Source organism: Sipha flava, unplaced genomic scaffold (genome assembly GCF_003268045.1).
Source record: "Sipha flava isolate LNK unplaced genomic scaffold, YSA_version1 324_pilon_pilon, whole genome shotgun sequence".
NCBI classification, from domain to species: Eukaryota; Metazoa; Arthropoda; class Insecta; order Hemiptera; family Aphididae; genus Sipha; species Sipha flava.
Window position 1 is genome coordinate 623,823 of NW_020273009.1, and position 111,598 is coordinate 735,420.

Below are 111,598 nucleotides of genomic sequence, written 5' to 3' on the forward strand. Positions count from 1 at the left end.
GGGGGGGTCCTCTCTTGTCATAAGGTGGCGGTGGGTTAGTAATGTACGGCCTATTCTTAGGCAGTTTAAAATTGTTTCTTGTCTTCTGGAACAACCGGGAGGAGGAGACCATGAGAGTATTGATTTTTTTATTTTATTGAGTTTGGTTGATTGATTTGACCAATATCGTTGCCACTTTACGGCATTAAGATTTTTTATATATTTTTTTGCGTCGCTGTAGGTGAATCCTGGTACATTGATAGCTTTGGGTGATATGTGTGAAAGTTTTGCGACCTCGTCGACTTTTTTATTACCTGTTATATTGCAATGTCCTGGAATCCACATGAAGGATATGTGTTTTCCGGCGGAACGTGCAATGTGACAAAAGTTTTGAATATTTCTAGCTATATCGGTAGGGTTATTTATATTTTTGAGGCTTGTTATTACACTGAGTGATTCGCTTAGTATGATACAGCGTTTATCGTCGATGGATTGTATGAAATATTTGATTGCTTCTAGTATAGCCATGGCTTCAGCGGTATATATTGAACATTTGTCAGATAGTTTAAGTTGGATTTGGGTGTCGCCATATATGATTGCAGCCCCAACTCTGATCTGTTATGGATGCGTCTGTGTATATCTGTATATGAGGTTCGGCATTGGCTATGATTTCATTAAAATGGTATTTATATATTTTAGGATTAGTGTCCTTTTTGGGGAGCTGATGTAGTTCGAGATTGATATCTAGGGAGATTGTCCAAGGTGGCTGAAGGCTGATAGTTGATGGTATGATCTGATCTAGGTTCAATTTGTCTTGTAAATTTGTGAATAGATTATTGGGAGATGTGGAGATTCTTTGTGGGGATCTATGGATTCTGGCTGTCAGTAGTGATTTTTGCTCAGCCCATCTTAGTGATAGGGAGGGTATTCCTGCTATATTGGATATGCTGTCTATAGGGCTGGATCGGAAAGCTCCTATTGCCAGGCGCATTCCTGAGTTATGAAGATTTTTCATTTATTTTTGTTGTACGTCTTATTTATAAGTATCAATTTTTTTAGGTCTTAAAAAACGTTTCACATCACTTAGTGTATGATATATGTATATATATCAAATTAAATACCTAAAACTGTTGTATAATTTATTTCACTATATTCTAATGTAGTAAATTTATTTAAGTAGTTTAGGTAGGTATGTTGTGCGCCTACTCAAATACTCAATGGACTCATTTTTAAATAAATATTAAATTACTCTTAAATATTATAACATCCTTACCTGAATTTTAAAAAAAGTTTCTTTTTATTATAAGATATTAATATAATATTATTAAATAATTGTGTGTTTGTAAAGTCTAGTTTATTTTAGGCTGGAACTAGGGGGCCCCCCAAATGTATGTAAGCCTTGGGGTCCGTGTGCACGGCACACTCTGCACACTCTGTTTTTGCGGCACTGTATGCAACATAATTGTAGTATATAAATGTATTTGAACGAAATTAGCAATCCAGACGTGCCGTCAATATTATTTGAATAATATATTTCTATATTAAATTCGGATAATATTTCAATATTTCTGGATTATCCTAGCTGTGAATGGTTGTAACGATCCAAAAACTATTATTTTTTTATTTACTCGTTCTTTAAAAAATTCCCTCCATATGACGAAAAAAATACAATCAAAATATTGAATATAGTAACAAAATATAGTTGATTTGCTCTAACACTTACGTAATTCAATATGTGCGTGTTATGTTTTTATAGAACGCAATGTTGATATAATGTATAAACACACAAACTGTTTACTATGTATAGTGTAATGCTAAATCCATTTTTCAAAAGGTCAGGAAAGGATACGACTCAATGTGTTTCTAAAGCTTTGGATGTTGCAACGTATGGAATAAATCATTAGACTATTTTGTGTAAAAGCTATACACAAAACCACTCGGCAAGACATGTATTAAATCGATATTCTTTTTACACTACATTATTTTATATTGAACCACATAATACAGTAGGTACATAATACGTAATTATTGTAGAAATAGTATTATACTTAAAAAATACTTGAATTAGTGTGTCTAATCAAATACACTAATTTGTTATAAGTTCGTAAGAAAATAAGTTGATAACAAGAATTAAATAAATACTAAAAAGTAATTTCAATGAACACTCAAAAATATAAATATATTTAAATTTTAAAACCTAATGTACATTTGTATAAAATGCTCTATTATGATTTATTGATATATTTTTGGTAATCACTAAATATAAAAACTAACAAAATAGAAGTCTTTATAGACGTTTTCAAAATTGTAAACATTCGCGTACACTGGTGGATAAGCATATTTTCTTAAAGGAAATATCATCATATGAGATAGTTTTTATTTCAATTTTTTTTTGTTTTAATATTATTTCATTGAAAAACGTTACAAAAAAACATGTTATCTAATTTGTATTTTCATCTTATAAATGCTTTAAAAATATTTTTTTCATTTTTCATTTCTACTTGTATACCATTGCAAAATAGTCATTTCATAAAACATATTGTTATGCATTTTTTAAAGTATCACTTTTTTTTTTTTTTTAATCGACATCTATGACGCCAAAAACTATTGAACGAAACAATAACATTTTTAATTATATACAAACAATATTACAATTACAATTGGTATTCTTACGGTAAATCAAATTATTATAAATGATTGAACACATTAAGTGCTAACATGATGATAAGGAGTTATGTTCAATGGTAAATATTAAAAGATAATTGTGTATTGTATATAATTGAATATTGCACTGGTTTGGGTTAAGAAATTAAGATAAATAAAATGACAGGCAAGATTATCTTCTCCAACTGAAATTATTATTAAACTACATTATACGCCAATATATGCATAGAAATGCATATTTTCTGGATTTTTAATTTTTATGCATATTTCATATTCAATAATTTTTATTTAATTTTATAATACCAAAAGTTGTATGCAATAGTTACAACAAAAATCATCAACTATTTTATAATGATAAACAATTGTAAACACGACAATGATTTCTTTGAATAACTCCTTTCGGCATGCTTTTTTCATAATAATTACCATAATTGTGATTCGACAACAAGAGTCTAATTTCACCAATTATGTTTTTATTTTTGAAAAATATAATAGATTGTTCCTTTTTTCCACGAGTATGTAATTTTGTATACAACTCAGTCTTACTTTTGTACATATAAACAAAAACTATAAACAAAGAATAAACCTATTTTGTTATGGTTAATCAATATATTAAAATAAATATATATTTATTATATATATTTATTAATAAATATATTAAGCAAGTCTATAATAACTAAATGTATTAAGAGGCATAGAGTAATAATATTATTTAGACCCAAACAATTCATTATTATTTATTAGGGTAAAAATTATGTAGGTACATGTAGAGTATGAAAAGAAATGATCATCTGTTGTATCATTAGAAGAAAGTAATATTTTTGTTTAGTTTTCAGTTTTTCAAAATTAACAATAAATCATCACTCTTATGTGAAGTAGAAAAAGTTCCTTTAAGTATGAACTTAATCATTATAGGCTTTAACCACTAGTTTAACTTGGTAGATAATATGGAATAAAAATGCATAACTGTGTATGGTTGGAGGAAAAATAAGCCTTAAAATTCTTAAATAGGCAACTAAAAATACGATGACTGGTAACATATTCAATCGACAATAAAAGTACAGACGTTAAAGTCTCCAAGATACCACTTGACTGAAGAGTCAATTTCAATAACAACAATTCATTTAACAGAAAATATAAAGAAAAATACTATAATACTACATATATATTATAATACTGAAGAAAAAAAGTAGCAATCAAAAAAGAAAAGATGCAGAGATGAGAAAAAAGCAATAATAATAACTGAATACGTATTATATCTAAATTCTAAAAAACTAGATGAACCAAAAATAAAAATAAATACAATTACGATATAATGATACACGATGATAACATTTATAAACAAGTTTTTAAGTTCAAGTACCTGAGAAAATGTGTATTACTCCACAAATTGCTAATTGTAAAAAGTCCCAATGGTAAAATCACCCGAATGTAAGTACTTTAGAAATACCTGAAGGATATACGTTAACTTTCCTTGGTCTTTTTTATTACTATCTTAAGAATATATTTTAACTCTCTTGATTTTACTTAAGTACTACTTGATGGATATATGTATGTCAATTCTCCAAATTATAATAATTTCATCTGTACTTAAAAATTGTCAAGTTACAATACCTTGAGTATTCAAAAAAAATAAAATATTTAAAGTTAAGTGAAAAATTCATTGAAATTTAATGTATACAGTAAGATAAAATAAAATTAAAAAAAAAAATATGGTGTCTATTTTGGTCTGTATAATCTGTAGTATTTTAACGCGAAATTAATTTTTCTTTCCTTTTGATATTATAATATTAATTTATTTTATTTTATTATTGTAATTTTGAATTTTGATGAACATTCCAGTTTGAAAATTATTTAGCACATAAATAAATATAACCAGAAGTGAATGAGTACTTTAAAAATTTGAATTAAAATGGAAATGGAGTTATTCACAAGCATTGGTTGTTTTGGAAGTTAAAGAAGATGCTGATATTCATATTGTTGTAATATATAGTACATATTCATTCGTACGAAACAAAAGTTTCCAAATTTACATTTTGTGTTTACCATATAAAAGTTTACATAATAAATTTAAATCGATAGGGATTACCATACAATAGGAAGAATTTATTAACACCTCCACAAATAGTCGATACATTTGATAGATATACAAGGTAAGAAAATTCAGCTCAATATCTATCAACAACACTATTTATTAGTATAAAAAGTAAAATATAGAAAAATAATACACTGAAGCATTTGAAATTGGTATTAGGTACTTAAATATCCAAAATATAAATGTTATGGTTATTGCGAACTTTCTGATCAAGTTTAAAATTTACGTACTCCTTATCAAATATTGTGTATAAATTAATGATATATAATGTTCAAATAGACCTAGAAAAATTGTTTAAACTAATTTAAAATTAAGTTAAAAAATATTTAGGAGTTTGTCATCTAATGAAATTAGTAAATATTTCTAATATTTAACAAACTTGGTCTCCACATTTAGACACTCAAATAATTAAAGAAACGATTAGCGTCAGGGGCGTATTTAGATTTACTTCTAGGAGAGGCTCAAATTTTTTCTTTAATTCAGGCTTAAAAGTTACAAGTAAAATATTTGTTATATTTTAATCAGATGAATCCTTAATACTTGTGGTATTCTTTTTTTTTTTAAAACTAATTCCGGGATCCACTTAGAATCAATATTTGTGTAGTTATTTTTTAACACCTGTTTATGTTTTGAAAGTTATGCTTATGTTTTATTTGATTTTTTACTCAGTATGGACCCGACAAAAAGCCCAATTCAGTATTCACAGCCACGCGTAATTTTATTTCGTTATAAAATGATCGACATTAAAAAAATTTGAAATGTGTATATCACATATAATCCATTCCTTAAATACGGATTCAGGGGGAGATCACCCCTTCCCTTCCTCCTAAATACGCGCCTGATTAGCGTTAGTTAAGTTGGAACCTGAAAATAAATAAATATATAGTGAAGAAAATTATATGCGTTAAAACTTTTATAATTATTTAAAATATACATTTTATAAATATTATGAATAATAAAATTTTCATTTAATTTGTGTTTATAAAATTATGAAGACCAACTAAAAGCTTTGACCATACTTATAACTAGAAATCGAATATATATGAATTAAAAACCCAAAATATGTAAATATATATGTAATAAAAAAACGAAAATATGGAAGTTTACAAAAATATTTTCAAAAAAAAAACAAAATATACAATTTATACAATTAAACCTTAATCTCGATTTTAATTTCAATGGGATACCATATACACATGGGCGCCCACAGGAAATTTATCAGGGAAGGACATAATTAAATCAAACATCAAAAAGTATATTAAAAAATGTATTCTTAGCAAATAATAAAATATATCAGAATTATACACACTTTAGTCGTTATTAAATTAAAACTGAAGTCTTCGCAGTTGTTCAATTGCAAACATTGTTATTACTGTTCAATTAATTTTTTCCATGGGGGGAAAATACTTCGTCTTGCCCCTCCCCTCTGGGCGACCATGCATATACATACTCAAATTTTAAAGTTAAATGATGTTTAGTTTAATCTCAAAACAAATTTATACCGACTGAAGGAATGTTTGACTTTATTATATTTAATTGGTACAAATTTCTTATTCTCAATGTACAATGTACAGGAGTGAATTCAGTAAGCAATTGTCTTATTTATTTCGCTATACATAATGCTACCACAGAACGCGGTTCAGGACAAATGAAAAAAAATTTTTATCGTGAATATATTATTGGCAATTATTAATCTGGATCATAAAACAAGATAACCTTATTCATTTTGACCATAAATTATATTTAATTTCTGGTATTATTTTATATACGTATTTTTTAATACATTATATTGTCATAAGATTACCATAAGATAATATAGTTAACAAAATATAAAATCATATTTATCAAAATTATTAAGAAAAAAATAGAAGGAGGAGAAATATGTAAGACTATGTTTTTATGACGAAGTATTTAAAAATATATAGTATCAAGTATGGCTCATTTTATTATAAGTAATTTAAAACGAATTTATCTTGTCTTCATTAAATCATTTTATCACAAGAAGAATAAGAATATTTTCATTTCCAATATAACCCTAATTCAGTTGTACTGGCTGTCTGCGTATTGATTCAATACTGGTTTATTTCTAAGGCTGAGATATTAATACTCTAAAAAATAGTAAAAATTACTCTAAACATTTTCAAAAATATTTTAAAAATGCATACATTTTTTTATTTATTATAGTTTAAAAATGATATTATAAAAATCATGCACTCAAACATATTTAACTATATTTATTTAACATAATAATAATAATATAGTTACTTATTTGTTTAATATTTACATTTTATTTAACTTTATTTAAATTTAATTTATTTCATAACTAGCTATTATGATAGTCGTCGAACTTTTGTAAATAGAAAAATTGTTTTCAACTATACTAATTTTATTCAATATTTAATAAAATAAAAACATGGGTCGAAATGCTCGTATTTATTAGTTTATCAATTTAGTAAATTACATACTAAACGTGCAATTTTTGAGCGATCAAATTCCGAAACGCAAATATCCTAATATTTAAAAATGTATAGATAAATTCTGAAAAATTCTCTAAAAACAGCCAAAATTAGTCAAATTTGTCATTAAATGAAAAAAATGCAAAATAAAAACTATATTAAAGTAATTAGTATCAAATGAAACACATTCAGAAGTTGAATTCGTGATTCACGACCAACGCACAATATTATATGCATTAAATACCTACTACCACAGATAGCTGTAAAGTGTTAATACTAAAATTTTTAAATATTTTTATTTTTTTAGCGATTTTCATAAACCATTAATATAATTTTCTTAATATTTCGGGGGGGGGGAGGCTGCAGCCCCCCTTGACTACGCCATTGATTCAATAGTTATAATTAGTGATGGAAATAATCGAATAAAATAATCAAATAATCAAATGATTTTAATAATAAAAATAATGGTACCAGATACATTTATCAAAAGCAAATTAATTGAATTATTCTAAAAAATTGCGTGTTTTACTCATTGCTCATTAGGTTAGAAGTCGACTTAGTCCATCAGTATTGTATTATTATTTATTTTATTTGTAATCGTTGGTATGATTCCCGGTATCGGTAATTGCCACACTCAGAGACGTAATTACAATTTTGACGCCCTAGGTACAAACACTTTTGCGTCCTTAAGGGCATTTAGCCTCAAAACAGCTTTGATTCACCTTTAATTATGAATTTACTTTTTTTCATTAAAAATGATACCCCAATATACATATTTTTGCTATTACTTTTTTTTTCTACATTATATGAAAATGGAATAAAATTAATTATATATTCATACATGTATGTATATAGAAATGTAATATGTAAAGGTTAAATAAGAAAATAAAAATGAACAAGGTTTTAAATTACGATTATATATTTTTACAACAAGCTTTTTGTAGAGAAAATTCTTCAATTACTTTTATATTTGGTATCAGGAACTGGTAATTTCTGATTCAATACTCTGTATAACCAACGAATTAAGTCTGTCATTATCAATAGTTGATCTTAAATAAGATTTAATTATATTTAATGCACTAAAGGATCGTTCCACTAAACGATTTGATACCGGACTGCATAAATACCATACATACGTAATGCTATTTCAATATATTGATACAAACTAGAAATATAAGGATCTTTAAATATTTTGTACAAGTCTAAAACAGTTATTGTCAAATTATTATCTTCTAATCCAGATAAATGACTTCGAAAATGAATAAATTCATTAGAGATGATGAACCTAGGTCCTCTGGATATTCTACTTGCAATAATTGCAATTATTGCATGGCTTGTTCTTTTACCTTGGATATTAGCAATTTAGTAATATTGAATAAAAAACCAAATATTATATTAGCTGTATCATAAAATCTCTTTCTTTTGTTTAGCTCTGTAAGCGATGAATCTAATATAATCGTAAAAGTATTTATTCTAAATGAATCGCTTTGTGGAAATGTTAAATTATTTTGATTTGATTCTTCATAAGGTATTTTTCTTTTTTTTTTTTCGTTCAATTTTATAATTATTTACACCAGATTTTTCTTTACCCAATTATTCATAATATGCAAGACTACTTCGTAAGTCTTGAATATAATATATTAATGAATTGTACAAAGTCACAACTGTTGTTAAATCAATGTGAACACTCTGCAGATTTTTACTAATACAGTTGAAATTTTTCAATATATCATTCCAAAATGTTGTAAGTATACCATATTATATACATTTCTAAGCTTTTCAGATTTTTCAAAAAAACCTTTGGCTTCACATTTGGTTGTTTATTTTTCTGTTGAATTATTTATAATAATATTTAAAGCTTTTATAATTTCATTCCAGTTTTAAGACAGACTTAAACAAGCATCATGACGTGAAGACCACCAAGTGTCTTATCACTCTCTTAACGGTTAAATTAACGAATTTTGAAAGGCATTAATTTAATAGATTCCAACGATTAGTTGAAGGAAAAAATGTAAAGGTATTTTAAAATAAAAAATATGTAAATCACTCGCTAAATATAATATAATACATTATACTCATCAAAGACCAGTACCTAACAAAAACGTGGATTACAAATAATTGTGATATCGCATTTACTAATAAATAATAATTAGCATAAATCATGATTAACACACAAACAAGTAAATAGCATGTACACATAGACTAGAAAATATGAATCTGTTCGCAAAATAATATTACTCAGTATCACAATCACGTTTAAAGATCTAATTTACAGATTATCAACTATAAAAATAAATAAATATAAATAATAAATATTTATTTTTTTTTTAGGAATTTTTACGCTAGAGAAAATGTTAAAAATTATACCCTATCGTAGACCAATAATCAAATACTCTTCTCGAGAATAATTTCTAATAATTAATATACAATCAAACTCATTGAATTTTAACCTAATAACAGTATTTAACTAAGTAAAAAATATCAAAATAAAATAAAATATCGTCGACGCTCCTTTTGGAAAAAATAACGCCGTATACAGAAGCTTTCATGGGAAGGTACCAATGTGGCTTTGTAAAGGAGAAATCCACCGTTGACCACATATTCACCTTAAGACAAACGATGGAGAAATATAATGAGTTTGAGGACCAATATAAGAACCTATATATAGTATTTGTAGATTACAAACAAACTTATGACAGTGTAAATAGGAAAGAACTATGGAAAGCAATGATACTTTTTGGAATACCACAAAAATATGTGAACTTAGTAAAAATGTATAATGACAATACGTAACTTAAAGTACGTTTCTTACAGAGATTATCGCCAGTCTTTGAGGTTCATTCAGGATTGAGACAGGGAGATGCTTTATCCCCAACTTTATTTAACCTGGGACTAGAAATAGTTATCAGAAAATCCTATGAAGGACGAACAATAGAAGTTCTTGGTGAAGAAACTGTTTTAGCATATACTGATGACATAGTTCTTTTAGGGAATACGCGAGAAGAAGTTACCCATTCAGTTTCTAAACTAATAGAAGCCAGCAAAAACATGGGTTTATGTATCAATGAAGAAAAGACTAAACTTATGATACTATCTAGAAGAAACTTAGACCAGTCAAACCTGAAAGTAGGAAGTATGAACTTTGAAAGGGTGGATAATTTCAAACACTTAGGTGTTAATATAAACAGCAGTAACAACATGTATAGGGAAATAAAAGAAAGAATATCGAATGGAAATATATGTTACTTTAGCCTAAACAAACTTTTGAGATCAAAACTGCTATATAGGAAGTCAAAAACTATACTGTACACAAGCTATCTTAGGCCAATAGTAACCTATGGATGTGAGACTTGGTCCACGACAAAAGATGACAATAGAAAACTTGCTATATGGGAAAGGAAAATATTGAGAAATATATACGGACCGGTGTACAACGACAACCTGGGAATTTATGAAAAGAGGCACAATGAAGAGCTGTATGACTTGTATGAAAACCAAATATACTCACATATATAAGGTGTAAACGTCTAGAGTGGCTGGGACATGTATGGAGAGCTGATGAAGATGTATTAAAAAATGTTCTGATAAGAAAAATAAATAAAAAACACCCACTTGGAAGACCAAGAACAAGATGGAAAGACATCGTAGAAAAGGATATGAGACTAATAGATGAGCATGCAACGTTAGACTGGACTTTGGACAAAGAAAAATGGAAATGCTTACTAGTGGCAGCGCAGGTCCTTAATGGACTGTTAAGCTATATAAGAAGAAGAAAAAATATCAAATTAGCAGTCAATAAATACAAAAATTACACCCTCTAAAATTTAATGCCTAGGGATAAATCCGCGTCTATCACCCCCCTAATTCCACCCCTGTCCATTATAGCCGAGCTCTGTATAATAATTCTATGATAATAAACAATTTATTATACAGGTTACCACTAATTCGTTATCAATAATATAATTATTAATTTTTCAATAAAAATTATTTTATTCTATTATAATTTCACTAAGAAAACAATTTAACCCCTAGCGACGGCGCCCTTTTAAGGGACTTAGCATTTGGTGCCCAGGGGCAATCGCCCCCCGTCGCCCCCTCCTAAATACGCCTCTGCCAACACGTATAAATATTTGGATTGAAAATACATTTCACTTTCACGCTTATAGATAATTATTTGATTATTTATATAACCAGTTCAAGCCACGGTTTTAGATATCATGAATCATTCAATTATTCGATTTTTTTTTATTTCATTTACTAATCATTCGATTATTTTGTTTTAAGCTACTAATCATTCGATTAATCGATTGTTTTTTTTTTTAATTACTAATCAATTGATTATTAAAATCATTTGATTATTCCCATCACTAATTATAATTATAATTGTTATCGTAGTTACCAAAGTCGATAAACCGACATAATCGCTAGTACCTTTCAATAAATCTAAAAATAATTTTCAACGAAATAAGCGATCGGTGATTGCCAGAAACCTTATCACGTACAAATATAACTATTAATGTTTAACTAACATAATAATAAAACTTTGGAAAATATAATCATCTTTGATTGTAATACTATATGTATATGTAACGATATGCTATAATGTATAATTAAATGTAAAACATATTTTGGGGAGGGAGGAGAGGGCTGAAGCACCAAAGCCCCTCCCTGTGTTTGTCACTAGTTTGACGAACCTTCGAGATTAAAAACTATTTGTTGATTTGACTTTTATGTGCATGGTACAGTAGCGTGCCCAGAAATTTTAGATGGGGGGGGATGTTATCAAAATATCAATTTAGAAGAAAAAGGACTGTACATTATTAAATTACAATGTTAATAAACATGTTTTCTATGTCGTGTTAATTTGTGTATAAGATCAACAGTTTTATTTATACATCAAATTATTGTCTATAAATTTTAAATACTAACCATAATCATAATAAGTACCAAAATTAATGAAAAAAACAAGCTTTTGTTCAGCCAACTCAATTATAATGATAAAATTTTTTTTTTAGTCATCGATTCATAATTTGAAAAGATACTTTAAATCATGAACTAAGATGTACAGTATTTGTCACATGGTTGGAGCGTGTGAAGAGAATTTCGATGAAATTAAATATAATGGGCTGGATACGAGGGAGTACTTCCTTTTGACAAAAGTAACGCTACCAGGGGCGTATTTTAGGGGTGAACAAGGGAGCGGTCACCCCCCCCTGAATACATATTTAAGGAATCGATCATACGAGTATGTGAGATACATATTACAAATTTTTTTAATGTGGATCATTTTATAATGAAATCAAATTACGCGTGGCTGTGAATACTGAATTGGGCTTTTGTCGGGTCAATACTTAGTGAAAAATCAAATAAAATACAAGCGTAACTTTCAAAACATAGACAAGTGTTAAAAAAGAACTACACAAAAGTCGATTCTAAGTGGATCCAACATGAAATTAAAAAAAAATCACAAATATAAAGTATTCACCTGATTTAAATATTACCAAAATTCGACTTGTACATTTTGAGCTTGAATTAAAGAAAAAATTTGAGTCGCCCCCTCCCCCTAGAAGTAAGTCTAAATACGACCCTGAACGTTATCTGGTTTATAACAGAGCCAACTTCTTTGAAAATGTCCCACCTATCGTTGATTACAAGTTACAAACCAAGATAGTACTGATTGAGATTTGTAAATTTATTTGTTCATTTTATAATTACTAGGTACTTCATTTTTTATTAATTAATAAATTATTAAATTACATAAATTTACTTAACTATTAAACTATATAAAAATACATAAATAAATTATATATTTAAAACCATTTACAAATATTGGATAAAATATTATGTTTTGCATACTGAAAAAATAATAAATACTCTATTTTTTTTACCAAAAAATTTAGAAATAAACAATGAATTAAAATGATTACTGAAATAAATCGTAAATGCATAATTTACGCTATACATACATTTTTACCCATTTGATATATAAAGAATTTATTATTAGAGAGAATACACCACAAAACTGAATACATATACTGAATTATTAATACATGATTACCATTACTTTTTAAAATACTATTAAAATAATTTATATGTTTAGAATTTTTCACTTCAAATACTTAAACCGAAATTAAATATTAAAGCAATGCAACAATATTTGAATAATTTAATAGGTATGTCAAGTGTTAAATAAGTTAAATACTTAAAAGGCCAAAAGATACATTTGACACCACTCCATTGTTGGCTTTGTATAAATTAAATAATTGCAATAATTTTAACTACATATCAATTGAAATAGACAAATAATATAACAAATAAATTTTATCAAATTCAATTTGATTTGATTAATTTGGAAAATTAATTTAGAACTTAAATAATGTAAATGTGTCAAAAAATATACCTGTTGGTTGGAAATACTTTTATGATGGAACAGCAGATACATAATACTTCTTGAACATAAATTGAACCAACCTAGAATTAAGCAGTGGCGGTTCGTGATGTTCAAAGTGGGTGGTGTGCAAAAATAATCACAAAAGTTTAATTACAAATAAATTAAATTCAAAATGCCATTATCATGATATTTATTAGTTTTTTCCATATTTTTAAAACATGTATTATGAATTATAATATTACATATTTGTCATAATTTATTGTATCTACATATTGTTACAATAAGCAACAGTGTCATAATTAATTATAGAAAGAAGTTACACAAAAAAATTAAATATTTTTATATATAAAGTCAATTCTTCTCTCCTTGGAATTGGCAAATTGTTCTATAACTTTATTATTGAAATCAGTTATATTGTATATTGTAATAATATTGTATTATATTCATTACAAAGTTTCTTTCGATGGATAGCATTGCTAACGTCGATAATCTGTCTTGATGCATTGTATTACGTAAAAATGTTTTGATTCTTTTTAATGTAGAAAAACACCTTTCTGATTCCGCTGTAGACATTGATATTGTAATAATAATTGTTAACAGCTTCATGCTCACACCTAATGTACCAATAAGGTTTTCAGATTGTATTAATGATAATAATGTATAATTGTATAATTAATAAATAATAATAAAACAGCTCCACTCATGGATCTAAAATGCAGTTCTGCTATAAATTAATTGTAACTCGGTTTTTAGTTTTTTAGTGTCAAAATATGGATATACATTTATAATTTCATTAAAATAATTTTCCGGAAAATGCTTATGATATTTTTCAAAATTATCGGCCAAAAATAAATTTGAAGCAACCAGATGACCAGTAAAATCAAATCTTTGTTTTATTTGAGATATAATATTATCACACATTTCAATTGCTTCTCGTTTTATTTCGCCTTCTCTGTGTTTTCTTTTATCACCACTTTGTTCAAAATTACCTTCACATAACGTTCCCATTTGGTTTCTTATTTTGGAAATCTCTTTATTAAAATGTTCAATATTATTTTTCACAGTTGTTGAATCAGTTTCTCTTTTTTATAATTGACTATACAATATATCGACATGAGGCATGATATTGTGAAAAATTGTACGCCAAGAAATAAATGTATTATCAAGTAATGTTCTTTTTAGTCTCGATGCCTGTTCATTAGTAGGTATATGTGTAATGGATTCATCACTTATTATTTTTTCCATGCAATTAATTAATTCTTCCCTATACTCGAATACAGTATTTACTGTTCTAGAATGAAAATTCCATCTTGTATGAACTACTTTAGGTAAACGTCTTCGAACAACTTCATCCAAAACAGCAGTTCTTTGAGAAGACGTTGAAAAAAATGTACAAAAACTTCCAAGGCTAGCAAAAAAATCCGAACATTCCTATTTATTGAAGCAGCATTAGCCATAGCTAAATTAAGCTGGTGAGCGTAACAATATACATAATTAGCATTTGGATAATGTTGTTTAATTTTTGCCTGAACTCCGTTAATATTGCCGCTCATAACTGAAGCGCCATCATATGTCGGTGCAATCATTTACCAGTGACATCACCAATATGTTGGGTAAGTTGTTCTTTAATGCACTCAGCAAATACTTCAGAATTATGTTCTTTAGGCTTTAAAAATCCCCGAAATCTTTCAATAACTTTATCATTAACTATATACTGATAAACAATAACCATTTGAAAAATAGCACTCACATCAGTAGTCTCGTCAGCTGTTATTGCTAAATAATCAGCCTTTTTGATTTCTACTGATATTTCTTGCTGACAAATATTTAACATGCACTTTAATAATTTGTTCTGTATAGTTTTTGACGTACCTTTAAAAACGGTTGCTTTTTCTAAGTGCACTTCTAATGCACTATCCAATTCCGCACTAAAACTTATTAAACCACGAAAAATTCCTAAATTCAAAGATGTATCTTTTTCATCATCCCCTCTCAATGCTAATTCGAAAGCGCCACAAAATCTAATGAAATTAATAATTTCATTCAAAATGTATAGATTGTTTGAAACTTTCTCATTGTGTAGCTCTATACCTAAATAAAAAAATACGTTTTAAACGACCAAACAGTAATATAAATAAAGTATATAAATAAATACCTCTTTTGTAACTGCTATCCAACATTAAAAGAACATTTGTTTTACCTAACGTTGCTAAATTCAAGTTGTTGTTCATATGTTTAACAGTTAAGTAATATTTTTTCATTCGATCATTTAAATGATTTAAATCTGTCATTCCTGTTTTGGTCCATACCATTTCTCTACCAAATAATAAACACGGAAAACAAAAAACTGCATTACGTTTATCACAACCACAGAGCCAATTATTATACTTCGTATAAGTATCGATGATAAATGAACGCGTAAATTGACGTGTTTTCTTTTTAATGACTTGTATTAATTTCAAATCAGGCATAGGTCTCCCTAATGTTTTTATTTTAATATTTTCGTCAATTTTATGTAAAGAAAACTTTTTTTCTAAAAGATAATCAACCGAATTCATTATTTATATTGTAATATAAATGAAATTGTGAGTATGATGAAATAAAGCTACTACACATAACAACGAACAAAGGCGAAATGATTACTAACATATTTTACTATAATAAAGTTCTTTTGTTAAAACTAAAAATACTTTTATTGGAATAAATATTACGATAATAATGACGAAAATAGAAAATACGGTGGACTATTTCTGATAAGACACGCCGTGGCGATATTGTTTACCGTGTGTGCAGCAATTGCTGCACACCACGGACCCATTTATGCGTCAACCCCCACTCCACCGACGACGGAGAGTATTTCACTGACTGAGCTGCACACCAATTGATGTGTGTATATTACATAACTTACCAAATTTTAGGAGTAGTATTTTCGAGTTTTGGTGAATATGAAATGTTTGTAAAATTTATTTTGTATAATAAAATAAAAATAATTTAGCAGATAATTAAATTACATTTAAATTAAATTTTACTTTTATATCTATGACAGGGGTGACAAATAAGTGGCACGCGTGCCATGAGTGGCACGCATGAGATTTTCAATGGCACTCAAAAAACTTTTATTTGTCCATATATATTTATAGGTTTTTTAAGTAAAACACAATAAATTGAATTATCAATTACACATATTAATAGTACATATTTCACAACCACGTATTGTTATCTTATATTTATTATTAAAAAAAAAAAAATTTATATGTTGTAATATAGTGGGACACTAGATTACTAGAATCGTGTGTTCACTTCAACTAGAAGTTGTATTCTAACAAACAACAATAATAATTTAATATTTTTTTTACATTATTTCTATTTCTACATAACTTTCTATATTATAATCATTATTTTTTCATTTATATATTTCATTTGTATTTTTCTGTGTTAATAAAAATAATTTTGGCACGGCTAAAATTTTTTTTTTTAATTATGTCATAGATTGGCATGTTGAAAAAAATCCTATTTACCATCCCTGATCTATGATAATCTATGTGGTGTGCGCACACCAGCACACCTAGGCACGAGCCGCCACTGGAATTAAGAAGAGTAATTGAAAAACAATTATCAAAATTAAAAATACCCATTTTACACTAATAAAAATTGAATGGACAAAAAACTTCTTGCAATGTTTAATTTTTAAAAAAAAACTGTCAAAATTAATAACAACATGAATATTTATCAAAGAATCGCAGACATTTCGTTCCCATCAAAAAAACGAGTCTACGGACGTATACGCACGTTTGATATTATCGATAGATATTTATAATTTAGTTCGTGCTTTAAACTCTTTTAGAGGGATGTCATATTTCACTGACACCCGCCCCCTCCTACTTACTCTACTAATTAATATTTTTAATGAGAATTTATTATTGAAATTTGTGATGATGACGCGATATCATTGGCGGCTGCTTGTCGAAACTTGGCTGTTGGCGCCACGGCCGTATGGCTCCAAAGACGATAAAAACATCGTATTCCTTTGTTGTTATCCCGCGGTGAACAGCTGTTTAACTGTTCTTCCAAGACCTTGCCGCGCTCCCACCGCCCGCTGTACGTTATCCTACCGTAGCGCCTGATTTTGTTTTTTATTTATTTTGATGTGATATTATGATTACACATTGCTACAATATTTTTGCGTGCTATCCGCACCGATTTCAGTGAAAACCAGTCGACTCAAAACCGTTTTTCCGGTCTTCGTTGCCGGTCAACCAATTTTCGCCCGCCATCGTCTGATATCTATTCTTCACCGTTTAACCGTAAGTCCGTTGCCCACCATTTGGCGGTTACTACTCATTTGCGCACGCCAATAAATTCTCCCGCACTTAACCTTAAATGTCGTTCTTTTTAGAAAGACGGTTAATATTTGCGACAATATTATTTAAAATGTTTATTTCCAGTCCAGGTGCTGTAATCGATCGGCATTTACTATGTCTAACACGCACAGAATGCGATACAAAAATGAAGGCGTTGACTCTAAAGAATTGCGTCGCAGGCGTGAAGAAGAAGGCATTCAGTTGCGCAAGGAAAAGCGAGACATTCAGCTGTTTAAAAGGCGCAACCTGAATGAATTCATTCAGAATGACGATGTTGATGTAAGTGTACTCTTATCAATCCTAGATGAAATTGTATAGGAACTAACAATCCCATATCTCCATAATTTATGATTCTGTTCATAAATTTGTTATAATTTATAATTACAATATATTGTAATGTACTATACTATATTTCCTATTTACATCTGGGAACATTTACTTTAAAACTTATTATATAGTTGAGTTCAAAATAGTATACATAATTTATATATGATTAACGAAACCTTAATAATACTTTTAATCAGCATAATTAGGATAATAATTGTAATGATGGGTTTTATTTTATTTTTTAATAGGTGCATTTTATTTCATTTCAATGACCAAATGCATTGATAATAACTCTCATGTTACATTATTATATTATTATTTATTATTATTATAGTAATATGCCTTACTATTAATTATTTGAATACTGATATAAAATTTATCCAAATCATACTAAGGATTAATCGTTTCCCATCACATCCAAAGTTTTAATATACATTACTTGAATTTTTCTTAATTGATATTAATTATTGTATAACTAATATGAATGTCTAGACACCTGTACCAAATACTATAACTGATTGGTCAAACATAAATGATGAATTGATCAAACATTTGTACAGTCTTAATGAAGAAGATCAATTAAAAGCTACTCAAAAGTTCAGGAAATTGTTATCATCTGAACCGAATCCTCCTATTGATGCTGTTATTAGTACTGGGGTTATTCCACGATTTGTGGAATTTTTGAAAAATACAACTAATAGCCATCTACAGGTATTATATTGTCTTTACTAAATTAAGATTATTACAAAATGAAACTATTATTTAATATTTTAGTTTGAAGCAGCATGGGCTTTAACAAACATTGCTTCTGGAACATCAGACCAAACACGTAAAGTAATGGAAGCTGATGCTGTACCAGTATTTATATACTTGTTAGAATCACCTTATGAAGATGTACAAGAACAAGCCGTTTGGGCTTTAGGAAATATTGCTGGTGATTCTCCAATGTGTCGTGACTATGTTTTGAGTATGGGTATTATGAAGCCATTATTAAAGTAAATATATTATGTATATTTCATAAAACCTCAAATTTTAGTGTAAGTCAATGTATTTAATACATAAAACATACTTATTGTATGATACATAGCAATTTTAATCATATATTATTACATAAATGTGTCTTATGAATCATTAAATTTTTTTGGTATTCATGTTGTATGTGATCTGCCGCGCATCTATATATATATATATATATATATATATATATTTTAAGTCATTTCCATTGATCCGATGGTAGCATTCGACGCCTACTAAGCTGGATCTTAACGATTTATAATCTTAATGGACTTGATGTTGATTCATAGCAATATAGGTAATCAAATAGAACAATAATCGTACACGTATGAGAAAATCAGTTGCGGTTAAGTTTTTACCATTATACGTGATACATTATTCTGCAATTCTGCAATATTATATTGAAATTCCATATTAATAAATATATTGTAATTTCACATTTATGTATTCATTCATTCATTCATTCAACTCAAGGACGTATTTGAGTTGAGGCCATGCCCCCCCTGGGTGAAACTAATTTTTCTTCAATACAAACTTAAAAATAATTTACAATTCATTACCTAAAGCTCATGTTCCTGTTATAATAACATGTTATAATGATAGTCTAGTAATTTATATTCTTAATTATTTATACATTACATTTTTTAAATAAATCAGTGTATTGTATTAAAAAAAAATAATATGAGCCATGGGAGCTAATGCCCCCTTCACCCCCCCTCAAATACGCCCTTGATTCAACTATGTGGTATACGGCATGCATGGTAGACCGCATATGACGTATAGAAACGGACGATAGACCGCATACGACATGAATATCCATTTTTTTTCTTATTAAATGATATAAATATTATATTTATATATTTATTCTAAGTAAATTTAAATTCCAAACTTCAAGAAAATGGTTCATTCCCTGAATCCTAAAATGCTATAAATATTCCAGTCTAATTTGAAAAATACAATTTATATAATTAATGATTAAAAAACTGTTGTAACCAGTATTATCAATAAAATTATTATGTTTCACTTATTATTTCTGAATCTTTTATAATTCAGAGTTGTCACCCACTTTAATATTGTAATATTTAATATTGTCCCTATTTATTTTTATGTTTTATAGTTAACTCATTAATTATTGTCATTAGTAGTTGTTAATTAGCATAGAGGTCTAGTCATTGCATTTTATTCAAATTATATTTTGATTATTAAACACTAAATGTATAAATTTGTTTTATTATAGACTATTAAATAGTTGTTCACGTCTATCGATGACTCGTAATTCTGTATGGGCAGTATCCAATTTATGTCGTGGAAAAGTGCCACCACCTGATTTTACAATGGTATCGCCTGCTTTACCGGTTTTAGCTGAATTATTGAATCATTGTGATGCTGATGTTTTGGCAGATACTTGTTGGGCTTTATCTTATTTATCTGATGGTCCAAATGAAAAAATTCAAGCAGTTATTGATGCTGGAGTTTGTCCAACTCTAGTTGAATTACTAATGTAAATTATAATAAACAAACATTTTAATCAATTGATTGAAATAAATTGCCTATCATTATTATGTTTAAAGGCATACACAAAATAATGTAGTTTCTGCTGCTCTTCGAGCTGTTGGTAATATAGTGACAGGTGATGATGTTCAAACACAAGTTGTTCTAAACTGTTCAGTTTTACCATGCCTACTTAGTTTATTGGGATCATCCAAAGAAGCTATTCGTAAAGAAGCTTGTTGGACAATTTCAAATATTACTGCTGGAAATAAAAATCAAATTCAAGTAAAAATTTTATTGTTAATATATTTAATAATATTTATTATTAAATAAATTATAATTTATTTTAATTCATAGGCTGTTTTAAATGAAAATATATTCCCAGCACTCATTAATATTATGGCCACAGCTGAATTCAAGACAAGGAAAGAAGCTGCTTGGGCAATAACCAATGCCACATCTGGAGGAACACAAGAACAAATTCAACATTTGGTTGAGCAAGTAAGTTATTTTATGCTATTATTATATTCCTACAAAATATCTAGGACCTCACCAGTTTAAGATATGTCCAATATTCCTAACACCTTCTTTTTTAAAATATTTATTTTGATAAAATAACTTGTTAAAACAGTTATTTTCCAAATCCACACCACAGTAAGTTAAAGTCAGATGTTGGGCTTTGTTTATTGTCATAACAAAACAGACTTTTATTGGAAATTGAACTCTTCTAAACTTAACTGGAAAATCGTTGGGGTATAATGGTATTTTTGATAAAAATATTTTTTCTCCCTTAGCGCATCTGGTCAAAATTTCAGTTTTAATGATATTTTTTTTAAGAGAGGTTAGATGGAGCCTAGTCCCATTACATAATCTAGAAGAATTCAAATTTTTCAATAATATGATTGGAACTCCCACCTTCAGTGATAATTTATGAGGAGGCATACCAAATGGTGTTTGTGAATTTATTAACTCAGTAGGAAAATGTACTGATTCTTTATTATTAATAACTATATCGTTAGAAAGGTAATCCATTTCTAGTGCTTGAAATCCGCTAATTATTAGCGAGTTTATTGTGTCAGCTCGGTTATTTGTGGTTGTCAAAATAACGCGGTTTTCTATATAATCCTACATAAATCATAGCAACTTTAATCGGTCAACTGCTATTGTTATTATTATATGAATATAGATTTACAAATTACAAGTAAAAAATTATTTTTACCGATTTCAACCCTTTAAAATCAAAATTTTAAAAATCGGGTGACGTGATGACACTTGGTATTTGGAAGGTATTTGGAACAATTCTGTGAAAAAAAGTTAAATAACATCATCACAAAATGGGTACATAAAAAAGGCCTGTTCTTTTATATACATAAGGATATGATTAATTTTTATTAAAAATACTTATAACAGTTTTATTTTATACAGTATTGTATATAATATTTAATTGTAAAAATAAGTTATTTTTTAGTTGAATTGAAGTTTAAAAAATGTGTAGATTCCTAATTTTAATAAAATATTTAAAGTTGGAATTATTAATTAATAATAAGTCTGGAAATATATTTTATCTTTACACTACAGCTGAATTAACATTAATATTCAGAATTTTGCAATTTAAATTTGTCCTATACTTATAAATAGGGCTGAGAATTTGTAGGAAAGTGCATTTTTTTTTTTGGTGATTGTAAAACATAGCTTTGTAAGTACATAATTTGATTTATGTAACTACGAATCCATTTATGCAACTTTTATTTTGCATTTTTTCATGTTTTTAATTTTTTATGTCATTTTTATGCATTTATGCATTTATAGGTCATATTTTCCTTTTTAGTTATTTTTCTGGTATTTTTAATCAAATTCTAAAGATTAAAGACTAAATATGGTATCTGAAAATAAAAATATTAAAGTTTTTTTTATTATTTTAACAAAATAAATACTAAAATATAGGTAGTACATATAGAAAAATCAAATTCAATCAAAATTTTTTTTTTTTTTTTTTTTATTAAATAAACACTTACTTAATGTAAATACTTAAATTTAATGTACTAATGTATATCCTGTACTAATATTAATATAAATATAAAAATTAAATTAAAAACCATTTTATACTATAATTATTGGCATTCTATATTGAATTTTTTTGCATTTTTTTTGAAATTTGTAAGGCATATTTTAAGGTTCTTTAGTGCATTAAATTCACAGCCCTACTTATAAACATACTATATTCGGTTACTTAATATTACAACTATGTTATTTTGTTGTCATTAATTTTCATATGTATTTTTTTAGAAATGCATCCCTCCGTTGTGTGACCTTCTAACAGTGACAGATGCGAAAATTATCCAGGTGGCTTTGAATGGTCTAGAAAATATTCTTAAATTAGGTGAACAATTAGCTAGGCAAACTGGTGCTATTAATCAGTATGCTGTTCTACTCGAAGAATGCTACGGTTTGGACAAAATAGAGTTCCTACAGTCACATGATAACATCGAAATATATCAAAAAGCTTTTGGAATTATTGAACGTTATTTTGGTTCTGATGAAGATGATCCACGTGTTGCGCCATCCACTCAAGAAACTGAACAAGGAATTGAACAGTTTGATTTCAGAGATCAGAGTGTCCCTATGACTAGATTCGAATTCTAAGAACTGTTACAGGAAATATGATTTGATTTTATTCAATTTGTTCATGATTATTATTTGCACATACAATTTATAGAAATAAAACAGACATTCTCTAACTTTAAAAGAAGATTATGACTGTTTGCATTCAACTACTGGCATATTTCCCTAAAAAAATGAAATATAATTTGATCGACATTAATAAATTGGTTTTTTTTTTCGACTATCGTTTTTACATTTGTTGTTTTTATTTTATTCTTTTTCTAATATTATACTCTTATAATTCAAGAAATACTATATTAAAATATTTTTGCTTTAAATTAATATAATTAATTATAATTATCACAAGTTATTGAATTTATAACTTAATATGACTTCTTGAAGCTACATTAATCAGTAATACAAAAATATATTTTGTACATAAATGAGATATGTATGTAGTAATTTTTGTTATAATTGTAATTATTTAAAATAAAGTATAAAAAGTTGCTCTCAGCAAAAATAATATTAGAATTATGTATACCTTACTATGTACAATATAAAGTTTTGTGTCCATGTTGATTTATTGGATAAATGGCAACACTGAAGTTTTATGACCAGGAGTTAAATGAGTCCTTTTAGTATTCTTAAAGTTCAAAGGCGCAATCATTTAATTCAAAACTCTTGCCTGATATTGAAGTGTTCAATCAAAAGTTGTTGGAAAAAATGGTTTAGGTGATCCTCGTAAAATTAATTGACATATAGTAATTATGAAAATGAAAAGAATATGTATTCTACTGATTTGTAAGTATAACTTTTGTAATTATTAAGTAAATTTGGTTACACAAAAAAGATAATAGTAAAATGTATAAAGTTAAAACTAAAAAATATTTTTAATTATTAACTTTTTTTTTAGCATTATTTATTAATATTCGGTTAAAATCCTAAGCTGAATTGCGGAAATACCTATTATTTATTTATACTAAAATCACATCAATCACAAGACTTCAAACATCTCAATAGTACAATAATATGTAATTTTAATTAAATTGGGTTTTAATTTTTTTTTTTTTTTTTAATAGCAATTTTCATGTTGATAAACATGGTTGAACATGGAATCAATTGTTTTTTTTATCTAATTGGTTATTTCTATGACAATAATTTCACTTAGTAAGATCTGAATATACATATATATTATATTTAACGTAGTTCAAGTAAAATCATATATAATTTATATGCTATATAGAGGTGCTTTAATTATCATATCAAGAAGTGAGAAGTTTTCAGGGTGTGTTATTTTAGGTTGTATAATAAATTATGTTCGGATAAAAGAATATTATAATAGTCATGTGATAGTAAGATAGTCATTTGGTAGTAATATACGCCTGTTATTTCTTACCAAGCAAATTAACGATCGTCTAATATTAATAAGTTACACTAAGGTTAGGTAAATTTACTAAATGGTAAATATCATCATATTCAATATGTACAATATACGTGTGACTGTATGTATTAATTACACAAATTATACAATAATTACACGTAAATATACCCATTACATATTTTTGTAAATTTAATCAAAATACAGCAAATGTTGCCTTTTTCAATTTTCTATATATTATAAGCAGTTGGTCGTTTGTTTTACCGGTGTCATTAAATTGCGTATTTCATGAAGACATAGATAATATTGTACTTGAAGTGCTTTGCATGGAACGGCTAAAAATTATTAAGTCCACTATGACACCGTTAGCTCCCATTTTCCGGGACTTGGGTGTGATAAACGTATTCTTGTCAACTGAAATAATATTTGAATTTTGTCAAAGTTCATTAATATTTCGGACATCAAATATTTCGAGTCATACTTTAAACTAATGCGATTTGCTTTTTTTTTTTTTAATTGAGTACGAATATTGCTTATAAATCAAATATTATTTAAATATAATGTTGAAGAATTCGTAATAATCGATCGTGTTACGAAACTAACTGTGACAACTTGAAATCAAAATTTAACTAATGCACCGCGTTGAATGTTAATTTTAAAACAAACCGTACTACAGTTATTATTAAAATAGTAGAAAATGGGTAATACAATTTTTATATATAATGCAGTATTCGACTATATTAGTTATTAATTATAACTGGACATATCTTTTTTAAATATCACGTATTATACGTACTCCGAAACATTTTTTAAGAGCCAAAGTGGTCATAGTCAAGCTGGTCGCCGAATATATTGTGTCTGTACTTGTGAACACTGTAATTATGTGTACGATTTTAGCTTTAGGAAAGATCAAACATTCAACAATGAAGCTGCTATATTCCCGAATCCACCCGCAAATAAATGCAATGAGTACACATCACAATTTTTATGTTGTGATGTATACGTAATTTCACATTTTTTTCGAAATAAACCGTACGCGTCTAACTAGGCGCATACACAAAAATTATTTTGGGAGAGGTTTTAGATTGTACATTTTCATAATAATATAATCTGTATACCAATTTTACTATATAAAAACATTTAATCATTTTCCTGAATTACAGGAAAGGTTTGAACCCCTAAAACCTCCCTTGTGTAAGCGCCTGCGTCTAACATTTAACTGACATAACGCATAATTCTAAACGAACTCTGCGAGTATTTTGGTACAGGCACCAATGTTTTTGCAATAGACTTGTTTTCTGTTTGATATTTCTCACGTGTTCAATATTTAGTTTTCATACCCCAATTTATGTGCAATTGATTTACAATGAAAGTACATGATAATAAATACAATCGAATCGAATTAAATATTCGTTCTAAATGTTTTCGTATACAAAACGACTATGGAAATACCTCCAGTTTTAGGCAGGTATATAAATAAAATATTTTTCAGGAACAGGAGCTATCGAAAACCAATCCTGCGAGGAGACGCCGTTCATTGTCCGTCTTATAGCTTTCGCCGCAGGAGATTTTATTTGACCTAACACCGTGCGTCCACACACTTTTCCTGAGCATAATAAAACCTTTACCTCCCGTCGTCTTATCGTGATTTCACACGATTTATCATCGCGATTTGTGTCACCGCAGCGCACAAATTATACCGGTTCGTTCACAGCGCGCTATAATAATTATAATACATTTACAGACGTGGTATGTAAATACAAGTTATAGTATTGGATTATTATACTGTTCGATTCGTGAACTTTGATAACAAACGTGTATTAAGGACGTTTCTTAACTGTCGTATACAATACACATACCACCTCCGGCTCGATACATAGCACGTCACGACCGCTACATATTATATCCGCGTATACACCTATCCCGAGCAAATGAATTAACGTGCACAATCGTAAAGTCCGGAGAGAATAATGTGGCACCTGAAATAAGTTTATAAGGGTCTAACAAAAAAAAAAAAAAAAAAAAAGAGAGAGTAAATGAGTAAATAACGATCTTGTGATATAAGGGTCTATACTACACTGTACAGTCAAGACATGTATACTTAATAAGTCACCATCATATTTGGTCGGATATTGACGAACGCGTTTTAAATTCATCGTTCCGCACATTTATATAAGTGTATGTGTGTGTGTATTATAATGTTTAACACTTTTTTCTTCGTATTTTAAAACCGATGCTTACAATATACTTCTATCAATAATAACTTTGATGGGGCCACGGACAAACTTCCTTCGGTTGTTTCCGCCAATTGGGCGTTGTCCGCTGCTGCTTCTGCTGTTGTTCTATACGCATACATCTATATAGGTATACATAATATATACGTAAAACGTACGCATTAATTTAATGGCTACCGTTGAGTAGCATTGAATGATTCCGTCCGTTTGCATTAAAGTAAATTATTTATACATTTATTATTGGTGCAATAATATTCATACAGTTGCTAATAATAATAAAAAAAAGAGGGGAAAACTGTAAAATGTAAGGGTGGGCCTCACAAAACCAAATCGCAATTCTGTCGGAGACGCGTATACAATTATTTGTCTCTTGAGTTTACTATAAAAACTATACGATCGGCCGTTAAAAAAAAAAGAAAAAAGTTGTTTATCAAAATGTCAACTGACGTAACGCACAGACGTTATCCAATAAAACAATAACGATTTAACTCAACTGTCACCGGGTATAGAGAAATGTTTCAAATTTTTAAGTGTTAAAACATCCCCTTGACCACGTTAACATTTTGAATAGGTTATTCGATGTAGTATCTTGATTCTTTAGATTTGTTCGGTGATAACTGATAATACTTAGGTAAATTTCTTGTAATTTATAAACGTTTCTCGTTTTTATATTATTAATTTCGTTGATTAACAAAAAAAAAAAAAAAATACTGTACTTGAGCCTTTGGCTTAAATTTAATAAATTAATAAAAATAGATTGTTGATATAATAAAAAATATAACATTATATCTATGAATGTAAATACTTTTTGTGAAAATTGTGTGGAGGAGATCGGTTATATTTCAGATAGACCTTATTTATTTTAATAGTCTAAAGAAGACGAAAAAAAATATAATTGCTTGATTATGATATTATAAACTATTAATCTGTGACTAAGTTCAACATGTAAAAAAATATTTGCAATATGTATACTATTGTGTGAATTGCGAATGTATAGTATACACGTTATTTAAATATATATATATATATAATATTATATTTCAACCTATCTTACAATTTTTATTTTTCTCACATTTATTGATATCTTTCGATACAACTATTGCATGTTACTTGGAGTTCAGCAGTCGAAAAATGTTAACACATCTAAAACATTAGAAATCGTCATAAAAAACTACTATAATTCGTACTGAAAAGGTAGCTGTTAGCTTATTGGGGTCGTATCCAAAAAGGAAATTCATTATTTTCTTTCATTATATTGACGAGCGAAAGAGATGAGCGTGAAAAGTCGTTTCATTTAATGTATTAAAAAATACAAATATACTTTTCTAATATGTATCTATTAAAACATCGATTAATTACAATTTATTCGAATACACTATAGCTATATATTATCCATAGTCAGAAAACGACATTACAATAGATATAAGGATTTAAAGTACTTTAAACACGTGTTCCCTATATGTCAATTATACAAACCGATTTTTACATTTTAATTTGTTTTTTCTTGCTAAAACTAGTATTTAAGCTAAGTTTTAAAAAATAGGTGACTGTTAAACGGATTTTAACCTAATATTAAATTGTAATATACGAACTCGGTCACTATACCGGGTATAAAGATAATTTAATTTCCCGTAAAACCTGGCATACTTATTAATGTGTTAATACTCTCATTCTGGATGTAAAAAAAATAATAATAAAAAACGAGTTGTTTTCGTTCTATACCGTGCACCAAGTGTGGTCGTAACTACTGATTTGAAATGTCAGCATTTTTTATGGCCCCTGCAGCAACCTTTAATGGAACAATACATGATTGTCCCTCGGGGATTTATTAAATGTCATCCGAAATTGGGTCATAAAATATCTGCAACTACCACATATAGCCGCGCTAAAATGCAAAACGTATTATTGAAAAATTCACTTGGCCTAAAACTGTACAATCGATCTTCACCGTGCACATACAGACATCGTATCATCTTAGTTCGTAAAGTGCAATATTTTATAGGATCTTTGTTATCGAGTATAATGGCTGATTCATAAGAATTAATGAGTTACATGTATCGATCATGGTTCCTATATGAATCTGAAATAATTCCTATCTACTCTTAAAAATTGTTTCAAAAGACAAGCAATATTTATTATAAAATTTCCCATCTGCAATCGAAAAAATAATATACAATTTAAAATCCATCCAAGGGCCATATTTTCTTTTTTGATTATTTCATTTAGACAAGTCAGACGTTGCGTCAAATTTAAAAGAACCTGTATAATATAGTACATTATAAGGATGTATGCTATTATTTTTACAATTATAGTACACTTGATAAGATTTTTTCACGGTGTGCTCAATTTTTCACCTACCATAATATGCACTGAGTTTCCCGAGGGAGAAACGTCGTGTATATTCCTGGCCGTAGTATAAATAGAGATCCTCCCATATCCCATTAAAGGCATTTAACAAAGTTATTTCAACCGTTGAGACTACAAGAGCTGATTTTTTCCGAGGGGATTTTAGTGTACCTAATAATATACACATTTTGGGATACATATCAGTGAAGTATACGATTTATTGATTGCTGCAGTTGTGGTTTCGGTACAGACTACATAGATATTAACCCTGAACAGTAAAATCCGAACCATAGTTCAGTATGAAAGTTTATATATTTCAGTATTAAGTGGAAAGAAAGTTCGGTATCGAATGGATAAAAAATTGTTAATATAATATTCTGAAGATTGTGCATTTCAACTGAACAGTGTTCATTTTACGATGTATAAATAATATATTATGAAATCCTGATAGTCATATATATATATAATAAGTACATGCAATTTAAATAGTATACTTGTATCGCGCTGTTTGTATTATGTATTATGATTTGTAACAATTCAGCTGTGTATACATATAATATATAAATATAACTCCGCTGGATTTATTACTCATTTGTGATTTGTACTTCAATCAAGTTCTCCTAAACAATTAATAATCGTTATTAAGAAATGTTTCACATATTTTAATTAGGTATTCGAGAAATAAAATATAATTAATTTAATGGATTTATCATTTATTACAATGTTTTTAAAATATTAGTATATTACCTAATAGTGTTTTTTTTTTCTCGTAGTATTGTGAATTTGTAAATTATTAAGAAACGGTTTACTTTAGATTTAAATGTTTATTTTAGACTTTTGGACGTCCATGGTGCACAGTCAAAATGGAGATTCAAACGAAAAACCGATGGGCAGAAAATTATGTCCTCCGATGGAAAACGTTCCTCAGCCTATCAACCGGGTCAACACATCTGCTATCATTCGCGAGTAAAAACACAAAATACATTTGAAATCTTAAGCTATGCGTTCACACATGAGCAGCGCCCCTCATCAATATCGGCATGCCACTGCGGCTGTTCATTCGCTGGATCGGTTAACCGTTTGATGAATCTTAGAATTCTAAGAATATTATAATTTTATATGAAGGCGGGAAAGTTACAATCGCTTATGAATAGAAATCATAAGTTTTACCAATCTGTAATAATTATTTCAAATTTGGCAATTATCACGATTCGTAGCAACTGTAATAATTAGAGTAACCATAAAAATTATTTTAAGGGACATCTCTAAAAAAAATAATAATAACTCGAATTCACCATTTTAAAATTCTAGATATGCCACTAATGCTGTCCTGCAGTTCTCATCCTACAGTAATAGTATACATGCTCTAGGTGAACGTGACTCACAGCTTAAGAATGTATTGTAAAGAACGAATTGTAATACATAAACTGATACATTGAGTAAAATAATTGTATAATTGTATAGACAGTTTAAACAGAAAGTACTGACAACAATCTTAATTTAAAAACTAATAGTTATTATAATTATTTTAACGTAATCTGTGTACATTGATATGTTTTATTTAATATGTACGTACAACCCTCATACTCTTCAGATATAATTATTTAATATTTATTCTGTTATTATGAAACATATTATAACTATACCTATTGTTACTATGTATCATATAATTTTGTAGTATAACATAAACTTTGAACTATACCAAAAAAAAAAAACTATCAAATTAACAAAACTAAACATGTTTAAGGTTGAGATTGGAAATGAAAAAAAATGCATTCCACGGACCTCCAATCGATGCGTACATCGTACCTGATACAGATGAACATCAAGTAATTATTTATTGAAAACCATTATATTTTTAAATTCGGTTCTAAATTATTTGGAAACTTATATAATATGCGTATAAGGATGTTACGAATATTACATTTTTTATGATAGAGAATAATTTTACTTAGTATCTATATTATAAATTATAAATGTATATGCAATAAAATAATTTTTTGAACACAATTATTATTTTTATTTTATGTATTTATTTATTAATTCAAACGGCCAAGCCCAGTAACAGTTTTAATTCAAAAATTATAGCAAATATTAACAATTAGAAAGAAAAAGAGAAACAGAGTGAGATTAAGAGATATTAAATATACAAAATAGCGAATAGTTAAGATTAATAATAAACAGTAATTAATTATACTTTGCCTACGCATTAATTATATTTTACAGGTAACTAATAATAAAACGCAATTATATTCTTCTTTTATTTACTATAATTCATTTCATTACGGCGAATATTTCAAAGTATATATATTTTGAAAATTTAACACCCAGGAATAATAAAAATCCAGCACACTTAACATAGGCCGAAGTATAGGGTATATTCATAAATGTTTTCATTTTTCATAATCTTAGGATCGCTTTTATACCAACGGCGCCTGGGGTAAGCATACCCACTTGCCCACCCTCCTTTGATCCGGCAGTGTCGACATAATTCTTTCTTGTTTTCCCAATCATAGTTCATATAATATATGAATATACCTAGGTATTGTAAACATTTATAAATTCATATTTTTCTTGTTGTCATATTGTGCGTCAAGTGTATCTTTTTTCTTTTGGTTAAGATGAAAACAAGATGATTCTACCAGCTTATTTCAATTCTTACAAGCTAAACAATATATTTTGAAAATATTTCTCCTCTTTTTTTTTTTTACTAAGCTATTTTTTTATTACTTTTAAACTCGTAAGTTTCGTACGAGATTAGTAGATCCAAATAAAATATAGCCGAGAAAAAGAGACATCATTTGGTGTGTAAGAAAAAGGATCACCCGTATTTGTAGGTTATCACATTGTTAAAAATACATACATATTATACATAATATAGTATTATACGTATATCTCAGTTGATTGTATAACCAATGAACCAATTAAATTAATGTTTTTGATTATTCTATGTTTCCGTAAATTTAACTATCATTTGAATACCACTATACTGTCTATAAAACTTATTCTGATTACGAAATTGAGTCAATTTTTCGATAAAATGTATGCGCGAAATAACTTATGCGCATAATATTTTAATTTTCACTACAGCAAAAAACTACATTGTATTCACCTATAGAATGAAGATGTTGCGGACCACGACAAGAGGCTTAAATACTTGTCGGGATTCAGTGGCACCGGTGGGGTGGCAGTGGTGACACAAACCAAAGCTGTTTTCTGGACCGTTTGGATGTACTACAAACAGGCGGACGAAGAGTTGTCCTGCGACTGGCAGCTGTTTGTCTACGGGGATTCGGTACGTATGAACCAATGATAGAACCGATTGTAAGCCGACCAACCATAAAATTAACCAAAATAGTAAAATTGGTACGAGTTGTATATTACATATGATAATTGTGATTGCTATTACGTAATCACACTTAGGGCACTTGATTCTTGTATATTTTACCGACAATTATGTTATGTTTCGGTGTAAGCAGAAAAGGCTAGATGAATGGTTGCTCGACGAGTTTAAACCGAATTCACGAGTGGGCGCCGACCTGAAACTCATTTCGAACGGTGACTGGGAGTTCCTGTACAGGGCGCTGGCGAACGGGTCCATAATTTTGGTACCCATCAACAACAACTTAATAGACTTGATATGGGTGGACAATCGACCTAGTTATCCGACACGTGAAGCATATGTCTGGCCCCTGGAGTACGCTGGTTGGTATAAGTGTTACATTGTGTTTACACATTTAAAATTAGCATGTTTTTTTTCGTATTCTATTTTTGATTGCATCGAGTTGAGAAAACTAATGTCTCGCAGACATAAAAAATATAATCCGTTAAACAATACAGCCTAGTTTACTAAATATGCACTGGAAAAATTTATTAGAAAATATTACAAGATGTTAGAACATTTTTTTTTGTATTTCATTGCTCATCAGTTGTACTGGCGAGAAGATAAACATAAATTTTTGATTTTCAAACATAAGTAACTAATATTTTTGTTCGATTTTCGTCGTCCTACTTTTTAATAATCGACGAATGACCGGCCTCCAATTCATGAATTGTGTTTGCGTAGGCGATTTTAAATTCTAAATTTATAGAAACTTTTTACTTTTCGTGTTCAACTTATTTTTACCTAAAACAATAATAATCTTAGTCAAGACAAATTATCTCGCACACGAAATACGTCAGTGCATTTTTTAACTAATTAACTAGGCGACACAAATGTCATCCAGTGATTATACTCTGTCGACAATACTTTGAAAGATTGGGCGAAATAATGCGAAACAAACATATAATACTATAATCGTACCAGTGGCGTATTTAGAGTGGTGATATGGGTGTTGGAACACCCTCCATCGACCGTATTTTATGGTATTTCACCAAATTGCAAACTTACAGTAAGTATATATTTTAAATAAACGTAAGTATATGTAAAATCATTTAATAATTAATAATAATTTATATAAATACATGGTATTTATAAATGTAATACGTAGGGGGCAGAACCCCCACTTACTATAAGTCTATTCAATTTTAAAACACCCCCATTTAATGAATCCTGGATACGCCACTGAATCGTACTATGGTATTACATTGACTATTTTGAGAAAAACATTTTTTGTCACCCAATGAAAATTCTTTATAAAATGCACTGAAATACGTGGGCATATTACGCCGATTTAAACGTGCTTTGTGTACGCACGTATATTGAACAGGTAAAAAATGGCAAGACAAGTTGGACGCGACCCGTGAGAAATTCCAAGTGATGGGGTTCGATGCGATGGTCGTCACGGCTCTGGACGAGATCGCGTGGCTCTTGAACATTCGCGGTCACGACATACCTTACGGCCCGTTCCTCAAGTCGTACGTCATCATCAGCAAGGATCAGTTGCATTTATACACCAATCCCGCGAAACTCAGCCCGGACGTTCACAAACATCTGCACACGGCGAATTGTTTTTCAGCCCACTGCGCCAGGTAAGATCACGATCAAATTTGTAGCCTTATTGTTATTATGTTATTACGCCGCTTGGATTTTGTTAAAATATTCTTTAAATGTGCGCTTCTGCTGAACTATAATAATTTTATTTGATTACAATGGTTTATACGTACTGTTCGATGACAATTCGCTAGATTATTGGTATATATGTACTTTTGCGCAAACCACTAAAACTAAATAATATTTATTTTATCAAAAGTATTAAAAACGGTTACGGAACGAAATTTGACATTATGTTAAATGTATTGTCCTAATTCATACTTAAATTAACTATGGATAAATTCAAAAGATTACCTCTATGGGCTGATCTAGGGGGATCCATGAAGTCAGCTGACCGAAAGTTAATATTTAATGCCAAAACTAGCCTCTTGAATATATCCTATATTTTTTAATTGTACCGATTATTAGGTGAAGTTAATACTAGATTGAGGCATATGCCCCAGATGTACCCTCCCCTAAATGAAGTCACTGGTTTAATTGTATAGTACAATAAAACATTTCTATGCCGGACCCCATGTAAAATGAAATCCTCCATAAAATAAAATAAATGTTAATGTTTACAATGATAATTATGAATAAACATAAAAACACATATTATATAATCATATTGTATTTTTTGTTACAAAGTATACATTTGTAATTCAGTTTTAGTCCTAACAAGTGGCTTCTTAAAATATCCCGACCTAGTGTTCTCTAACTGTGGATCCGCCCTAAGCTGCACTGAAAAATTGATCAATATATTTAACGAAAAAAAGTTTTGATTTTTACAAGCACGCTAATAATTATATGTTTTGGTACGTTTTATTAAAATTTCATCAAAACATTTTTCATTCTTATTAAAAAATATAGATAATCTTTCTTTTTGATTTAATCAAGAGATAAGGTGTCGCGGCGACATTGGGTGCCGCAGTCTGGTGGTTTATGAGAGATAAAGGCGCGGTCAGTAACAGACGTTTTTAATGATTAGCAATACATGTTAGCTAATGTGTAATTTTTCATTTAGAAATTAGAAATATCAACTCTATCCAGATAATATTAAAAAAAATTAAATAAAAGTTTTTGTTAGTATTCTGTATACTATAGTATCGCAATAATAAAGCGTCGAACGGCCAGAGTATAATAACTTATAATAATTTAAGTTTAATTAGTAATTTTAATATTAATGTCTACCTAATATGTGTATTTTAGATAATTATATGTATATATCAGCCACCAAGTATTGGATAGTGATATTAAAACAAAACAGGTGCAAAGATAATACATATTTATAACTAAGGAAAAAAAGCGAAGTTTAGGAAAATTATTGAAGTACCTCGTAAATTAAAAGTTTGGATAATGTTGATATCAGTGCATTTTTTGGACAGATTTTTTTTCGTTGCTGAATATAACAATTCTAATTTTAAGCATGTCGTTTTTTTAATTTTTGAAAGTTTCTTTAAGGAATATAATATTTCTTGAGGTTCTCACACTGTTTCCAAAGTTGACTAAAGGTAACTTATGAATAGATCTACATTTTTCAAACTTAAATTATCTAATCTACATTTTTTTTTAAATTATCCTGATGGAGTTTATATTTCTTATTTATAAACGAAAAATCACATATTAAACAAATATGCATGGCTAATGTCAAGAGTATCCAAATATTAACATTACCTGTAACATATATACAAAAATATGTATATTTAAAATATTGTATAAACCAGGGACTGAAACTTATAGGTTTTTTCAGTTTCGGTTTCGGTTTTGATTGTTCAATTAATTTTTTAAGGGTTAGGTTTTAGGGTTTTAGGTTTCGATTTTTTAAAAGAGTAATGGTTCTAGAACCGGTTAATTTTGGTTAATTCTGATTATTAGAGATTTATTAAAAAATAATATGAAATTATTTATTTATTATTTATTCTTGTTTAAATTTTTTTTGTTTCATTTCATGAAAATAGAAGATATTATGAATAGTTAAAAAAATAATTATAAATTTATTAAATATGTAAATTATATCAGCCTATTATATTTCTTTGAGATAGGTTATTTTATTCCAACTCATAGTAAGAATTTGTAAAATATTTTGTAATATTGTGAAATATTATGATTTGATGAAATAAATATCTTTAATTTTAATTAGGAATCAAAGTTAATACTGGCTACTGTTGTAATTACAAATTTTTTATAAACATTAATTTTATTTAATGCTTAATTGATAAGATGCATAATATACTCATAATATACTCATTGTAAATTGTAATATACTATAATATATTATATGTATGTTTATTATAATAAACATACAAAAATGATAATAATAATAATAATAATACAAATTTACTTATTATATGCATTACACTATTACAGTTTATAACACAAAATAATAAAAATATAAAAAGATTTGATTTTTATTTTTCTGAACCGACAAATGGACAAACAAAATAGTCATTATCATAGTTTTACTAGGTAGTATAAATAACTGACCTAAATTAACCCTTTTATAATTAAGGTTATGTTTACGGTTTTTCATTTTTGGAAATAAAGGTTCCGGTTTCAGTTACGGTTCCTAAATTTTAAAGGTTAACCGGTTCCAGTACCGGTTTTTTTCGGTTACGCTTCTGGTCCCTCGTATAAACGCGTTCTACACCTCGCTCAGAATCTACAATTTTTTCTTATTTTATACAAGTAACAAGTAATGATAAGAAATAGTTAACCTTATCTAATCACGTCAATATGCTGAGTTTATATTTGAAAATTATATTTAAATATTTATAAATTTACTATAGACCCTCTCCTCGTAAAATAATGTCAAATATGCCATATAGTTATTTGATTTATGAATCATATTCAGTACATGTATTGAAGTTATTCTAATATATCTACATTAATTATTTATAAATCGAAAATAAACGTATGTACTATATATGATAGGGTTCATGATTATGAAGCTATATGGACCGACTTGAGGACATTTTCGCAAGTGTGGAGAAAAGTGCTCGTACCGTCCGCCACAGAGTACAACAACGGTGCGAGTAGATGTATTTATATTTTGGTGAGTTTTGTATTTTTCTATCTAGTGTATGGTGTATTTATTATGACTACATAATTTAAATGAATGTATTTGTATAATGTATTGTCAGTGGTGTTTTCAGGGTTGTGTTAAAGGGGGGTAAAGGAGGGTAATTTCCCCCGGATGCCGTAGTTTTATAAAATTAAAGGGGCGCCCTTATCTGCACTTAATATGCTACTTGTACTCAGTGGCACTGAAGAAAAAATTTTGCCCCGAGGCGTTGAGACGTTTGACACGGCTCTAGGTGTTTTAGAGAAGGTAGAAGGGTGTACGCTGTGTACTCATTTTTTAAGTTTATTATACGTATACTCACTAAAAATACAATGATAAATGGGAGTAAGACCATATAGTCCCATATATCTATAATATTAAACTATTCAGATGAAGAAAACATAATATAGGTCTTTCAATTTTCAATTCTCATTTCTTATCACAGATTTATAATTTATAAATGTTTACACACTCGTGATTCTCATCACCAAAAATATTTCGAGGACAATAAAACAAAGAAGAAATATTAGCTTTAAACATAAAATTAAATATGAAGTTCACCATCTACAATATTCGATATTTGAATATTTATTTTTAATCCAAAATTCTTGTTCCTAAATTGTACGTATGTGCAGTGAACTTTTTAAGTGATAAATGATGTACTAATTTATACATTTTAAATTTAATTATCAAATTAATTTTTTTATATACAAACTAGATACTTAAAATATTTAAAATTAAGATGTGAATTAAAGTAATAATAGTTATTCCGAACCAGGGCTGGCGTAAGGCTAAATGACGCTCCAGGCCAAAATGCCAACTGACCTTTTTTCATACAACATGTAATATTATATAACTTAGAAAAAAATGTTGTTCGTGGACAGAAATTCGGAAAAATTATATAATATACACAACTTGTATATATTTCGCTATCGTCTATTTTTTAATCACGAGTCATAATTGCTTGACGCGATCCCGATTAAAAGATAACAAATATTCGGAAATTTTTATATTTATAGAGCAACATATATGATAAAAACTTCTATGCTAAACCATAGTAAATATATTTAAAATATACTTATATTATTTTAATACATGGTTAAACGAAATGACCATTATAATTATCAATATTTCAATACAAAGTTATAGACATTTTATATAAAAAAAAATAATAAAATAATATTATCGACATATGTGCAAGATTGTAAAAATCAATTTCGGCACCCCTCTAAAAATGGCGCCCTAGGCGACCACTTGAGTTGCCTTACCCTCACGCCAGCTCTGTTCCGAACGAACTAAAAAAAGTATTTTTACCTCATTATGAGGTATATTTTCACTTACCTACCCACCTTAAAAAGGCCCACAATTTTTTTTTTAGCAATACATCACTGTATATTAATATGGATAATTGAGTGATTTTTCAAACTTAAAATTATTATACCACAATATTCCTTTTTTCGGATTAACATATATATATACTGATTACTTTATTTGCTTTTTTGTGTATATTTACCACCCTTGTTCCACCCTTGTTATCTTTTAGCAATGATATTGGTATATCCAGTGACATAGCTAAGGGGGTTTGTAGGTTCAATCTCCCGGGCGAGTACGTTTTCGACCAAAACCGTACCCTTCCCTTTTCGGCCGATTAACTTTTCGACCAAATTTAAAATAGGCCGATTCCCTTCTCGACCAAAACAAAAATATATTTAATAAATTTAAGATAATAAAATAATAATATTCAATGTTTGATTATGATGAAAACTACTATAATAAATTAATGACGATTCAGGGTTTTACTCACGTAGCGAGGTTTTAGGTTCACATACAGAGCATAATCCCATTTGCAACAGTATCAAGGTTTATATAAAAACTAGGTTAGGCTTAGACTATAATTCTCCTTGGGGCGAAGCTCCATCCCCTGAAAAGTGGCACGCACTGGCACTCGAGTTGGTGAGTGGATCTGGCAGGCGTAACGAGCGAAGACCTAAATATTTAAAATTAAAATTCCGATTTTTTGAGAAAAAAATTCAAACAATTTTCATTACGATAAGAGATCAAAGTTAGATACAAAATATCGTTCTCTTTTATATTAATATTTTAATAACTATTGACAAAAATTGTACATAACTATTTTATTATTTTAAATTTATTACATAAATTTTTGTTTTGGTCGAAAAGTGAATCGGCCGAAAAGAGAAGGGTACGTTTTTGGTCGAAAACGGCCATGCTCAATCTCCCCATTTCCAAAATCTCAGTCAATAAATATATAGATAATAATAAATGTATAATTACCTAAACATATCAACCTTCCCCCCATAAATAATCTTTACCTACACTCTTGGGTGTATCATTATATTTGTTCACCCAAAAACACAATCAAAAATAAAATGTATTCCATTAATACGTTTAATAGTTAAGACCTAATCGAAAGTATATCGATTACATTAATTGTCAAATAAACAATGTGTCATGAATCATGAATTAAAGACCGGATATAATTGCATTAAAAATATCTTAAAATTGCACTAAAAAGATGCCAAAATTGCAATGAAAATGTATCAAAATTGCAGTATAAATATGTTAAAATTGCAATGAAATACATTAAAATTACATGGTAAAATCATATCAAATATATAATCATTAATTACTTACTTAAATAATATTATGGACATCAGTATAATATTTACAAAATATATAATTTTTCTGAATTAAAATTTATAATTATATACATCTCTAAATTGTGTTCTTAAAAATTGTATCGTCTGTGACTTAAAATATGTTTATATAATGAAAAAGTACGTTCAACGTCAACACTTGTTATCGATGCATATTTAAAATAGTTTAAAAAATTGGGTGATGTATCTAAATAAACATTTTGATTTCCTGTCATCATCTCAGAGTTATTTTTAATTGTTTTATATCCTTCATTTTATTCTAAGACATTTTAATTTATCTTTAACTATTTTTCCATTGGGACCGGGAATATTTTTATAAATATTTATACTAAATATATTTAAACTATTAAGTAATTGACTATTTGATTCTTCTAAACTTGTGAATTTTTTGGATAACTCAGATAAATATAATTTTAAAAAATTTTAAAAACTACATTTAACTACTTGTAAAAGTTTACGTCTTGGTTATATTTTTTATGTAAAATCACTTTAGAAATAATAATTTATATATTTTATCACGTGAAGTATATAAAAATTTCAAAATCATTTAAAATTGCAAAAAATTACATTATTAAATTAAATAGGAAGACTGTAACTAATCTGTTTTGTATATATATTTGATCAAATTTGATTTACAGAGTATCAATAAAAAGTTGCAATATCAATTAAATCCACTCTTTAATCATGATATACGCCTGTAAAAATAATCTTCTTCCGTTATCAAAATATATTTATAGCTTCATGCTCATCAATCATAACTTTTGTATTGATATTGTGGTATATAGTATAATTTCTTTGCACTTCAAACGTGTTTCAATACCGCGGTATTCGTTAGGCAATGGAAGTATATAAATAAACCTACTTACTTACATATATTATTAATTTCCGTTTATTCATTCGACTGTTATAATATAGATCAATGCCGAAAAGAGAAAGCAAGCTCCTTCGCCTATCATGTACATGATGGCAGAAAAAAATTCCGTGGAAAAGGAAGGAATGCGACTTTCGCATATAAGAGATTCCGCGGCAATGTGTAATATTTTGGCCAAACTTAACGAACAAGTACCTACCGATTTTCTGATAACAAAATAAAATGCTAATTAATTTTTATAATTATACGATATTTAAGCGTTTGATTTCGACAATGTATTATATTATTGTTAAACATTGTATTGTAATCAAATAAAATAGTTTTCCATAAATTGTATGTTTTTACAACAGTTTAAAAACGGGCAGCAATTAACCGAGCTTGCCGTAGCCAACATGGTGGATAAGTATAGGGACGAACAAAATTTCAGCCGAGGTGCAAGTTTCAAATCCATCGTGGGGTACGGTCCTAACGGGGCTATACCTCATTACACACCATCTTCTGCAAGCAGCTTGAAACTCGACCACATCAGCACATTGGTAATCGACAGTGGTGCTCATTATTGGGGTGAGCTTGACATTATACAATTTTTTGGTTCCGAACATCCGACTTTTTGATCCGTCGCTATTAAAACGCGACCTACTTACACTACTCGCCGGCTCCTGCACGCTATCACCATTTTGATTTTAATAATAGTATATTATAGGTGGTACGTACTCTACGCACGTTGAGTTACTATCGGGTTTAGACAACGGGCTCACCCAATAGAAAGTAAAAAGTTTCATCTATTTGCGTATGCGAAATTTATAAACTGTCGTCTAATATACATATATTTACTGACGTCATTGGTAATCGAAAGTGTTTTCTATTTGTATTGCCTTCAGATGACTGTAAGTGACACTACATGCCGTAACCATAACAGTTGGTTTTCTAAATATACTATTTATGTAAATTTTAGATAAGGTATATCTTCTACGTTAATATTTTAATAAGTAGGTAGTGGCATGTCCATCGACCCAGTAATGGGACTCACTTACGCTATCACCAGTCACCGAATTTCGTAAATTATATATTTCTATAAAATTGTATTGAATGCTGATATTATGAATACATTATAATCTTGTTGTTTGGGCTCGTTCCGTATACATACATTTAAATAAATAAATATTAGTAATATATATTATATTACATATTTTATACGTTGTGTATAAAGACATTCTGTAGTATTTAGTATTAGAATTGCACCCATGCGGAGCCGGGGTGAATCGCTAGTACATGATAAAATAAATCCGGAAGCATCTTCAATGGACATGGGACGCTCGTTTTAACATTTTTGTTAATATTTGTTAGTCATGTTCAGTTTTTCTCCGCTTACTTCCTAAATATATGGAGCCCATTACCTAATCTAACTGCCGGCTCATAAAAAAACTGTGTATAAGCTATAACGAATGTTTAAAAAAACTAAAGTACATTTACAGACGGTACTACGGACGTAACGAGGACTGTGCACTTCGGACAGCCGTCTGCCGAACAAATCGAAGCGTACACGCGGGTGTTGATGGCGTCAATTGATCTGGCATCATTTACGTTTCCACAAAGTTTGAAACTTAATCAGATCGACGTCATTGCTAGAGCACCGCTCTGGGACTTCGGTTACGACTACAGACATGGTACCAGCCACGGAATCGGAGTGTTCCTTAAAGTCCATGAACGTAAGTATCATGAAGGCTAATGCGACGTCGCATTATAAAACGAATGTACAACGAATGTGCACATACGAATCATGAATTGTTCTTGGAAAATAATATATCCAAACCAGTAATACATAATTACTATTATCCATTAATAACCGGTTAACTATGGTAATTATATCTATACAAATTAAAAATAACACTGACAAAGTTATACACAAGACAATATAATGCATGGGTACATGTCATTAAAAATTCATCTCCCTTCAATTATCTGCTAGCCTATATCAGTCCCATTATTATTTTAAATTTACAATGATAAATTATTGAGGTAGTCAGTAAATTATTCGTGCTAAGTTCGCGGTTTACAACACATAATGAAATTTCATATATTAAAGTTTTTAAACTCTCGACCTAGAAATGGTCTACCTTTTTTTTTCAATATAATGCATTTCTGCATAAAATGTAATATTTCGTGTTTTTAGAAGTTTAAACAAACTAATAAACAAAATATATTTAATTTACAAACGACTGCAGTTAATAATTTATATAAGTTATATAGTGTTCAACAATTTCCTGTAATATAAGACCAAAGATTTCCAAAAATACCACATGACACATATATTCTATACTTATATTATAATACCCTTTCGTGTTTAATTTCCAAACTTTTGAGACGTTTTATAAAATTTTGGAGTAGAGTGCACTTTTTCTATAACCAAAATAATGGGTAAAAAACACAAATGCAAAATTAATTTACAAATTATAAGAATAGACATTTAAAAGTCAAATAGATATTATTAAAAATCTTATAATTTGCAAATGCACAAGTGTAGTGAGGGTGGATTTTGAATGTTACGCAAAAATACTCACTACCAAATAAAATCTAATACTGGTCTAAAAGTAGAAAGTGCATTGAAATATCTGTATATCGTGTTCGTTATATACGTATGATATACTAGTATAGTATTGTCAGAAAAATATTATATATTTTTTTTTTAAATGGGAATGTACGTTGAATGATGTACATTTCTCAAAATAATAAATTGTTATAGACTATGAAGTTATTTATTTTTTTAAAAAATTTCAAAACAAAAATTAAAATAGTGAAAATAATAAGTGGTACTACCAGAAATGCATAGACAGTGACGTGTTTTCGTGAGAGTTCTCTGATCTCAACCCTCATTAGTAGAAAAATAGGTTCAAAATTCATAAATTATTTGCTACAAAAGTACAAAGATAAAATTTAATTCATATCATGTGGTTATAATGTTTGTATAAAAATATTCTTATAGTAATATAATTATTTGTACATATTTGATATATATATTTTATGTTTTAAAATAATTTATTTTTTAGAAGAATGTTGACCCCCTCCCCACAAAAATTTTTAAAATACACCACTGCGTATAGATATAATTTTTTAATAAATTTAATTATAATATACTAATTTATCCTATACAGGCCACTTCAAAATGGTTCGTCCTTATACAAACAAATGTATAAAATTCTAATGAATTATATTAATATACGTTATCAAGATCAAGTCCACGCAGAAAATTAAAATAACCAAAATTACAAGAACAACGCTTATTTCCCAAAATAATGAAAAAAAAATGAATTTCCTTGATCAATTCAATGATTATTTCAGTCCGTGCAATATAATATAAGCTATAAATTTAAATATAAAAGTATCTTATTAATTTTAAATTTCATTCCAAAGTCTTAAACATTTGTTTTTAACCTAATGAATAAAATTAATAAATAATTTAAATTTGTAATTTTTCATTACAATTAAGCACCTGTGAACATGTACTATGGGCAAAAAGCAAATGACGTGGTACTCAAAGAAGGATATTTTATATCTGACGGTAAGTAAATAAAAAAATAGAATAACAATACAGTTATTATTATTCGGAAATTGTGAATTTGAACAAGAACAATCTTCATAGTTTGAGGAATAAATAAAAATAATTACCTTTACGTATTTATATTGGTCTATAACCTCTAATTAATTTTTATCCGCATAATTAAACGATTTATTATGTTTAACTTCAATGTATTAGTTTTGTAGATACATTTAATTTTTTTTTTCCATGAATCGAAAACTAAAATATAAATTGTTTTTAATGCAGAACCTGGTTATTATAAAGAGAATCATTTTGGTGTACGTCTGGAAACAATATTAGAAGTTATAACAAAGGTAATAACAATTATTTTATGATAGTAAATATTGTAATTGGTAACCTAACTATAAATATATTTGAATGAATTGTGTTAATCTCTTGTATAACGTGAAAACATTCATCATCTTCAATAATTAATTTTTTTACGTGCAGAATGAAACGATGGGCAAATATTTGACATTTTCACCGATTACACTAGTACCATTCGAACCAAAGCTCATCGACTACTATATGCTCAGTCCAAAACAAGTACGTTTTTGCACCATTGTTAAAAATGTAACATTTTTATCACTAAATAAGATATTTTTTCAAATTAAAGGAAACCACGGAACCAATTAGAATAATTTTATCTAGTTTTCTTTTTTTCTCATTGTGGTAACAATTTGATTTTAACTGATGTTTCTATTATTTTTATTTTCTGAATAGTTTGATGCCCATAAGCGTTAGATTAATTCATAACTTATAATATATAAAATCTTTCATCGGTAATAACTAATAGACCTTAGAGAAAATAAAATATCTCTGATAAATGATAATAATTAAATAAAGTAGCATTTGTTTATTAGTCACTCGTCATAAATTAAGGGCTACGTGCAAAAACGATGATAGTCAATATTTCTAGACTTTTTAGTATTGCAGTTTTAAAGTTTCTGAACTTAAAATACTAAGAGATAAAATACGAAATTATTCAAAAAAATGTATTGTTGTAATACAACTAATTTGTGATAAAATGAATAAAAATATTAAATTTACTTTTTATAACAAATTAAAAGATGATATAATGTTCGATTTTTTTTTTTTGGCTGTTATCGTTTTTCTTCATAGCCTTTCAATTTTAATTATTTATTAATCTACATATTAATAAATTTAAGAAAATCCATTTATTTTTAGAGGAAATGGTAATTGAGATAATATAGAATACTGATTTTTGTTTATTCTTAGTATATTAGTACCGATGTAATAAGAAAAAAACTTCATTTAAATCATTTATCATTCAGTAATTAATGTGCATCCATAAAAACGAAATAACCCGTACACTACTGATATCTAATTATCATAAATACATCTTAAATACTATAGCTATTTATAGCACTTGGTCTTTACTGTGTGATACATTGATTCTTAAATTATACATTAAAACTTTTTATGAACCGACTGATATGAATGTTTTTATGTAACATCCCTAGGTGCAGTGGCTAAACGCTTACAACGATAAGATCCGGAAGGAAGTGGGTGCCGAACTCCTCAAGAACAATAATAGCCGACTGGGCTACGAATGGATGTTGGAGCGAACAATGCCGTTGTTATCGGACGGACGCCGGAATGAAGGCTGTACCATGACCGCTATTGCTTTAATCGTTGTCACTGTTACCGTCAACTTTCTATCCGTTTAGACACAAAAATCCCCCACTAAGCTTGTAATATTATCATTATCATTATTATTTTAAAACCTATTAGGAAAACCGTTGCGAATAAATGTATATAATAAGCCTTTAAACATATAAAAAAAAAAAAAAAAACCATAAAAAACAGATCTAGCACACTCGGTCATACGTATTTTAATAAATATAATCATACATAATAAATAGACAAGATACGTAAAATAACTTATATATGTACTTAATATGTAAGCATACATCACGCGCCATTAAATGTTCAGGAATAAAAAATAAAAAGCTCGCCAACAAATAAAAATGTATATGAATATACTTTTACTATATTATTCGCTGCGCATACATTGAAATAACGTTTTACGATAATAACTTTTAATAGTTTCGATGTCGTTTGGTGCGTTTCAGATTTTTTTTTTAAAAAATAATTTTTTTAAGTAGAATAAATTATTCATTTACAATATTTAGTTTAATGCTCTTACGTCATAGGTACATATAATTTACGAGTGTACAGTCCCTGTGATAAGTGGCGACAGTGGCACGGCCGTTTTCTGCTGCCGGCTGCCGTCTTTTAACGCTTTGTGTATCCTGGTTAGCGCCTTGTCCGTCGCATTTTCTTCGTGTTTGCACACGTATCTGTGCCGGTTACTGCATTCCGCGCCCGAGTACACGTACACCTTGGTCGCCGCGTTCAGAGTAAGCCGCAAACACCGACCGGACCCAGTGATCTGATCTTCTGGCCTCGCAGAGTCCTTGGGCACCACGGGCCGCGCGCTGTTGGCCCATATCCACAGAAGACCTGGGTTCAGACCTCCCGTCCAATAATCGTAACCTGTCCATGATTCACATTTATTCATATGTAATATACTTACGAGGAACGAGTAATAAAAATCGTGTCCACAGGAAGAAAAAATGCCTCCGATAAAACACGCATGTAATAGTGGAGTTCTTATAATTATTTTACGTCACGTAGAGAAACTATTATTATCCAACCGCCCATAGAAGTATAATATTTAATTTGAAGTATATAAGTAATTTAGTCTTCGAGCGTACACGACCGTGTTGGACTAAGTTTTGTCAGTCCTTCTAAAGCTTTTCTTAAAACACGTTTAATACTGAACTTTATAAGTTTGGTGTAATTAAATGTTATCCCAGGAAATATATAAATATCGCCTAAAATGTACTATGAGTTGCGCCACTGATGGTAGGAATCGGCAGCAGTGCTTACAAATTATATAGTAACCGGATGTGGGTTCAGTTGTTAATAGCGGTATAATGATTAATATAACAACGCGTTACAAAATAATGTATACAATATGATGGCTCAAAGACTCGCTCACCTCTTAGATACTTATCACCGATGAGGTACGTCAGTACGTCGATCTGTTCATCTCTATTGTCGAATTCCAACAGATTTCCTGCCAAACTCTTGCACATCGACATAGCCGACTTCCAGTTATACTGTCTCTCGCTAAAGTGATAACAGGCGTGTGCTATACGTGTGAAATTACTCGGACAAGGATCTATACCAAAATAAATGATATAGTATACAAATTAAATAATTTTAATTTTAAATGATTAATCGCGTATATAATATACACGTTTTTATATTATATTTATCGACATAATTCTTTGTTATTAATTATTATATTATATATTATTATATATTATTATCATAATTATTACGATTAATACTATTTATGTCAATGTACATTTATAATTATACAACATTCTTAACGTCAACTCAGGCCCGGATTAACACTAAACAATACAGAAGAAGATATTTTAACAGTTAGAATCATTCGCTATTCACTAGTAACATTTTAGATGCATTTGACAATAATCTATTTGTACTGCAATATATTACCTATTGCAAATAAATAATTACATATCTATTTCCATTGTTATTATTAAATGTATCTATTGTGAATGATACATTTAATATTGAAAATTTTTTTTTTTAAATTTTTTTTACAATCTATTGCGAATGATTGTAACTAGACTGTGAAAAAAAAGTGACGAAATTGGCGGTAGTGTTATGAATCGTTTTCGGGTGCTTGAAAGTTCTTGTTCCGACTTCGGTGACGTTAATTTTTAAATATAATAGAAATTAGTTTAGTATATAAGTAAATTTCCCTAACATAGCTAAATATATCAATAATTTTGTTAGGATATAGAAAGTCAATTAACTGTCAATAATGCATATTTTAAATAAGAAAAATATCTAAAAATTTCATAATCCGAGCCCGAAATGTTGTCGTTCTAATATTTTTGGGTTGTTTATTGCACTTGGAGAATTATTCGTTATATTTGTATACATATACTATTTATCGTAATGGGAATTATATTATGATTTATGATATAATATATTACATTTACTGCTTTGTTTTAAGAATACGGTTTATGGTAAACATTTAATATATTATTAAACTTTTAGATAGATTAATAAATAATACCTAATTTTAGATACTTACAATTACATGCATAAGAGAAATGTAATTTAAATATTCAGTAATAATTTGACATTAAAATGTAATTTTTTAATTATAATTTAAGACCCGCGTTTTAAATATTATATAACACATATTCAATAATAATTAATATTTAACGTGTAGAATATGCCTATGAACATTTCTTTGTAAAAATATACGAAACATTTCTCTAAAAATTCAAAACATTTATTACAGCTATAATTGAATGTTATTATAATTTATAGTTTTATTAATATTGATAAGAAATTGTGTTCTTAGTATGATATTTTATTGAATCATAATCAAGAATTACATATTCCGTAATCAAAATAGTTGATCTGATTAATGAACAATACATGAATAAATAATTGTATTCTTATCTGTATGAATTGTTTATACTATAAAAATATTACATAATATATAAGAAATATATTACCTAATGACGTGAATCATATAAATATTAGGTTTTTACACCATATCACTTCCCAAGAATAGGATTAATGAATAATATTTTGATTGTGAATAGAAACTTAACTACCATGTCTGTAGACACTTTTTTTTTGTACGCATCACTATAGAATCTACACCCGGTAAATAAAAAAAAACTATATTAACAAATATAAAATACGTATAAATATAAATATAAAATCACTATATCAATACATTATAACACATATATCGTTAAAGTTGAGCTTAACTATTCAAAGTATGTAAAGTCAAATAAAATCGTATATATATACGATTTAGTTTCAAATTAAGTATTTACATAAAATAAATCAATATATGTATTTATACTATGGCGGTTTTTTTAATTGAAATTGTAAGCAAAGTAGTTATAAAGGTATATCTGTTGCACGTGCAGATTTAGCATACATAATGGCAACTATGCATGTTTTTATGAATTTCTATTGAAATTCGGTTTAATTTCTTACGTTAGTCCTTATTACAAATTAAAGAATAAAAACGATTTCACTTTAACTTCATAAAACATATTATTAAATATAGGCAATAAATTTAATTTTTGAAGTAAATCAATATATTCCTTAAATACTCACGAATATATATTAAAATAATAATCAATAATTAATAATATGAACCTAATTAAATAATTATTATAATTATATAGTAATCCCTCGTTATCCGCGGTTTTGATCATCCGCAGTTGGGTCCACGATAACATATTATTAATGTGATTGCGATTGCGATAACGTTTTACCGTTATTACACGAACACTGTAGAAATTTATTTTTGACAATAATTGTAGATGATAATTGTTGTTATATCGCTATAGGTATAACACATATACATTATACATACTTATACTTATTGCAGATAAACCACAAAAAGTTACCTACACATACACGATAATCGTCAATTGCTCATTTGTAAGATGATATTTATGTGTGACGCATGTCCAGCAGTATTTAATAAATTTATTAGTGAAAATATGTTTAAATGGCTTCTCAATGTAAAATGTAAATAAAAAGGAGAAGAAATGTTTTTTTATTAATCGTTCAAAAAATTGAAATTTTGGAAAAATTAAAAAATGATGATAGTGAGCGTCACTTGCTAGAACGTACAAAATAAATGAGTCTAGTGTTCGAGAAATACGTAAAAATGAAGAAACAATACGATAGATAATAAATAAATTAGTTGTAGGAATTAAAAAAAATTAAACCTAACCTCTCTTTTTACATTGATTGATGGTCTCGTTATCCGCGGATTCGTTATCCGCGCAGGTTAGCTGAAACGTAACCTTCGCGAATAAGGAATAATAACTGTACAAATAAACAGAAAAGCCGAGTTTAAAATTCATTATATTAAATTATTAAGCAAACCAGAAAAGAAAGGAATAAAATGATGTTAACTATAAATAGTAATCTATTGTTTAAATCTCGATTTCTAATTACTGTCAATGTACTGCGAGTGATCAATATTGTCAACAATAACATTTTTAACAGTGTTTAATAATTTACCACCAAAAAACTTGTGGACTAATTATTTTCGTGTACAATGTATTGAGTGTTATAATATTATAGCTAGTGAATAATTTTACTACACAAATTAAGTAACTAAATATGTATCTCATAAACTTAACTCAAAATAATTGTTGTTAAAAGTTAATTACCAATTTAAATTTTAAAACCTATGTAGATAACGGCTTAACATAACTATAATATAACTATTTAGTATTTTTTATGTAGTCTAAGCTCTAAACTACTAATTATTATTATTTATTGTTAAATTCAAGGTCAATGTAATGGATATTTCCGTCATTCAAGAAAATTTATATTTTAATAATGTAAAATGTATTTATATTATTATAGACTAAAAATTAACGATACTGAATACTATAAATTTATATTAAATGCTTTATTTAGTCAGTGATAACATTTGTAAAGTGTAATTGACTACATACGGGTACTTATTAGATAACATATTTTATTTTATTGAAACCTAATTATACAAAAGAACCAAAGCTCAAATTCCTATAAAGGTATTTTTAAACTAGTTTAAAAAATGTATTTGCAGTACAAGTAAAAATACATATACATATAATACGAAAAAAGTTAACAGTATGTATTAAGAATCTTGAGAAATTGAGAATATAATTGAAATATAATTGGAAATTTGATATACTGGTATATATTTATTATGTAAAAAACATTTTTTATTTGTCATTAATTTATTAAGTGATGTTAGTATTTTAATAAATTTTAGATATCGATAATTGAGTATTCTGATCAAGTTTTATGATTAGTAACACCTGTAAATGTGTGACTAAACTTCCCAAGTAATCTTACTTGGAAAAAGTTATAGAGATGATAAATGCAACAGTTTACAAATGCAACCATTATACGCCAATTAAATAACATACTCAGTTATTTGAAAATATTATATTCCATACAAGTTAATAATGACTTAAAGTAAACTTTTTCAAATGTACTCATCAATTATATTCAATTTAAATTATATTAAATTAAATAATTTCTAATACATTAGAATGTATGTAACAATATTTGACAAAAAAAAAATTCGAAATAAACTAATATTAAACAATTATATTCATTGGTAATTATTATTTTAGCAGAAACTTTTTTTTTATTAAAATTATCAAATCCAAATGTTTCAAATAAGTTGAGACTAACCTTCTCTGTTTGCTGCACTTCCTTCAACAATGTGCTGTATGAGCTCTTCTGAACGTTTCAAGCGTTTTTCTATTAAATCCATTCTGTGAACTAATTTTTCTATAGCACCAAGCAGATACATATCTGTTTCTGAAACCTTAAATAAATTGTCTTTACAAACTCATAGTTTATATAGATGTAGGTATAAATATATTATTATTATTATTATTATTATTATTATTATACAATTATAATATGCGGAACACAGAAGAATTAAGTAAAAATATTTAAACTCCATGTCTATCAAAAATTAAAATTAAATTAAAACAATTTAAAATTAAACACTCATAGGTACTTCTTTATTTGGTCCATCTTTGTTTGTGTCCACTCGATCTCCAATATTTTGACTAGGCCTGTTGACTACGTAGCCAGTGGGTAAAGCAACCGGCACGTTTATGACATTATTGTCTCGCGTCGCCAAATCTTCAATGGTCAAACGGTGAATGAAATCTAGAAAACATAAAATTAATTTACCGCAACGCAATTCAAGCTCTAATACACAAAAAGATGTTGTTAAAGTGTTTGAATTTTAAACTTTTGGAAAATTTTAAACTTTATTATCGTTCTTAATTTAATATTCAGAGTTATTATTTAAATATAAAACGATATTTCAGGATTGTTTTGGTACGAAAAAAAAATAAATTTTAAATTGGGTTATATCGCTTAAGTACTTATGACTAATACCTATAAAATTATAAGAGCACAATGTAGGTAACTATTACTTGATCCTTCAATAATAATTAGTATAAAATACAACAAATAATTACCTCTACTCGATTGAACAGCACGTGACAGTGAAAGTATAACCGTGCAAAGGACGTACGTTGTTTTTAACATAATCATAATAGTTAAATATAATTCACAAAAAATAAAATACCGACAACTATTATGGGCACGTGTTTCGGTGCAACGCAAGTGTTGAAATGAAAAATACGCAGTGGATGTGCACCATGTGAACGATCGCGTGAATCTACCAGTGATCCCAGTGTCTCACACTGAACACAGAAAAAATCAAGAATCTCAATACACCAATGTGTTACTAATTACTGACCTAAAACCATTGGACCTTAACTATGTTCACGTTTATTCAACTGGACGGAAACGTAGATAAATCAATGTCGCACCTAATGGAATTTTCCACAGGAATCTAGTACAAATTATGATCTGCAGAGCAAATTGTTCCGAAATTTATTTACGAAAAGAAACGTGATTTTTTTTTTAATTCAATGGAAAACATTGATTCATATGGGAACCACTGGCTTAGTGAAAGTTTTCCTCGCGTCAAAACAAATGGACTGTGAAATAAGTAATACTCACAGCATGAGGGCATCCTATCAGTATCAATTATTGACATAATTTGCATATTCCAGTCACAAATGGGTTTTACCAGCAAAATTAGAGAGCAATTTAGAAAAAACGTATGTTTATATATAAAAAAAAAAGTATATTTTGTAAATAAAAAAATTTTACATGTTAACTTATACCTAATAAACAAACAACTATCATGTTATTATTTATGTTGATTAATTTATTTTGGACAGTAAATATGATAAATAATTAGTAAACTGGACGGAATACTTTTTCGTTACAATCACAATACATTAAGTAAAGTCTATATGATTAAATAATTTATAAATATGTATAAAACAAAAAAAAAAACAATACCTTGTAAATTTCCCTTAACCTAGAATAGTGCCTGTATATCCATGAAAAAAAAATATTAAGGACTTTTGAATACAGTCATAGGCAGTGTAGTGCATAAAATTTGTCTACAATATTCCTTAAAAATAATAACTAGTAAATTAAACACTATTAATACTTCAAATATTCAATCATACATAAATACTGGGTGAGTGGTCTCTAGGATGAGAGATCAAATAAGCAATATAAATAAAGATAATAATATTAATTTAAAATTAGGTACATAGGAATGTAGGATACAATTGCATCACATTGAGGTTTCTAGCGGTTGGCTATGTGATCTAGGAGGAGGTGAAGGAGCTTGATCCAAATTTGTTTCAAGTATCTCTGCACTACTATATACTCCTCGACTACTTAAATCTGTCCACATACCCACTGTAGATGCAAATGTAGAATTGTCACGGAACCCTAAACGTATATGGTATAATATATGTTGTATTAACTCTTTTTTAATTTATTTAATCAACATTTTTTAGAAATCACCTTTGTTTTTATAAGCTAAATCATAATCATTTTCGATGTGTATAGGATCATTAACATTGTGCACTTCATATAAATCACTTGGTTCATAGTCATCAACTGATGAATTAAATTGTGATTTTACAATAGAATCTGCACTTCCATTAGCTTTGGTTGATATTGTATTAAAACCACTGCTATTATCAATCATCTATCCATAAAAATTAATGAGATTAACAACATTATCTTAATAAGATATAAATATGAAAATATAATATTATAATAATTGTATGAAAAAATATTTTTTACTAACTGGTTTTCGTCGATAATTTAATTCAGAAAATGCAGGTTGTGACAGGGACAATGATCGTAACGATGTTAATGATTGACGAATTGAATTTCGTCTGTTTAGCCTTTGGACTTGTCTTCGTTTTGATTTAGTCCACCAGCAACATAACACAGATATCACACAAATAAAGCAACCAAATATTAAACCAGTTACAGCTATATTGACAACATCATCACGCCATATCAATGGATTTATAACCACTTGAGGATCTGAAATTATTAATAAAAAATTATTGAATATTTTTTTTTCAATTTTTAAAAAACATAAATTTTACCCATTTCACAAATGAATGCATTGCGAGAAGTACATTCTAAATTCGTATGTATCTTGTTAAAACCAAGAGCTGTACACTGACTAATGTAGTCAATGTGTTGAACCCATATTAATCCATAGTCATAGATTTGTAATTGCAGTGTTCTTCTGATACTCAAGTAATCACCCGTAATGAATGGCATAGAAGCATTCATTGTCTAAAAATAATATATAGATAACATTTATTTCAGATTGCAAAATCTATTACAAACCGTGCAAAATGTTTTAGCTTCATGAAACATCATTGGTACTGCAATGTATGCGTAGCAAGTATTAGATGTTGGCATTAAAATCCATGGTGGAGGACACTTTTCTGACTCTAAAAGAGTTTTATTTGATGAATAATATGGTATTACATCAACAGGCATCAACTCTATTTCATCTTTATAATCTTTGATACGTCCATATACAGCAATTGAATCATTGAATCCCCAATAATTGTGACGAGCATCAATAGAGCCATCAATAGCATAAATATAATCACTGCAAGTATAAGTACAAATATAAAATAAAAACATATGTAATTAATAACAAAAATTAATTGCACCAACACACCTACACCTGCATGTATTGTCTCAGTCTTACAAACATACAATATAGTAAATCTACATTCAGTAGTAGTGATGGACATATCCAGATTTGACGAATCCGAATTATTCGGGTTTGCCAAATCCATATTTCATGGACTATCTGAACTATCCGGATTATTCAATTCAATTTTTCTATTCAATTATAAATACTATTCCTACATTATGGTATACCTCCACATAATGTTTTTTAATACTTAAAAATAATCATAGAGGTATAAAGTAAACCCAACAAATTAATAAATTGTAATTTTGATAACTAATAATATATTATAAAAAATGTTGAAATCATGATAAGTAAATTGAAATTCATAAAATATAATATTGATTTGTTGTTACAATAAAATAAAATAATTTATTTTACTAGAAATTAAAAATATTTATACGTAATATTAAAAAGCAAATTCATAAATCCAGATAATCCGGATAATTCAGATATTCAGATTTCATGCCCATCCCTATTCATTAGAATACATTTTGTACTGTTAGCTTTAATATAAAAGTAAACTGATACATTATAAGACTTAAAGCAAAAACATTATCTGTATAAGAAAATAAATTTTTTACAATATTTAAATTATTAAGCAAATTAATATTTTTAAATTATAGTATTTTACATAATCAATACTAGCTTACAAATTAAAATAGTATAAAAAACCTATGTTATTGCACAGATAATGTTTTTCCATTAAGTTTGATAATATGTCAATTTGCTATTACAATAATATTAAAACTAATAACACAAAATTGGTTTTACTGAATGCAGATTTGCTATGTTATATGTTTATAAGACAACACATGGGCGTTTTCTTAAAAAGAAAATATTATTACTTTGATCGATTATTACTAGTTGCAGCAATTATTTCATAGTTATTTTCTGGATTATAAAATATATTATGTACATAATATTGACCATTAGATAATGCAAATATTGTCCCTTTATTCTGTATGTTGGTTGCTTCATTCCTGTAACATACACCAATGACATCCAAATTAAATAATTAAATAATATTATTAACTTTATTTTTTATTTTTACCAATAAAATCCATTATGTGATGTTGATGATTGTAATGGCAATCGAATTCCATGAAAACCAGACATCTGTAGTATATGAAAACCAATATTGCTATAAATGTAATTGAATGTAAAATTTGAAATAACCTAAAATTATAAAAGATCAAAAATTAAAAATTATAATAGTTATAATTATTAAATAATAAATATTTACCTGCACAAGTTGAATAATATTTTCATATGGGGCAATATTGTCAGAAAAAAAGTTACGGTATATAGTTATATGTTGTTGAGGTGCTATGCGTAAACCAGTAATATTTAATGCTGGCAAATTTGCATTTTCCGTAAATAAATTATTATGGATAACTGCCTGCAAGGTAGTTGCAAATCCACTTGAATCTGCTGTCACTTTAAGACCACCTTGATTTTTCATTACAAGATTATTCTAAAATGTAGAAAAATATTAATATAGATACTATTAATGACTAAAAAAATAAAAATAAGACAAATAAATATTTTTACATGAAAGTGTAAGCTTTGAGTATTTTGTAACTGAAATTGAATAGGCATGTCACATGTACTTATGTTAGTATTGGGAATGTGGCGACAATTGTTGATTATTTTATTCCAAGCTACACTAATATGTGGATTCACCTCACCAGCACACGCATAATTTATAGCACCCATAAAGTTATTGTTGATAATCGAATAGGAAATATTATGTTCAGTATTGCGATCTAGAAAAAATTTATTAAAAATCTAATATACAGATTATTAAAATGCACTTACTAAAACCAATTGCAGCTATAGGAAGAGTTACAATTTCTGCAATGAATCCATAGTTTCGAGAAGAAGCTGCTCGAGCTGTAGTTTTTAAGCTAATGCTACCAACTGTGGATTTAATAAATCTTCTCCTTTGAGATTTTGGAGATTTTACAAAACGAATGATTTCGGAAGTTTTATTATAGAGTATTCCATCATATAAGCTCACATAATCACTTTCGTGAGCTAAATTTAACTGCAGTAATCTATAATATTAAAATCACATTAAAATAAATTTAGTTGAATAACTCTTAATTTCCATACCTTAAGCCTAACGATTTTGATCCCAAATGACTACGGAAAATTTTGATACAAGATAATGGTTGGTCACTATATTTGAAGTGTACAATCATTCGTTCATAAACTACAATATCTTTCACTGAATCACACATATCTAATAAGCCAAATGTATCTTTAGGTAAATTTACTTGTTTTAATACATCAAAAGAACTTTCATCATTTTCTTGTCCTTCTCCAGTTAATGATATAATGTTTATACCTATTCCAGTATTATTTTCAACCCTAAAATACCAACAAAAAAATATAATCCAAATCAAATTTATTTCAGAGAATATTATTACAAACCAATTAGAAAAGAGATGTATGTTTTGATGTTTGAATGTCACAACAGATATTCCATGAGATGCTGAATTAGTAACATTAATTGAGTTTATGAAAGGAGATTTTCCAATCATCATAACAGCTGGAGATAATTCATTATGTAAAATTCCAGCACCATCAATACGGGCATATTGTAGTTGAGATTGAACATTTAGCTTCAATCCATGATCTTTATCATCATGTAAGTATTCAGTATAATCATTTACTTCAAAATCGTTATTAGCAAATCTATATAAAATATTATTATAAAATTATCAATAAAATAATACATTCAAATTGAGGTGGTAAGAGGAGTAATATGAATTTTACACACATTATTTCAAATACAAAGAATATAGTACTGGTTAGATTAATTAAGATTAGAAATAAAAGTAAGCAAAAATTTCATTAAAAGCTGGTATTTGATTCAAATATAATAAATTTGTATTACAAAGAAATCCATAAATACTTCACAATATTACCAAAATAATACTCTTATTAGAAAATTATAGTCTAAAAATAGGAAATTGTCAAGAATACATTTTAGTTTAAAAATGGTTTTTAGATCAATTTTATCTTTTTTTAACTTTCATTTTGTAAAGAATTATGAGTATTTTAAATTTTTTCTTCTAAATAATATGTCATTTTAACTTAAAAAATCTAAAAATGTTAAGATATTAAATTTTTTTTAAAAAATTACTATTTTAAAATTATGTAAGTTTGTTTGAAATAATGATTAAACTATACTTTTAATGTATTTTATTACCTTATGCCTCCCCAATGTTGTTGATTTGTTGAAAGAATGCTTTCCGTGCAATACACAAATACAAAAGATTCGTCATTCCAATCACATGTTAAATATTCATCAGTGAAATTTAAAATTGGACAATCCATGAAATTATTCTCATTTCCTATAATGAAATATTTATAAATTTACAAAATATTGTTTATAGTTATACAATTTTATTACCTAAACATCTATAATGTTGAGGCCAACTTTGAGCTGCAACAACCATTTGACTTTCATTATAATAATGTTTTTTCCAAGTAAACCAATTGTTCAAGGTACTACTATTAGAACCAATTTCTTTACACACAACTTTAGCATTAGCTTCAGTAAATGAGCGATCGCAAGTTGGTAACCATTGCAATAAAGTACTATTCCATACTTCCAAAAATCCAAAAATATTTGTACTTGAATCATCAACATTTTTCACATGATTTAACCGTATAGTAGGCCTAAATGAACAGTACAATTAGCTTTTTAAATTCAAGAATAATTATTGAAAAATATACCTGGCTTTTAAATGGTTTGCATGTGATATCTTCGCTTTATTAATGGGTTTAAACGTTATTTCACCACCAGTATATCCTTGAGCAATCAAAGACCCAAGAACGAGGATACCAACATTAGGTGCAAACTCTAACGTAGTTCCTGGCAATATAGTCAAAGTTGCACCAGGCATTACAGTTATGTCTGATAAAACTATAAAAGCATTTTCTTGTGGTGCAATAGTCAATGATTCTGAAATTTTACCGCCCAATATCCCATTAGAAATGTATTTAAGATCATCCCAAGTCATCTGAAATTTAAAAAATTAATATCAAATTTTATAACCTCAGTTTAAATTATACAAAATGTATTTACAGATAATGATGCATCAAATGAATCATCTATTAAAAATGGAGTGTAAACAGTGACCGCATTGTTATTCCAATCATCAAAATCAAATATTAGATCTTTTATATGATTTATATCAACTGATCCCCACCAATTACTAGCCATGTTTATTGCATTACTTGTTCTTGATGTATGCAGACCAGCAATAACATAATAATTCATATTATTACTAGATGACATTAAATTTCGATCAATTTTAACATTTTGAATGCCATCAAATATTATCAATGAAGATATAGACTAAAACATACAATTAATGACAAACAATTACAATTAATTCAAATGCTTGATGCTAACTATACTTACTCTTGTAGTAAGTAAACGTATATTACTATTAAAAATGTTTTCCCGAAACAGTGCAAATACTGAACTCATAATTTCACATTGACTGTTAATTCTAAACATAATCATAAATTCTCCAGTATTGAAATTAAATGTATTCTTCCATATGAGCATATACTTTTCCATACCATTAATCATTATTAGACCATCTATATAATTTTAAAATATATGTAAAACAAAATATTATCAAGAAACTATATAATAAATTACCTTTACAGATGTTATTTTGTAAAGTATTACGAGTGATATTTAATTTTGCAAAATGTCCTCCAATATTTAAATTCAAATTAGTATTGTGAACAAATGTATTGTTATCGATAATAACAATATGCGTGATATTTTCATCATATGAATTTAAATATGGTAATGTCAACTGAATACCATTTTTTAAATTACGCTCAAAAGAATTTCCAGTTAACTCCCATTTGTACACATTTAGTGAATTTTGGGTATCTCTATAAATAAAATAATACAAGAATTTATTTATTTTAATTTTTATTAAAATTAATTTAAATATTTTTATTTATTTTTTTTTAATAAATGTAAGTATGTAAAATTACTAAATAATATAAAATTAAAAAAAATTAAATTAAATTAAATTAAATAATAGCATTATTGTTATGTGACCAACAAAGGCAAAACAAAAATAAATAAATAAAAAATATACGTAAAATAATGTATACATATATATATATATATATATATATATATATATATATATAATATAATTTATGTATATAAAATAATTATTATTTCTATATATAAATTATAAACAATTATGAGAATAAAATAATTTTATTAATTTAATTATTCATAAATAGAACAAGACAAAGTTACATGTTCAAACTAAAGCTATTTAAATGCTTATTTGTCATTGATACATAAAGATATTAAATTTTTATATAAAGTTTTGATAATGATAGAACTGCATAAACAAGATTATGATAGGATTGTAACTATTCCAAATTAAATATCTAAAATGTATTATTATTGAGAACAATACTTCAAATACAAATATATTATTTAATTAAACATCGATATTTCATATACATACTTTGAATCATGAATAATAATTTTTCCATTATCTGCTATTATTGAATTATTAACAATAATATGAATACAGGATTTATTAAACAGTTCAAAAGGCATTGAAAATGGCTCAATTTCACGGACTAGCAAACCTTCATTTTTATTATAAGATACATCACAGTTGTATAAATTTAATGTTTCATTTAATGCTCGTAAGTAATATTGACCTTTTCTTGGTTTATTATTATACTTGTGACTTTCTGCTCTCATAAATCTAAATATTGAATAAAAATATATAAATTCATAAATTTATTTAAATAATGAAAAAACTTACTCGCTGTAATAAGAAACAAATACTCCAATATCATTACTTTTAATAGCAGTATTTATTACAAACAATGTTGGTTCTGGTTGAATTAGTAATCCTTGGTGTATTGTAGCTAAATAATTGTTTAAATTATAATAAAATAAATTGTTTTAAAATATTAATAAATACCTGGTATGCATGATATAAGAAGGACAATATTTCCACGTGGATTTAATCCACTACTGTATTTTAATATTATACCATTGGAACTACTTTGAGTAGGGAAAAATCCAATATCACGATTACATGTCCATAAAATATTATCATTAATCTTGTTACTATGAATATTACGAATTTCAATTTTTTCACTAGTATTATTATGAGGAACATTTAACATCTGGATTCCAATGACATTATTAATTTTTGTACACTAAAATAACAGTATAATTTTAGAAAATACTTCTACTATAAAATTCTATAATATTGTTAAAATTTACTTGAAACACAATTTTTGACTGTATTGGATCAGTTAATTGTGATGATACTCGTTTAGTTATAATATATCTAAATTCATTAGGTTTTAAGTCTATCTGCAAATTAGACATTTCATTAGGCAATAAAACGGGTTTATATTGATATGAACTTGATGCAAAAGGTTTAAACCATCCTGCTAGTTCTCTTTGTTTGTCTATGCTAATTGCAACGTCATGTTGAATACCATATTTATTTCTTTCAATTGTACTATCTGATGTCAAAAATCAAAAATATCAAAACATTTGTTTTATATTAAATGCAAATAAAATTTACCTTGAATAGTCAAACCAAACTGTCTGAAAAATATCCCAGCTCCCTTATTATCACTAAATTCTGAATTGCGAATATAACTTAAACTGTTATGTAAATCAGAATAAAGTACTTCTAAGCCATTTCCAGCATTGTTCATGATACGAACACCCTCGATTGTATGTCTATTCAAATCAACTTGTAGAGCTGCAAAAAAATAGATTAATGACTATTAAAATGAGTTAATTTTAGTCAAATATTATTCTGTGCAATATTTTTCCACTGCTTTTTACTCAGTTTTTCTTTATCTGGACAGTTGCCCACTTAAAAAAAAATATATAACATTATAGTTAAATAATAAATAACATATTGAAAACATACCTGGCCCAAATTGATTAGTAATATAGTCAAAAAGTCCAGCTTTTTCAATTGTAATGTACTGTAAGTTACATGTATCTGCTAATACACCCAACCTTAAACCTGCCCAACTAGGTTTTTCACATCGAAATGCAACATATTTTGAATGATCACATAATTGTTCAGAGTCTAATACTTTCTCTAATGTACAATGCACCAAATCTAAATCTTCATCAGAACAAGTGATATTACTGTAAATAAATGTTAAATTTTAAACATAATTTTCATAATAAAAACGAAATTTGATTTAGTGTCATAATATTACTTTCGATATTTTATTTCAATGTTAAAACATCTTATTACATGCATTACATTCTTGGTAATACTATATTTATATGATAATTTTATTATACAAAAACATTATAAGTTAAATTACTTACGTATATAGTACAAGTTCTGATGGATCAGCAATGGGTGCATCAATTTTCCAATTTTCAGGATTTAAAACTAAACCCATTTGACGACATACTAATGCAGCATTTTTAATAGTCCAACCATAATCACAAATTGATCCCCATGTAGCTAATTCTTCAGAATATACCTGTTTTAAATTAAAATGTAATAATTATTTAAGATGATAAAATAAATAAAATACCAAAATACCTGAAGTCTTCCTTCTGTAAACGTTCTTCCAGCAGTAAACCGTACATGGGAATTTACATTAATATTGTCAATAGTTTCATTAGTCTCAGAACTTAAATTATCTTGTAAAGTAAATTTTATATTATTAAAACCTCTTCCACGAGCTTCTAATTTTCCAGCAACCATAATTCCAACACCAGGACTAAATCTAAATTATTTATTAATTATAAAAAAAAAAATTAAAAAAATATTTAAAAATAAATCTAATTACTTCAAAACAACATCGGGATGAATAATTAATTTTCCGCTAGACGCAACATTAATATCTCTTGTGACAATATATTCACCGCTATTCACAGTTTCAACACCATCAACTTCCCCACCAAAATCACTGGGTTCTTTATATAATTGTGTAACAACTGTAGAAACAGTCATTATTGATGTAGTACCAGGGTTTGTAGGATGTAACAAGAAAGGTACAAATTCAATTTTTGCCAAATTATACCGGTCACGCCTGTTAAGAATATTATAAAATAAAAAATTTTTAAGTATTAAAAAAAATTAACTTACCTATGAAATAGTCTATTTATTATAAAATGATCATCAGTACTTCCTAACCAATTATAAGTAGTATTTACAATAAGACTTTGATCTTCAAGCTGTACTCCTATTTCATAATTGGAAAGTGGATTTTCAATAATATTTCTGATGATAAGTGCATTAGAAGAAGTAACTACAACTACTGCAGCCACTCTATTTCTCGAAACCAATTTAAAAGGTTGAATTATTTTATTATTTTTTAAATAATTCCATGTAAATAATAAATTGTGTAGTTGACTATAAGTACTTAATCCCAAATTGACAACAAAACTTCCACTATTATCATAAAATTCATTGTATCTCAATAAAGCAGTTACAGAAGATTCATCAAAATCCTCATCAAAATGTTCATTTCTAATTAATATACAGCCATGTTCTTGTTTTTTGAATTTATTAAATTCCAATATTGCATCCATGTTAAGCATAGGTCTTATAAGTATTGCTAACTTTTTATTATTAGAAAATTCGTTATAAGATATAATTACATAAGTAGTTTTAGCTTGCCGTTCAATACATGATTTTATTTCTAATGCATAAATGCTAAAATTAAAAACATTTCCTGTGACATTGATTTGTGATTTTCCATGACACCAGCCATCAATTTCTACTGTATTATTAGTGATTTGAGAGTAGGTTAAAATTGTCTTTTGAGGTACATCGCTGATACTTTTGTCTAGTAGTCTAACAGCTATTCCTGGTCCTGAGTTGGATTTAATTAATGAATATGTAACATTACGTACACCGCCATTATTATTGGTTAAAATTCCAAATCCATTGTTATGTACTATTTCAGAACCTAATATAGTAATATCAGCAGAACCATTAAAAACATTTATTCCAGCACTTCCACTATTGTTATGAACAGATGAGTTGAAAATTGAAATAGCACTATATAAATTTTCAACAAATAATCCAGAGCCAATATTATCAGACAGAATGCTTTCAGATATATTAACACTATGCCATTTTACTAAAAAAAAAGTAAAAGATTAACTAACAATTTATTTTATTAGTAAATATTAATATATTATTAAACAGTTATCTTACCAAATCCAGATGTTATTCTGAGCAGACCAAACACATTTGCTCTAGAAGGTGCAGAAAATTGAATTAAAATATTGTTACGACTTGATGTCACTGATTGTGGTACTGTATTATTGTGTACAGAAATTGTAGCTAAGAGCCTAAAAATACATTTTTAATTTTTATTATAATATTATACATATTAATTTGATGTATAAATACCTATCAGGAGTTGATACCTCTCCATCATAAATATATATAAATGAGTTATTGTCAAGTTGATGAGAAATTGTATGTTCAATGTTTATAGTTAATACTTGTCCAATTTTAGTAAATAAACTCTAATTAAATAATACACTGATTAATAAACTATATAATACTTAATAAAACTGTACATTAATACCTTAAAACAATTAATTTGTTTAGCATTATAACCATTTTGTTGAACAGTAGCAAGAACAGGAAATATTTGACTAGTTGTTGTTGGAAGAGAACAAAGTTCGTTTACATTACTCATGAGATCATGATCAAAATTGCCTTGAACTATATGTATGCCATCACCTTTATTGTTGGATATTAGGGTTTTCATTAAACTCAATTGACCAAACGAAGAATTCATAAAAATACCATATCCTGAGAATAAAAACAAATAGAAATTAGTTGATATTCTTAAAAAAATATATTCCTAATATACTTTTAAAAATTAAAAGTCAAATATAAAGTTATATTTTGATGTAATTCTTTTTTTTTAATACCTCTATTATTTTTTATAATACAATCTTGTAAATCTAATATAGAATCCGATGTTGTTATATTGATTCCATTATAAGCAGAATACAAAATTGACACATTTTTCAATAATGGGGGGACCCCATCAACTTCTATAACAGAAGTGGTCTTAAATTCTGCACCAACACCAGCATACCTAAAAAACATAGTTAAAATGTTAAATACAAAGCACAGTAAATAATTTTAAAGATAATTATTAAAATAAAGTAAGTACATTTAAACTAACTGAATTAGTACAAAAATTAAATATAAACATACGTTAATATAACATGGTTCAGTTCAGATAATGATACAGGTTGATAAAGCGTATTGTGATTTATTAATGCTTTTTTGAATTGTGCTTTTTCAAATTTAAGACCTTTCCAATAACTTTTAACAGCATAGCTATTTTCATAATACGGTTGACACTCAATAGCAATATCTTGTTTAAGGTCTGAAAATAAAATATTAAAATTAAGAATATTTTATTATGATGTCATAATACTAACATTAATATTAAATAAATATGAAATTAATCTAAGTAAATATTAAATAGTATTTATATAAATACTTATAGATGATTAAAAGGTGATTAATTTTAAGTTATGAGTCATACACAATATAATATTACCTTAAATAGATAATACAAACACTTCAACTTACCACAGCTACCAAATCCTAATTTTTTATTTTCCCATCCACTACAACTAATTAAATCATTTTCAGTCCCTTGGCATTGTAAATTGGACAACATAAGACGTGTATGAAGCTTATCTCTTTTGGGTTCCATCCAACGTAAAAATTTACCTCCACGGTAACCCAAGTATCGACATGTTGTTTGAAGATCAGCATTATTCCATCTGTAGAGTATAAATTATGTAATATAATAATTTGGACAGACTATTAAAAACTATTTTTATTAAATACTTACTGTGTTGATGTACAAACTGATCTCCAAGCACCTTTATAAAATAATTGTAAACGTCCAGCTAGTACACTAGGACCATCTATAAGTCTTATATTTGATAAAGACTGACTTAAACCATCGTCAGTATCTTCTACATTAGCAATAGATGTCATAACAATTTTGTTATGTGCATCACCCTATAACATTTTAATAAGTTATACAAATGTATCGCAATGAATGGTTTTGAAAATATATTACATTAGCAATAATAGATCCTTTCACAGTGATTCCGGTTTTTGGTGAAAACTTAAGCGTTACACCAGGATCAATGATAAGCTGACCCGTATCTTCAACAATAACATTATTCAATATAAAGTAAGGACTATGGTCAGCTTTGAGCCGATGTTGGTTTGCAATGATTCCTCCTGACCATTCTGTGTAGCCTTTGGTAGATTTGAGTTCATTTGGCCAATGATAATCATTGGCGTGCGTATGGTAAACGAATATCTGTATAAGTTGAACCAAGCCCAGTAGCTTGAGCTTCAATAAAACCATTTTTTTATAATATCAAATCATTTTTACTATCAAGTGATTGAAAAAATTTTAAATTTTAAACAAATTAACTAATGAAAAAGAGAAAGAAAATTAAAGCAAACTGAATTTTACTACTAGACAATGAAAAACTAAACTAAGAATTTTGAAATCCAACACCCAATTTATTGCTTTGTATTTTCAAACGGTACTATCAATACAGTCGAGCTAATAATCTTGTTATGAATCATGAAGCGGGACCGTGCGTGAAGAGGGGGAATGAAATGTTGCAACAGGTGTACGGAACAAAGATACTGTATACAAGACGTATTTAATCATGATGGTATTAGCATATTACTCCCCTTGAGTATTATCTTCGACCGTTAAAATTAGAAAGGAGACCGATATCGAAATTGAATATCCAACAACTAGGTACCTATCAGAAATCAAATGTTACCTAACGTGTGTGCCGAACTGCATTGATAATAATATTTATAAAACAATAATATGTTATATCATTGGTTGTAAATACTATTATTTATTGTAGTATTTATAATCAATGGTAATATTTATTATATTATTTATTAAAAAAAACTTATGTAATAACCAAGATCATATTTAAGGGGTGGATCGGGGGGACAATAGCCCCCTGATATATTTAAAGTGGTGGCTACATTTTTACGGTATTCCTAAATAAAAACAAATCGATTTTTTCGCATTCTCCGTGAAAAATTATTTATGAATGATGAATAAAATTACATGAAAAATAAATGCAATATTGAAAAATGATTTATATTATTCATATATTTTATATATGTTCAATATTTAAAAAACAAAATTCAACTGGGTTGTAACAATTTAAGATAAGATCAAATGAACGATGTCACATGAAAAGAATTTTAAAATTTTGAAAACATGATAGAAACATCAATGTAAAAAAAATTAAAAAATTTATAAGTACAACTTTAATTGTAAATAAATAAATTTTAATTTCAAATTCATAGTGTATATATTTATGTAATTTTCATTACCATCAATATTGAGTTATATTATTTCAGAAATATGAATGACAAAAAATAGAGTAAATTACGATAAAAAAATAAGAGTTTTTTTACATCTTATCTATCTACAAACAGATGTTTAATAATATCTAAGATTTTATTTTGATTCTCAAGTATTAAGTTAATCATAATTAAAATGTCGTCAAAACCAGATTATTCATAAATATTAAAATTAAAATACTACAACTTTGCCAATTTTATAATTAGAAAAAAAGTTTTATACAAAAATTGTTTAAAAAAAATACTCTACTCGAATTTGAAGAGTACAAAATGGTATTGCTATTTAAAAATAAAGAAATATGTATTGCGCATGCGCGTATCGTCCTGTTCAAAAATTTGAAATTTGGTAATATTGTGTATTTTGGAACTCCCTTTCATTCCCTGAAACTCCATTTCAATACAAGTTCATCAAACTGAAGTATTTAATGGTATCTCTTAGCGTTAACACATTGTATAAATAGCTATAGGTATTGGTTTAATCTTAATTTGAATAGACAGGGTCATCCCAAGGTTTTTCGTGACCAGGGGTAAATTAATTTGGGGGCCCTTCGACCATAATAATAAGATATGATAAACAAAATACTCACTGAGATCGCTATCGCTGAGAATAACAAAATTCTCACAAACATATTTTTCCAAACCTTAACCAATCAAGCTTGTTTAAATGCATGTACTGTATTACATACTTACATAATAGAATTGAATATAATTTCTATTATTTATAATTTAATCACTTAATGTATCTAATTGGACAAGTCGTTAGACGCTCACACGCGCGCGACTTCAATCGCCAACAGGAAACGTGTAAAATTGCTTAGTGTAATTGAGTCCTTATTATTAATTATTATTCATCAAGACTTTATGGAGGCCTGAAAAATATTCCAACAATGGGGCTTGGGGCAAAATGGTCCTGTTGCCCTCTCCCCTCTAAACGGCCCTGTGAATAAGGATAAGGCATTGTGCAATAGTGTACTGAAATGAGATGATTAATTGTGAGAGTAGTGAATTGCTTTTTAATAAATAGTTAAAGACACTTATTTTTAGTTTTGCACTTCAGGGAAAAGGCGCGGCAAAATCTAAAATACAGTCATGTATATTAACATAATCATTTTTAGATTATCAGAATGTTATTAATAATTGTTCGTTTGTCGAACCGTTCATAATTATGATTTATCAAAATCCCTCTAAATCTTAATTTTGATAATTTATTTCACTTCGCTACGCTGTTAGTGGCGTACCTAAATTGAGAGGGAATAGAGTTACTTAAATCTTGAAAAAATATAAGTATTCGTGGGACGACAGTAAAGCTAACCTGGATCTTGATATTATTATAATAAACATACATTGTTCAATCAATTTCATTAAAATTCATCAATCAACAATTTTGTTTTCAATCACGCAGTTAACAATTTACATTCTTTAACATATTCCTCTAATAACTACAAAATTCAGGATTTTATTATAGATGCCTTTTACTTTTAGTGACGAGTTATTAACTCATACTTAACATGCTACTGCATACAACTTAATATATTAAAATATGACTGATATGTTGTCATATTTGTGTCAGTGTGAGCAATGACCGCATAACTTAACTTAAATTACAAATCTCCGCGGGTTTCTCGGAAAGTCGTAATAAAAATAAAAATATTTCATCATAATAGCATAAAACTGTTATAAAACACGATGTTCATATTTGTCGTCAGGAAAATAAAAATTCATGGGAAATTCCTTATTATATAGAATGTCAGGGTCAGATTAACTCGGTTTACATAGTGCATTAGTCTCATAGCACCCACGCCAAACTATTTAAGCATGTAATACGTCATTCACTAGGTTATTAACAAAGCGATCTTGCGTTACGTTGTACGTTAATCAACTATGTATGCATGTTGACAGTTTTACATAATTATTTTTTGATTCCAGTAGCAAAACCAGAACATTTTTTTATGGGATTTACATTTCAAATTTTCTCTACTAATTAAGTATCAACTTATTAATTTCAAGAAGTCTATTAAACATAAATTAAAATATAAAATGTGTTATTATTTAGTTTGTTGTAACCGTGAAAATAGTAACATTATACCTATGTCTTAAAATTGTTTTATATAAAATAAGAGAGACATTTGGGGGAGGGACTACGCCGCTGGCTGATTCTAATATAATTGTAGATCGTTAGATTTTAAGCAAATTCAATCAGTACGGGGAATACAGGCACCTACCAAATTAAAATCGGTTTCCTTATATGTTTTTGAGATAAAATTTTTGACTTTAAATCAGCGTCAGAAACATTATTTCAATCGAAAAGTTAACATAGACATTACTTAGAAAATGTATATTTTTTTATATTTTTCCTAAAATATAATTTACATCATACATATATTAGATACAGATTTAAATTATAAAAATATTTTTTTGTTTCACAATATGTAACTAAAATACTTATATAGAATTATTAGGAAAAATTATTTTTCTTAGATTTTTGACAGAGTATAAAAAAATATAGATATCAATAAGTGTATCAAAATTCATTGACTTAATAGAGGTGAATCATAGAGACATTTTTGATTTATTAAGCTTCTTAAATAATTTTTAATAATTTTCAAATTAAAAAAAAAAATAATTCAGAAATCGCTGTTGCAACAGATAATGTTAAAAAGAATTATAAGATCAGTATATGCATCTGGAAAAGTTGTTACTGAATTTACAAATAAATAATGTTGTAATTTGTTTAATTTTGTTCAATGTTAATTTTGTCCCTGCTCTCCCCTACCAATATTGCAAAATAATAGCTACTCATAATACAAAACGCAATTATGATTTAATTCTTATAGTACTTTTTATTTTTTTTGACACAATATTTTGCTGGTCATCTGCGTCCATTTTCAAATGCACCCTACAAAAATATGGTGTTCAGGAGCAATGGCCCGTGGGGTAACTATGCTACTCTTTCTGAGCTATATTTCCACAAGTGCTCCTAACATATATTGATATGTTACCTCAAATTTATAAGATACAAATCTCAAATAATAGTCTATCTAAACATAAAGCAATACATGGATACAAACAATTTGTCACTTGACAATGACTATAACAAAATTATTATTATATATTTTAATCATTCACAAATCATACTTGAATTATTTTTCAAATTTTATAAATTTTGAAGACAATTAGTTTTTAATTAAATAACGAAAAAAGAACAACAGTAATAAAAAAATAATTGCAAATATTTTGTTTTTAAAAATATAATTAATCAATCAGTCTAAAAATGTGTCCCCTTCTACAACTTCTTTTAAACTGAGTACTTCCATTTGAGTAGTACCTTTTGGATCTGTTCTAACAAGCTCATCAATTTGTCTATAATTTCCAGGATCAATAAGTAGAATCTAAAAAAGTTTAACGTAAGGTAATTACTTACATATTTGATAAGAATATAAATATTATTTATTATTATTTGTACCAGAGTAATTTGTCCAGAATCCCAATTTTCAGACTCCACAGATGAAGCTAAAGCAATAAATTTTTCTTTTAACTTTTTTGCATCTTTGCTCGATGACTCTACTTTTAACCTCATCATAGCTCTTTCAAGTGGAAGTACTGTCTTTATTAAACGAATAACTTCCAGAGCCTGTTAATATATTTTAAGATTTAATTAAATAAGAATACCAATGGACTAAAAGCAATATTTACTTGTTGCTTAGAATTTCGATTTGGTTTTACAGAATAGTGAACATCTTTCATGGCTTTTTCAATCATTGTTACAGAATAAGGTCTTTTAGTCTCAGGGTTTACACATTTATCTAAAATTTAAATATTATTAACTGATAAATATTAAAATAAAATATTTTAATAATTATTTAATTTAATACCTGCAACAATGGTAGCAATATCTTTAAAAGATGCATCCAATTGAGCAGATCTTTCTTTATCAGAAATCTGTAATTCCCCTTTTTCTAATATTCGTTTGCAAATATCAGTTAAGTTATCAGTGTCAAAAACTGTTTGTAAGTCTTCTTTTTTGGCTACCTGACCTTTGGATACGTTAGTGAATACTGAATGTGTTTGTAATACTTCGTCAATATCTTTTTCGCTAGAAAAAATTAACTTCCATAAAGAAATCGAACACTGTCTCCAAAACTAATTCACAGGTATCGAACCCGTTAAATCATACATGCCATTTCTCCACGAGATCACTTTATTCTTGTAACACGCTATTTCAAATCGTTTACCACCTTTTTTCATTCGCACGACTGCTACATTCGTAAGTCGAATTTGATTAGTAGGTGTGAATATCTTCGACATTTCAGAAACTTTAACTAAAACTAGATTTTACTTTAACAACTCGAAAAACAAGCAACGATCTAAAAATTAAATTTTAAATATTTTCTTGTAAAGAACACATTAATTCTGTGATAAAATAATGTTTTCTATTTTGATATCAGATATTATTTATGATAAAGGAATAAGCATGGCTATTCATATCAGAATGCATGATATCCCAAATATAACCTAATGCCAGAAAACAATCGTTAAATGGTTTTTATTGTTTTGGATTTTATCAATTATGTCGTCAAAAATTGAAACGTCGAAAAAACCTTTCGACAAGAAGAAATGGCGTACCAAAAAATATAGTAAAAAACACAAATGTAAGTTTATTTTTGTAACAAAAATTAAATCAATATATTTATAAAATAATATTGATCAATGAAAATTTTCTTTATGCTTGTGAAATGACTTATATTATTCTTAGATAATAAATCTTAGAAACAAATACATTTTTTTATATTATTATTAGTATTATCTGTTACAGTTATATGTTTCATGAATTATATATTAATTAATGTTAATTTCAGTTCAAGAATGGGACGAGCGTCGCAAAAAAGCAATTATTCGTGACTACTACAAAGATTTAAACAAATCTGGCGTAGAAAGACCTTTAGATACATCAATCAATGATGATACCATTCCTATTCGACAATTAAAAAGGTAATTTAGTTATTAAGTATAAAAATGTTAAAATTGAAAAAACTAATTTTATTTTTTGAAAGGATAAGTAAAATCTAGGTTAGAATGGTTATAATTAGGGCTAGGGACTTCATGCCCTTAAAAACCTTAAAATATGTATGCATTTATGCCCTAAAGAATCAATAAATATGCTATTAAAATATGTATTTAAAAAAATTATATTTGTAATAATTAATTAAATAAAAAAGTTTTATTAGTAATAAATTTAATAATATTTTTATATATGATAGATATGATGATCTGAGATAATTTTTTCTTTTTTTCGAATTTTTTTTCATCTTACATTGAATTTTTATCTAAAACAAAATACTTAAAATAGTTTTAAAAATAAATTAAATTGAAAACATTTTTTTTATTTTTAATATAGTTATAATTCTTCTAACCTTGAGCATTGCATTGGACTATAAGATATTTTCTTAAGTTGGAAGATTAAATGACTGCCTTTTATCAGCTAAAATAATTTTATATTTAGAAAAGGAACGTTACACGTCTACGGAACTTATTGGTGCAAACTTAAAAAATCGTAGGTCACTACTATCTGCAGGCAATCTATCCATAGATTCATTTTTCCATTTAAAATGTTCGAAATTTTTTGTAGTTAGCCTTAGCTTGTGCAGATTCTTCAATTTTTGCAGAATGTATACGTTTTTTATAGTTTTAATTATTTTAATTATTTTATTTTAATTTATTTCAATTAGTGCACCAATAAGACACTTTGATGTCCAAGTCACGTGATATATGAAGAAATAAATCATAATTTTTTTTTATAAAATTTAAAAACTTACTCCTTCATATGAATAATTGTCAAATATGCATTTATAAAATGAAAAATGGTCAAATATGCAAAATATGCAACTATAAATTTTAAATATAAACTTGTATTGCTTTGAAACAAATTTATATATTACTTAGCTATATTTTTGATAATTATTTAAAAACATGCAAGTTCCTAGAAGTCCCGAGCCCTAGTTATAATACTTATATAATATCAAAAATGTATTATTTTTATTAATTTTATATAAGTAATAAATAATTTGAATAATCATAGGAATTATTACTTGAAAAATTATTCTTGTTTTTTTTTTCTGATATTTTAAAACATAATTTTTTTCATTTTTTGGATAAAGCTACATTGATTCCTTTTTATAAAATTAATTTTGTTTCATGAACTAATAAGTATAATTGTATCCTTATGGTACCTACAATTGTATGTTTAATATAAAACATTACATTTACTGAAACACAATTTATTGTTTTAGATTAAACCCACATAAAGAAGCACAAGAGCGTTACAAACAAATCCTAGAGGAAAAGAAAGCTAGACGTTTTGAAGCATCAAAAAAAAAGGAAGAAATTCGTCAGGCATTAGAAGAATATAAAAAAAAGAAGATTTACAGAAATAAAAAACTTGGTAAAAAAACAAAAAAAGGTCAACCAGTTATGAAAGAAAGATTAGAATTATTGTTAGAAAAAATACAAGCAAGTGTTAGCAATAATGTCTAAATTTTTTTTTTAATATTTATTTGTTCTTTAATTATTTGAAATAAAATTCTTGTAATTGATATAGTTATTTATTTATTTTAGCACTAGCTCCTTAATAATATGTCAATTTTTTAGTATATGTAGTTTATTTGATACATTATTATAAATATTTTAAATTTTTGTTTTTCTGCTATTGAAAAAACAAATGTGTTCTTGGATTAATACATAATCTCTTTTGAACATTATTCACACTATTTTTAAACTTCTATCTGATATTTTCCAATATTTTATAAATATTCTAATAATTTTTTGATATTTGTTTAAAACAACAATTAATTTAACATTACACAACTCTTCGGGAAATAAGGCAAAAAAAAAAAAAAATTGAAAATTGATCGATTAAAACAGAAAATCTTTAAATTTATAAAAACATAGCTGAACGAAAATAAATAAATAATTTTTAAGCTTAATAATTAATATTACTTAGAGCAATATTTTGATAGTTTTACTTTTAACATAAAATTAAATATTCACATAAATTATTTATATTTTAACTGACAAATGTTTATAAATAATAATTGTTTAATGAGATCTTAAAATTAAACAACAATTTGTCATGTTTTAAAAATTTGTATGTACATATATATTTATATAATATTAGCATTGTGTAATCATATTATATTTAGAAAATATTATTTTGAACACAATTGTTAATTTAATTTTTTAACTTAATACAATTGAACTTCTGATAAACATAGAGGTAATTGTTATAGTCATAGGCAAATATATGGTACATAATTTATTTTTACTATAATAAAAGTTGTATCTAACAAGGATAAAACTATTGAATTTTATTATTTTATAAGAAAATTCATTGAAAATGTCAATTTTAAAATAAACCTAAACTCAAAAACTTGTAGATCTAAATTAAAATCCTAGTAATTTATTAATATATTCTTATGTAAATAATATTTAACTTCAAAAAATAAATAAAATAAATTTCTTATTATTAATAACTAATTAAAAAAAACTGAATTAAACCAAATTGTGTTCATAAATTGACACTTTTATTATATTATCTGATCAATATAAACAATAGCCTTCAACACATTTTATAGACATTTATACAGAGTGTTTACATGTAAATATACTGTTGTCAAAAATTAACTCAAGCATGAAAAATATAAATTAAAGTTATTGTTTAACACAATACACATAAAACCTGTGTAAGGAAAGTTATCTCTAAACAATATAATGAAATAAGATTTTTAAACATCAAGTAAATACAAAAATAACAGTATGTAATTTATTTTATACAGTCTTTATTTAGATAAATAAAATACTTTATCGCAAAGACGAATTATAATCAAATTATCATAAAAACAGCTTGGATTGTGATATCCCTAAAAAAAAAAAAACAGTTTATGAAAAAATTAGCCTACAATAATTATGCAGTTTTTACTATGTGTTAATGAGTTACCCTCTGGTATCTGGTGACAAATCTCGGAGGTACCAATTGATATAAAATGTAGGTATTTTCTTTTAATATATAAAATACTTTCTATATACAATTGCTAACGCCTTCTAGGATAAATATTGTTGTTATCTCTTCTTCTACGATCAGTTTTTTGAGACCGTTCCATTTCTGCTAAATGTTTACGTCGTTGGTCTTCTTTTTCTGTTATCTGTTCAAGAGAAAGTGGAGACCAATATAATGTTGGGGAAGTTTTAGTTTTTCGAAACAGTTCATCTAAACTTTTAGTAGGAATACGTTCAGGAGTTTTAGATTTTTTTTGTTTGTCCTGTAGATCTTTTTTTACTTTTTTATCCTTTGAAAAATGATCATCAGATATTTTTCTTTTAGTAGGTTTATCTTCTTTTTCACCATTCATATCTTCCAATTTGCCTCTGTCCCATTCACGTAAAATAATATTATTTTCCACCCGAGTTCTAAGTTTTTCTACTTTTGACTCATTTTGCTTCTCCAAACGGTCTGGTTGAGTTCCATTTAAAGCTTTATTTAATTCTTCTTTATCAGTAAAAACAACTCTTAAAAATTTAGGATTGGTTGATGGCCACTGGGATTCATTTAATGCGTATACAGTTTCAATAGCCTGATCTTCATTTTCATACTCAACAATACATTGCGATTTAATTGAATCAATCCAAAATCCATTGGAAACAATTTTTCCTGTCCTTTGTAACAAATCTCTTAGTTGACCAACAGTAAATGGCCGGACAAGATTAGTAATCCGGATGACATTTGAAGTTAAATGTTTTACAGCGGATAAATTCTTTTTTGGCTCTACTTTATTAACTTCTTCTGTTAAGGATTTTTCAGATTTGCATTCATCATCATCAATGTCTGATGGTTTTTCTTCTTCATCAGGAGCTTCATAATCAACTGCTTCATGATCAATTAACATGGTATCATTCATTTCCATAGCTTCTTCAACATCTTGTTCTTCCTCAGAATCTGTTCTTTGTATTTCTCCTTCTTCTGAACGATACTCACTATTATCTCCAATAAAATCACTGTTTGATTCTATTATTATTCCTAATGTAAAAGGACTAATCGTAATAGGTGTCCTTGTTTTACAAGACCCCCATTTACGCTTTGGATGTGAAGATGATGATTTTGCTACTTCCTCAACTTCAACTTTTTGTGTATCTAATAACTGCACTGGATAAGATTCTACAATTGGTTTAGATTCTTTATCACACACTAGTTTTGGTTCTTCTACTGTTATGGATTCTTTATTATCCACTGAGATGGATTCTTTATCAACCACTGGTTTAGTTTCCTTATCAATTGGTTTTAGTTCTTCTTCATAAGCTGGTTTTGGATCTTCATCATCAACTAAATCTGGAGATTCTACAGTTAATTGTACAACATCTTCCATCTGTTCTGAATCATTAATTAAATCAGATTTAGTTTTTTCTTCTATGATATCATTAGCTGTTTTACTTATCTCAGCATTAGATTCATTTTCTTCTTCTATGACTTTAGATACATTTATCTCACTTACTATATTTTCAACAAATTCTGGATTAACATCCTGAATTGTTTCACTTAAGGCTATTGGAATATCAATATCTGAAGGTATAACTTCAACATTTGTCAATTTTTCTTCCGAAATTTGGCATTCCTCATTAAGAGGATTGACTGTTGAGCCAATTAAATCTTCAGACAAATTAATTGGATTGATTGATTCTACTGCAACAGTTGTTTGATCTACAGTATTTTCAAGAATTACATTTGATTTAACTACAGTATCACTAACTACTTCATCAATGAGCATATTTTTATCAATAGAAATATTTTTTACAATGGATTCATCTTGAGATGTTATTAAATCAGATATAATTTTACTGTCATCTATTTGATTATTATCAATTTGACTTATATTGCCTTGATTGTATGTTGGTTCATTGGCAGGAATAACAATTTTCACTGAAAACAAAAATTTTATAATTTATTATATAATATATTTGCTGTATAGAAACAAAGGCATTTGGTAAGAATTAATTTTAAATGATTGAAAAATATTAATTACAATTTTTCATAAACATATTTTAAGTTAGATTCAAATACTTATGATAAGTGTAAATAGTTCTATACGAATATTTAGTAGAAAATTATCAAGTATATATTTAGTATAATTTTAAATTAGTTTTATAATTTATGTAATAATATCAGTATCAATATCCAACATTTAATACTTAATTAGAAGCCTCATATTGTAAAAAACAAAAGAAAACAAATACAATGATTACATTGATACAAGAAATCAAGAATAAAGTTAATAAATTAAAAATACTAAATTATTTATAGACATTTTTTAAATATAAAAACTGTATTTAAAATAATTTAAATTAAAAAAAATGTCATGCAGTAGGTCACAGAAATATTATAAAATAAATTAATTTTTTACTTCAAAAATTCTACAGTTAAGAACATATTAATAGATAAATACTTACATAAAAAATAGTTTATTTTAAATAAAAATGTTATTATTGAGATCTATTTTTAGTTTAAACCTTTAATAATAATTAATACATGTTTATTTACTACTTTAATTTTATTATACAAATTAAATTAAAAATGTTGCATTCATGCGTTGATCTAGAAAAAAACTGGTAGAATAACTTCATTTTTCTAATAGTATCTATAAACACTTGATTAAACACATCAATTAAATTCTAAACAGTTTAATTGGTTGGTAGTGATAAAAATCGATATTATATTATGTTTGAGTGCAATATGGAAAAATTATTATTGACTACTCTATAAAATATAAATATCCCAATGATTAACATTATTATTTACACAAAATAATTTGGATAATATATTTTACATGATAAATATAATCTATGCCTAAAATATAATAAAAATGTCTAGTGTATAGGTGTATAAAACTATTTCATTGTGTTAAAAGTATTAAGTATATTTTACATTACCTTGTTCATTAGAATCCACAATATTTTGTTCAGTTTCTTTAACTACTACAGTACTGCCAAATTGTTCTAAATAGTTTGTGACACTACCATCTAAAGCAGATGAATGTGTTGAACTACTAGCTGCTTCTTCTTTCTCTTTTCGTTCAGCTGCATATTTGGCTTCAGCAGCCTGTTCTCTTAATAAATCTTTAGGTGAACGCCTAAGACTAATTTTTAACTTTTGAATATCACCATCCGATCCATTTGAACACTCTACTTTCCACATCCCGGTTGTGTTTTCTTCATTGCAATCATTACTCTCTGGCTTTGGTAGTTTTATTGTGAGAGCTACTTTCCTTTCGACCTCATCAACTCTACTGGTAGCTCGAGTTTTAGGTGGTACATCTTCTGACGATGTTTCCGATGTAGACGAATGGCGCCTAGTACGACGTCTTGATGTACGTTCACGTTTCGGCTTCCGACCAGTTCTTTTGCTCATCTTATAGGTTTTTAACAATATATTCTGAACGTTTAACAATCATATACTCACAAGCACAACGGACATTATAAGCATTCACAACATGTATTTTCAATAAATAAAAATCACTAGCAGTACTTACAGCATAGCACTAAAAGCGCTTCCTTTATTTTATGGTGCAAAACTTAGAATAAGCTTTATCAACAAGTCGATCCATTAAATCAGAAGATTTTAAATAATTTTCTTTTTGGAAATTTGGTGAGAATCAATAAGCACCGAAATTTTGTTGTACTCAAAACGAAACGGCGGCCATTTTAATCGTTTATCAACACAAACACATTTCATTGACTTCAACTTTCTCCATACAATATTTTTTTTTTTTGATCCTTAAACTATAAAATTTAAATACAAATTCAGTGAAAAAATAACAGTAATATTATTAATGATACTCTAACTAACAATTTTTTGGAAATTTGATTCAAATAAATTCAATTTTATTTTATTTTTTTACAACAAAAACACAAATGAATAGCGTGGAATATTTAATGGCAGCACTGTCAAAAAACGGTTGATAACCACAATCATTTGATTATTGTATGATTGGTCAATAACACAAGAAATATAGTACAATGTTTGGATTTGGAAATTTATTTGATATGTGCCTATAGCAAAAAGTAAACTCAACGAAGAATGCTTGATATTAAGTAAATTTGATTTGTTATTTATTTGGAATTAATATCTAATGCTTATCGAACTTTAGTGTTTAATGATTTTGTTTTAAAATTAAAAATTATGTTTGCGTTGATTTGGTTTAATATAATGACCTATGCCTGATAAAGTTTATTTATATCAAGTGGGTTAGCTGATGTTATATTGTAATAATTTTTGCATTACGTTTATTTATCAATTACATTTTAATAAATTATCATATATAATAATTTTTACGTAAGATTGTGATAGTATTAAAAAAAAAATTAAATGAAATTCCTTCCATAATTCATTGGGGCATTCAATTCAATATTATTTATTGCAGTGTTGTTAATTTCTTTTGTAGCTGTATTTACTTCTGAATATAAGGTTTATTTTAAATTTATTTAATTATTTTAAAATTTGAATATTTCTGAGTGTAATATTGACAATTTTTACCAACAATTATTATTCATAATTGTTGATAAGATAATTAAACATTTTTTAAATCTAAAATTATAAAATAAATAATAAGTAAATATATTTTTTTTTTTTGATACCTTTAATATAAATATTTGTTTTAATTATATATTTTGGCATGATTTTTACATAATTTTTTTTGGTTTTATTTATAAAAAGCAGAATTCAAAATTTTTTTTATTAGTTTATTTTGAATTTATACATAATAATATGTTATCTTTTATCTAATGTATCTTTAAAATAGATTTTTACTTTTAAATTAATATTTTAATGGTTTTACATTTACACATTTAATTGTTGTTTATTTTTAATAAAAAAAATGACTTTATTTTCAGAAGTATGTTGATTAAGCAGAATTGGTCAGTGGGTATCAAATAAATTCAAATTTTTGGACATAGCGTCCATTTAAACCATGAAGTACAAAAATCAAATAGAAGCGTTATTAAAAATTATAAAAGAAAAAACACATGATAAACTTTCTCTAACGAACAATTCTCGAACTGAATTATACAATAGACTTTCTGTTTACCGACCAGATTACGATAAAGTTGTTTCATGGTATGAACGAGTGACTGGTTTAAGAGAAGTTCGAATAGCTCAAGATAGAGTATTAGAATCTCAAAAACAATTTATGAAAGCCCAAGATATAAGAAGAGATGTATCAGTAGAACTTAGAACAATCCAAAATAAATTAAAAGATATTAGAAGTGAACTTTTAAATACTTCCCGATCAGAAGATAGGTACATTGAATTAATAACCCAAGAACATGCTTTACTAAAACAAGAAAATTCCATTATTGATCGAGTTAACATGAGTGAAAAAGAAGAAAGAGATAGTTTTATATTGCTTTCCACCACATTAAAGGATAGTCATGATCGAGAACGAATACAAGCTGAGAGAACGAAGTATGTTTCTATTGTTGGCTCAATACTGGGTACCATCATAGGTATAATTGGAAGTACCGTAATTAATACATGGAAAATGAATGAATTCAAAAGAATGGTTTTTGATGCAAAGGTAGATACAACAAATTCATTTAGAACCGAACAAATAAATAATCTAATACTTCAAATGCAAAAGCATAATAAAATATTAGAAAAATCGACTCACAAATTAAACTCAGAGTTAGTTAAGAAAATAGAGGCACCAAATTGGAAATATAGTGATCGTGATATTATTATTTTGACAGCTATTAATTGTTCTATAATTGTCTTGTCTACATATATAGTGTCAAAATTATTTTAAAAAGTGTATTTTATTATTGTTGATTTTGTTTTATTTCCTAATAAATATTGTTTCCGTTAAGTGTTGGATATTTATCTATGTAATGATTAGTTTCAAATTAGAACATCAATATTATAGGAAATTATTGAATGGTATTAAACAATATGCTGTTATTTGAAAAATAAGTTGTGCATCGATTTATTTAATGAAATAATAGTAATTTGTATAAAGTAGATCTAATAGTAATATTTTTCTTTTTTACCATGTAGAATAATATATTTTTTGTTTAGTATATTTATATCTATAAATTGTTACAATTCTGAAAACATTTTATTAATTTTCTTTTGTAAATTATAAAATATTTGTATTGGGTATTCTCATAAATATATTGCATAACTAATATATAATGATCAAAATGCAAATGTTAGAAGTAACTATTAATAAACATGCATCAATGCCAACTTAGAAACAAAGTTACAACATTTTACGGAATATTATTAATTTTATAATATAGGTACAAATAAGTCATACTATTTGTTAGTTATGGCAAATCAATTTAATGTATATAAGATGTAACATAATATATTATAAAAAGGAAGTACTTTTTTTTAACCCTTGTAACTTCGAAATGCATTTTACTCTATTATATTTGTTATTGAACAATAGTTAATAGAATGGTTTGTCTAAGTTTCTAATTCACTAATAATAGACATTAATAGTTTACAGTTATGTCATAATTAATATTTTGTTTTGGAAAAAATAAAGTGTTATTTTCAATATAAATAAATATTTTAATGTTATATCAATAAATAGTAGTTCTTTCAATTTTAATAAAATGTATAATTTTAAATTATAATGTAGAGGGTACAAATAATATTAATTTGTTTTTAGTATTAAGAGAAAATAATATATTAATGTGATATTTAAAATCAATTATAGAGCTATCGGTCATCACTTAGCTTAGAAATCTAAAAAGTGTTTTTAATGATACACTCCATAAATTTATTTTCATTCAAACTGTCTAAAATGTTGCCAAAATATTTTTAAAACCACTACTTACCAATAACCATCGCAAGTAGCAAATCCTTGACCTTTGAATTATCCGAGCACTCTATCCTAGATGATCTCAGAAGGTGTCTAAATTAGACAGTTAACAGTGTTTTGCATTTTTTGACGCTTCAACGGCGATTTCGTTTTAACTTGCGATTTTTATTTTAAATATAAAAGATCGATAAAAATTCCTGACAATGTCGTTGTTAACGTCGGATGCGTATAATACCTATACATATATATATATATATATATTCAGAATTTTTACATATACAGATATAATAACAAAAGATATTGTTTTACAATGTTGCAATATTGCCTTGTCGCTTCCAATCTTATATTGTTTATAAAAATTGTATAAAATATAAGCAATTGTTTAGACGATGAATAGTCGTCAAATTTGTATATTTATAACCCTCCCTTAAATATTTAGTAGCACCGGCCCTAGTAATATAATATATATAATTAGAATGATTTCCCTTAAATTAAACTTACGTGAGATATCCATTGCTAATATCAAGAATGAATATATAATATCCCTTCAGAGCAGAAGACGAGATTACAAAGGTTTTTTATTTATAAACAAATTTATACATCTACTCATATTTTTGCGTGATATTGGCTTCAAAGATCCCCCAGTTAATATAAAAAATAATGTCCTATTTTATACCACACTTGGAAATCGTAATATTGTTAGTCCTATTAATATGATTTTACGTTTTAGTAATGACTAAAGTTCGAATGTTAATGACCAAAATTTCATAAAAATATGCTTTATAAAATGTCAAAATATATAATTATATGCCACAAAATGAATTAAATATACCTATTTTTTCAACAAATATATGCAAAAAAAAATAATTAATATTAATTTAAGAAATGTTTATACTCTTTTGAATATGTATTTAAAATACTTTATTACAAAAAAACACAGCTTATAAATATGAAAAAACATATTAATTAGTTTTCGATGTATTAAAGTTAAATTATACATAGGTTAAGCACTTCAAGTATCAGGATTACACTGTACAATAATAATTTTAGTGATATTTTCAAACTTGAAAGACCTTTGACGAAACTACAAGAAGTTTTTGTAGACTGAAAATAACACAATTAACGGTAATGATAGATAATTTATAATAATACGGACAATTTTTAATATTATATTTATAATTTATAAAATATATGCTACTTAATCTAGATATATGCATTTATATGCTCAAAAATATCAAATATGCAAAATAAGTTTGCATACTGCAATCAAGATTTCATGAATCGAATTTATATCATATTAGGGTATAATTTTGATTGCGTGAAAAAATATGCCAAGTCATACACATCAGAGCTCTAGTAATAACTAATGGATACCTATTTAATATTGATTTTTTTTTTTTTTTATCAAAATTGTTAAGACTCCAATTTAAAACAATTTTTAAATAGTTCCTAATTATTTTTGTAAATAATTGTTACATTATGTTATACATTTTGTTTTTTTTAAAAATCTGCAATACACCCGTTACCTGGAAACACCAAGGAAAAGGGATTACATCACATTATGTTATACCTACTATATTCTAAATTTATTGATATCGCTTGCGCATTATTAAAACTATTGAAATATATATATATATAAATACAGTAGAGTATCAATTATCTGCACTAATTATGACCGAGGGGGGTGTGGATAATCAAATAACAATGAGAAATAAAGTTAAAAACTAATTTACTATGAGTATAACAAGGGCGGGGCTAAGGGGACATTAGCCCCCCACCTTTGAGACTAAGCTATCTATTTTACAAAGCAAAGTATTATTATATATTAATAATTATAATAAAATATCGTCAGTGGTCATTGATGAATATGGTACTTATTTTATACATTTTTTTTATAAATAAATAGCTCACTTTTGTTGTTAATTATATGTATTTACCTATATTTTAAAATGGTTTCAGATTAAAATTGATACCAATAATGTAACTATTTAAAATTTGTCATTATTGTGAAAAAAATGACTTACTTATGAGGGAAAAACTTAAAGGTTTTTCTCCCTATAATATCAAACGTAAATTAATAAAATTACTTAAATGTTAACCTATCCTTAATTGTGTATTTTATTAGGTTTTTTTTATTGTATATTTTCATTGTATTTTTTTATGTATTAACAAATAGCTGGTAAGTGAAATTATGGTGATACAAGTTTGTCCGTCTTTTCGGTCCTCGAACTAGATAATGTTGATGAGTGATTGAGTTTTAAAGAAACGATAACTCATTTCTTTAGTAATTTTGAGTAAAGCTTATATAAATATATATACATATATATGTTACAGTACAGACGATTTAAAAGCACAGTTTATAATAATGAATTAATACAAATAGAAAAAATATATATATATATATAAAATAGAAAATAATAGAATAAGAATAATAAATAAATAAAAGGTTGTAGGTAGACCGATTTGTCGTATAGTATTAAGTGTACCGTCAAATGGTTATACTTAGGCAGCGGTACAACTTGGACCAAAATCATATGTTTTTATTTTTCGCGCCATAAGGCCATAGTATCAAGTTATAGCGTTATCGCACTATTTCCAATATTTTTTTTGAAAAATTTTCTTCAGTAAGAACTTAAATTGAAGATCAGAAATTATTAGTAAGTATATTTAATATGTATAATAAAGTAAGTGTAATTTGTTAAGCATTTGACATACCTTAATAGTATTGTATAAACAAGAAAAAGTATTGTTTTTTGAGTGATGTGATAAATAAAAATAAGTTTCCAATTTATGTAATTGTTATATTTTAATATTTATTACATTTATAAGTATAATATTTATTAAGTTATTTAAGTTTTAGTGATGTATGTGTAAGTTGGGGCAAGGTGGTCCATGTTACACAAGGATAAAACTTAGTAGATTGTACATACCTAGTAAAATTAGTTTAAAATACATCTTTACCTATTTGTTTTTACTAGTATTTAATTTGAATTATATAGGTATAATATAATATTGTTGGCTTGATTATATTAAGTTATCTACTTATTGATTTTTTTTTTTTTTATAAAATAATGTATTTATAATTTTTCTTTTAAAGAAATGGTTGGACGAAAAAAGAAAATTGGAGCAAGACCATACAAAACATATAATGAAGAAACACTTCAAAGAGCAGTACTTCTTGTAAAATCTCATAAATTGACTGAACGTTGGGCATCTAAAGAGTTTGGCATATCTAAATCCACAATTCACCGCAAACGCCATGATCAAAATTTATCACCAGTTGGAAGACCCTGTGTTTTGAATTATGACGAAGAACAGGATTTAGTCAAAGGTCTTATTGTAGCTAGTAAATGGGGATTTCCATTAATCTCACATGACATTTCTCATAATTTATGTGAAATTTAAAATGTTAAAAATGTTGTTAATGGGAATTACATCTGAAAATATTATAAAATCAAGACTGATTATGTATTGCTATTCTCATTGTTAAAATATGTTAATTAATTATAATTTAAATAAGTATTCTGATTTAATAGTAGACTGATATAACATAAGTCATAATGTATTACCTTCATACCTAGGGTTTTTAATTTGTATAAATATTGTTTTGTTTTCAACTATAAAAATATAATTAATGTGAAATATATAAATCTATAATTCAATTGTTTTTTTTAATTTATTTTTAATTAGTGTACATTGTTTCAAAAATAAATGCAAAATGTTTTTCTTATTTAAAAAAATTCAAGGAATCTTTTAAAAATATTATTTTTTTTGCCCCAAATAAGTCTTAGTAAAGGAAACTTGGTTTTTGTATGATAATTATATGTTAGCCCCAAATTAAATTTTTATGGTATTACTTGGGACAAGCATAAAAAATAAATATATAGGAGTTTAAGAAAAAACTCAAATCAATAATATTTTCATAAAACAAAGTAAGACCCAGATTTTTTGTAATCACATGAAATTCCCTAACTTAAATAGTTTTTAAGTTACCTACAATCATAATTTTATAGTGCCCCAAGTAACACCATTTGACGGTAAGTCATAAAATTATGGCATATGATCACGAAGAACTTCGTATCGCGACAAAGATTTTAAATTCGGAATGTAGTACATTACCGGCTAAAGTTTATTTTTGCGTAATATATAAGGTGCAACAGAAATAACTCCTTTGTTTGATAAGGCTGTAGTTTGATTTCAGGTGAAAATAAAGTAATAACATCAATAGTAAGCTTTATTTATGGTATGTCATTTTAAGTATTTAACATGACTTGATCGGGAAAACATAATGCGTTTGTTGTCCAGGATTTTATTTTAATGACGGCGGTTCACTAATATCGACCCAGTGTGCTAGCTTTTAAAAAAAACAATGTACCTATTTTGCTACTTAATATTAAAGCTTGTTCACTCAATATGATATGGGGTCACTCAAATTTCTTTTTGGTACAAACGATACAAAAAGAGCTTCGTCCAATTTAACATTTGTCGCGTTTATGGACCAACTAATTTAAGATTATGTACAAATATATGATATACATTAGAGTGAGCTGTAGTAGATAATAAAATAATGTCACATTTCATAATATGTACACAATAAAATGAACATAACGAATGATAAAACTAAATTGAATTATACTAAAAATACATGTTTGAAACATTCTATAGTGAGGATAATCGACGGTTTACTGTGCAAGGATATTTTTATTTTAAATGTTTAAGCATGACGACATTTCAATGAGCGGTTTTAACTTGAATGCACCACGGTAGTTAACGTAAATGTTACCGCGGTCAAAGAATATCTGCAGCGGAACCCTGTACGAAAATAAATCAATAAATTGGCCGTCCCTTGCTTCGTACGTATCGCGTAGTTCCTTACAATTCCGCACTCGCTACTACGGGCGCAGTACGCGCAAGTGTGTCATAGCATTACTATAAATTATAACTTTATAACACATACACACTCACATCACCAAACAAATATCACGTAGAAATCAAGTGGTGCAACGGTGGGCCATTCGATAGAGCCTTGTGTTTATTTGCATATAAACGACACAATATTTCGATTAATTTCAAAGGCAATCGAGTTAACGACCGAAAAACGTTTTATACTTGGGCTCAATTGTTGAGCCATTAAATTCATTATATACAGTGTTTGTACCTATTTTGTAGATTCTCCACAAAATCTTAGGAAATGGAATTCAAATTCGACATAAAAGATTTAGCTGAAGAAGGGATTGTGAAAATCGATCATACCCTTACACCTTTTGGGAGCGAAGACGATGGAAAGTATGAATAACAACAACATAATATATAATAATATACAAATATCACATAATTATAACATTCAAACTAATATAAAATAATTAAATATAGCTTACAAAAGAGAGTTGCAATGATTGTTGATGAAATGGGCAAAGCATCTGCAAGAGCTCAAGATTTGAAAATGCCTATAACAACAGCTGAAAAATTATCAAAATCTGATCATACAATATATTTGTTTTCGGAACAGACCAACGAAGAGTATGTATATTTTATCCTCCATACATCATTATTATGTTACTAAAACAATATAACCATATGCATAGTAAACTTAATTATCTAATATTTAGAAAGTGTGTTGTTGTTGGAATTTTGAAAATGGGCTGGAAAAAATTGTACCTTTTTGATAAAAAAGGTTCACGTTCTGAAGCTATGGTGTACTGTCTTCTTGATTTTTATATTCATGAAACAAGACAACGTCAAGGATATGGAAATAAATTATTTGAGCACATGTTAAAAGTTTGTATCATCATTACTTTAACATATTATGATTTTCTATAGAATATATATATATATATATATATATAATATTATAATATTAAGTGGTAAAATTTTCCTGATTTTATATACTTTATAGGATAATGAATTAGAAGCAAAACATATAGCTATTGATAAACCTTCGAAAAAGATGTTACAATTTATGCAAAAACATTATTCTCTAAAGAAGTTAGTCGACCAAGGGAACAATTTTGTCATTTTTGAAGAATTTTTTGATACTCCTGGTAATCCACAAAATAAAACAAAAATTAAAATATAAATAAATAAAAACTATTATTTTTTATTTCAGGATTTATGCATTTACAAGATAAATTTGATAGGTAAGATGTCATAAATTGAAGACTAACATTAAAGGGAAAAATCTTTCTAAACAATCGTTTTACTCCGAGCCATGTGTTGAAGTAGGAAGCGAAAACTCACGGTTGCAAATTCTTAAGAATTGCCAAAAAGTTTTAACTAAATTATTTCAACAGTATTTATCCCAAAAAAATAAAATATAATATTATAACAATCGTGCCACGTTTTTACGTCCATATTTTATTATCAAATAAAGTACCTAAATACTTGATTACTTAAAATAATATTTCGTTCAATATCGATTTTTAAGTACGATGATTTATTATTGCTTTCAAATTGATTGAAGGTATTTTTGATTAAGCAAATACATTCGTGCTAATTGAATAATAAAATACAGAAAACGAATAATTCATTATACTCCTTATTCGATATGTCCAGGTTGGTATTATTTTAAATAGTAGTGAAATGAGAAGACAAGAATTTACAATTCGTATTCTTTAAACTGTTTTTCTATAAATATTCTTTTAATTAGATACTCTGATATTTGATATAGTCCAGACATCTACACAAGGGTTAAGGGTTAAACCTCCCTAAATTTAGGAAAATTATTTAATATATATTTATTGAGTAAAAGTGGTTTATAGATCATATAAATATGAAAATATTCAATCTAAAATGTCCCCAAGATATATTTTTGTGTACGCACCTGATATAGTCATTATTATTTTTAACATAATTCTAAATATATCAGAAAATCATAAATAATAAAATAATATAATATATTATAGTTTATTATTAATTATTTATAGTACTCATGGATACAGAAACAAGCCAACTTATGGACGTCACGCTGCTAATAAACATGGGGACTCCATGTCTGATGTACGTAAATTTATTTATTAATTGGTTTTATATTAAAGATAGTTATAATTTAAAATAAAGTTAAGCTTGAAATTATATTTAGATATTACACGGGGCTGGTAGTGCTACTCGATTAAATGACAAATATGTCGCAAATGCTGATATGTAAGTAATATTTTCCCAAACACAATAATTATTTTTATTTATAATTTTTAAAACTAAATTTAATGTTACTATTCGTTAAATAGTATCAATAACAAATTCAAGGATAACAAACCAAATCTTGTCACAGTTCTTCCCTCCGAAAAAGGTGTAAGTGATATTGTTAATGGAAAAAAAGGCGCTCCACCTAAATTGGATCTCAAATTTCATCATTCGCATTTATGGTAAAACGGTTTTATGAACTATCAGGTATTGTTTTAAAATTTAAAAATTAAATTTTAAAAATCTATTGCTTTTAATCAGTTATTTTAATTATTATCTTATAAAACGAAGAGCTTTTTAAATTTTTATAAAATTATTTGCAACAACTTGAACATATAAGGATGTTAATTATTTAACACGTATTGAAAAAGAAAACTTATGAAGTATTTAAGTATACAGATTATTTGATGAACACCATTCATTTTGTATTACATAAATATTATAATTTAACAGTATTACTTATAAATACTCATATCACCTATCTATACTTTATTAGTTTAAAGTTTGTATTAAGCTATAAATATTGGTTCACTTATATATTTTTATTATATTAACCATTCATAATCATTATTTTTCGAGGAAAGTAATATCATTTATTTTATCAAATATCTTATACATTTAGTAGGTTGTTATTTTGGTTATACAATTTTTTTTTTCAATAATTTATTTAAATTGCTTGTTTATTTTTTATTGACGTAATATGTATCTGTGATTTATTTTATTAATTAATCAATTATTTTTATGTTATTTATTATTGTACGAGTTATGTTAAAATATGTTTTTTACCATTTTAATAAGTGTCATAATTATTTACGATAGGTTACCTGTTAAACTTACTCCATATTTGTACCTGCTGTAGGCTTTTACCATTTATTTCTATAAGAATACGTTCGTTATAATTATTTATATTGATCCAAGACCTAAGTAGTAGTATTATAATACACTTTAGTTGTTGGTTTTCAAACAATTGTAAAACATTTGCACAAATATCAAAACTATATTGAGTTAGTTATGAATTCTAAAATTCTTATTAAGGTTGTCATACTTTTATATTTTAATATCAATGGAAGCGTATTACTTTTCGTCTTGAAAAGTTTTATATAAGTAATATTTTTATTTATAAGTTATGATTTTTCAACTCAAAATAAAAATCGGTTTAGTAGTATATTTATACAAATTGTAGTTGTTATTTATTTTGAAAATACGATGATTTATTATGTTTAAATGATTTTATTTGTTGAATATTTTAAAATAACCTAAATACAAGTAATTATTAACACTAAAACAAAGCAAGGAAATCAAGGAGTGTATCTACTGACCTAATGATTTTATTACTTAGTATCATTTATTATAGTAGAAAAGTATTATCTAATAAATGACTGCATGTATTTCTTTTAAAACATCAAAATGTTCATTGTTGATTAGACCAGCGGTTCCCAACCCATGAGCCGCGAACAGATGATACTGGGCCGTGAACCATATTATATCAACATTAATTACATATATTTTTAAAATATTAAATATCAGCAAGTGAAGAAGATTTGATGATTGAACTTTCATGTGATCAGGCTCTAAAATCGTTTTTTAAAACTACACCATTATTACCATTCTAGTTAAATATTCGGCAAGACTTTCCAGCAATTTTTAAAATTTCACTTAGAAACTTGATAGACTATATTTGGACAACCTGTGTGTCTGAGTGAACGAGTTTTTTCTACTTTAATTTTTATAAAAAAAAATGTAGGAATAAATTGAAATTTGAGTGATTTAAGGCTAAAACTTTTCATTTTTAATCCAGATATTCTCTCGTGGGAGACAATCCGAAATTACATTAAATTGCCTAACTCTTGGATAATCTGGTTCAATGAAGTTTTTTTTTTTTTTTAAACAATTTTTTTTTAATAAATAAATTGTAATAACCAGTGCTCGACTTGAGAGGGGACGCAGAGGGACGGAATACCCAAACTAATTTTCAGAAATTTTTATAAGAAATGTTTATGATTTAAATCATTTCTCTTAATATAATGCTACTTTTATTTTACATATTTTACATATTTTGGTATAATTATATATTTTTCCATATTTCACTAATTTGTAAATATTTTTAAACATATTTTATCATATCATCATTCATACGGCTTCTTCGTACAAAAGTACAAGAAATTATTACAAATTTAGATTCAGTAACTTCTATTGCTATTAGAAAAGTTCAAAATATTATGCAAAATGAAACATTGAAAATTAATTTAATTTTCATCTCAGTGAATTTTAGTTTTATTGCAAATATATTTACAAAATTAGAAACAAAAATATGTTTTTGAATAAAATTATGCAAATTGTCGAATCAACGATTGCAAAATGAAAACTCGTAAGCGGACCAATAGGAGATGTTGTAAAAGAAAAAATTCATGCTGTTATAGAAAAAAATTCCAGATTATATTGATTTTAAATCAATCAATGACATAATGAGTGGCAGACCTTCTAAAAATTTGGAATTATCGCCTTCTGATATTATGCCCTTCAAATATGCTTGAATCAACTGATATAGGTTGATGTTAAACGATCATTTAGCCGTTTTAAAAATATTTGCAGATATAATAGGCAGTGGCGTATCCAGGGGGGACCACAGGGGCCATGCCCCCCCCTCGTTGGCTGTATTTACTAGATTTTATTTTAAAGATTTATATTTATTCGTATACATGAACGCATACTACAATAATATGCTTATACCAATGAATATTTTGCGGTTTTACCAGTAATCATTATTACCGTTATCACGTTTTGATAAAATTGCAACTCGTTGATTGGTCAAAATAATTTTATACAATCTACAATTGTTTTTATACACTAATAATTTTGTTTGGACTAACCCGTTTTTATTATTAAATTACTATTTATTATTATGTACATATATATTAACTTAATAACTGACTGAAAATATAAATAAATTATTTTCATTAAAAACATTAAATATTTGGTTAATTTTTTTTTATCTTTTTGGTAGTAGGTAGTGTATAAGATAAAATTTTAGACAGTGTGTGCCCCCCCCCTAAAAAAAATTCTGGATACGCCACTGATAATAGGTGACATTTAATATTTGATAATTTAAAATATATTGTAATAATTCAATGCAACAAATTATTTTGATAATTTAATAATTATAATTTTTTTTTTTTAATTAAATTTTTTTCCTGCATATTTGGATGGTTTTAGCATATATTTTATAAATTATACTTACATACATATGTACATATTTCTGTATTTTTATTACTTTTAAATCCATTCCCTATTAATAAATAACGGACATTTCATGCCTAATATTTATTTTGTTGTACAATAATGTTATGTAGACACATCAAAGTAAGAATTCATAGAATTTGGGTCCAATAATGACAATTATTTAGAACACATTATTACATGAACAATAGACATAATTTATACATAAATATTGAATTTAAGGCGGTCGAATGATGATGGAGAACGATCAATTTCTGTGTAGGTACAGCGTAATGCGTATTGTAATATTGCTATTTTCTTATCGACAATTATTTCTGTACTTTAATATTTATAAACCATCTACCGCGCAGCCAGTGCTGGCCGGACGGTTTTTGGGGCCCGGTGCAGAATTTTGCGGGCCCCGTACAAATATATGAATTTATTAATTGTTTATAGAAATCTATTTTTTTTCATATTATTATATAACTAAATATATACTATAACTGTATTTCGAACTGTCGTCGACGATAAACAATTTTACAAGCTATGCGTAATTGGCATCATCTTAATTTTCATCGATAATAACCCGTTTACTGAGACCACACAACTACGCGGGTTACGATTTGCATACTGGGACTATATTATTAATATTTACAAATAAATTAATAATCGTAATATATAATTTGTGGAGCCACAGGGGCGTATTAGATTTTTTTTTGGGAGGGGGACTGTGGTATTTTCTCCAAATGAAATTCCCCAATAAGGGCTCGTATAAATATTGTACGGTGATTGAGATGCCACAACGCGTGTATATCAGTAAATCAATTCTAGGTTAAAGAAATTGAAATTAATAATGCAACAGTACCGTCGTCAAAATTAAACACAATGTACCGAACTCAGTGGTATAATCGTTACGATCAAAATCGTCAGACCCTTTACATGAATAACTTGTTCGTTGTTACTAATAATTCTTTATAAAATTATATTGAACTTTTACGATTTACATCTGATAAGACATAATAAGCAGACTTAATAAACAATTCCTGGATTTCAGGGAGGGGGCCAAAGCCCCCTTAGCCCCCCCATAAATATACCCATGTGGGGCCCCATACAAGCGCGGGGCCAGTTGTGGTCGCACCGCTTGCCCACCCCTAAGGACGGCACTGCGCGCAGCTGCAATAATAACCAGTTTAGACCTGTGGTGCATTATTTCTGGTTCTAATATTCTTGTAAATGTTCTTTCGGCATTCGTAATACCAGAACAATAGTAATACGAGCATGAGACTTCCCCGTATGGACCATACTATGAAATTTTAAATAATTCTCACCTCCCATGCATATTATGTAGGTAATATATGTCTATATATATAATAAATTGCCATTGTTCATAATTAATAATAAATGCTATGTAATACTATTTTAGTACCAATTTTTGAAAGTAAATATACAAATTAAATTTCTTATTTAGTTATTTATTTTATATTGAATGATAAAAATGTAGATTAGTTATTACAAAGCTAAGGAACTTCTAGCATTTGCATACTTTTTTAACTATTATTAAATGTAGCAAAGTACGAAATAAATTCGTTTCTCGGTGCCATAATATCGGATCTAAAATTTGAATGTGCATATTTTTGCATATTTGATAGATTTTGCAGGAGAGTGCATATTTTACAATTGTTATGCTTATTTTGCATATTTTGACAAATTTTTCAAATTTAAAATTAAAAATTATAGACACATATAACTATATATAACTATATATAACTACATATAACTGTATATACATATTTCAAACGATCGAAAAAAAAATGTACTAAGAGGAATATGCTATCTGCAATTTACTTCTCATATCTGGTTATAATTTTTGTGTAAGTATAAATAATACTATAAACCCGTATCGATCGTATAACCCGCTGGATATTGACCGAATGTCGATAAAGATAATAGTCGATATAGAATATTAGATTATTTATTAAGTTCAGTTGATTATTATCCGTCGTTGTTTTTGTTAACCATGCAACGTCGAATCATACGTAAAATGTCGTACTGGTATATTTTGTAAAATCGTGTAATGCCGAAAGTACAACAGTCTACGAGTAGTTGACTACAAAGTTTTGTTTCAGAGTTTAAATATACATTTACATCCAATGGACACATTTTATTTTGTGTACTATTTGGTTATTTTTTTTTTTTTTTTTTTTTTTAATGCATATAAATACATATTATAATGCATATTTTAATGATTTTAGAAGCATATTTGTGTATTTTTTAGAGCTATAAGTTCCTAAGCCTAGTTATTACTTATGATAAGTTACAGATTTTGTGAATTATCTAGATGCATTTATCTAGATGAAAATTAGATGTCAATTTTATTTTTATCTAGATAAGATAACGATATGAAGTTATTATCTAGATAAATTTATCTAAAGCACAACACTGATTATGGTACTTGAAAAAAGTGTAAACTTAGTTCTAAACGACAAATAGTTGCTCAGTCATATGACGGTGCAAATGTTATGTCTAGGAAATTTAACGGATTACAAAATAAAATAAAAAATCAATATCCTAAAGCTCGATTCACACTAGCGGTCTCGGTTCGGTCCGGTCACGGTAAATTCAACATCGATAGTACATAATCCAACGGCATCGTACACACTACGATCACGGTCAAGTCATGGTCAGGTCCGGTCAAGTCTCGACCGGTCGATGCACGATCCAGACCGTCGCGGTCACGAGCTTTTTGATTGAGACCACCTAGTGTGAATAGTCAACCGCCGCGCTAATCTCGGTCATATCGATTGTTTTGATTGTTTTTTGAACACTTGTGTACACTTTGTGACAACGTGCAGATAGAACTTGACTGATTGTGACCGGTAGTGAGAACTGTACATCATAATCCTTGACCGTAACTTGACCATGATCGAACCGAACTGAGACCTCTAGTGTGAATTGAGCTTTACGCTATTTATACCCATTGTATGGCTCATAAAATGAACCTCATTGTAATTGATATGTGTAAATATATAAAGGTAATGAATGTTTATATACATCTTCATGATTTTATTTATTACTTATATTAATATTAGGAAACAAAGCATGTGTTCAACACTTTAGAAGAATCCCTGTACGTATACGTATGTATACATTTTTTCTCATCCATCAAAAATTCAAAAATTAACTGAGATTCACTAAACTAGGAACAAATTCAATGATTGAATACAATTCAAGTTGCTTTGACAATTTCTATGAGTTCCTCCACTTATGAAAGGAATTTTTCGGCCATGCGTAGAATAAAAACTTGGCTTCGAACTTCTATGCTGTAGGAAAGGTTTAACAACACCTCAATATTATATATTATAAAATAAATTTCTAAATCTATTAATACTGAAACAATTGTTAATATATTTGCACAAAAAAATAGATTTATACAATTAAAATAAGAATAATTTAGTAGCTTTTCAATATTTTATTTTTTTATGTTCCTATTACCTATATATATATATATTTGGTGCCTCAGCTAGAATCAAATAGAAGTAGCCACTACAGTTAGTAGGTGTAAGCGTCGGAAGCGACTAAAAATATTTGTTCCCGATAATGAATAAGACAAAAATGTTAAGCCCTCCAACAGATGAAACCAAATATCCGCCTATGTTTAGTCCGCAGATAAATGAAAGTCCAATCTTATTGAACGTTAAAATACTTTAAAAAATTTTGTTGACGAATATTACGGTGTATTTAATAGCATGTAATTCGTGAATGTCACTTAGGTAACGCAGATAATTACTATCGCCGAAAATCCACGAACAAATTTAATTTAACGGGTACTAAATAGATATACCAGTAAGTAAAAGCTAAATAATATTTTATACCACTTACTATGTAGAATTACGTAAACTACAACTAGTACACACTTAAGTCGCTGTGTAAATATGAACGATTTAAAAATTATAAATATTGAATTAAGCCGTAATTGTATATTCACATTTTACATTTTATAAAAAAAAAAATATGTATATAATGGTGTTAAATGGCGTTGTACCTATTGTGGTTGTCTTTCAAAAATATATATAAGAATGTTCTACAGTTATTTTTCGATTTGAGTTAAAACATAATCATGAAGAACCACTTAATTTACATCAAACAATGATTTTTTTTATGTTTTATATTTTTATTTATTTTATTTTTTATTTATTACATTTTATGTTTTTATACATTTTTTTTTTCTGTTTGTGGGAAAGAAAATGATAGTTTTATAATCGTTTAACCATTTCAATTGCATAATATTTTTGCTGAAATTACTTTTTTGAGTCCGATTGCAGTTCGACCACTAATTGCTTTTTACCCGAGTGCAGTACGACCATTACCTTTTTTAACCTAATTCGACTAAATAAGTGCAATTTGACCATACCCGTTTTAACTGTTATTCTCAAAAATTAGATGGCTGACAAATAATAATAAATAACACTAACACATAGATAAAAAAATAAATGTATAAACAAAATAATCATGACTAAAGAACGGATTTAGTTGATATTGCAACTTTTTATTGATACCCAGTAAATCAAATCTGATCATATATGTATATGAATCAGATTAATTACAGTCTTTCTATTTAATTTAATAATGCAATTTTTTATAATTTTCAACGATTTTGCAATTTTTTGCAATTATTGCAATTTTTGTATGCATCACGTGATAATGATTTTACAAAAATAATATAACTACGACGTAAATTTTTACGTGTACTTAAATGTAGTTTAGGATTTTTTAAATTATATTTATCTGGGTTATCCACAAAACTCACAAGTTTAAAAGAATCAAATATGTCAATTACTTAATAGTTTAAACATATTAAGTATAAATACTAAATAAATAAATAAACAAATACTAACTAAATAAAAATATTTAGTATAAATATTTCTATAAATATTCCCGGTCCTAATGGAAAAATAGTTAAAGATAAATTAAAATATGTCTTAGAAAAAAATGAAGGATTTAAAAGTATTAAAACTTACTCTGATATTATAACAGGAAATTAAAATGTTTATTTAGATATAACATCCAATTTTTAAACTATTTTAAATATGCATCAATGACAAGTGTCGACGTTGAACGTACTTTTTCATTATATAAACATATTTTAAGTAACAGACGATACAATTTTCAAGAACACAATTTAGAGATGTTATAAATTAATTATAAATTAATTTAATTATAAATATTAATTATAAGATTTATAAGATTAATTTTAAATTTTAATTCAGAAAAATGATATATTTTGTAAATATTATATAAATGTCCATTATATTATTTAAGTAAGTAATTAATGATTATATATTTGATATGATTTTACTATGTAATTTTAATGTATTTCATTGCAATTTTAACATATTTATACTGCAATTTTGATACATTTTCATTGCAATTTTGGCATCTTTTTAATGCAATTTTAAGATATTTTTAATGCAATTATATCCGGTCTTTAATCATGACCTAAAATGCGTTTGTATTTAATAAAAAATAAAATAAAGATAATCATTACACTATTTGAGTGGTGGTGAGCATTTATATTAAATTAAATGTACACCTTTTAATAGCTAATTTCGGTAGTGGTAATTAATCTGAACTTAATCTTATTTTTTAAATTTATGTAAAATTAAAAAATAGTTAAGTAATCAATTATTTATACAACTTATAAATATTTTTGATACATGTATTTCAACATCATCAATTTAAACTTAAATAATTAATTTGTCTAGTAGAAAATGTGGCTTAATTATTATTTTTTTTTAATTACAAAATTGAAAAAATTAGAAAATAAATAAATAGTTAAAAACATATTATTGATTATCGTATAAAGCGAAATAAGGATTATAATTTGTATTATAAATATAATTGAAAGTTCCTATTGAAATAATATAAAGGAATGCTAAATAAAATATCGATTTTATGTCAAGAAATATGACCTGCATATAAATGTGTCAGATTATTAGGTTAGTCAGGAGTATTTTACTTCGATCAAGGCCTAATATCCTAGACCTTCAGAAGATAAATTAACACAACGGATTTTTGTAAGTGTATACAATAGCTTATATTAACACATAAACATTTAATATTTATAATTTGTAACACAGCTATTAAATTATAAATATTGCAATACTATTTAAAAAAAATTATATTTGCATTCTTGATTGACTGTGATAGTAACTTTATAGTACTTCAACTTATAATTATTGATTTTTTAAAGAATTATTTTTTTTAATGAGGTATAAAAACTCTCGGTATTTACCTGTGCAATATATTCAAAATTAAATATCTTCAAATATATATGCACTGAGTTTTTTGTAAATTTTAAGAATAATAAGGAAAACGATAATTAGTTAATACGAAAATAATATAATATAATAATTATGTTTATTTCTAGAATAAATGTTATGTATGAAATGTTAAATCTTATTACCTAATATATGACATATTATCATTGTTTAATTACACAGTGTTATAATCTTAATAACTACTCAACTTTTCAACTAATAAGTTAATAACGTAGATTATTTTTATTATAACTATATTACTAGTAGTATGTATAAATGATGTTGGTGTTCCACGAAAAATTATATACGAAATTGTTACAAATGTATTTCAAACGCATAAACGCTGTTTAATTGCAACCATATAAAATATATTTTGTACCTATGATATTCTGTCAAAACTATTGATTTTAACATTATAAGATACAAAATTTACAATCTCTACAAATTGAAAAATGTAAATTTTTGTTGTAAGGTTCATGGATTTTTTTTTTTTTAAAAAAAGGACAAAAAACTTCAAAGAATGTCAATTATCAACCTTCATTTTGGATCAAGATCCTTATTTTGTAGAAAATTTAACGTTATATATTTTAGAGCTGCATGTCCCCAGCCCCCCCTCGAACTCACCTTGGACTTTGGAGTTCAAATGTTTACAGTCGTTTGTGCTTAACCCGTTTCCGAGTTATCGAACTTTCAGGGGGGGACTGGGGACATGCTCAGCCTTCCCACTACCTCGGACTTTCGAGTTCAAATTTTTACAGTCGTTTGTGTTTTGTTTGTGCTTGTTTGTGCTTTTATTCCCGTCTTTTGTGCTTAACCCGTTTCCGAGTTATCGAACTTTCAAGGTGGGGGGACTAGAGACATGCTCAGCCCCCTCACTACCTCGGACTTTCGAGGTCAAATTTTTACAGTCATTTGTGTTTCTTTTGTGCTTGTTTGTGCTTAACTCATTTCCGAGTTGTTAAACATTGAAGGAGGGAGGAGCCTAAGGACTTAGCCTCCCCACTAACCAATTTTTTATTTATGGTAGATTTATTAAATTTGTGTAAAGAAATTAATAAACGTACTACATATTTAACAGACTTTTAGTTCATGTTGTACGAAAAAAACCTTATAAGTCTAATACGAGACTAAATACTAAGACTAAATACCGTGAATATTGAACTGAAAATACAATAGAACTTTTAATTAGCAATTTCAAAAATTAGTTTAATAATTACCATAATAATTGATGAACTGATTGAATATTTTTTTTTGTAAATAACTATATTTTCATTATTTACATAAACAAATATAAACCACGAATTATAATAATTCTTGGTATTTTTAACATAATAAGATATTTATATACTGATTTACAACATTTAATTCGTAAATAATTATAGTATAATTATTTACGAATTAGGTTAATTAGTAGTATAATTATTATACTACTAATTAACCTAAATTAACCTATTCAACAATCATTATTAATTTTTCAAATAAACGCGGTAAAAATGAATTTCAGTGCTGACAACAAAACCTCGCTAATGTCAATACCGTCACGGTCACTGTTTACTGTGTTTAAATTATTCTTTATCACGTAAGCATGTATAACGGTAAACCGTAAACGGAACACTGGGAATTCTCCAAAATACAGTCCATAAAATCTTGAGGTCTGTTCCACTTCCTATTTTTCTTTGTACCTTTTCTAAGTTACTTATCAGAAAAAAAGTAAGCCATTGCGTTCCAGTTCGACAAGCAATTTTGCTACTGGACGTTAACTAGCTTCTGAACATTGTTAACCCGCTCTATAGTATAAAGATCTCGATTTCGTTACTATTTATTTAACCATTTTTCTCATAATTCATAAACGTGTGTCTTTACCAAAGGAAAAACATGGAGTTCCAGTTTGATTTGAGCCAGATCGCCCAACAGCAGATTGTCAAAATCGACAACACGCTGTTACCCGTCGGTTACCAAAAAGATGACCCCGAGTTTGTACATTTTTATATTAAATTCTCCAAAAATTGGAAATGCACATTATCCATGTTATTTAATTCACTTTCCCGTTTGGCTCTAAACCTTAGGAGTCTGGACTTGAATTATGTTAATTGGCATCAATTAATTTTTTTTTTTTTTTATAATATTATAAAATTGAAGTTGGTTTTCAGTATATATTAAGTACCTACTCCATAACTAGAAAGATGTTTTCTTAAACAGTTTTAATGTATCTCATTTGTCAAATCTGTAAATCCAAGTATTTCATCTAAAATTTAGCACAATTAATTATAGTTTACTATTTTTTTTAGTAAATTAAAGAATGATGAACTCATTAATAAAATAATTTGTTACCTAATTTCTTAACATTTTTTAATATTTAAGGACTTAATTTCAAAAAAATTAAAAACAATTTTTTTTTTTCGAAATTCATGACATTGTTGTCCTTTACTAATAAGAGATATACAACGGTTAAAATGTACTTAAATGTAGATGTGCAAAATATTTCTTAATTTATACATCTATCTGTTTAACAAGTAGATACAAGTATATTATATAATAAAATTAATTTCATTTTGAATTTTGATCTTTTAATATGTTGACTGTCATACCACCGATGGTCATATTATTTTTCCCACTAGGCCACGCTATATTTTCAATGTTATTCCTTAAATATACAAAGGCATATTTATAGAACAGAGAATCGGAAAAAAAATAATTTATTATTATGATAATGCACATTAAGTTAGAAGAGTTTAAATTTATAACATTTTTTTTACATATTAGTATTCATTAATATAATATTACTTAACTTAATATTATATAATTATATTTATTTGAAAAAAAATTTAAATATTTTACTGTAAATAATTTTTATAAATTATCTAGCATCAGTAATTTGTTTATAGATGCTTTGAAAAAATAATTATTTGTATATAATTTTATTTAATTTAATAAAAAGTTATAAAAATTATTTTATAGACTACAAATGATTATTTCTAATATTTTGGATAAAATGGGAGAAGCTTCAGGTATTGCACAAGAGTTAAAATCTCCAATTACTTCAGCTGAAAAACTAAGGCGTTCAGATCATACACTTTATTTGATGACGGAACATACCCCACAAGGGTAAATGATAATAAATATATTTATATTAAATAATATTTATAAAAAATATGAATTTTAGACATGTTGTTGTGGTTGGTTTGTTAAAAATGGGCTGGAAAAAATTATATTTGTTTAATAAAAAAGGATCGCGAACTGAAGCAATGGTTTACTGTCTGCTTGATTTTTACATTCATGAAACTAGACAACGCCACGGCTATGGAATAAAACTTATGGAATATATGTTAAAAGTATTAATACATTTTATAATATTTTTACATTAATATAAATTTACGACTCATTTATTAATTAGGACAACCAAATTCAAGCAAGACAATTAGCTGTTGACCAACCTACAAATAAACTTCTACAATTTTTATGGAAATATTTTAATTTGTCCAAATTAGTAAATCAAGGGAATAATTTTGTGATTTTTGAAGAATTTTTTGAAAGTGATGGTAATGTAATAAGTTAGTTTTTTTTTTAATTTTTTTTATAATTTTTTTTTTTTATATATATATATATATAAAGGTTATTTGGAAAAGGAATCAGGTCATGATCGGTAAGTGATGAATATTATTGAACTCATAACAACAATTTTTTATTTTTTATTTATATTTTATTTATAGTTCTAGTGGATATAAAAGTCAAGCAACATTTGGGCGTCATGGTGCTTCTAGACAACAAGATTGCATGGCTAATGTATAATCTAACTTTATAATAATATTGCAATTTGTATAATATTCAATTTTCAGATACTATATGGAGCAAAACAAAATGAAAACCAAAGCGGAAATGAAAATCGGTAAAGTTAATAATTATTAATTATTTAAAATGCCTTCTTTAATGTTAAAGTATCTTATGAAGATTTTTTTTTTATAGATTTGAAAATCAAGAAAGAGAAAATAAGCAGCAGAAGAATGAACATTATGTAGAAATCCAACAAGAACAACAGCAACAAAATCAACAGCAGCAACATCAACATGTCATGAACGAAGGTGATGGACACAAATCAAACCACTCTCATCCCAAATTAGATATCAAGAATTTTCACACTCAATTATGGTAATCTTTTTATATCACCCATTTTAGCAGGTGGAAGCTTTTTAACTGTTAAATATTATTTTACTGTGTTTTATTAACTTGTGTTAATTTATACTAATCCTAAATATTACTGCAATTCTAATGAATTTTTAAAAAAAATAGATAGTATACTAATTTTTAACAATTTTGATTTTGTCTTTATTTAAATTACACTGTTGCCATTCGCTTAAAAAATAAATAAATATATATATACATATATATTAACTACACTATTAGTGGCTTATCAGTTTTAATCAATAGTAATGATTTTAAATATATTTTTATATTTCAACATAAGTAATGCAAGTAATTATGTATTATTAACATTTAATATTTTAAATTTTTGTTGTAAAAAATAATTGTATTTGTATGTTTACTATATTTATCATCCTCGATGTTGATAACCTTTGTATTAAAATTAATTTTCCTTTTAAAGACTTAATAAATATTTGTAATAAATAAACTTAATGTTTTCATGTGTTGGATTTTAAACTACAATTATTGTAATTTTATATAGACAAGACTGTAGCTGAATTTTTTTAACAAAGAAACTATCATAATCCTGACACTATTAATATTTTTATAAGTCATCTTTTTTGCAGTTTAATATTTTAAGCATACTAATTTTTAATGTTATTGATTGTTCCTAGATATACATATATATATTTTTTTTCATATGGATCGATCAACTATATTTTATTATTATACATTTTAACAGTTACTAAGATATTTGTAGTACATTAATTTCTTATAACTTAAAATAAAATAAAATTATTATTATAAATGATATATTTTTTTTATTAAGTAATATTTTAAGAACTTTTTAATCTTAAGTAGGTTTCTTATGTAAAATAAATCTAATATGATTAAAAACATCTTAGTGTTTTGTTTTTTTTAAAAATATGCTACATTTTAAATTTTTATTTTACTTTGTCATTTTCAAAATGCTTTTATTCACTTGTGTTAATTAAATACTATTTATTTTATAAGATGTTGCCTTTTAATTCATCTAATTCTGAGAAAATCAATTTAATTTCCATGATTACAATCTATACTTTACAATATCTTACTTACTAATTATCTTACTTTACAATCTATATACATGTATATACTGTATTGAGGTACACTAAATTGTGTAGTTAGTGATTTCATAATGACCACGAAGGTTAAAATCAAAATATAGTTTTCTAATTCGATTTCTAAGAGTAAAAATAGTTAAATTATATAATTAACTATTTATGATTAATGTAAAATAAAAAATGTTTGACCTTTAATTATAGGACTTGTTAATACAAACAAAATTTTATATTTGTTGGTTCATATATAAGTTAAAACTAATTTTTAATTAGAGATTTAACTTATACCACCATAACTTTTTTTATCTAAATTATTTTTGTATAATTTTTTATTATTAATGTTAATCATTTTAAAAACTGGGTATTTTTAGAATATTAAATACATATTTTGATTTATGTGTTTGTCTATATGTATGTATTGTTATGGGCTTATTTATTATTAAATAATTCATTATTTTACTTAATTAGAATTTGTTTTTAATTTATTAAAAATGCATTTTAATTAAATCAAAAAAATCTACATAATTATTTGTCCTAAATTGTCTTACAGAGTTAACTTGTAACCACGGGACTGAGTCATGTTCTATTAGTATGAAAAAATAACATTGTTTTGCATGTAATCGTCATGCATTATTATTTCAATAATCTCATAATCTAGTTGAAATGTATTAATTTATTTCAATAAATATATTTTTTACAGATAGAAAAATTAAAATCTTCGTAACACTAAATTAAGATTTATATTATTTCACAATTATTGAACAGTCTTTAAATTTATTTAAAAATATACATGATTAATAATTATAAATTGTTTATTGCATATTATTGTATTATATAAAAAATAAAATTCATACATGATATTCTCCACCATCTAGTTTATCATCTGATACATAAGAAACAATATACTCGGCTGTACTTTGATCCAACCAAATCATAGATAATCCTACACATACCAAATATCCTAATATAACTCCAGCAATTACATCTAACAAATAATGACGTCTTAATAATATCCGACTAGAAGATACAGCTATTGCCCAAATACTTAAAAATAGAACTATTAAGTTATCTAATGGATATAATTTAGAAAAATAAAATGTGATGAAAATTGCACGTGACACATGTCCTGAAGGAAATGAGTAAGCATCTGGACCAATTGAAACCCATTGATCATTCCTGTTACCCACTGGTCGACGACGACGGACAAATGCTTTTATTATAGCAACCACAATAATATCAATAAATAATCCTAAACATATGGAATAAAATTATAGTTAAATATTCATTGTAAAAAAATATCTACATTTATATTTTAAATATAACAATAATAAATATGGCATTATAAATTAGTTAACTTAAAAAATAAATTTCAATATTAATTTAATTATGTCTCATTAGTGATTATATATTTTTTTTTTAATAATTATATATTGAACACTTCTACTTAAATTATATTTAAGTCTTCTTAGTAAATCACCAGAGACATTAGTAACTGAATTAGAAATTTAATTGTTTAGGAGTATAGAAATATCAAGAAACATAAATATATGATTTATTCATATTAATAAAATTATAAAAAAAGATGTGCATGTAAAAAAAATAAAAAAAACGAGATTTTCAATTAAAAATTTAAATTTCAATACTTAATTAAAAGAGTTTCTGAAATCATATTTTAAAAATTATAATGTTAAATAACAAATAAATTTTGATAACTAACCAACAAGGAAGTTAACTTGCATTTGAAACAAGGGCCGTGACCATACAAACCAAATGAATGCCAACCAACAAGCAATCCATACGATTCCATGGCATGAATACTTATTTCATGAAACATAATATTAATAAATTATTAGTCATATTATAAGTGACGTAATAAATATTTGAAACATTCACATTACCTCTAATCCTCTATAATAAGTAAAAAATTTGTTAGACGGCAAAAACTTGGAGACGGTGTTACATAAAACTGATGTCAGTTTTGCGTCGACATCCAATATGCTTTTAATCGGTGACGGAACGTTTCTTTTTTGATTCATTTTAGTAGCTGCTTGAGTTTAAAGTTTAAAAATATGAATAGAAATTACTCAAAGTTTTGTAACAGCCGTGCCACTCGTCTGCTTCCAGACCAACTAATTCCCTGACGATTTGATGTATAAATATAGCTACCGAACACGGTCGCACTTGTGACGTTTTTTTAATTATCGACTTAAACCGTGCTTGTCAATCTGCGTTACATTGGGGTTATCACAGATTATATTAAATATAATCCGTGATGTTATCTTCAAGACAGCCGTTCAGTGATAAAACGTGTTGCACTTCATAAATAAATACAAACAATATCACGTGGACCCTATACGTATGGTGTGTCGACCACCAACATTTGAATTGTTGATCGGATGTTATTTCCTTCTTATTTGTTAAAAATTTGAATTCGATTGGCTCAAAATTTGTGAAATTGATCATGTCAAGTTTTATTCCATGCGTGAAATGGGTGAAACAAGGTGTCTCATTACACCAAAACACTATCAAATTGTCTACAGAAGAATTACAACAACTAACAGCAAAAGAAAAAAGACCTGGTAGAAGTAATCAAGACTACGGTTTAGAGAATTATGACGATGAAGACATGAACATGACGGGAGCTATGGCCGTTAGTAATTTGGCAGTATACAGTAATGATATAGCTGATTCTGATACTGACAGCGACAAACTCGATGAAATTCTTAAGCCCGACGATAATCTAGTGTTAGTTGGTAATGTTAAGAAAAACGAATGCTCATTGGAAGTTTATGTGTACAATGGCAATGACAAAGATTTTTACATTCATCATGATGTAATTTTGAAACACCCACCGTTATGTTTAGAATGGTTCGGATCTATGGGAAATTTCTGTGCTCTAGGATCCATGTCCTCCGTGATCGATGTATGGGATTTGGATTTGATTGGAAGTGTGGAACCTACATATAGGTAAATATTATAATACATTTCAACCATTGTTGAATTAAAATTGCAAGATGTTATAACCTAATTTTTGTTTTTAACCTTTTTAGATTAGGTAGAAAAAAGAAAAAAAATCCAGAAAAGAATTATGGACATACAGATGCCATCTTGGATATATCATGGAATGAACATTTACCTCATATAATTGCCAGTGGTTCAGTGGATGAGACTATTCTACTATGGGATGTAGAAACAAGTGAGCCTCATACAAGAATGGAAAATTTTGGTGATCATATTCAATCACTAAAATGGCATCCGTTTGAATCACAAACACTTGCAGTTGGTTCATCAGATTTTTATGTTTATGATTGCCGTACTTATGATACATATAAAGACTGGTTTATCAAAGGTAAAGTAGAAAAAACTTTATGGGATCCATCCAATGGATTTTTGTGCTATGTCGGTACTGACAGAGGTAAAATCATATGTTATGACTGCCGAGCTGATAAGCCACTCTGGAAGTATACATGCCATGAAAATGAAGTCACTGGAATTTATGTTTGGGATAAATTTATTATTACCTCTTCAACAGATGAAACACTAAAAGTATGGGATAAGCAAAATAAACATTTAATTAAAATTAGAGAATTTTCTGGTGCATTACATAGTTTAGATGGTTGTACTGATTACCCATTTTTAGTAGCTGTTGGTGGAAGCGGTACATCTAAATTTCAATTGTTTGATATTAATGATTTTAGTTTAAAAACATGTTGATTTGTATGTTTATGACCAATTTTTAATATAATTTATATATATGTATATACAATACTGTTGTATTGCTTATTAATAAATTTATATATATATATATTTATATTAAATATATAAATAATATGATTTGTGATACTTATAGTTAAGTAGTATTCAAAGTACAAAATTAAAAAAAAAAAAAAGCTACTAGCTAATGTTATTAACATGACTGATATGTTACTACACAAAGTAGTGTAAACTTTTATTATATGCTAACAATTTTATTGTTTTGAACTTATTAGTTCAGATGAACCTATAAAATATTATTTTAACATAGATGTTTCAATGCATGATTATTGATTTTTTTACGTTTTATGTAGATGTGGTCCAATATCTATTACTTGTTAACCGAAAGTAAAGAAAACAATAATTTTAGAATATGTGATTCTACGCCGTGATGACAAGATGCCAAATTAAATTAAAATGATTTCAATTTTCAAAAAAACACTTTTGCTCCCTTCCCCAGTAGTGTACCCACATACTCGTTCTGTTGTATCAAGTTTTTTGCTTCTCACTCTTTTCTTTATAATTTTATGTCTAGTTTTTATAAAATGAACCAGTGTTGTGTAACTTGTATATTGCACGTTTTTAATAAAAACATTTTTGTAAACTAACCAACAAATCTGAATAAATAAATCTAAAATTTATAATTTTAAAAATTGTTACTGATGTTGCTCAAATTAAATATTAATTATGTTTCGTAATAGGGAAAATTAATCTAAATTTTCTAAATTATCGTGAAAAATCTTATGATGATAATATAACAGGTGCAATTGACTACAAAAGTACATATCATAAATAATTCAAACTATCAAAAAAAATATATAAGATTCAAGGAAAACATATACAATGGGACTAATATATTATAATATAAAAAATATAAATTATGTTTATATAATTATTTATACATTATAGCATATTAAATATACCTACATATTTAAAAGTATTATAAATACCCTCTAAAATACAGATCTGCGCGTTTCAATGCTTTTACAGTATGAGTTCTCAACTTTGTCCATGCCCCTTTCATATTATTGTATGTGGTCATCGTAAACATATAAAAATTACATTTTAAACCAGTACATTCTGTGAGTGTTACCATATTTTTATAAATTAATGTTAATTGTTCGGAATTATTAAGAAAACTGTTAGAAAATGAGTAAAATTACCCCTAAAAAGCACTAACTAAACAAACAACATTCTCTATCAGAAATCTGTTACGATTATCGAAATCAGAGCAATTATCAATATCGTGTAATCGTGTATACAGACTTGAAAAAAAAACTTGTTAAAATAATATACAATTATTAGTAGTCAGGGTTCAGAACTTAATTGAAATTCTTAAATTTTTTTTTCATTTTTCTCAATCGTTAGGAAAAATATAAAAAAATTAAAAATTACTTTTCTGCCAATTCATACCAACTAGAACCTATTCCCTATATTTTACTTTTTATTTGGTGATATTAGAACACTCTTGGTCAAAATTGTGTACACAGGCATAAAAAAGTAAAGTACACATCAAAGTTTCATTCAGTATTTAAAATATTTATAAGAAATATTAATTATATAAGAAATAGATCAATTTATATCTAATATCTGTTTAAAAGGGTAATAAAATTATAAATATTTGAATTTGTACTAAGTTAAAATATTTTTTTTGTTATGACCAATTCATGAATTGAGCAAAATATAGGAAAAAACTGCTTTTCTTAAAATGAGCAATTTCACAACTAGAACATAACATATAAATAAATAATAAAAATAATAATTATACTAAGTTATATAAATGTACACGTGGCATACACTAAATTCTGTAAATACCATGTTTCAGTAAACATAAGAATTTACCCAAAGAAAAAAATATTTTGAATTTTCAAGAAAGTTTTATAAATTAAGGGATTTCAGAATATTTCTTAACACCAACTAATGAGAAATCTTGATTAGTCATTAAAAAGATAATACTTTTATAGCATTGATCACAAGAATTATCCTTTTAATTACACAAACAAGTTAGGTATAAAATGCAATCACAATGAAGTTAAAAGATGGATAATTTGATGAACTTCAATTTTTTTTTTTCAATTCAATAGCCATTAAGAAATATTATTTTCATATTTTGATAGATTGAAGCTTATATTTTTTATGATCTTTTTCGGTGAAGGGGATAAATGTACATAATATAGATAAATGTAATAAAATAAAATTAGAATGTGATTCCAACAAAAATAATATTATTAATACAAACTTCATAGATTTCATAAAATAAGTAGATTTTATATGAATTTTTATCAGTTTGATAGGTTAAAAAAAAAAAAAAATGATTAAATAATTTATATTGATAAAAATAATAAATACAATAAAATGATTAGATAAGTGCGACTAGTAAAAGGAATGGTACTAGTAGAAAGCATACTTTATGCGATAAACAAAAAATGAGTAGAAATAAATACATACTGATTTTCAAAAAAAATGAAAAAAAAAATATAAACAATTATTATAGATCTAAAAGTAATGGAGAAGTTACTGTTTGAGTTTGATTTTCAGTGTTTTCAGTATCTGTTTTCTCTGTATTCAAATGTAACTGTGCTAATTCTGTCAAAGCTGAAATAGGCTCATCATTTTTTTGAGATAATGGTGGTGTATCCCGGTAAACTCTTGGATTATCTGCTTGAGCAAGTAAATTGTCCTAATTAAAAATAAAGTTTATAAAGTAAAATTAATAAGTAATGTTTTTATTTTTTTTTTTTTGTATAATTTTATTTTTTACATCATCTTGATCATCTTGAAAGCAATCACTAACTGGTGGCTGGACGGATTCATATTGAAATGCAGTACGTGTCAAATCCATCTCAATAGGAAATAGTGGTGGTTCACTACTACTGTTTCCTCCTCCAAGCATCATTTGACTTATTTCACAATTATAACTGGCCATTTGTGAAGCAATAGCATGCAATTGACCTACAACATCGTGCACATGTTTATTTTCTAATAACTCGATTTTTGCCAAAACATCTTCTCTTAGAGCAGCAAATCGTTTTCTTGCTAATTGGCGACATCGCAATACTAGCCTAGAAAAATATACTATATGATTTTTTTTAATTAAAATTTAAAATAATGCCTACATTAATATATGTACATACATATTGTATATATATATATATATATATATATATTAGGGTGGTCCTTATTTATGAACTTCATTAATGTTATGTCATGGGCTCGAAATTTTGTTTGGTATATTGACAAGATAATTTTGGTAAAATTTGAATTTGATAAGTCAACCCCTTCACGTGCCTCAAAGGGGTTAAAGTTGTAT

At 26.9% G+C, this 111,598-nt stretch overlaps 14 protein-coding genes across 23 annotated transcripts in view; 8 read left to right on the plus strand and 6 right to left on the minus strand.

The window, feature by feature from the left end:
* Positions 1-17,710: 17,710 nt before the first annotated feature.
* Positions 17,711-23,623, plus strand: LOC112686738 (importin subunit alpha-7). Of its 2 annotated transcripts, none has more exons than XM_025559148.1 (8): positions 17,711-17,889; positions 18,031-18,225; positions 18,766-18,984; positions 19,048-19,268; positions 20,525-20,788; positions 20,859-21,063; positions 21,136-21,279; positions 23,065-23,623. In XM_025559148.1, the coding sequence occupies exons 2-8, from the start codon at positions 18,061-18,063 to the stop codon at positions 23,419-23,421; spliced, it is 1,575 nt and encodes a 524-aa protein (XP_025414933.1). In that variant the 5' UTR covers positions 17,711-17,889; positions 18,031-18,060; the 3' UTR covers positions 23,422-23,623. The 2 variants fall into 2 exon arrangements, with proteins under 2 accessions (XP_025414933.1, XP_025414934.1); XM_025559149.1 differs by having other exon boundaries at positions 18,036-18,225.
* Positions 23,624-24,002: 379 nt separating this feature from the next.
* LOC112686740 (xaa-Pro aminopeptidase 2-like) lies at positions 24,003-46,387 on the plus strand. The gene is made up of 14 exons (XM_025559151.1): positions 24,003-24,180; positions 30,171-30,303; positions 31,085-31,166; positions 32,456-32,632; positions 32,817-33,042; positions 34,047-34,308; positions 37,241-37,361; positions 40,964-41,110; positions 41,270-41,483; positions 42,395-42,628; positions 44,407-44,478; positions 44,743-44,810; positions 44,947-45,042; positions 45,981-46,387. Exons 1-14 carry the CDS (start codon positions 24,147-24,149, stop codon positions 46,185-46,187), a joined length of 2,073 nt encoding a protein of 690 aa, XP_025414936.1. The 5' UTR covers positions 24,003-24,146; the 3' UTR covers positions 46,188-46,387.
* A 105-nt stretch (positions 46,388-46,492) lies between these two features.
* LOC112686741 (C-type lectin domain family 12 member B-like) lies at positions 46,493-52,851 on the minus strand. The gene is made up of 5 exons (XM_025559152.1): positions 52,611-52,851; positions 52,139-52,293; positions 51,805-51,940; positions 47,525-47,707; positions 46,493-47,016 (listed from the first exon to the last, which is right to left on the minus strand). Exons 1-5 carry the CDS (start codon positions 52,684-52,686, stop codon positions 46,685-46,687), a joined length of 882 nt encoding a protein of 293 aa, XP_025414937.1. The 5' UTR covers positions 52,687-52,851; the 3' UTR covers positions 46,493-46,684.
* A 491-nt stretch (positions 52,852-53,342) lies between these two features.
* LOC112686739 (protein bark beetle) lies at positions 53,343-66,986 on the minus strand. The gene is made up of 36 exons (XM_025559150.1): positions 66,386-66,986; positions 66,152-66,324; positions 65,884-66,080; positions 65,500-65,674; positions 65,208-65,377; positions 64,856-65,085; positions 64,675-64,793; positions 64,477-64,613; positions 63,400-64,399; positions 63,101-63,343; positions 62,851-63,037; positions 62,628-62,788; positions 62,212-62,438; positions 61,855-62,037; positions 61,545-61,792; positions 61,237-61,477; positions 61,075-61,180; positions 60,766-61,014; positions 59,922-60,166; positions 59,676-59,860; positions 59,337-59,609; positions 58,985-59,271; positions 58,659-58,927; positions 58,455-58,599; positions 57,674-57,937; positions 57,353-57,610; positions 57,056-57,294; positions 56,789-57,003; positions 56,481-56,711; positions 56,289-56,413; positions 56,083-56,217; positions 54,877-55,147; positions 54,627-54,822; positions 54,317-54,561; positions 54,028-54,214; positions 53,343-53,952 (listed from the first exon to the last, which is right to left on the minus strand). The coding sequence occupies exons 1-36, from the start codon at positions 66,680-66,682 to the stop codon at positions 53,792-53,794; spliced, it is 8,274 nt and encodes a 2,757-aa protein (XP_025414935.1). The 5' UTR covers positions 66,683-66,986; the 3' UTR covers positions 53,343-53,791.
* A 3,945-nt stretch (positions 66,987-70,931) lies between these two features.
* LOC112686755 (ribosome maturation protein SBDS) lies at positions 70,932-72,139 on the minus strand. The gene is made up of 5 exons (XM_025559172.1): positions 71,894-72,139; positions 71,592-71,812; positions 71,413-71,522; positions 71,183-71,350; positions 70,932-71,108 (listed from the first exon to the last, which is right to left on the minus strand). Exons 1-5 carry the CDS (start codon positions 72,022-72,024, stop codon positions 70,980-70,982), a joined length of 759 nt encoding a protein of 252 aa, XP_025414957.1. The 5' UTR covers positions 72,025-72,139; the 3' UTR covers positions 70,932-70,979.
* Positions 72,140-72,206: 67 nt separating this feature from the next.
* Positions 72,207-74,309, plus strand: LOC112686756 (thyroid transcription factor 1-associated protein 26). The gene is made up of 3 exons (XM_025559173.1): positions 72,207-72,368; positions 72,576-72,708; positions 74,007-74,309. The coding sequence occupies exons 1-3, from the start codon at positions 72,287-72,289 to the stop codon at positions 74,248-74,250; spliced, it is 459 nt and encodes a 152-aa protein (XP_025414958.1). The 5' UTR covers positions 72,207-72,286; the 3' UTR covers positions 74,251-74,309.
* Positions 74,310-75,591: 1,282 nt separating this feature from the next.
* Positions 75,592-79,562, minus strand: LOC112686746 (apoptotic chromatin condensation inducer in the nucleus). Of its 2 annotated transcripts, XR_003148915.1 has the most exons (3): positions 78,691-79,562; positions 75,710-77,683; positions 75,592-75,632 (listed from the first exon to the last, which is right to left on the minus strand). XR_003148915.1 is itself a non-coding variant. In XM_025559157.1 (2 exons), the coding sequence occupies exons 1-2, from the start codon at positions 79,166-79,168 to the stop codon at positions 75,804-75,806; spliced, it is 2,358 nt and encodes a 785-aa protein (XP_025414942.1). In that variant the 5' UTR covers positions 79,169-79,562; the 3' UTR covers positions 75,593-75,803. The 2 variants fall into 2 exon arrangements, 1 of the variants encoding a protein (XP_025414942.1); XM_025559157.1 differs by having other exon boundaries at positions 75,593-77,683.
* A 184-nt stretch (positions 79,563-79,746) lies between these two features.
* LOC112686747 (coiled-coil domain-containing protein 51-like) lies at positions 79,747-81,620 on the plus strand. 6 transcript variants are annotated; one of them, XM_025559158.1, is made up of 2 exons: positions 79,747-79,851; positions 80,650-81,620. In XM_025559158.1, the coding sequence occupies exon 2, from the start codon at positions 80,727-80,729 to the stop codon at positions 81,558-81,560; it is 834 nt and encodes a 277-aa protein (XP_025414943.1). In that variant the 5' UTR covers positions 79,747-79,851; positions 80,650-80,726; the 3' UTR covers positions 81,561-81,620. The 6 variants fall into 6 exon arrangements, with proteins under 6 accessions (XP_025414943.1, XP_025414948.1, XP_025414945.1 ...); XM_025559163.1 differs by having other exon boundaries at positions 79,762-79,851; positions 80,653-81,620; XM_025559160.1 differs by lacking the exon at positions 79,747-79,851 and adding an exon at positions 79,880-80,022.
* Positions 81,621-85,151: 3,531 nt separating this feature from the next.
* LOC112686778 lies at positions 85,152-86,177 on the plus strand. 2 transcript variants are annotated; one of them, XM_025559200.1, is made up of 2 exons: positions 85,152-85,240; positions 85,681-86,176. In XM_025559200.1, the coding sequence occupies exon 2, from the start codon at positions 85,683-85,685 to the stop codon at positions 85,986-85,988; it is 306 nt and encodes a 101-aa protein (XP_025414985.1). In that variant the 5' UTR covers positions 85,152-85,240; positions 85,681-85,682; the 3' UTR covers positions 85,989-86,176. The 2 variants fall into 2 exon arrangements, with proteins under 2 accessions (XP_025414985.1, XP_025414986.1); XM_025559201.1 differs by having other exon boundaries at positions 85,179-85,267; positions 85,681-86,177.
* Positions 86,178-87,462: 1,285 nt separating this feature from the next.
* LOC112686753 (alpha-tubulin N-acetyltransferase 1-like) lies at positions 87,463-90,221 on the plus strand. Its single transcript, XM_025559170.1, has 8 exons — positions 87,463-87,869; positions 87,957-88,103; positions 88,193-88,361; positions 88,480-88,624; positions 88,690-88,720; positions 89,507-89,579; positions 89,662-89,723; positions 89,807-90,221. The coding sequence occupies exons 1-8, from the start codon at positions 87,775-87,777 to the stop codon at positions 89,946-89,948; spliced, it is 864 nt and encodes a 287-aa protein (XP_025414955.1). The 5' UTR covers positions 87,463-87,774; the 3' UTR covers positions 89,949-90,221.
* A 10,667-nt stretch (positions 90,222-100,888) lies between these two features.
* Positions 100,889-103,647, plus strand: LOC112686752 (alpha-tubulin N-acetyltransferase-like). Its single transcript, XM_025559169.1, has 8 exons — positions 100,889-101,268; positions 102,254-102,400; positions 102,459-102,627; positions 102,690-102,834; positions 102,908-102,938; positions 103,006-103,078; positions 103,132-103,181; positions 103,259-103,647. The coding sequence occupies exons 1-8, from the start codon at positions 101,171-101,173 to the stop codon at positions 103,443-103,445; spliced, it is 900 nt and encodes a 299-aa protein (XP_025414954.1). The 5' UTR covers positions 100,889-101,170; the 3' UTR covers positions 103,446-103,647.
* A 1,682-nt stretch (positions 103,648-105,329) lies between these two features.
* LOC112686744 (phospholipid phosphatase 6) lies at positions 105,330-106,762 on the minus strand. The gene is made up of 3 exons (XM_025559155.1): positions 106,434-106,762; positions 106,253-106,352; positions 105,330-105,784 (listed from the first exon to the last, which is right to left on the minus strand). Exons 1-3 carry the CDS (start codon positions 106,569-106,571, stop codon positions 105,384-105,386), a joined length of 639 nt encoding a protein of 212 aa, XP_025414940.1. The 5' UTR covers positions 106,572-106,762; the 3' UTR covers positions 105,330-105,383.
* Positions 106,763-106,867: 105 nt separating this feature from the next.
* LOC112686743 (periodic tryptophan protein 1 homolog) lies at positions 106,868-108,279 on the plus strand. The gene is made up of 2 exons (XM_025559154.1): positions 106,868-107,502; positions 107,586-108,279. The coding sequence occupies exons 1-2, from the start codon at positions 106,997-106,999 to the stop codon at positions 108,247-108,249; spliced, it is 1,170 nt and encodes a 389-aa protein (XP_025414939.1). The 5' UTR covers positions 106,868-106,996; the 3' UTR covers positions 108,250-108,279.
* Positions 108,280-110,596: 2,317 nt separating this feature from the next.
* LOC112686787 (PRKCA-binding protein) overlaps positions 110,597-111,598 on the minus strand; it is a 7,888-nt gene continuing 6,886 nt past the window's right edge. For both annotated transcript variants that reach the window (XM_025559214.1, XM_025559213.1), the window contains exons 8-9: positions 111,050-111,350; positions 110,597-110,968 (exon numbers count right to left, since the gene is read on the minus strand). In XM_025559214.1, coding sequence (XP_025414999.1) covers positions 110,777-110,968; positions 111,050-111,350 — 493 coding nt within the window. In that variant the 3' untranslated portion in view covers positions 110,597-110,776. The remainder of the gene's footprint in view (positions 110,969-111,049; positions 111,351-111,598) is intronic.

Excerpts from the sequence above, each read along its gene's own strand:
- LOC112686755 (XM_025559172.1), bottom strand. The coding sequence starts at position 72,024 with ATGTCGAAGATATTCACACCTACTAATCAAATTCGACTTACGAATGTA. Across the intron at positions 71,813-71,893 it reads ATCTCGTGGAGAAATGGCAT|CGAAAAAGATATTGACGAAG; the intron begins GTATGATTTAAC and ends AATTTTTTCTAG. Across the intron at positions 71,351-71,412 it reads ATCGAAATTCTAAGCAACAA|GCTCTGGAAGTTATTCGTTT; the intron begins GTAAATATTGCT and ends ATATATTAACAG.
- LOC112686778 (XM_025559200.1), top strand. The coding sequence starts at position 85,683 with ATGGTTGGACGAAAAAAGAAAATTGGAGCAAGACCATACAAAACATAT.
- LOC112686740 (XM_025559151.1), top strand. The coding sequence starts at position 24,147 with ATGAAAATGAAAAGAATATGTATTCTACTGATTT. Across the intron at positions 32,633-32,816 it reads TGTTTGTCTACGGGGATTCG|AAAAGGCTAGATGAATGGTT; the intron begins GTACGTATGAAC and ends CGGTGTAAGCAG. Across the intron at positions 44,479-44,742 it reads AGGATATTTTATATCTGACG|AACCTGGTTATTATAAAGAG; the intron begins GTAAGTAAATAA and ends TTTTTAATGCAG.
- LOC112686746 (XM_025559157.1), bottom strand. The coding sequence starts at position 79,168 with ATGAGCAAAAGAACTGGTCGGAAGCCGAAACGTGAACGTACATCAAGA. Across the intron at positions 77,684-78,690 it reads TGTGGATTCTAATGAACAAG|TGAAAATTGTTATTCCTGCC; the intron begins GTAATGTAAAAT and ends TTTTGTTTTCAG.
- LOC112686747 (XM_025559158.1), top strand. The coding sequence starts at position 80,727 with ATGAAGTACAAAAATCAAATAGAAGCGTTATTAAAAATTATAAAAGAA.
- LOC112686739 (XM_025559150.1), bottom strand. The coding sequence starts at position 66,682 with ATGGTTTTATTGAAGCTCAAGCTACTGGGCTTGGTTCAACTTATACAG. Across the intron at positions 57,938-58,454 it reads CAACATTGGGGAGGCATAAG|ATTTGCTAATAACGATTTTG; the intron begins GTAATAAAATAC and ends TATTTTATATAG. Across the intron at positions 54,562-54,626 it reads TGCATTCATTTGTGAAATGG|ATCCTCAAGTGGTTATAAAT; the intron begins GTAAAATTTATG and ends TAATAATTTCAG.
- LOC112686744 (XM_025559155.1), bottom strand. The coding sequence starts at position 106,571 with ATGAATCAAAAAAGAAACGTTCCGTCACCGATTAAAAGCATATTGGAT. Across the intron at positions 106,353-106,433 it reads CTTATTATAGAGGATTAGAG|TATTCATGCCATGGAATCGT; the intron begins GTAATGTGAATG and ends TCATGAAATAAG. Across the intron at positions 105,785-106,252 it reads GCAAGTTAACTTCCTTGTTG|GATTATTTATTGATATTATT; the intron begins GTTAGTTATCAA and ends CCATATGTTTAG.
- LOC112686753 (XM_025559170.1), top strand. The coding sequence starts at position 87,775 with ATGGAATTCAAATTCGACATAAAAGATTTAGCTGAAGAAGGGATTGTG. Across the intron at positions 88,104-88,192 it reads TCGGAACAGACCAACGAAGA|AAAGTGTGTTGTTGTTGGAA; the intron begins GTATGTATATTT and ends TCTAATATTTAG. Across the intron at positions 88,625-88,689 it reads AGAATTTTTTGATACTCCTG|GATTTATGCATTTACAAGAT; the intron begins GTAATCCACAAA and ends TTTTTATTTCAG.
- LOC112686743 (XM_025559154.1), top strand. The coding sequence starts at position 106,997 with ATGTCAAGTTTTATTCCATGCGTGAAATGGGTGAAACAAGGTGTCTCA. Across the intron at positions 107,503-107,585 it reads AGTGTGGAACCTACATATAG|ATTAGGTAGAAAAAAGAAAA; the intron begins GTAAATATTATA and ends TAACCTTTTTAG.
- LOC112686752 (XM_025559169.1), top strand. The coding sequence starts at position 101,171 with ATGGAGTTCCAGTTTGATTTGAGCCAGATCGCCCAACAGCAGATTGTC. Across the intron at positions 102,939-103,005 it reads AAGGAATCAGGTCATGATCG|TTCTAGTGGATATAAAAGTC; the intron begins GTAAGTGATGAA and ends TTTTATTTATAG. Across the intron at positions 103,182-103,258 it reads CAAAGCGGAAATGAAAATCG|ATTTGAAAATCAAGAAAGAG; the intron begins GTAAAGTTAATA and ends TTTTTTTTATAG.
- LOC112686756 (XM_025559173.1), top strand. The coding sequence starts at position 72,287 with ATGTCGTCAAAAATTGAAACGTCGAAAAAACCTTTCGACAAGAAGAAA. Across the intron at positions 72,369-72,575 it reads ATATAGTAAAAAACACAAAT|TTCAAGAATGGGACGAGCGT; the intron begins GTAAGTTTATTT and ends TGTTAATTTCAG. Across the intron at positions 72,709-74,006 it reads CCTATTCGACAATTAAAAAG|ATTAAACCCACATAAAGAAG; the intron begins GTAATTTAGTTA and ends TTATTGTTTTAG.
- LOC112686738 (XM_025559148.1), top strand. The coding sequence starts at position 18,061 with ATGTCTAACACGCACAGAATGCGATACAAAAATGAAGGCGTTGACTCT. Across the intron at positions 18,985-19,047 it reads CAACTAATAGCCATCTACAG|TTTGAAGCAGCATGGGCTTT; the intron begins GTATTATATTGT and ends TTAATATTTTAG. Across the intron at positions 21,064-21,135 it reads GAAATAAAAATCAAATTCAA|GCTGTTTTAAATGAAAATAT; the intron begins GTAAAAATTTTA and ends TTTAATTCATAG.
- LOC112686741 (XM_025559152.1), bottom strand. The coding sequence starts at position 52,686 with ATGATTATGTTAAAAACAACGTACGTCCTTTGCACGGTTATACTTTCA. Across the intron at positions 52,294-52,610 it reads TGCTGTTCAATCGAGTAGAG|ATTTCATTCACCGTTTGACC; the intron begins GTAATTATTTGT and ends TATGTTTTCTAG. Across the intron at positions 47,708-51,804 it reads AAGTGCAGCAAACAGAGAAG|ATCCTTGTCCGAGTAATTTC; the intron begins GTTAGTCTCAAC and ends ATTTTGGTATAG.